Raw genomic sequence first — 137,384 nt, 5'->3', positions numbered from 1 at the left:
GCGACTAATCCCTCCGTGGGACATAAGCCTTAGGCCTTCAATCACAACTGCTATAAGGTTGCTAGAGCTTAATTACCCTGGCAACCAGGCAGGAGTGTAAAAGTCAGAATGGAATATTAATAGGACAGTGCCCGAATTAAAGATCAGCAATTAAAAATATGGATAACAATAAAAGTGAACCCCCGCAATGGGTCTGTTTGGCAATCAGGGTCTGTGACCATAATAGGTAGAAAGCATTTTCAGTTGTAGGCTGGGAATAGGCAGAACAGGAAAACTAAACTAAAAAATACAAACAAGAATACAGGCCAGCTGATAGGTCCATCCATAAAAAAAAAAAATGAAAAGTAAATATTAAATTAAAATCCCATTTAATAACCTTTAGGCCCAAACATTTGGTCAGGCCTTTGTTATAGTTGTATGGATGCCCATGGAAATATTACAGAGGCCTGACCAAATGTTTTAGCTCAAAGGAAAGGCCTTTGCCCTAAACAGCAAAAACACATTATATTGACAAATATACATGATAATAATCGCATTTTACAAAGAAATGCCTGCCTCTCCTGCCAGCCACACCATACATCATCAACCTCACCCATTTGTATCTATAATCCATCTTCCCACCTGTGGTTTTGTGTGTGTTTGTACTGGAAATACAACATAGCAGCATCCTCACCAGGTGCTCCAGCCCCCCAATAACCCGTTCTGAGCCGACCCCGCTATTGCAATCGGACATAAACCCCAAAGGAAACAAGGGTGTCCCACCTGGTATGACCTCCTCTCGCCCCAACCACTCCCCACATTTTGCTGTCAATTCCCAGTGATTCCCCAGTGATGCTGCCTCGCACCCACAACTTAGCCCCTATCTACGTTCACCGCTGCCATACCGAGCAAAAGCAATTTGAGCTCCCGCCGAGAGTCTTTCTTGTCCCTCCTCAGCTGCTTCTCGATCTCCGCGTTGATTCTCTTGGATTCCTTTACCTCCTCGCTCAGGCAGCAGGCCATCATTGAATCCAGAGTCATCCCTTCCCCCCGGCACTGTGGCCCGCACCGGGGGCCTCTCCCACCCGGGGGGAGACACTCACTCACTACCCGGCCTCTGAGCCCCTTCACAGATCGTCGAGCATCCGTACGTGCATAAGGAAGGGGGCGGGTACAGAAATCTCCCCTCCCTGTTTAGCTGTGTCCGGGGATTCCGTTCCTTCAGCCCCCGGAGCCTCCACAGCCTAACCCGGCTGCTAGAAAACAAACCCTGACGGACTGCGCGATTGGCCAATCCGGTGCCGTATGTCACGCGGTAGCCGGCTGGGCGTGGCCACTAATAAAGCAAGGTTGGTTGCCCAGTTCCCGTTGGAGGCCGGGGTGTGACCGCTAGGGATTGTGGGCAGGCGTAGGAAGGGAGCTGTCCTCCTAGTGTTACCATGGAGACCGAGGCCTACCGCATCGACCTACCTGGAGCTTCTGAAGGCCTTGTCATAAAAGCAACCAGTGTATCTTTCTCCTTTAGTAAAATACTTGCTATTTCCTTTATAGGGAATATCTATATGCATAGAAAATAAACGTCACGTCGTCTAGGTTTAAGTTGTTTCAAAAGGTTGGTTTGTTCGTTTGGATTGCATTTATTAAAAAAAAGTTTAGAATGCAGCTTGAGGGCAAATTGAGAACAATTCCGTGTGTGTTAGCATGGATGCCAACGTTAGACAATGCTCTGCATGCACGCACTGTGGCTGCCACACAAGAACTGTGCTTGGGGGAATAATGTGCTTATATGTACTGTGTAGCATAGTGTTTTTTAAAAGACGAATCATCAAATTAATAAGAGCACAGTATGTGTTTAAAAAGTATTTGCTGTTTCTCTCTAGTAAAAATTTCATTTTGACTTCAAAAGCACTTCTACAGTTTTTATAAATAAACTAATTTAAAGGAATACTGTCATGGTTAAAACATGTTTTTTTCAAAACACATCAGTTAATAGAGCTTCTCCAGCAGTATCCTGCATTGAAATCTGTTTAAAAAAAAAACACAGTTATTTTTATATTTAATTTTGAAATTTCACATGGAGTTAGCCATTTTCTTCATTTCCCAGGGTGCCGCAGCCATTTGACCTGTGCTCTGATAAACTTCACAATAAACAGACTGAAAGTCAGCACCAAACCAGGCTCCTCTCTTTTTCTGGGTGCACGTTCCTCTGTGTTCACCTCAAAGAACCAACCATAATCAGCATAACATAAACAGCACTCCAAATTCAGTCTGTTTGAATGTAGACCTGAAACATTACTATCCTGGTCTGTGTCAATTCTCTGATAAACTTCAGTCGCACTTTACTGCTAAGCTGCAAGTTAGAGTAATATCACCCTCCTCCGAGCAGCCGATCAGCAGAAGATTGCAAGGTGGGTAGCAAGATAGCAGCTCCCAGTAGGTATCAGAATAGCACTCAATAGTCTAACTTTGGACTCCTCTAGTTGCATGGGAGTAGGAGAAACAGGTTACCTAAAAGCAGTTCTGATGTGTAGCGCTGACTTTTACTAAAAGCTCAGACTCAGGCACAATGCACTGAGATGGCGCCTACACACCAATATTACAGCTAAAAAAGTACATTTGATGGTGCAAGAATAACATTTTAAATGGTAGAGTGAATTATTTGCTATGTAAACATTGTAATTTAGAAATAAAAAGTAAACCATGAAAATCATGACAGAATCCCTTTAACCATGGGTGCAGCCTTTTAAGTTGAATTAGGCTGTAGGCAGGGTTGCCATATTCTTAAAAAATTAATTCCAGGCTGGGTATAATGGTGGCAGGGGCCACTCATTAAGGAGGCAGGTCAGGCAGGGGGAATTCTATATAATTAATACTTCCCATTGAAAATAGGACACCTGACGCCAAGAAAAAAGTGCTCATTTTGCCACAAGTGCAGTGGGAAACTTGCACTTTTCCCTGCACTCAGTGTCAAAATGCACTTCTTGCCCCATCTCATAGTTGCTCATGACACCACTCAGTCCTTCCTTTCCGAATCAGGCTCTGCTGTGCCTATTGACGCAGGGGAATCATGGACGTACCGCTACCTCCACACCAGGCAGTAGCTCCAGGATTCCCTCAGTACCTTGTGTCAATCGGCCCAGTTCAGTTGTGCTGAAAGAAACGGATGCAATGTCAGACTGTGATGGTAGGGGCCCAACAGAAAATGCTGGACCATGGGCCCACTCTTAAAACTTTAATTCCTCCTTTCCTCCCACAAACTCTTTATTATCCTAGTCTCTTTTCTCTACATACTATACTCTATTCTTCCATCTATCAAGCTTCCTTGTTCCGATACAGAAATAGGGAATGACCATGACATAGGCCAAATAGTTAGAAGCAAGAGGGCCCACTGACACCTGGGCCCACCGGGAGTTTTCTTGGTATCCTGCTGGGCCAGTCCAATACTGAAAGGGTGCACATGACACTTGCATGCCGAACACTGGAGATGATGGCAGATAGGCACAGCTTAATTTTATGGTTATAAAATAAACAAGTTTCAAGTACCTGACAAAACAATAATGGAAATTCTTTTGTGCAGTTGGTTAGGTAGAGTTCCACATAAAAAATGGGACAGAGTTTAAACCAGGGCCTGTGTGAAGTTGAGTATTGATTTACTCCATATTTAATTGTTTGAGGAATATTGTTCTGTCAACCCCCACTGGTGACAGACTGCTGCAGAGCTGTCAACCCCATTGATTTTATTTCCTTATGTTGGTTCCCAGTCTCCTATCAATATTACTATTTCCCCTGGTTTTAAGATTCTCTGCAGATTTTCCCAGTACATATGCACATAAGCATCCATTGCCATCATAATTGGTGTGTGCACATGCGCAAGGGCCATTTGGCAGTTTCAGGAGCGCAAGTTTGCATGAAGAGGCGCTTAAGAGGTGACATGATAACTATGTATAAATATATAAGGGGATCATATAATAATCTCTCTAATGCTTTATTTACCAGTAGGTCCTTCCAACGGACACAAGGGCACCCACTCCGTTTAGAAGAAAGGAGGTTCCGTTTAAAGGACAAGAAAAGGTTAATATAAATTAAAAGTAAGCCTAAAGGCATTCTTTTTAAGTACTTACTGCATATCTAAATTCCCAGATCCCTGCTTGCTTCTCTGAGATATGGTGCTGGCAGCCTACAGCAGTGTGACATCACTGAAATCTCTCTTCCCTTCCTGTAGGCTGCCAACGGCAGCCTTCCTATTCTCTGAGCATGTGTGTAACTTGATCCTGTCTCCTGTTCTGAGCTACACATGCCCACCAGCCAATCAGAAGCAGATCTGCCAGAGGTGGGGGGGGGAGGGAATGAAACACATGTGTATGAAGCAAGGAGGGAAGGGAGAATACCTTTTTAAAGATGGCTGCCTGTTCAGAAAATGTGAAGTAAGTGTGACTGAGTAAATATTTGATTAGGTGAGCCAAAAGTGTGGCGTTTTTACTAAACAATAGGAGGAGTATTGGGCAGTATGCTTTTTAAATTTTGACTTGCATTCTCCTTTAAATATTCGGAAAGGATTTTTTACTGTGAGAGATGTGAAGTTGTGGAATTCCCTCCCTGAACCAGTCGTACTGGCTGATACATTATATAGCTTCAAGAAGGGGTTGGATGGCTTTTAAGCAAGTGAGGGAATACAGGGTTATGGGAGATTGATCCAGGGACAAAGTAATGGTGCCCATGCCAGTGCCTCACTTGCTAGCATTGCATGATGTATCCTACTTTGATGTGCTCTAAAGTGAAGGGGGAGGACTAGAACTCAAACTGGATGAGACAGTGGTCGCAAAGGTCGTGCAGGTCCAATTTTCACCACTGTAGCACAAGAGAGACTGAACAGGTAATTTACAAACACATTGCAGTGTGCATAGTTTTTGAAATCCAACGCATGAGTATCAAACTTTACTCCAAGTATTCATATTTAAAATGTTTTAACTTTGTATCAAAAGAAAAGGGGAAATGCAAGCTTTGGGAAATTTCTTAAAGGAGAAGGAAAGGCTAATAAAGAGTTAATCTCAAGCTGCAGGCATACTTTCAGTTGTCTCAATTGTGCCCTTAAGTCTCCCCATATTTTGCCTGTTCAGATGATCAGAAACCAAACAGAAAGAAAAAACGCTGAGCTGTGTAAAGAAGATTCCCAGAATGTAAAAAAATGTAGCGATCAGCTACAGGGACATGAGGCCTATGCATGTATGGGGGTCGCATTCTTTACCCTTTCCATCTCCTTTAAAGGAGACATATTATGTAAAAATTAGGAATGTACCAGTGAATTATACTCATCCAAAAAAAAAAAGGATTGTGCTTAAAAAAGTTGTGTTTTGGACGGATTTATTGAGAAATTCCCCCCCAACCCTACTAGTCCCGCCCATCTGTTCCACTTCCTACTGGCTAAATTCTCTGGATATGCAGGGGGGGCCAGCGGCACTCAGCACACTGCACTGTAGGATAGGAACCAATCAGCAGCTAGACTGACCTGATAGGGAACTGAAGCCTGTCTTTGTTTGTATGACTGCAGGGCTGTGATTGGCTCTCCCCTTCTGCTGTGCTTCTGGCAGAGACTGTTAGGCACGCCCACCCTTCATTTAAAACACTGACAGAGACCTGAGAGGATCTATAGGCAAATCCAATAAAGGGACCATTTTTACAGACAGTATTCAGTTTTAGCCCAATGTGAAACCAGCACCATATATTATTCATAATATATAACTTACACGTTTCACCCCACCCTCTATCTAACAGCTTTGGGACACACCCAAGGGTACCCTGTGAATGAGAAAAGGAGATTTGTTCCACTTACTGTTAAATCCTTTTCTCGTAGTCCCGTCATGGCAGCACAGGGTACCCTTGGGTTAATACCATCTTCCGTCTAGGAGGCAGGATGGACCCTCCCCTATCAGTTTCCATTAGCATAGCAGTCTGAGAAGTTGTGAGAGGTGTAGCAGTAAGACAGTTAGTAAGGTGTTGGAAACTCCATGTGCTGCCATGACGGGACTACGAGAAAAGGATTTAACGGTAAGTAAAACAAATCTCCTTTTCTCCTTTCACAGGGTACCCTTGGGTGAGTCCCAAAGCTGTTAGATAGAGGGTGGGTGAAACTTGTAAGTATGTGTACATAGTCTAAAAGGGTCTATAGGCACTAACATGGCAAAAAGACCCTAATTTGTCGTAACTGATTGTAGAACTTTTCTTCCAAAAGCTGCATCTGCCGATGCATAATCGTTGAACTGACAGAACTTAGTGAATGTGTGCAAAGATGCCCAAGTGGCTGCTTTGCAGATCTGTTCCATTGAGGCATGATTGTGGAGTGCCCAGGAAGTGTTGAGACCTCTTATGGAATGTGCTGATATTCTGAATGGGGTCTCCAGCTTCCTTGATCTGTGGTGGTAATTAAATCTTTGATCCACCTGGCGATGGATATTTTGGTGGCCTGTTGTCCTTGGTGTAGATTTCCGTATAGGATGAATAAAACATCTGACTTTCTAATGTCTGCGGTTCTGTGTATATAGAATTTTAAGGCTCTTACTACATCCAGGTTGTGGAGGAGCCGTTCCTTCCCGTTGGACGGTTTCAGGCAGAGTGATGACAGGACAATTTCCTGGTTAAGGTGGAATTCTGATGCAACCTTGGGTCTAAACGACGGCACTGTTCGAAGTACCACCTTGTCCTGGTGAAATATGCAGAATGGTGGTTTGTGGCTGAGGGCTCCCATTTCTGATAATCTTCTAGCTGAAGATATAGCGACTAAGAACACTGTTTTCCATGTGAGTAGTTTTAAGGTGATGGAGGCCATAGGCTCGAAGGGTGGCTCTTGTAATGCCCTCAGTATAATGTTTAAGTTCCATGGTGGTATTGGTTCCCGGTTGGGGGGTCTTATATTTCCAGCTGCCTGTATGAAGGTTCTAACATCTGGGTGAGATGCTATTTGTTTTTGAAACAGTACCGAGAGGGACAATATTTGTACTTTGAGTGAGCTAACTCCTAGTCCGTGTTCGAGACCCTTTTGGAGAAACTCGAGTATATGGTGGATCTGGTAGTCCTTGTAGGACAATGACCTTTGGTTACACCACGATATATAGGTGAGCCAGACTCGATGGTAGTCTACTGATGTGGATCTTTTTCTCGCTTGTATTAGTGTGTTCGTAACGCTATCCGAGAATCCTTTGTCTTTCCGGATGGAGGTCTCAAGAGCCATGCTGTCAGGGAGAGCCAGGCTAGGTTGGGATGCTGGCAGAGTCCCTGTAGCCGAAGGTCGAGCCGCAGTGGTAACCACCAGGGCTGCGCTATTGCCATCCTTCGTAGGTCCGAAAACCCTGGTCGGCAGGGCCAGAATGGTGTTATGACTATGACAGATTCAGTTCTGTATGAACTACGCTGTGATTTCCTGCTCGGGGCGGAAGTAGCCGAAAGCTGGCTTAGGCGTGTACGCTTGAAGTCTGGGCGGGAAGGGGAGAATGCGCGTCGCAACGCTCGCGCTGCCCTTAGTGTCTCCCTTTTAGAGAATTTAGGGTTTTTCCATTTATCCAATATGTCTCCTTTTAAAACCCATTTACATAGTTACATAGTTACATAGTTACATAGTTACATAGGGTTGAAAAAAGACCTGTGTCCATCAAGTTCAACCCATCCAAGTAAACCCAGCACACCTAACCCACACCTACCAATCTATACTCACATACATAAACTATAAATACAACCACTAGTACTAACTGTAGATATTAGTATCACAATAGCCTTGGATATTCTGATTGATCAAGAACTCATCCAGGCCCCTCTTAAAGGCATTAACAGAATCTGCCATTACCACATCACTAGGAAGGGCATTCCATAACCTCACTGCCCTCACCGTGAAAAACCACCTACGCTGCTTCAAATGGAAGCTCCGTTCCTCTAATCTAAAGGGGTGACCTCTGGTGCGTTGATTGTTTTTATGGGAAAAAAGAACATCCCCCAACTGCCTATAATCCCCTCTAGGTTAGCAAAGCTTTGTATTTTAGTAGTTTGAAGTGGAAAGATGTTTACCTATTCTAGGTAGTTGAAAATAAAGGTAAATGTAAGAAAAATAAATCATTAAATTAAATCAATATGAATCAAGGGAGCTGATCTCCTAGAGTCCTACCTCCTTAGAGCAGGATGGAAAAAAACTGATAGGGGAGGGGTCAATACCAGGAAGGGGAGTCTCAGCAGACTTCTCCTGATTCTTTGATATCCATCCTGCCTCCTAGACGGAAGATGACATTAACCCAAGAGTACCCTGTGCTGCCTAGGGACATACAGAGAAATTAGGGTTTGTCCATTTAATCAATATGTCTCCTTTTAAAACCCATTTAGTTTAGCAAAGCTTTGTATTTTAGTAGTTTGAAGTGGAAAGGCGTTTAAATATTTTGGATTAATCAGACTGTGTATGGGTTTCCGGGGTTTTCATGTCTCTTACATCACACTAAGGGGCAGATTTATTAAAATGTGAGATTAGAGCTCACCACAGAATAATTAATTCACTTTCTCTTCATTTGTATGTTAGCTCTAATCTCACACTTAGATAAATCATAATGTAGGTTTTACAGCAGGGGAATATTCATATGCACAAGTTTATTATGCAGTCTCTACATGCCACAAATTGTGGTTATGCTATATACAATCTGCTTCAAACAACTTGAAGTCCCTTGGCAATTATGTTTATAATATTTCTGTATTTAAGGACATGCAGGAGATTTGATTCTTAAAAGCAGAAGGTTAGAAAAGGTTTTCAACAAGAGTTTAGGCATTGCATATTTAGGTTGCTTTTTAATAATTGTTTTAAAGGGCATATGGGAGATAAAATGCTGAAAAGTGGAAGGTTTATGTACATTTTCAGAAATTTCATAACAGCTATTAACTTTAGCAAAGCTTGGTGGTTTGGTATTTTGGGGGAAGTAGATAAATTTGCCCATTTTGAATTTGTTAGAAGATGTATGTTTCTAGAATATGGGTTTTTATGGGATACACTTACTGTTAGTGGCATTTGTCACCATTTGGGACCACTTCACTAAGATAACAGAGAACATGCAAAACTTTTTCAAGATTGTTTTCTCTAGATCAGATCATTATGGCCTTCTCAGGGTGTATGAAAGTAATCTAACTGTCCAAACCCACTGGAAGAACATTACTATTAAAAGGGTAATGTAAAGCCTTGTTCAACAATATTGAAATGGATACATCTTGTGCTTTTGTTTTAATCATGAAAAATCTATTGTTTTTAGTATTTTTTGAGCTAAACAGGGGAATTTAAACTGCTCAGTGCCCATATAACCCCCCGGCATAGTAGAATTATCTCCTGTTCAGAAAGAATTTCCCCATGGGCAATAAAGTGCCTATAGTAAAGGGGGATACACACTTGTATTATTCTGTGGTGCACTATAAGCAGCACTGACAACTTCTGGCAATGATAGGTGATTTAAATGCTGTGACTCTCCCTGAGAGGATTGTGTCCATTGTGCAGTATTCCTTCAAAAAGATATGATTTAGGTTTATCAATGTATAATCATTAAATAGATATTTCAACATTATTTTTTGTTTCACAGGGCTCAGCCATACGTTCAACTAAAGGATATTGCAAAATGCAAGTGGCATTTTTATAAGGTTAGTAACATAACAAATATCACTTTCTGCCAAGGATGTCAAATGCAAAAGTGTTTTTCTGCAAAAATCATTAAATGCCCACATAATTGAGCTTTACTTCAAAGTTAAAGGTATTCTGTCATGATTTTTATGGTGTACTTTTTATTTCTAAAATACACTGTTTACATAACAAATAATTCACTCTACAATTACAATTTTATTCTTGAATCAACAAACGTATTTTTTTGAGTTGTAATATTGGTGTGTAGGCAGTCATCTCAGTGCATTGTGCCTGAGTCTGAAATCTCATACAAAGCCTTTCCAATATGCCTCATGGGGAAACATTTCTTCCTGACCCCAAGATGGCGATACAAACAGTCCCTGGATCAACTTTGTACTAAGAGCTAATTTTTGTCACTTAAAGCTATATAAAAGTTATTTGTAAATATAACTGCTATAGAAAGCAGCATTTGTTGAACTCCTGGTTGTTACTTTTTAAACAATGTTGCAAAAGCCAGGCTCCTCCAGCAAGTCAGGGCTGTCTGTCTGCTGGTATTTGTTACATTGTTTCAAGTGCCAGAGCCACCAGGTCAGAGAATAGAAAGGACAGGCAGACACCAAAAACCAAAGTTGCTTAGAATTAAGTTTTCTTTTATTAGGCAAAAACATAGTTGACATGTCCTCTTATACACTTCTCCAGCAGAATCCTGCATTCAAACAGATTTCTTTATATTTACTTTTGAAATTTCACATGAGGCTAGCCATATTCTTCATTTCTCAAGGGGCCACAACCATGTGACCTGTGCTCTGATAAACATCAGATACACTTTACTGCTGAGCTGCAAACTGAAGTGATATCACCCCCTCCCAGCAGCTGATTAGCAGAACAATATGAAGGTAGCAAGATAACAGCTCCCAGTAGGTATCAGAATAGCACTCAATAGTCTAACTTTGGATTCCTCCAGTTACATGGGAGTGAGTAGGAGAAACAGGTTACCTGAAAGCAGTTCTAATGTGTAGCACTGGCTCTTTCTGAAGCTCAGACTCAGGCACAATGCACTGAGATGGCTACTTACACACCATTATTACAACTAAAAAATACATTTGTTGGTTCAAGAATAAAATGTTAAATGATAGAGTGATTTATTTGTTATGTAAACAGTGTAATTTAGAAATAAAAAGTATACAATAAAAATCATGGCAGTATCCCTTTAACTACTTGCACATTTGTCCCCACCCCACTTGCTGCACAATACAATGTCCACTCACACAAACATGCTAGCCAACTTACACTAAGGGGCCCAAGGGGTTGTAGATTTTTCTTTTTCACAAATTGTATTTTTTAGCGCTAAAAATTGAGTATTTTTCTATTTTCAACAAGGTATTGTAGTTTTTCTTTGTTATTAAAAGCTCTGAAAAAAATCCTGTGATCTTAGGGTACTGATTACTGTCCCTACTGTCCGCCACAGGGTAGGCATTAAGAATACGGCAAACTGGGCCGTTATGAGAAATTTAGGTGGAGGAGAAGCCTACATGCCTCCTTCATCTCTCCTCTCAGGAATACAGCACTGCTGGACACTTGCAGTGCTATATCCATGGGAGGAAGTGCAGGTCTTTGAGTGCAAAGACCTACAGTATGGTGCAAAGTACTGGGAGGGGAACATCGTACTATTTAGTAGGCTGGTAGGGGACTGTTTGGGCCTCTGTGTCCTAGAAATGGCCCTTTTTTGAATAACAGCACAGGCCTGGTTGTAAAACCCCCTAACTGTACAAAGACCCCAAGCAGAATCGTAAGGCAGGAGAATAGTCAAGCAGGCAGAAAGTAAGTTCAGGCAGTGTGGTTCGAATATCCAAAATCAGAGAAAAGATCACTTTGCAGTGATTCTGGGCCTTTGGCGTCCTTTTAAGCACAGTGTGCATGCGCAGAGCATCAGACGCACTCACTGGCGGCAAAACGGATGTACATGCATATGCCGGCGGCAAAACAGATGCACGCACATGCGTTGGCATCAAAACAGATCACAGATGCACCTGCACGCGCCATCTTGGATCCTGGCAGGCGGCCATGGAGCAGACGCCCAGGTACCCTACATTGCCCCCCCAAGGCACGGCCTCTGGACATGCACTGGTGCAGGTTTACCTGGAAACTTCTTATGGAAAGACCAAATTAATCGAGGAGCGTGAACATTTGTTATGGATTTCCAGGAATTATCTTCAGGAGGATAACCCTTCCATTGAACCAAATATTGTTAGCACCCTCTTTGGAACCCTGAATCAAGAATAGCCTGCACTTCAAATTCTTCTGAACCATGTACCACCACAGGTTTGGGAGGGACCTCAGTACGACGGAGAAAAAGATTTTCAACTGTGTTTTTTAACAGAGAAACGTGAAATACTGGATGTACCTGGAGATTTGTAGGTAATTTCAATTTATTGGAAAAAGCCCCATATATCTTTGGCCCAACTTCTTAGAGGGGCAAGAAAGCTTAAGGTTACGTGTGGACAGCCAGACCAACCTTAAATTCAGAATTCCTTCTACGTCTCTTATCAGCATGTCTCTTATAAGCATATTGCACTGTTCGTCGAAGTATATTAAAATTGTTGTTCAAAAATGAAAGTCGATCTTTTGCCACAGGAACCAATACTTCAGAGAGTCCAGGCAGAGCAGTAAGATGAAATCCATAATTGGGAAAAAAAAGGAGTCTGTTTGGATGAGGAATGCACAGCATTGTTATAAGTAAACTCTGCCAAAGGTAAGAAAACTGCCCAGTCTTCTTGGGAATAAGAAGAGAATCATATAATATACTGCTCCAACGTTTGATTGGTACACTCAGTTTGTCCATTTGTTTGAGGATGGACAAGGCAAGCTGAATATGAAGTCCCTGGCACAATGATCTCCAAAAACGAGAAGTAAATTGTGAGCCTCGGTCGGACACTATCTCCTTGGGTAAACCATGGAGCTGAAAAATTTCTCTGATAAATACTTCAGCAGTGGTAGCAGCAGAAGGTAAACCGACCATGGGAAAGAAATGAGCCATCTTAGTAAGACCATCAACCACAACCAAAATAGTATTGTAACCAGCTGACCTAGGAAGATCCACAATAAAATCCATGGAGCTCCTTTCCCATGGCTTCTCAGGAACTGGAAGAGGCTGAAGCAGACCCATAGGGAGTGAACGAGAGTCACAGGGCACAGGTCTGACAAGAAATAGCATATTTAAGGCAATCCCTGGTTATGCCGGGCCAAAAAAATGTCTCTTGCGAGTTCCTGCATGTTAAGGACCCCACAATGACCAGACACTGGATGATCGTGGACGAATTTGAGTACCTCAAGGCGTAGCCCCTCAGGGACAAAAATCTTTCCATCAGTCATGAAATAGTCATTTTGGAAAGTAGAACCTTCAGGCCCCTTGCTTATACCTCTGGAGGCACCTTGAATTTTATCCAATAGTTCTGCCTGGAGGAGAAGGAAGGTAGAGGTCTTAAGTATGGTACTAGTAGCTGGACTAACTTCAGGTGCAGGAAACATAAGAGACAAGACATCCGCCTTCCTATTTTTAGAGCCAGGTCTAAAGCCAGGTCTAAAGATAACATGGAAATTAAACCTGGAAAAAACTTGACAAGGGCCTATGGTGTATTCGGAAGCGTCAACCTCTAGAATAAATGTGCGAGCAGATTCAGGGTGCCGCAGAATAGGAGCTGACATGAAACAACTCTTGAGATTTATGAAGGCTTGCTGCGCCTCAGGAGTCAAAACTTCTTTAAAGCACTTGTGAGAGAGGTGATTGGAGCAATAACCTCTGAAAAATCTATGATAAATTTCCGATAGAAGTTGGCAAAGACCAAGAAATTTTATGGAAGATTTCTTAAATTAGCATTTTTCGAGTTTGGCAAAAAGTTGGGTACGTAGCCTGGTGAACACTTTCTTAAGATGAACCTGATGTTCTGAGGTGGAAACAATTAGGATATTGTCGAGCTAAACAATGACAAAATGATCTCTGAAAATGTTGTTAAAGGAACAAAAAAAATGAAAGTGTATAAAAGTAACTAAAATATAATGTGCTGCTGCCCTGCACTGGTAAAAGTTGTGTCTTTACTTCAGAAAGTCTACTATAATTTATATAAATAAGCTGCTGTGTAGCCATGGAGGCAGCCATTCAAAGGAGAAAAGGCACAGGCACTTAGCAGATAACAGATAAAACACTATTGTATTCTACAGAGCTTATCTGTTACCTGCTATATAACCTGTGCCTTTTCTCCTTTTTTCCAGCTTGAATGGCTGCCCCTGTGGCTACACAGCAGCTTATTATATAAATTATAGTAGTGTTACTGTAGCAAACACACCAGTTTTACCAGTGCAGGGCAACAGTGCATTATATATTTATTACTTTAAAGCTCTTTAATTTTTTAGTGTTACTGTTCATTTAACAAAGTGCTGGAACGTAGCCGGGGTGTTGCAGAGACCAAATGGCAATATCAAATGCTCGAAGTGACCATACCAGGTGTGGAAGGCTGTCTTCCATTGTCACCTTGGTGGATACAGACTAAGTTATAGGCCCCCTGAAGATCAAGCTTGGTGAACACTCGGACAGATCATACCCTCTGGAAGAGCTCGGGAATAAGGGGCAAAGGATAGCGGTTTGTATCCGTGATCTTATTTAAATCTCGATAGTCAATACAAGGACGTAAAGAATGGTCCTTCTTCTTCACAGAGAAGATGCCAGCTCCGACGGAAGAAGTGGATGCACAAATAAACCCTTTACTCTGATTCTCCTCAATATAGTCTTTAAGGACAGTGAGTTCCGGTTCGGAAAGGGGATAGATCTGTCCAAAGGGAATAGTGGCCCCAGAAAAAAGGACAATAGGACAATCATAAATTCAGTGAGGAGGAAATTCATCAGCCCCTTTTACATTGAAGACATCCAAGAATTTGTGATAAGGCTCAGGAATAAGCTTGAGATGGGAGTCAGAGAATAAAAACTGCAAATATCCAGAAGACATGATGTGACGGGAGCATGAGTTGGATGAAAATGTGATTTGATTGAAGTCCCAATGGATAAGAGGGTTGTGTGCCTTGAGCCATGGAAACCCCAGGATGAGAGCATACAAAGGGGAAAACACCACATCAAACGACAAGGACTCACTATGCTGCTGAATCTTTATTAACAAAGGAATGGTCTAATAAAGTACGGGACCAGAGGAAATATTGGATCCATCTGCCAACTTAACCATCAGTTGACAGGATCTTGCTTTTAATGGAATATAATTAAGAAGGGCAAAGTCCTGGTTAATGAAGTATCCACATGTTTCAGAATCAATCAGCACCAGCATCTGGAGTGTTCCTTTTGACCACTGCAAAACAGTATCAACAGACATGAGAGACAGTGCCTCAACAGCCTCAGCACTAAGGAGAACAGGAATGGATCTGACCGGAACCCCCACAGTACAGGCACAAATTCAAGCAACGTCTACGCTGTCTCTCTTCAGCCATCAGTCGAGAACGAATCAACCCAATTTGCATGGGTTCAGGGCTCCCAGAGGAAGATGCTGTGGGAGATGACACCGCAGGAGACTTGGGGAACAGAGGAGCCTTGGGAACTAGCCAGCTGGGTTAAAACACACCAGACCTTTCTAACCTTCTCTCCCTCAGGCGCCGATCAGGTATTCTAAATCTTCAGTTACCCCGTACACCCACATCGGTGCGCGCGCCTGCACACGCCATCTTGGATCCTGCTGGGCGGTCACAGAACAGACGCCCAGGTACCCTACAGAGTCACAAGGAGCCGCCCAGGAGGTAATCTAACCTGCGTCCTATCAGGAGATTTCCCCTGCTGAAGGCTGATGCCCTAACCACTAGGCTATCCTCCCTCCTCCCACTTATAGGTCTCTTGTTTGTTACATATGAGCAGTGTGTCCTGTGTTGCACCAAGAACTGTATAACTAGGGGGGACTGTTTCATAAATATAGAGTATGAATCCAGAAAATGTGCTGCACTATGTATAGCACAATAATAGGCAAAACATCTATTTGAAAACCGTTTGACCTGAAAGCAGTCGCTTGTGTGGCTAGCCAAGCTGAAAGTAATAAAGCAATATGTGGGTTATATGAAAGACTGAGTTCCCTTGGTGCTGCAGCCACAAATAGCCATGCCCCCACCCAGGGCTGGCCTTAGATCGATTGGTCCTATTGGGCCCAACAGGGCCCCGCACCCATGGAGGCCCTGCATCAGTGGAATAAGCACATAAAGCTGTCCCGGGTTACATCATCAGTAACATGGAGAAAGTGAGAGGCAGGGTCTATTTTCCCACCAAGCCCTGGAACCCTGTGCCAGCTGGCAACACCTTGTGTAGGGGGCCCTGCCAAAATGGTTCCAATAAGGCCCAGCCTTTTATAAGATGGGCCCTTGATGCCAGGTCTATAAATGGAGCTACAGGAGTGCACACATAAGAGGGGATGCACTTTCCTCTGCCTCTATGAAAAACTCATGCAGAGGAAATTAGACAATGCACTTTGTGTGCTCTTGCCCTTAGCCTTCTATATTGACTGCACTTAACTGTGATTGTTCAGGTATGTTTCAGCAATTCTAATGATATTTTATTTCTCCTCCAGTTAGGGTTGCCACCTGTCCCGTTTGATAAATTAGGAAAACTAGGCAGAACTCAATGAGATTGACGTGGTGTCATAGCCCTGCCCAGCAACGCCACGGCCCCGCCTGGTGATGTCACTGCCCGGCGACAAATGCCAGCAGAGGTGGCAACCCTACCTTCAGTGTTATTATATCCAGCTCTCCCATTTTACCAGCTAGGCTTCTTCCATTTGTACACATACATATAATACTGGTACAAACTTCTGGTAAAGATATCATATATCTATGTCTCCAACCCATTTTTTTTTTTCATTTCAATTTTACTTTTTTATATAGTCTTCCTTCTAGTATTCCTGGTCATGCTAAAATAGGCGCAATCTCGTTGAGATTCATTAAGAAAGAATGAAACTGTCTTCTGTCATCCACTCTGATGGTTTTTTTTTTTTGGTTTTTTTAAATGCTGTGGGTTGTATCTTGTATGATGGCCTTGATGTATTTTTTCCGGTTCACTTTGCATATTAGAATTACTTTTTCTGCTTCACAGTCTTCTCTAGCCACACCTTTGCTACTACAATTAAGATATTCCATTGCTTGGAACACAAAATGAAGTCTATTTTATTTAGGTGAACTTCATCTAATGATTTCCTGCTTTAAAAATTGCTGCTTTGATTGCTTGACAAAATTAATTTGTAATGAATTTGTATTCAAAGAAGCTAAGGAGTGATTCTTTCATTAGCAGTCTCCAGTCACAAGGAGTATATCTTTTATGTTTGTCTTTTCAATATCAGTCTCCGCTTAGTCATAATACTTTTAGATTTCTTTTTCATTAGCATCAGTTGTTGATCATATAACTGTATAACTGTAATACTGACTATAAAGAAAAATCGAAATCAGTCATTTATTCAGCAGCATTATAGCCAAGCATAGTCTTTCCAGCATCCTTACTTACTATGAAAGCCATGCCATTGAAAACTAATGTCAGAAAAAAAATCCAGTAGCACACTGAAGATGCAAGCCGTGAAAAAATTGTATTTTATTTGCCCAAGTACATATAAACAAGCAAAGAGCAACGTTTCGGGACCCTCCGGACCCTTTCTCAAGCTTGAGAAAGGGTCCAGAGGGTCCCGAAACGTTGCTCTTTGCTTGTTTATATGTACTTGGGCAAATAAAATACAATTTTTTCACGGCTTGCATCTTCAGTGTGCTACTGGATTTTTTTGCTGTTGGATATTGACCCCCATGCAAGGTGAGGTTCTTCCAGTATTTGCACCTGATACCCGTTTGGGTAAGTTAAAGTGGACCTGTCACCCAGACATAAAAAGCTGTATAATAAAAGTCCTTTTCAATTTAAACATCAAACTCATTTTTTCATTACCACATTCATACCCATTATAAAAGCATTTAAAAATCCCAGCTGTCAATCATATATTGTCTGCCCCGCCTCTATGCCTTAGGCATAGAGGTGGGGCAGACGGTTACTTTCACTTTCAATTCAGAACTTCTTAGATGTCACTGCCCTCCTCACATTCCCCCTCCCTCCTCACCTCTAATTGTGTAACCAGTGCATGGACATGGGCATCAGGTCCCCCCATACTGGCACAGAAACAAGATTTTGGCAGGATGCAATGTCTGCTTTGATAACAGTGCCCACAAAATGGCCCCTGCCTGCTTACTGCAATTGTGAATTCCAAGGCTGAAGAAAATAAGATTCAAATAATTTATATAGTGTAAGTAAAGTTTATTTTTCTTGACAAACACAATAGAAAACAATTTGGAATTATTTCTTAAGGTGACGGGTCCCCTTTAACAGAGGGTTGAGCTCCCCAATACTGTTATTGAAAACTAATGTAACCCTTTACCTCAGCATACGTTTACTCTCTGGTTAACAGATCTACACATTTCGTCACCACAGGATGCCGCAGCCTGGCTCAGGAGCGTGGGTCAATATATCCTACAAGCAACATTTTACTAGGTGCCCTCTTATGAGATTTACCACACAGACACTCCACTTCTTGCATTATCCAACACTTTCTTGCCTTTTTGAAGTAATGCGTTCAGTATCCTAAAGCCTCCCCTAATAGGGGTTTTATATCAATTGATTTTCCAATACTGAGGTTTAGGCTTCCCTCTGTCACCTATAATGAAATGGGGTTGTGGTTATTCCATCCTGCTCCTTATTGTAGCCAAGAGTATTTATACTTTCTGGGGTCGAATTTTGCCCAAACTGGGAACCAAGCAGAAAGGGCAGGAATACCATGCATACTGACAGTAACTGGCAAAGCTTGGTTGACCACTTTAAGTGCTCAAAACAGCCCCATCTGACTTTACCTGTATAGAAGACAGTAGTAATATAAAGTTGATGCACAACTTAGTGGTTATGAAGCTCTATTCTTATGTAATGGTAGAGAAGATCTGGCCAGGGAGATGCGTACATTTGGGGGCACATTTACTAACCCACGAACGGGCCGAATGCGTCCGATTGCGTTTTTTTCGTAATGATCGGTATTTTGCGATTATTCGGAAAATTGACGTGACTTTTTCGTAGCCATTCCGAAAGTTGTGCAAAATGTGGCGATTTTTTCGTAGCGTTAAAACTTGTGGAAAAGTTGCGACTTTTTCGCAGCTTTCGCGCCGAGTACGAAAGATTCGGATTCATTCAAGCTTCAGTATGGTGACTTTTCTTGGGCCAGATGGAGCTGCAGGGTGCCATTGAGTCCTATGGGAGGCTTCCAAAATCATGCTAAGTCTGAAAATTTTGCCTGCCGCTTACGAGCGCTCAATACGAAAAAGTCGCGACAAGATACGAGCGAATCGTAATGGCTACGAAAAACTTGCGACAATTTCAGAAAAGTCGTAAAGGCGACGAAAAAATCGCAAAAAATACGAAAAAGACGCAAAATGTTCGTTTTCCAATCGGAATTTTTCCAATTCGGATTCGTGGGTTAGTAAATGTGCCCCTTGGTGTGCTCTTATTTATTAAAAGGAGAGTCCAGTCAAGTGGCTGATGTGTCCAAAGGCCAACACTCCACTTACATTGATAGTAGTTAAGTAAACAGTGAGTACCAGGCCCCCCAACAAAAAAATCTTTGGGGGGGCCTGGCACACAGCTCCCACCTGCACCACCTCCAGCCTTCTTGCACAAATGCACATGAATAGTTATAGAAGAGTGGCTGGGGAAAGAGGGTTTTTTGATATAGAATAGTGGTATCCAACTTCTGTGTTACAGAGGCTATAATTTTTCTGGCCCACATGGTGGAGCTCCGACAATGAAAGCCAATTTTTACCACTCCCTTTTTAAAACTATACCTGCTTCAACCCACACCCACGTTATCAGAAGAGCTTTTAAGACCATACCCACATTAATGGTGGCAGCACACAAAAAAAAAAAACTGGTGCTCACTGCAGGGATATCAGCTTTATGGAGTCATATTAAGACACACCCTTTAATCCATATGCCTTCTCCTCCCCTGTTGATGGCACAGCAACCCCCAGCACATAATTAAACACCTTACAGACCCCCTAACAACTATTTCCAAATGCTAATAAACTCCCAGAACAAACCTCCACCAGTTCACCTCCTACAGACAGCATAGGGGAGGCAGAGTATGGCACACAGGCAGTGTAGGGCAGGCAGAGTAGGGCACACACAGACAGCGTAGGGCACCATCTGAGGTGTGAAGAGGTGAACAATGCAGGCACCTACAGTCTGAGTCTAAGGTCTTATAGGTGTGAGCAATACAGGACCTTGCAGGTATGAACAATGCAGTGTCTTGCAAGTGTGAACATTGTAGGTTCTTGTGGGTGTAAACAATGTAGGGGATTACAGTCTGAATCTGCGGTGTGAATAATGCAGGGGCCTGTTAATGGTACTGATACCATTTAAAGCTTACACAAAGGTAAGCAGTTACTGCAGCAATACAGATGAGGGGAGACAAAAGAGGAGGCCAGCCCACAGGCCATCAGTCAGACAACACTGCAATAGAGGAAGCCGACCCCGTGGACCACTATAGTTACCCCACTGCTTGACAGCTCAATGGCAGTACAGATATGTAGCATTGCCTGTTATCATTCTAAAACACAGTCTTTCTGGTCTTTTCTGCTTTATATCTGAGTCAACAAGAACTGAGCATTGGAGTTTCCGGCAAAGAGTGTGCAGGTTCCTGCCTTAAGCCTAGTGCCACACTGGGCTGTTTTTTGGCCATGTGTATAAGCTACTGTGGGCGACTAATTCTCCAAAATGCCTATGGAAAGGCACAGACATTGCTTTGTTTTTCCAAAGTCGCCTTTGTTGCCCTTCCACCTGCAACAAAGTAAATTGCAGGTGGAAAGGCATAGAAGTGGCTTCGTTTTTCCAAAGTCGCCCTAAGTTGCCTGCAGGAGGAAACTTTGTAGAAAGACATTTCATTGATATTAGTTGCCAGTAGTACAATTTATCGCAGATGACTAATCTTTCCTATTAGTCCTATGCTGTTTAGCCTTATAAAATTAACATTACTTCAAAATTGTCAGTAGATGGTGCTCTACAGCTATATACTTTGTGCGTGGAATTAACATTACTAAAGGGAGCTAGAAGGAGATACAATCTGAATTGCTCATTGCTGCATATTTATGATATATCCAGCAAGGTTATAGTGCTATAAATCTACAGGGAAGTCAATGACCACTTTCAAATTTATGGATATTACCCACACAAAGTAGACATTTACATTAAAGCTTCTATGCACATAGTTAAGACAGGTTAGTTTACAGATATGTAAATTATGTCATATTTATTTTAATTTAATTATTTTAGGGAACAGGGTATTAACCCTATCCTTATACTGTCATTCCTACTTTAGCAATATTCTGTTGAATGTATTGCACCATGCTGAATGCCTTTTTAACATGTTTCGGACTTTCATATTTGGCCATGGGTGACAAAGTAAAGGCACACCAGACACACATAAATTCCAAACCCTGCCCCCCCCAGCACACACATTTTGTTATAATTACCTACAGATGGGTCCTAACCCTTGGCCTAATGTGTTTTTAAGCATAGCCCACCTAATATCCCTTACTATGTGAAAGGAAAAGGTCAGAATGGTGTGACATTTTTACATCATGTTCCATAAGATGTCACCAGTAATGAAAGACAGTAGTTTTTTTAACTACCGGTATGTAAAATCACCATGGTTTAGGGAAATTGAAACAAAGAATGGGAGTGTTACATACACTGGAAATTTAATGATAATTAGTCAGGAGCATGCAACAAAGAGGCTACAGCAGTAATATAAATACAGGTATATAGTTTATTTGAAGTAATGTTGCACAGAATGTTGTACCACACAAATAAGAGGAATAACCTCAGCAAAGGTCTATCCTGGGTAGCCCCACAGAAGGGAAAGGCCTTATGAGTTCCTTATGGATCTGGAGCCCTGACTTTTACTATGCTGCCTATCTCAAAGGGCATTAACACTTAATATAACAGAATATTTATTCTTATCTATAACTCTGTATATTTTACAGGCTCCTGTCTGGCTGTCTGAATAAGACTAGAAGCTATTTATATGGAATCATTACTTGATGCCCCTTCAGCATTCCTCTGACATCAGGAAGTAATTCTTACTTAAGCAAAGTATTACTTGAGACCCCTGCAACTAAAGCAAATCTATGACTAGTAGCCATGGCTTGCTGCACTGAACTCTTAAAATGATTTTCAGCAAGCCAACTATTGCATTCCATAAGAAAAAGCACACAGATGGCTTATACCTGGAGGTCATATTGCAAAGAAAATGTTGTATCCAGCAAACAGACACAGAGAGAGAGGAAAATATAAACATAACTGGGTTTTTTTGTTTTTTGTTTTTTTAAATGCACAACATAAAAGATCTTTTTTAATCTAGAAGTGAAAGAAAAAAATTAACTTGGTGCTTCCTAGCTTTTAGTACATTCTTCTTGTATTTGTGTTCTGTCTCCAGATGTGTTGGGCTCCTGGTAGTGTACATTGGAGATCCATCACTTGCAGCTTACAGAAGACATGCCAACTAAGATAGATGTTCCAAGTGTCAGTAACAAGCAAAATCAAGATGTACATTAATAAAAAAAAACCCCAACAGAACTGTTCTCTTTATCAGCTTTAGCATTTGATGTACTAATAAAAGTAACTGATGCAAAGCCAAAATCCTTTAAGGCAAGTAACCCATCCCCTTGTATGGTTTATTACAAGATATGAATCCGATTTGCTCCCACACAAAACAGCTGCATTATTTATAAACTTCAAATTCATGGACAAAACATCAGAAATCACCAGTCTGCTTCCTTTAACAAGGCCTATAACTATCCAAAGAAAATGTGTACCAGCTAAGACTTGTCTTGTCCCAGCATAAGCCAAAATACTTGGTCTGTTTTCAGAAAAATAACCATATTCCATCAATGTCAACATCTTTATCTATAATAGATATTTCAGGTCTGAACCATTTTTACTCTTTAATCAAGGCAGATCCTGACCATTACTTGTTCATTATTTATATACACAGAAGTCTAACATATGGGCCAGAAAATTAGTCCTGCTGAAATGTTTCTTCGGCAGTCAACCAGTAATATTCCATCCATATTTTGCTCTGATTCATGTCATCTTAACTGTTCAGTTATCTAAATATGTGCAGAAGTGATGATCCTAATATCCATTCATCTCTTTATTGGTAAGCTGTAAAATAAATGTCAAATAAATAAAATGTATTTGCTGTATTTCTTATTGTAAGTCCTTATCATGAGTAAACTTGTGGGCTGGCCTCCAAGCACATCAATGTTCCAAAAGGGTTGTAAACAATATTCCCTTTTATTCAACCTTTCTTACCTTGTGTGCAAAAAAAACATTTGAATGTGCTTTTGAAAAAGTGCTAAATGTTATGTTACCCTTTATCAACTCATTAATTAAGTAATTTGTGCATGCATTTATTTATTTGAGTTATTTGGCAACAGCTTACAGATGCACTCCTCGCTTGACTTACTAGCTCCCATTGCTGCTGTCTTACACACCTGATAACGATTTCCTTTTGTTTTTAATTTTGTGCTAGACGCTAGAGGTTGAATCTAAATTTTAGCACCCACTAAATGCAGTGTTGTTTCCTCTTTAATGGCATAACCCCAATTTCTGGGTGAAAGTGTTTAATAGAACATGTGTATACATATGGCAACATTTTATTCAGAATTTATATCACCTACATGCTGCATAGTATTAAGGATATGTGTTCTGCCTGATTTTTAGCCTTGCCTGTTTATAAAATATTACTTATTCAATAATCAAAACAACTTATATAAATTTTATGATTTTCATAAAATTGCATACAATGGGGCCGATTCACTTAAGTGCGATTATGCTTATTGCATGCTTTTTTGCATTAAAAAGCATGCGATAAATAAGTACCGATTCATCAAAGTCATTTCGCCTGTTAAAACGCATATTGCATGTGCAAAAAGACGCACTAGCGCATGGATTATTTACCTCGCATTGCGTTAATTCTCGCATAGAAATAATACTAATTCATGATTCACAAAAACATATGAAGCGTTAAATGCACTAAATATCGCATTAGTCTGTGTGAAAATTAACACCTACTTGGGGCAGGCAGTGGTGGTTTGTGAGCTTTTGGAAACGTAATGGAAACGTAATGGTTACGTGCGGTAAATCGCACGCTAATATAGCACGTGGCAAAATATATTGCGCACAGTGAGAAATAACGCACGCGGCAAAAAATAATGCAAGAAAACGCTCATTGCGAGTTAAATAAAGCAATAAATATTGCATCTAAATTTTGAAGCCTGTAACGCATGCTATAAATAGCGCTCGTTTTAATGCACTTTAGTGAATCGGCCCCAATGTATTTGTTTCAAGTTCTGTAATATTGTATTTTTACCCATGGGTGAACCCCATGTCAATTGGAGGAGTGTCTTTTATGGTCACGTACAAATACATGTGTTTACTTCACATTCCTTCGTATGTTTTTTTGCAGCTTGTTATCGGACCTTGTTCCACAGCTTGTTTCAGAATCAAGTTTAATCGCTGTTATGAGTCAGTATCTACCTCTGCATTATTATTACAGACCAATGATTAATTAGCAGAGTGACTGTGGTGTGAAAAAACAACAAGGCAAAGTCAGCACAATAGCATAAACTGATACTATTATAAACACTGGATATTGTAGGATATAGCTAGCATTTATTAAACCAGATTAAAAAAAAACAGATACAATCTCAACTTTTTGTGTGCAACCATTAAATTGAGTGCTTCAGGAAGCTAGAGTTTGGTTGATTCTCATCTCTCAAAAAACCTGAGCCTTTTCCTCTTGACTAAATGATGGTCCAATATAGAACTATATTGTAATAATGCCTAAATAAGTCTGAGGTGCAGAGAGGAATTTAGTACTGTATTGTTTGCTGTCCTATTACTTTAAACTTTTCTTGATTAAGTTGAGATTTTTACTGTGGCCCAAAATCACATTTACAGTGAGACAGTTGTTTTAGTTAAATAATTTGGTTCATTTAAGGCTGATGGCCCAAAGAGCAAGTTAGTTGTCCGCTGTAGATCTCTGCTACTGCGGGCAACTAATCACTCTGAAATGCCTTTCCAGTGGCAACAATCGGAGTCGATGGAAAGGCCTATGCATTGCTTCGGCTTTCCAAAGTTGCCTGCAGGAGGAAACTTTGTGCGAATTGGGAAAGCCAAAGCGATGCGTAGGCCTTTCCACCAGCGACTCCTATAGTTGCCAGTGGAAAGGCATTTTGGAGCACTTAGTCGTCCGCGGTAGCGAGATCTATCGCGGGCGACTAACTTGCTCCATGGGACATTAGCCTTAGATGTCATTCTGCAAGGCTCCATGTTTTTGTCAGCATTTTGCATTGTTACACCAGTGTGCCATTGGGAAACCGTGTTCATCTAAACATAAACTGATCAGATGCAAATGCTCAGTGCATTGGTGTGAAGGTTGAACAACATGGTGCTGTAGGCCCTTAGTAAACGAGGCCATCAGTGTCTTATCTTTTGCACCCCATAATTACCAAGAACTGAACATCATGTGTGAGTGTCTGGAAGCAAAATCTGTGCAGCCAGGAGTTTGTAGCAGGCCAGAAATGTTGAGGGCCCAGTGGGGCCATAATTACTAAACAATTTCTCCAGAAATTTTGGGTGCCCCTTTAATGAATATGTTGAGGGCTTAGTAACATCTACTTTCACCACTGGTAAAAATTGAATTACTTCAGTTCAGATGATTGTTGTAAAAGCCTTAGATATATACAGAGACAAAAAATATTCTTAAGGGAGATTAAAATAAGGCAGCCTCTAAAAATTAGCGAAATGATGCTCCCACTGAGGTCTGTATAGCAGGGTTCATTGAATGTAACTGATAAGCTTTCATTTTTTCAGGAATTTTAAAATCAGCTAAAAGGACAAGGGATCCTTACATGGGAAATTGAATCATTGAAACTGTGACCTGTAGAGGGAGCCATATATCTGCTTAAGCACAGACGCCATTAAACAAAAGGCTCCTGAGTGGGTAGAGAGCTAGGAGATCGTGTAGTGAAGCAGGGCAGGCCGTAGCCTCAGGGGTGGGGGAGCATTACCGGGTTAGAGATCAAGAAGGGACGAGGCCAAGGGGACAGTAGAGGTCCTGGTTGACAGCACACAGAGCGGCCAGAAGATCATCTGGGGTTTGCGGATCACATATCTGGGCCCAAAGCAGTAGTGCCGGCTGAGAAGCAGAGCGAAGCCTTCCCAAAGTGCACTGAGCCCTTGGATAAAGCGCACAGGAAGCCGGGCCTTGGATACTGAGCCTGTGCGTAGCGCCGTACATACCGGGGCCGGGTGGGATATGATGTTTCCTCAAAGCAGCAGCCGGCACTCGGTGAGAAGGCGAGGGGTAGAACTGAATGTACTACTGTATTATTGTGTGTTATATTTGTATAGAACATGTTCATCTGCTGGAGACGCTAAAAGCAATATGGGGGTAGGATTTTTTTGTTGCAGGAAGTCCTGCCGTTGCAGGAGCCGAAAGGGCTTAGTGTTGTAGTAGAGTTTCAGAATTCTGTTGAATCCATCTTTGCCGTCTAGAGCACTGGTAGCATTGTTATATTTTCGAGGTGATATCCAGTATTACACACTGCTGTGCAATGTGCTGCCTCTTTATAAATACATGTTAAGGACAAGAAATTACTGGAAGGGGCAATGGTAGGCATCCCCTCCCCAATAATTATAATTACTAGCCTCAATCCCCCCCATTGGAGTTGCCTTTGTGCTTAAAATTGCACTGCCCTGGGGCACTATTGTAGGGAGTGCTGCCAGCTTGCTTTCTGTCCATGCAATTCTTACTTCTGCCCTGGGTAATGAGCACATGCTATAGAGCAAAATCAGGACTGAAGCTGCAAGCCAAATATTTTGCTGTATTGCACATGACCCAGAGCAGCAGCAAGGAAGCAAGATGGTGGTGCACCCTAAAATAGTATCCTGGCCACTGTGTTTTTTTTAGTGAAGAGCAGTATTAGCCTGGGGTCCAAGGTAATCACCAGAGGTGCCTGACAAATGTGGCCCTCACCATATTGGCAGTGCATAATTGAGATATTCATGTATCATGTACTGTACCACAGAAAAGTGAGCCTCCAATTGTCAAAATAATGACCAAGCAGTGTTCTAGTTGCTGCCTTCTCCCTTGGAAATGGGATACATATACTTAACAGAAATAGCTAATTATTAGTAATAACTATGCTTGCTGCAGCCATGTATTATGTGCTTAAAGCCTTCCATACACTGAAAGATCCACTCATTTGGTGAAGTCGGCAAACAAGTGAATTATCTTGTGATTTGGCCACCAAGGTTTGTTTGGCTTTATGGCCGCTGATCAGATCATTATAGGGGCCTATACTTGGTTGATTAGGAACTGAGCGTATAAACAACCAAGTGGCCCTTATTTTATGATATTTTCAAACCTGCCCAGCAGATATCTAACTGATATGGCAGCTAATGTTTCCAAAGGTATTTTTAGCTTAACATAATAATACATATTGCATAAGCCATTTAGGTGTAAAGGGGTGAGGTGGCAAACAAAGACAAAAGTTGTTGTAGAACTCTTCTTTTACCCTATTCTACCTCCTGACTCATGGGAACACAATCAAAACAAATTACTAGTCCACTGAGAAGCCCTTTGTATAAATAAACCCCTCCCTGCCCCTTGATGCAACCTGTTAGACTCTGAAATGAGTAGCTCATTATACAGAGGTTTCTCAATGGACTGGTGATCATTAAAGGGGTATACTATGCCTTTAATTTAACCACTAATTAGCCAAGTGTCCTGTGGATTCCATTAAGGCTGCAAATGTTTTCACATGGAATTTCTATTATGATTTTTTTTTCCTTAGGGCTCTTCGCATTTGCCCCAGCAACTCAAATTCACAACCTCAGATTCATGTGATAGAATTAAGGATGAATTTCAACTGCTGCAGGCACAGTATCACAGGTAGGAAATTGCTTCATTTTGACACTGAGGGCCACGCCAATGCACCTTTTGTCTGATGAGGTTTTCAAGCCTGCCGATTGTTATCTAGAATTTACACATGCCAATAAGCTGCCGACTAGGTCGGGAGGAACCAAGTCATCAGCTTTAATCAGCCCCTGTACGGCCACCTTAAGGCTAATGGTGCAGTTAGTCGCCCACTATAGATCTTTGCTACCACAGGCAACTAGCTGTTCCGAAATGCCTTTCCACCTGCAACAATAGGAGTTAGGAGTCGCCAGTGGAAAGTTATACGCATCGCTTTGGCTTGCCAGTGGAAAGGCATTTTGGCACAGTAGTCAGCCATGGTAGCAGAAATCTATTGCAGGTGACTGACTGGCTCCATGCGACATTAGCCAAACACTACATTTTATGTTTTTTATGGCATAGTATTGTTAGGACACATACATGATGACCTGTAGCTAACTTGTTTGACATAAATTTAATATAACCTGGCCCTTAAACATGATATACTGATATTTGGGTCCCTACACTAAAATGCCAGTGTTTAAGAACCCTTATTCTTTTAGTATAAGCAGCTAAGTCTGTACAAGTATGGAACCTGTTACCCAGAATGCTTGGGACTTGAAGCTTTCTGGATAAGGGATCTTTCTGTAACTTGGATCTCCATAGCTTAAGTTCACTAAAGCAAAATTTAAACATTAAATAAACCCAACAGTGTTGTTTTGCCTCCAATAAAGATTAATTATGTCTTTGTTAGGATCAAGTACAAGGTACTGTTTTATTATTACAGAGAAAATGGAAATGGGGCCTATGAGAGATGACCTTACCGTTGTTCGGAGTTTTCTGGATAACAGATTTCCAGATAGCTGAATACCTGTACTGTCCAACTGCACAACCCTTATTTATTGGCAGAAATGAAAGTATCACCTATGGTGTTATTAAAAACTATAGGCTTCTAAAGGCAAAAACTATGTAGTTACTCTTCTATTCTGCTGTGGGGTTCTGTAATGTTCATCATAACATTATGCAGCAGTGTCAGATAAAAATAAAATTTTCCAGTCTGCCTTCTCTGTTGAATTACCATGATCTGTCTCTTTATACCTTGTTTGGGAGTGTTTTTTTTACCCCCTTAATATATCATCCCTGCTCTAGACTTTCTCTGTTAGGATTGTAGGGCACTGTGGCTGTATCCTTTTTTAAATTGGCTAACCCCAGACACATGTCTTTACAGTCATAGGCCAGCCACCTATTTTTGTTTACCAGATAAGATAACGGTACAGTTCTTGGACAGTACCATACACAAAGGTTTGATTCCCTTAGGGCTCTGGCACACGGGGAGATTAGTCGCTCGAGACAAATCTCCCTGTTTGCGGGCGACTAATCTCCCCGAGTTGCCATCACCTGCCATCCCACCAGCGAAAGTGTAAGTCGCCGGTGGGATGGCACACGTGGCGGCGCGATTTCGGCAAATCGCCGAAAAAGCCTCACTAGGCAACTTCGGAGATTTGCCGAAATCGCGCCGCCGCGTGTGCCGGCCCACCGGCGACTTACATTTTCGCCGGTGGGATGGCAGGTGATGGCAAGTCAGGGAGATTAGTCGCCCGTGAACAGGGAGTTTTGTTGCGGGCGACTAATCTCCCCGTGTGCCAGAGCCCTTAGGCAGCTGTGAAAGGCAAATTAATGGCAATTTTAGTTATTTTGATTGCATGTTTTTAGTAATGAGAACATGCCAGACAAAAATGCTCAACAGTATTCAGTTTGCATTGACTCAGTCATGGTTGTGACACTGGAAATGGGAAAAACTGTTTAATTCATTAATAAGTGAAAAATACAATTCTGTTAATATGTCGCATTCTAAACAAAAGCCTTTATTTTTTTATTGTTAGATCTTGCCTTTGGGTGATGGCACACAGGGCATCACCCAAAGGCAAGGGGTGACAACAGGGCTCAGGCAATATCTATATTTATATATCTATAATATCTATTTTATGTATCTTTCAGTCTAAAGCTGGAGTGTGATAAGCTGGCCAGTGAGAAATCTGAGATGCAACGGCACTATGTCATGGTAAGTAAATGTAATTAGCATTTGTGCATGATACAAATTGAGCAAGTTACTTAGGAGTTAATCTAACTGTATCTGTGCTACTTGACTTGGCACTTGTAGACAATTGAAGCCAAAGTATGTTTGGTACCAAAGCTGAAATTTTGAGGGCTGCTGACAACTTCTGATAGCGTACAAGTGCATTAAACTGTTAGTATGCGTGAATGAGGATTTTGTTCAGTATTCTGTCAGATTTAAAAGCAAGTCCAGTGGAATTTGTTCATCTTTAAAGGAAAAGTGACACTAACATTTTTTAAGTAAGAAATCTATTCTACCCTGCACCAATAATTGCCCTATCCTGCAAACCACTTAGTATTTTGAATGCTTTATTAGAAAATACCTGCTAAAACTTGGCTTCCGGTCATTTGAAATAAGGCGATACGGCGAAGGAAGGAGCAGCATCCACTAAGCGACGAACGATTGATCGAGCCTAGCCTGACTCCTTCCTATACAGAAGGAAGGCTAGGCTCGATCATCGCATAGTGGATGCTGCTCCTTCCTTCGCCGTATCGCCTTATTTCAAATGACCGAAGCCAAGTTTTAGCAGGTATTTTCTAACAAAGCATTCAAAATACTAAGTGGTTTGCAGGATAGGGCAGTTATTGGCGCAGGGTAGAATAGATTTTTTACTTTAAAAAATTTAGTGTTACTTTTCGTTTAATTCCAGATCAATTTCTGGTCTTTTGACATGTTTGGTTGTATGACTATTGCAGATTTTGTTTTAGGCTTCTATCAAAGTTTTCAATAAATGACAAAATGACTAAACCCATTGGTGTAACTATAGAGATGGCAGACCCGTGGGGGGACACAGGGGGCCTGGAGCGAAGGGTCTGTTTTTTTCTTGTAGTTGTTGAGATCCCCCCATCCTTCCCAGCAAGTCTCCTTCCTAAAAGCAGGTGGGCGGGTATGATGGGGTGTTGCTGTGCGTGTCAGGCCCCTCAGAAGATTTTTTTAGGGGGGGTAGTTACGCCAGTTACTGCACCACTTTTGATTATGATAGGTGGCCACTGATTGATTTGATTCTGTTTTTTTTAAACTAATCCTTTTGATCTGATGAAAGGGAGCATTGGTCAACTAGTTGGAAACCTTCTTATAAACGTGTAAAACAAATGGTTGTGTCATGTGAGGGTACTGATCTCAGCACATTATGCCATAGGCAGTGGGTTTCCCATACAGAATCCCAAGAAATGCCTATCTATTGTGTATATTTTTTTTTCTGCATTTTTGGATTGGTTAACCGTTAGCTAATCATCTTTATATGACTGATATTTTCTTTCTCCATATCATAAAATAGCATAATATTTTATGGCAGATCTTTACTCGTTCCTGTCATCAAAGGTGAAAGATAACCCCCTGTAGAGATTTGCAGAAAGGATGATGAAAAAAAAATAACGTTTATGAACAATTTATGAATTGTAAGTTTCTGTCTGCTAGTTCTGCAAATCCTGCCATTGCAAAGGTTTCCCAATGGAATTTCATTCAAGTAGCTACAGGTGCTTTGGTATGTTAGACTAGACTATAACCGTATTTAAAGCAGCTTTGTTATGTGTATTAGCATTCTGCCCAATGCAGTAAAAGATTACAGTATAAAATGTTAATCTGTTAAATGCAATATTTCTCCCCACTGACATGCTGAGTCCTGTGTAGTTCAGTTATTGTGCATGTTCTCTCCTATCATGGATGACAAACTGCTCCGAAATGGCTTTCCACCGGCAACCAGTTGAAAGCCCTTAGCATCTCTTCTTTTTCCAAAGTCGCGTGAAGTTGCCTGCAGGAGGAAACTTTGCGCAAATTTGGATTACCGAATTGATGTGAAGGGATTTCCACCAGCGACTCCTATTGTTGCCAGTGGAAAGCCTTTCCGGAGTGGTCTGTCGCTTGCAATAGCAAAGATCTATTGCAGGCAACTCAACCACTCGATGGGTTCTTACCCTACCTTAAAAACATGGAGCTTGATAGTCTCAATTTCCACTGTTACAGACTGCTGAATCACTTGGTACTGTTAATGCTAATTATATATGTGCTTCAATAATTAGATATACTAGTAGGGGTCATTTATCAAAGCTGGGCAAATTTGCACCTGAGCAGTCACCCATGGCAACCAATCAAAATTTGCTTTGCGTTGTATCTACAGCTGACTAAAAACAACGCTAGTCAATGACTGGTTGCTGTGGGTTACTGCCCAGGTGCAAATTTTCCTAGTTTTGATAAATAACTGTGAGACACGGTTATATAAAATATTGGCATGAATGGGGAAAGCTTCTGGGAAGGCGTTTACAGAAATTTAAACTGAATGTCTTTGGCACAAAAAATATAAAATGGAAGATCATGTCTGGAGCAGGTTCCTGTGAATCAGTAGTGTTGCTTTCTAAATGTATCAGAGGGTGAGAGATTTTTGTTTACATAACAACTTCCAGGATATTCTTGTTAGTGAGTGGGAATAAAGAGAGAGAGGCCTTGCAAGAGCTGACTATGCCTAAGGTCAGATCCTCCTGACCCCTTTTAATGCTTTCTGGCACTGATTTTACAAAATGTAATCCTGGGCAATTCTTGCTTCAAGGACTGTCTTCTCTTGTAAGTTTTAAACATTTGGCCCAATTTTTGAAGGCTTTTCTTTATTTAATCCCCTTGGAGCTAAAGTTTTACCCCCCCTCCCATTACTCTCTTGGTTCAGGGCAATTAGCTCTTTAATTATGACTGCAGAGATGTGGCTGCAGATGGTTAGGCAGCCAGCAATACTCCTCCTGCATATTAACCCATGAGGGCAATTATAGGAACCTTCCTGTTTGAATACTGCGTAATGATCCTTCCGTCCTAAAATCCACCTCTAGGGACCAGGGCACTTCAATGTGTAAACAATCAAAACACACTCCCATAGCTCTCATTCCTGCTTTCTTCCATGTCTTTGTTTTCTTTTTAATATTCCAGTGTGGATTCTCTTTGCCAGGGATTTGTTTTCCCTACTCCAGTGTGTTTTCTACCTCTCTGGTAGAGTAGAGGTTAAGTTGAACAAGCGGCAAAACCTTTTTAAGAGCTTTCCAAGACTTGGAAGCCTGGAAAACAGGAGGTTGATTAGAGCAGGACAGAGCTGTCTGCCAAAAAAATAAATCCACCTCCCCACTGCCCCTTACCCCCTCCTCTTCCCCTCTCAGCAGGTCTTCTGGCTTATCCCTCTCTTGTGGGGTTATGCCATTCATTCCCTCTGCCAGACAGCTGCTTGTTACAGGATGGAGAGGGGAGAGGGGGGTGGAGAGGGCCAAGCCAGGGTGTAAATCTGCCTAAAAATCTTTCTGGGACTTGTAAGACAAAGAGGTCAGACTCAGGGGAGGGCAAGGAGGGGGGCAGCTTCCCAGAGACTGAGCAGCACATGGTTAACCGTTTCACTTCCTGACAGCTTCACACAGTGTATTCAGTTAACCAAAATCGTTTTTTTTTTTTTAATAATAAAGGGCACTTCAGACATAAACTGTGACAAACAAGTTGTTTACTCTGTTACTGTTTACTTTTGTTCTTCTTGTAGCATTTGTTCTTTATACTGGCAGATACCTTGCACAGTAAAGCTTGCAATTTATAGTCCAATATAATCTAGCAAATCAGCCCCTCCAAATCAAGTCAGCAGCTTCTCGGACTGTTTGATCAATATTTGGCTAAAGGTCGACCAGATATCTATCTGGCAGGATACAAAGTCCCCTGAGTAGTCTGCAAAGGCCTGAATTATAATCCAGACGTTGGCCCTGGGGCAGATGATCGAATGAGCCAGATTTAACCCTGGGCGTTGCAAACATGGCAAAGATGTGCTCATTTGGTGAGTAGTTAGGCAGAGAGAAGCGGATATGCTCTCATCCGCAGCTCCATATAGCTGAACTGACAGACACAGTGTCAGTGTGCTTGTCAGTGCAGCTACATGGAGTCGAGCTTGACCAGTAAATGCATGCTTTTGCATTATTCGTGCCAAATGCTGAGCTTGTCAGTTCAGCTACACGTAGCTGCAGTTGATAGTGGTTGGTACACTATGTGTGACTGTGTCCTTACATGTATATCCAGCTAAAAAGTAATCTAGTCTTCTGTAAGATTTGATCCTAAGGGATGTGGCAGACGGGGAGACCAGTCGCCCACGACAAATCTCCCTTGTCGCAAGTGACTGATCTCCCCGAAATGCCATCACACCAGCAAGAATGTAAATCGCCGGTGGGGTGGCATACGCAGCGCTGCGATTTCCCCAAAATCACAGAAGATGCCTTGTGGAGCCGCATATGCCATTCCACCGTCGATTTACATACTTGCTGGTGGGATGGTATTTCGGGGAGATTAGTCGCCCGTGACAAGGGAGATTTGTCGCGGGTGGCTAGTCTCCCCATCTGCCAAAGCCCTTAGGATCAAATCTTACAGAAGACTAGATTACTTTTTAGCTGGTGGGATGGTATTTCGGGGGGATTACCTTGTCACGGGCGACGAATCTCCCCGAAATACCATCCCACCAGCGAGTATTTAAATCGCCGGTGGAATGGCATACGCGGCACAGCGATTTCCTAGAAATCACAGAAGTTTCCTCTCAAGACAACTTATGCGATTTCGGGGAAATCACGGCGACGCGTATGCCACCCCACCAGCGATTTACATTCTCGCCGGTGGGATGGCATTTCAGGGAGATCAGTCGCTGGCAACAAGGGAAATTTGATGCGGGCGACTAATTTCCCCGTGTCCCACAGCCCTAATAAAACCAAACCAGTGTGTCTGGCTGTTTCTGTCATTATTGTAACTTTGCTGTCTTCCTTCACAGCAAGATATCATGCTGCTACTGTTTTGTTTGCATCAAAAACGCAGTGTTTGCAATTGGTTCCAATAAGCAATTGGTGCTTGGCAGCATTGGGTAGAAGTCATCAGATCACCTTGAAACAGCCCAAAATATGACCAGCTGTAGTAAACATACTAAGTGCTTAAACTTTGTATCTGTCGCTAGATAGGTCAGAGTTTTGTTATAATACACACTTTCTACATCACTAACTCTCTCTCTTTACAGAGCTGTTATTTCTCTAACTCAACTTTGTTCTTTCTCCAGTATTATGAGATGTCATATGGACTGAATATCGAAATGCACAAACAGGTAAGCGCCAAGGCTACAAAGCAGAAATGGTCTTACTGGGCACAAACTGGCTGCATGTCTGTCTGTATTAAACTGTCTCGATTAGGCATATCGGGCTTGTCACCTTAGCAAGGGTGTAGCACAGCCGGTGGGATCAAAAATGCACAGCAACCATGGCAAAATTACAAATGAATATATCACAAAAGATACATCCTGTGTAGCACACCTTAAGAGATAAGAACATAACTTTTACTGATATCTTCTAAAATCTTCCCTTAAAATTGAAAGAAAAAAAAAAGTGAAAAAATAAACTGTGCAGACCTCACAACTTCTGAGTCAGCACAAAACACACTTTAGAACCATGTTTTATATATACAGTATTTATACATTGTAAATATACTTACCAGCATCATCATGAACAGGAGGAGATTGTCTTAAGCTGGGGAATATTAAATTGAACAAACTCGCATCCTACCTCGAATGAATATAGATGTACACTTCTAAGTAGTGTAAGTAGTGATAAGTAGTGAGAGACTATTACTGGCAACAGTTGCAGTTACAACAAATAAATAGTGAAGGATTCCCACTGGTAAGAGCTCACTATTTTGTAACCATTTTTAAAAGTTTAAAAGATTCTAGCCCAGTACGCTAGAACCAAAGGTCTGAGTTCTGGACAGTTTTTTTTTCCCCTTTTTTTTCTTTTAATTATAAGGGATGTTTTTAGAAGATATATAAAAGTGATTCTGACAATGGTGCAGAACTTGCTCATATAATTCTTACGATTCTTAGCATTTTGTTGGCCAACAAAATAATCACACTGATGACTAAATGCCCCTTATCTATACATTTCACGCTTTATTTTTATCTGTTTATATAGCGCAAACATTTTCTTGCACCATGTTTGCAGAGTCACCTCAGCTCCAGTGGGGCTTACAATCTAAAGGTCCCCATACACCTTAAGATCCGCTCACTTGGTGATGTCGCCAGTAATGCTCTCTTATATGCCTTTCTTAATTAACAAATTCCTTTTGTTTCTGTCATCTTGGTTTATAGGAATTATACATGCAGTGATTTCTTATGTTAATATCCAAACAATCTCCTGGTTGTGTATAAACACAACTAGGATTTTTTTGACTTTATAAGGGTGAAGACACAGGGAGCTACAGTTATCAGACCCCTTATCCGGAAATCCATTATCCAGAAAGTTCAGAATTACAGAAAGTCCATCTCCCATAGACTCCATTTTATTCAAATAATTCCCATTTTTAAAAATGGTTTCCTTTTTCTCTGTAATAATAAAACCGTACCTTGTACTTTATCCCAACTAAGATATAATTAATCCTTATGGGAGCCAAAACGGTCCTTTTGGGTTTAATTACTGTTTAAATATTTTTTTTAGTAGACTTAAGGTGGAAGATCTGAATTACGGAAAGACACCTTATCCGGAATACCCCAAGTCCCCAGAGCATTCTGGATAATGGGTCCCATACCTGTACTAGTAGCAGCTACTTGTCATGGCTAGTAAAATAGACAAAGCTGATCTTTTACTGATAATTGTCTCTGTGTGTGTGTTTTAGCAGGTGCTGTTCTCAGTATTGTCTATGGCAGGGTATTTTCTGGTGTTTAGTAGCCATAACAAGTAGCTGCTAATAAGTAGGTTTGTGTGTCCTTACCCTAAATGCTTCTGTTATCCTATTATTATTATTATTATTATGTTCTCTGCTATTTGAAGATCTGTCCTCTGGAAAGAACGTTGTTAGCGAAAACATTAGATAAAAGTAATATCTGAAATAGTATCACACAGCAATGCTCCCTCTAAGTGTTGCACTTGGGCCCTACGAACATTAATTATAAGCACACAGAAAACTTTGTATGCGCACACACAATTCAGATATGGCTCAGATCCATTCACCACCATTATAACACTTCAGTGCCAGTTAATTTTACCATAAATGTATATGGCAATTGTCAAGCAATTTTTCAGTATTTTTAGCTCTTTCCATGCGATACCATTTCATTTTTGTTAACCAAGGAAAAAACTATTGATTAGTACATATGTATTTGTAAAATATATTTGTGTGTATATTTTTAAGACAACACAAGCTTTCTAAACTTGCCGGAATAAGTGATTCCACATTTGTATTCTGTAACATGACACTTTGCTTTAAATACATTAAAAAAAGTCAATTTTTCTAAACACAAATTAATATAATGTATGAAGATAGGTGTATAGACCAAATACCCACAGGGGTAAATAAGTTGTTTTAGACTTAATTCTACTAAATACTGTATATCATGACCTGGATGAATGAGACTTCATAGTTCTAATAATGAAGTACCCCACAAAACAAGGGGTCAAGGGGTAACATATATACTTGGAAATTAATGTCCTGGAGGATTTTTTTCATGTATGGCATTCTAGGCAAAACTGTCCTCCACCACATATTGTACTCTTGTATGTATATCACCGTTTTGATAATATACTAAACTAACTGCCCAAATTTATGTAGCACATTATACAAGTGTAGTAATATCTAATATGCCTTTATATGATACTCTTAAAATACACCAAATGGCGGAAAGATGCATCGCAATCATTACATTTGGCTTTGCGAATTTAAATATTTTATATTTTGCACATCATTTCTACAGCAAGGAATAATAAACATGGCACACGTTAATATAAAACTGACTGGCAATTTGCTACTGTAAGCAGTTGCTTAGCAACTATATTGATGGTGAAAAAATAAATTCTTGCTAATGATACTGGCCTTACACTACCACAGCTGAGCCAAACATACTCCTTGGGATTTCCGTCCTAGTGATGTAACAGTTTGGTCTGGAGTGGTGGCTTAAAGTAGTAGTAGTTGAAAATTCGAGATTTTTTAATTGCTTATATTGTCAGCATTTCACTGCTAGCTGTAATGTGATTCCACTTGGACTGCACTTAAAATTCATCATTAAGGGGCGCCGTGTTCAAGCACGCTTCAAAGGGGCGATATGCACCAAAAAACCTCTTTGCTAAAAATGAGCACAATACACTTTTGTTGGAATTACATTCTGCCTGTTCTTTAAATAGGCAGATACATAGAATGGAGATCGGGCTGAAAAATATGAAAGCAGTCATTTTCGGGCCCACCTCCACTTCATGTACCTACACTTAAGTATAAGCTGTACTTTTTCAGCTGCAGAAGGGAGCAGAACCGCTTCTCAGCCTGCAAAAAAAACCCAGGTAATTTTCATATGTAAATTAGAATTCGGTTTTGGTATTCTTCTTTCACAAAGGATTTGTCGCCAAGTGAGCGGATCTTCTTGTACAGGTGGGCGATATCGGGAGAATCCAGGGCATTTACATTACATTAACATTTATTTATAAAGCGCCAACATATTCCGCAGCGCTGTACAATAAGTGGGTTACATACATGGACATACAGAGTAACATATAAAGCAATCAATAACCGATACAAGAGGTGAAGAGAGCCCTGCCCAAAAGAGCTTACAGGGCAAACGACGGGCATAGGCAAAGTCGGTCCGGGGACCACATGAACGAGCCGATGCGGCCCCCGATCTGACTAGATTTACTAACCTGCCCGATCGAGGTATGGCCTGAAATCAGCCAGATATCGGTCGGGCAGGCCCGTTGGGAGTGCCCGTACATGGGCCGAATAGCTGCAGAATCGGTCCAAGGGACCAATATCGGCAGCTACTATCGGTCCGTGTATGGCAGGGATCCCCAATCTTTTTTTTACCCGTGAGCAACATTCATATCTAAAAAGACTTGGGGAGCAACACAACCATAAAACATGTTCATGGGGGTGTAGCAAATAATTGTTATTGGCTATTTGGCAGCCCCTATATGGACTGGCAGCCTACATGAGGCTCTGTTTGGCAGTACACCTGGTTTTTATGCAATCAACACTTGCCCAAAAGCCAGGAATTAAAAAATAACTACCTGCTTTGAGGCCACTGGGAGCAACATCCAAGGGGTTGGAGAGCAACATGTTGCTCACGAGCCACTGGTTGGGGATCACTGGTGTATGGGGACCTTAAGTTCGGAATTCACTTTACTGCACATGTGCTGCCCAGACTAGAATGAAAAGATGACGGAAGAAGCAGAGGAAGTGGCAAAGATGGGCTTCTACAGATCTACCCCATGCATGTGTAGTTTTTAGTGAACAGGAGCACTGAATGTGGTTTGCACTGAACATAATATTTCTCTATTGTTTTAATCTATTTTGTTTTTTTTTTTTAGCTAAACAGGGAAACAGAAGCTTACCCTATGTTTGTTTTTTGAGAGCTAGTAAATTATATTGCCAGTGCACAGATTGGTCTGGAAACACCAACTGTTTCCATATTGCTTATGTTTTAACTGTTCCCTAACCATTTAGATTGTAAGTTCTTGCTAGCAGGGCCCTCTAATCCACATTTTACTGTGTAACCCTTGTTTGTTAAATTATTGTAAGATCCCTGTTTGTTATAAATTAATGTGAAGTGCTGCATAACTCGCTATATAAATGATGACCGATAATGATATTATTATGACAGTCACAACAACATTGTGAAGGAGGGTGTTGTTTATACAGAGCTTGGTGCCCTCTAGTTAAACTAATTCAGCTAATTAATGGCAAGGTTGTAAGTGTGAAAGCAAACTTCCATCACTGCTTTGTAATAAAAAATAACTTTTACTCATGTTGAAAAAAAATATTTTATAGGCATGTACTACCTCTTAGTTGTCAGGACTTGGACTGGTGTACCAGGTAATGCTGCCTTGTGCACTCTAAAATATCTCTTTTCCCAATTCTTGTCTTCCTAGACAAAAAAGTGACGGTGTAAGCCTTTACTTCAGGCCTTCGGATTTTACTTAAACTTGTTACTGCATCTCACTCTCATAAAACACTCAATAATCCCACAGGCATTCAAACATAATGGAGAGCACTATATAGAAGTCATAATTCCAAACTTATAGCTGCATTTTCCCAATAATTTTTTTTCTCCTTTTTTTCCAACTTAGGCTGAAATAGTGAAGCGTTTAAATGGAATCTGTGCACAGGTGTTGCCTTATCTCTCACAGGAGGTAAGTTCCCAATATACTGAAAGTTACCTTCTGACTGAGAAAAGTATTTCTTCTGCCTAACCATTAGGATTATACCACTTTAGTATGCATTGCTGTGCCATTGCTTTCTTATGTATTCCACAATACAGAAATGCAAGAGTTAATAAAGCCCATTATTTTCTGTAGAGCTTCTATTTATGGGGTCCCACCAAACTGCCAAATGGAGGTGCCATGCTCCCTGCTTATTTACTGTAATACTTCATCCTAAGCATTCTGAAGCATTGCAGGGTACCAGCGTTTGTCAGTACTGAGCATGTGAGCCAGGCCAACTGGTAATATGCCGTTTCCTCTATTGGGGGAGGTGCCAGTTCAGGGGGATTTCAGAATGTAATGTTTCGGGCCTTTGTCTTCAGTGGCATAGGACTGCTAGCTCTGGGAAGCAGCCTTATGTTAATTAAAGTAATGTTTATGAAGGTTTTAGTTGCCTTTGAACACATTAGAATCTTCTATATTGTTTGTCTTGGCTGTAGTAATTTCTGGAAATCAAATAAAAAAAAAATCTATCTGGTTTCCATAAACAGATTGTTCTATTCTTGTTTATCAGGAGTGCCCCAGAGCTTGTCTCACAACTTGGTGTTTCTCACATATAAATGCCAATCCTTGAGAAATAAAATGATCATTGAACACACTAAGCCACCCTTGATTCTGATGTCTGGGGCAAGTGGGAAATCTTCCTTTAAAAAAAAAAATTAAGAACTGTAGCCCACAGCTTTAGATATTCATTCCCCTTGCTAAGGGGTAGCAGTAATACAATGTCTTCCCCTTTCCTTAATGGTAAATCCAAGCATAGTTACTCTGCCAGGGGCAAAGTCAAGGAATTCACAATCGCCTCATCCCATAATTGTTTTTAATTTCTGAGGATGCAGAAAACTATAGCTCAGCTATTTGCAATCAGCTTTTCAAATAAAACCATTGACATTAGTACAGAGAAACAAATCTAAGTGTTGGCTATTTCTATTTGGGCTATATTTTGATGACAATTGATAATTGAGTTATGAAAATTCCATAAAGAATTGAAAGAAACTCCACAGAAATGTAAGAAGCGCAAGGGTAGCCATAAGGATACTTTGACACACTTGCCAGTGAAATGCTGGCTAATTAGTGTCTTTTTATTCTATAGATATTTGCATTTAGATAGCAGGGAATATGTCTGCTTTGTAATGCCTCCGAATAGCCTTCATTCAGTGTATTTACTTATGGAAATGAAGACTGTTCTAGCCACAGGATAAATGCAGTCAGAGGCAGACTGAACATATGGTTATTAGCATGCCCTGTATCACTTCTTACATGTGATGTGGAATTATATACTGCAGCAGGGTAGAAGGCCCTACATTCTGAGATTTATTTAATATTTAAAGCTGTGTAAAATGATTTTACATTGGAAAAATAGTATATTTATAAAGCTGTATATTTCTTGTTATACAGATATGGGACCTTTTATCCAGAATGCTCAGGACCTGGGGTTTTCCCGATAAGGGGTCTTTCGTGATTTTGGATCACCATACATTGAGTCTACTAAAAAATCATTTAAACATAAACCCAATAGGATTGGTTTTGCCTTCAGAAAGGATTAATTATATCTTTCTTGGGATCAAGTAAAAGATACTGTTTTAATATTATAGAGAAAAGGGAATTTAAAAAAAAAAAAAAAAAAGTCTGAATTATTTAATTAAAATGGAAATTCAAAGCTTTCTGGATAACGGGTGGAAATCAGGCTTATTGGGTCTATTTAATGTCAGTGGTGGAAACAGACCATGCAGTTATCGGTGGGGGCAGGCGGGCCCAAACTAGAGGATCTACTTCATCTGTAGCTATAGAGATTTCCCTGAGAGCAGGCAGGGAGTGAGAGACACATATGGGAGGGAAGCGATGGGGGGGTACAGGTTTGGCAGGTACAGGTTGGGGTGAGCGCCAAGCCCATCCAAAAAACTTATTGCAGGGGGGCTTGGTGCCATGTAGTTATGCCACTGTTTAATATTCTCTTTTTAAGCGAAATAAAGGTATGGTTTACCAAATTACAGAAAACCCCAGCTACCAAGCATTCCTGATAATAGATCCTATACCTGTACATTAAAGGCAGCAACCAAAAAGGGCAGTTTTGTGACATATGCCTGTGCCACATATATTTGACTCCAAAATGTAGATGTCTGATTTTATCAGCACAGAATATTCAGTTTCCTTAGATTTTATTGCGGAGAACAATGGTTTAGGGGGGCTTAAGAAAAAAAGCAATGGTTGGCCAGATCTAGAAAAAGTAGCAGCAATATGGGGAATCTTTGGCTGTACTTGATTTGCTAGGTGACAAATCTCCCTAGAACAGTATTGGCTGAAAGCAGTGACAAAGCAAGCTTTATGTACAGATGCTGTTAAAAACTACTTTGCTGGCAAGAGTTACTTATGACTGCCTCATACTAATTCTGACCCTTTGATCTTTCCTAAGCACCAGCAGCAAGTCCTGGGAGCCATTGAGCGAGCAAAGCAAGTGACTGCTCCAGAGCTGAACTCCATCATCCGTGTACGTGAGAACACTTTTGGCATGCCCTTATTCATAAACAATGGAGAGCAGGTTGCGGAGGTGGGGCAGTGGAAAAGACAGATTCCATTCCATAGTTGACCGTACTCCTGAGTCACTAGTGCCAGAGGCAATGAACATGTGGTTATTTATTCAGGGACCAGCTCATGTAATCCATATAGTGTTGCAAACATTCTTTTGCATTCAGGATGTACGGTTGTTTATTATTGGTATGAATGGAACTTTACCTATCAATTTTTTTTTCTTCCTTAATATGGGAGATATGTCCTATTTATAATTAGAAATTGTTTTTCATTAAGAAGTTACTACAGAATGAAGACATAGTTTATTTTGTGCACAGAACATTCCTTCCCTGGTGCAGAATTTCTAGAACAGTGCAGCCACTCTGGGGAGATTGCCTGTTTGCTAGATATAGGGGGTATATGCGCCAAATATGCATAACATCTCCAAAATCTTTGGAATTTAAAAAAGGGAATACCAGATAGTGAAGTACGCCTTTTTTAGACAATGGAGAATAAAATCACACCTGGCTATAATCACAAGCAAAATATGGCAAATAGTGTTGCATAAATAATCATTTAGAATCCAAGTACAAGTTACAGATTGCCATACGTGTGGTTCCCCTCCCTTCCATATGCAAAGTTTCTGAGCATTCCCATTGGTGAGGGGTACTATGTATGCGTTATATAAGGGCAGTGGCACTTAAAAACATGCTCCTGAGAAAGTGTGTTGGACCACGTGAAATGCATAAGGAAATCTGTAACTTGTACTTGGACTTGAGTAATTATTTATACAATGCTATTTGCCATATAATGTTTATGAGTATACCCAGTTAGGATTGTATTCTTTATTAAAAGGACATACTTCACTATGTGGTATTCCCTTTCTTATATTCCAAAGATTTTGCAAATGTTATGTATATTTGGCTCATATACTGGTGAGTAGGCTGCACTGCACTCCCCAGAGTGAAATAAGGGATTCACTGTTCTGGAATTTCTTCTCCAGGAAAATTGTTTTGCACTTTCCCGCAGTGCAGAGTTTATGCTTAAGTTTGTATGACAGTCCTGCAAGGTGGACTTATTGGGTGAGAGCTGTAAGCATCAAAATTTACTTTTGGATAAAGCACCGATCGGACTCTCTTGTGTTTTATACTACTACTTTTCCTGCACATGTCAAGCCAATGTTATACTCCTCCGTATAATACTACTACTGTAGTTCACATCAGTGGATAATCCAATTTAGGGCGCTGTTGAATATGCTGGCACTTTGTATATGCCAGAGAATCATAAATACATAGATGAGGCTATGTTTAAAAATGATTTCAGATGAGGGGAACAGATCCCATTTTTTTTTTTTCAGCTTGAGAAGGTTCATTTGGTTATATGGAAAGCAGCAATTCCGCAGTTATCTCATTTACACTTCCTAACTGGGATTATATTTAAGGATGTACCATATCCTTCATTTTGTAATGCCAAAATACCAAATCCTCATCAATGTAGTTTGTCTGGTTCCTAATTTGCATATTTAAATTTCATTAAAATGCAAAAAAAAAATGTTTCACTTTGTCAGTGCACACTAAGGATTTGTTCATGGTTGCTAAACATTACTCTGATTCAGCCAAATCACGTACCCTAGTTTATTTTAGGACTAAGACAGACAAGCCTCAGCAAGGTTTAGCGGTGGCCATTCATGAGGTAACGAGTGCCCTGCTCAATAGAGAGTAAAGTTTAAAATAGTATGTAGAATGTATGTTTATTGACAGTATATAAAGTCCTGTCTGACATGTTTCCTCCCTCCCCTTACTTCCTTTCCCCTTCTTTACAGCAGCAGCTTCAGGTGCATCAACTCTCCCAGCTTCAGGCTTTGGCCCTTCCTCTCACTCCTTTGCCTGTGGGATTGCAGGCACCTTCTCTGCCTGTCAGTGCAAGCAGTGGCCTTCTCTCCCTGTCGGCATTAGGCTCTCAGGGCCATCTTCCCAAGGAGGACAAGAATGGCCATGACGGTGACCCACGGGCTGATGATGATGGTGACAAGTCTGATTAAACAAAGAGCTGGAGGAGATGGATGAAGGTGCAGCGTAGCAGTGACCTTAGCACTGAATAAGAGAGGTGCAACAATGTGCATTATCCAGACATGCAGTTGAGGAACCTATGGTTTCAGAATGCAGGGTACCGGCAGCCAGTAGGTTAATGCACATTTGTTTGATCACATATGTAAATGCATACGTATTATATATGGAGTAAACTGAAAACCTTATTGTAAATTAATTGGTTATATGTAACGGAAAAAGCACAAGCCACTCTGATTTTGAATTATTTTCTGCCCTCCAATATTAATGCATTAGTTCAATTTAGTGACCATACACTACATAAAATTGTAGCAGCTTCCTGATTAATTTTGACTATTAAGTATCAGAAGCATTTGTGTAGATCATTAGCTGAACTTACTCAGCAGTGATAAGCCTGTTGGAAAAAGGGGGTGGTTTATCTCCCTGAAGTATTTTTGTTTGCATTTTCCTTCAAGCCTCCCCCCCCTCCCCGACTGGCAGATAAATATATAGTGCCCACAAGGCACCAACTGATTTTATAGGCTGCTGTTCCTACATTACAGACAAAGCTGTCTTTGGCTGAAAGAGTAGGCTGATTAACCCTTTAGTTGCCAGTTATGCCTAGAACAAACCCAAACAACATTTTATTTGTATTGAAAGCTCTTTCTATGAGAGAATCCTCTCAAACATATCGGCACTGCACTAGATTTTTTACATTTATTTGTTATATTTTTTTTACTCTGCAAATCTCTACCCCCATGATATGGATATGGAATTACCATCTGCCAGTCCCTGCACAACTGCATCTTTCATCCTGCCATCTTGGGGAGAGGGGGAGTTGAATCAATTAGCAAACTGAGTTAATCATTACCTGCCAGGGATCTTCTACCAGTGTTAAGGCAGATGGCACGCAAAAGCGCCTATTGCGGCTCCCATTGACTTAGAGAGGGAGTTGACGGAAAACACCAGTACTGGCACTTTTCAGCCCTAAAATGTTCATTAGTTTTCGTCCACTTTCAGCAGACTGAAAAGCACCATGTGTGCCATTAGTCTTAAGAGCTCATGAAAAAATGACAGCCCTCCATATATCTTAAAGGTAGCGTTTGCCAGGCAAGGTGTGTGCTCTGTACATAGTCCTGTAGAGATGCTCCATTTATTTTCCTTTTAATTTTGTTCTTTTTGTGTCTGATCTTTTGACCCTGTTGATACTTTGTGTGGAGGGTGTGACCGTGCCTTTTACAATAAATTGTTACAATGCCTGCTCAGTATTATTGATTGCGTAAATTTATTTCTTGTTTTTGACTGTTTTTTCGTATTAAAGGAGATGTGAAGGCTGCATTGGAGTCTATATGTAACAAGCAAGCACTTTGTGTAGATGAATTCTTTTATTTAGTTTAGTTTTTTTTTACCCCATAACAGAATGGCTCTAAGAAATAAGTAGGTGTTTCAGCGTGCTCATGCAGGTAATTTCCAGGTCGGTAACTTTTTTTTTTTCTATTGGCTCCCACTCCATTTTCTGGTCATTGTAGCACTGAACATTTGTGCCAGCAATAGGATTGTCACTTGTTGTGACAACAAAAGGGCCGTTACAGAGAAAAAAATGATGTAGCGTACAAAGTGCTTGATTGTGAGATATAGAATTAACAGCAGCACACTTGTTTCCCAGAGTGCAAGCACAGTTGCATACATTTTAACAAATGGGAAGCAGTTGCATTAGATGCATTTCCCCCTAGTGACCACAGTTTCACTAGAATCATGTGGGGGGGGTTTGACGCTGCATTGTGGGGGGGGGGAAAAAGGAAACTGCGCTTAGCCCACTATAGCTACTGCCTCACGTGGTGGAGTCTCAGTTTACAGATCAACACAGGCTGAGGATCTGCCCCTAAACTCCTAAAAGCTTCTTGATGTGCCTGCATCTGGAGCAGATTTTAGTGCAGAACTGCATAAGCATGGGCTGATGCAATGGTTCTGGGTGTAGGCGCATTAAGGAGCATAGGGGTGGATGTTCAGCCTGTGTTTATCCGCAGGCTGAGAATCTGCCACATGTGGCAGTAGTTTATAAATTACAGAGGGATGCATGAACCATTTGCTTAATTGTCACATAGAAATCTTCTGCTATAAAGATTTATGTAGCATCAACCATATTATAAAGCATTATGTAGTGGAGAACCCATGTTTTTCATAACCAGAAAAAGATAAGATGTAATTATCCATGTAATGTTTCTTTAATTACTATATGGTCTAAAAGCACAGTACATTTAGTTGCCTATTTTGTGGATTCCATAGTCAAATGTTCGCCTGCAGCAGTCCCCACAATTCCACATTCTCACTCACTCATTGTTCGATCCTGCCCAGCTCAAAGCCCTTTTTTGGCAGAGTATAGCTATTAAACTGCCAGACTGTGCCAAGGAATCCTCTGAGTGTTGGCAGAGTCTGTCCACAGAGCCTGATTAATTCTTGGCAGAAAGAGACAAATACCTTAACCCTCTAGTTTCACTTTGCCAGAGTAATGACAATGGTACACATCCTTCGTTTCCTGATTAGTTAAAATCTTTATTGTATCGGTCACTGTTCTCCTACTGGTTAGTAGCAGTACGATAATGGTGCAGAGTGATAGAAAACATACCGTGAGAAGTAGAACATGTATAATTGCATAACAACATATAGCAATGCTTCACAGTATGGTATTTTTCAGCAGTACAATAACAAAGAATAGTATTTATAATATATAATTTATAAATTCTATAATCACTGATACAACAATGTATTTTTGCCCCATTGTTGTCTCTGATATAATCATTCCCAGTAAGTCTGGTAAGTAACATACACTTAGTACAGGTATGGGACCTGTTATCCAGAATGCTCAGGTTTTGGGATTTTCCAGATAAGGGGTCAAACTATGAAATAATTTAAAAATTAATAAAAATAATTATTGGATTGTTTTGCCTCCAATAAGGATTAATTATATATTGGGATCAAGATCAAAGTTCTGTTTTAGTATTACAGAGAAAAAGGAAATCGTTTTTAAAAATTTGAATGATTTGACAAAAATAAAGTCTATGGAAGACAGCCGGTAATTCAGAGCTTTCTGGATAACTGGTTTCTAGATAAAGTATCCCATACCTGTATCTTCAGGTGCCAAAATATGTGTAAAGGAATAGTAAAAAGTATAGGAACTTTTCAGCGCACCATTTGTTGTGAGATGAAAGGATGCCTTGCACAAAAGAGCTTACTCTCAATCATGATACTTGTTTGTAACAGTAATAGTATTCTCCAGCGTCTTCAATTCATATTAACTATTCCTTTAAAAAGAAGAAAAAAAAAAAAAATTCACATTTACTTCCCATGCAGAATAACTGCCATTGCAGAGCATGCACAATGCTAGCTGATACTCGATACTGGAAAACTGACCTTTATGAAGTCTGTTTAGCACATCTGAAGCATTAACTTGTGGTTTAGGGTCAAATTCTTTCTGCTACTGTCTGATGTCATGCCAGCATTTGGAAGCCTGGTGACAGCCGTTTGCCACTGAGATGAAGTGCACAGTACACATGAGTTTTAAATGTGCGTCCATATGCAAGGCGGCAGGAGCAATATTATAACAAACCAAAATAGCAACACATTGTTTACGTCTTGTAATGCCAAATCTTTCTGCAGCAATATATAAAAAGAGACTGATACAAACTGAGCTATATCTTTCATACAATACAGCTTGTTTCTCCCCCTCCAAGTTTAGTCCTCACAGTCGGAAATAGATGAGAGGGCTCCAAAGCTGGTGTTGTTGGACTGCAGTTCCCAGAAACCCCAGCTTGAATTTTTGTTGCATTATTATTTAGGAAAGCAAACTGGTGTAGATTATCTGATCTTTGGACCATGTGTGGGCTCTGAATTATCATCCCGATAATTTAGAATTACTACATTTTAGTAGGCTAATAATAAAATCTGCGCATGTATTGTGTAACGGACAATATCCTTGGGGGTCATACAATGGAAGTCACTTTCGTACGATTAGTATCTGCCAATTATTTCCTCCCATTTGTATTTTAAGGGTTTTATCCTACAATTTCAGTCTGAATGTTAGTTTCAGATTCCTGCATTTAAATGTATGACCAATATCTGAACGTTCGCTGGAAGAAAACTAAAATCTGAACGTGTATGGCCAGCTTTAGGCTTATGCCACATATGGCAGATTCAGTGCTATTCTGTGTTTGCACTGGAGCCACAGTGTTGGTCTTGGTCCAGTCACATGGAGGGTATTCGGCTCTGATTTTTGCACCAAAATCTGCTCCATATGCCTCTGCACCCTGTGCAACACAGGGGCTCCAGGTGCAGACACAGAAGATTGCTGATTCAAGCATAGGGACAGATTTTCGGCCTCTGTTTATCTGCAGGCCAAGAATCCACCACATGTGGCAATGCAATAATAAGTCTGGTATTTATTAAGTGCAAAATCCCCAAAAACTCAGCTGTAAAAATTTTCCATGTAAAAGCTTGTATAGAAGTCAGTGGCAGTTGTCCTAGGCAAAGCCAAGCTATATTTGCAAACTTTGTACACTTGAAAAATTTGAGGTATTTGAGAAATTTGTCCAAATAAAAAAAACTTTCCTTATTAAATAAGTGGGCATTCGATATGCAAGTTTAATTGATTTAGAAAAACAAACTTGATAATTGAAAGATAAGCCCATAACAGTCATACAAAACCAGTTTTGGGATGAGGGGTAAAAGAATGCTAAAATGGGAGGAGTCACAGCTCCGACTCAAACAACTACAGTATTTGCTCCCCAATTTGATCTCTATTATCAGAATTTTAGGTTGCCCAAAAGATATTTTGTTTTTGAAACAATACTATTTGCCCATTATTGCAAGTGTATCCAAACACTTGGCTGCATAAGTATCAGGTTGGCCAATAATGGGAGCTTTTATTTGTAATTTCAAGCATTGCAGCCACTACAGCCATATATCTCTGTACTGGGTCCCACAAGCATACTTTATGCTCTAAACCAGGGGTGGCCAATACGTTGATCGCGGTCCACCAGACGATCCCCCGTGAATTTCTAGTAGACTGCGTCTAAGCTGGGGAATGTGGAAGTGCTGCACATTTAATGGGAATACATACGTATGCTGTGTCTTGGGGGAGGAGTCAAAAGTAGATTTCAGGGGGACAAAGTGTGGGAACCCCTGCTCAAAACATTGCTCCATACCATACAACAAGTGCAATGTATTATAAGAGAGTGGTGCTCGATCAATAACACCATCTCTAAACAAGAGGGTGTTGCAAAAATGTTTTTAGAAAGATTTCCTTTCTCTGAGAAAAATAGAGGCCAAGTAGGTGGAGCTATGGAGTGAGGTCCCCTATCCTGCCACTCTCCAGCTGTCTTTGAATAGACTTCAGCAATGGCAGGATTTGTAATTCAGTCAGTCAGTAACAGCTGGAGAAGGAAATGCTGGAGATTCCTGCTTTGGAGTGCATCCAGTTCCACACGCTGTAACAAGGTCAATAAGAAGCTTGCCCAGGTTCCACCCTTTCTGGGAGCTAAACAAACACCAAACCCTATCCAAGAGGTGTAAGCCAAGCCAACCTACCCACTATTTCCTGCCACAAAGCCTTTAAAGGGAAAATATGGCTAGCACACAGTGCAAGCTGCTCCACTATTACAAACACACATCTATCTGTGTGTATATATACAGACACATGCGATGTTTCTGAAGAGAGCAGTGTTCTAAATCATTTGAATACCCTTCACTTTCTCTTCCACACAGCTGTATACATGTTAAAAAAAGAATCCTTTGCAGTGGAGCAACAGGTACTTACCTGGAGATTTTGGTATAGAGGAGGTCACAAACAACTGAGGATATATTCAGGGGCTCCCAGTGTCAGTGTGGAGAAACATTCACAGTTACCATATGCATAGGCTCTGGTAACACAATCTTGACATATCCATCAAATAGTACAGACAGAAGACATGCATAGGTATGATGTATTCAGTTGTATATACACACAGCTTACCCAGTAAACTGTCATAAGGCCATGTTGTACAGAAAAGGACACAGTGCATGGACAGCCATCATCTGTCTATTCAGCCTCTTTTGGCTAATTCAATAGCCAGCCATCACATCTATGGGTCAAAACCATTGCCCTCTTGAGCTATTATTATCCTTTACTTATATAGTGCCTACATGGTGTAGTCTGAGTTTTACATGGGATTGTTTATCAATCCCATTAAAGTTTACAAGGTCCCTACCGTATAAATACCAGTTAGCCAGTTAATCTTGGTTTTGAAGAGTGGTTTTTGGTGGAAACTGAGACATAGGGAGAACATAATCAAACTTGGATCTCCTGCACTGCAAAGCAGATGTGCTAACCATTTAGCTACTATAATGCTTGCTGATTGTTCATTTTATAGTGGTATTAGAGTTATGTGTAAAGAATCCAGATGATTAACACTTCTGTAAAGAAGCATGCAAGGCATTGTAGGAATTGGAGCCTGAGCTTGAAGGGCTACATTTCTCCACTGGCAAAACACTGATATGGCCTATTGTCATCCCATATGTGTAGGAAAACCAGGAATGGCATCTGCACGTCCCCGTGGACTTGGGGCAGATTTTGACCAGAAGTACAGGCAAGTGTATTCTAACCAAAATCTGCTCCTTGTGTGCAATGACAGGCAGATGCTTTTTCCGTCAGTCCCTACACACAGGGGTAGTAGTAGGCCAAATATGTGTTTTCTCTGCTGGCACAATGCATACTGAACCCATCAGAATGCTAAGACTGCATTTAGGTGCATTTTTAATACAAGTGCATTTTTGTTGAAGTCAACCGGCATTTCCCTAAATTAAATCACAAATACTGCTTCAAACACAAAAGAAAAAAGGTTCTATGTATAATACTTAATATACCGTGATGCTCATTAATTGCATTTAAGTGCAGCATATTGAGTTCTATGCATCTATGCCAATATGAAGATCTGATTGTTCATGGGTCCAACAAGCTAAATAAAATGGAATCAGTAAGTTTATGCATGTAGGTGTGCTTACACGCATGTTTAAAATGCCAAAATGTATGATTTTTTTTTATAGTGGAAAGACCATATGAAAGGACCCTAAGAACCCTAGTTGGAGTATTTTACCAGCGTGGTCAGTAAAAATTATTCTTAATGCCAATGTTATAAATAGGGCTGGAAGACAGAAATTTAGGAAGGCTGGTAGTTTTTTCCATTATATAACAAGTGGATCCCTCCCTCTAAATTCCTACACTGAGCTGGGCAATATTAGGCTGATTTGATACTTTGGCCAATCAGATCACAACCGTACCTCCCAACATTTTGAAAATTGAATGAGAGACAAAAATAAATGCCACCCACGCCCATTTATGCAACCACACCCCCTAAATACCACTCCCATTTGACTAAATTTGGCAGGTTATTTAAAGTTTGAACACATTTTTGGGGGTTTTGGGGTCCTGTTTTATGTGTAATTACAGTTTTGTTAAAAAAGCTGAAATTGCTCTTTAAGCTGCAAGTCTCAGTTCCCCCAAGAGACCTGTTTAGCTTATTAGTTACAATTGTATCTAAGTGCAGGTGTGGCTTGTTACCTTTCTGGGCTCTCTGACAAAAGATACTTTTCAATATTTGTATCTTTTTTAGCTTCAGTGCAGGAGATCAAAGGGAAATGAGGGACTTTTCGGTAAGAATCCGGGACTGCGGGTTGAGCTGACAAAAGAGGGACTGTCCCGCAAAAAATCGGGCCAGTTGGGAGCTATGCACAACCATGGGAATGCAGGCTGTCAGATAAACCTGCCTTATGGATATCTGCCCAATTTCCAGCCACATATCTGTCAGACAGGGATGACAGCAGGCCCTATACACAGGCCAATTAGCTGTGAACTCATCCCAGAAAGAATGGTCAGCAGCTTTTACTGGCCTGTTTATGGCCATCTTAAGATAGCATTAATCAATATTGGTGGGAAAACCAACCTATAATGTTTATTTAATGTTTACATGACTTTTAGAGGACTCAAGGTATGGTGATTCAAATTACTGAAAGATCTCTTATCCAGGAAACCCCAGGTATCAAGCATTCTGAATTAAGAATCCTATACCTTTATCTTTCTTCCCCTAGAAAAAATCATATTTTTAATAAATGGACTAACATACACACTATTATAATATCATGCACAGATATTAGTAAGCTAAGTTAAATTACACATCCAGTACTAACATGCAAAAATATTGTGCAAAATATAGTTATATAATGACAGTCAGAGAGCTATGACATGCTGCGGTATGTGTTAATTTGCAGCGTGGTACAAATGCACGCAGATAGATAAAAGGGTTTCTATGTGAGGCTGCAATTTTCTGTTGTAATTCCTATTGGTGCCGCTAATAATTGGAAGGTAACAGGCCGATCTGCATTTGCTCTCACGCAGAGAGATGTTTGACTTATCACCCCTCCCCTGGCAGAGCAGAGGCCCAGATTTCTGCCATCTTTATTCCTCCCACGCTTTGCCCTTGCATCCGGCAGTAAACACATTCATTCATAAAAGATGAGGCCACATTAAATATTCAGAGACTCTTCGTCTCTGGTGAAAATCCTTGCCAGACGGCTTCCTGTCTTAACTCCTTCAAACCCCAGAAGGGAACTGGTATTAAAGGGAGAAAGAAGATGCATCCAGAGATTAATACAGCCAGAACTGCATGTTTACCTTCTTATGAACTGGAATTATTTCCATTTCCTATTGCTTTTAAAGATATATATTAAGAGGAAACTGAACTTATTGAAGACCTGGCAAATGGCCAGGACCATTATTAGTGTTCTATTATCTAGTACTGTTCTAAACTGCCTTACACAGCAACAGCCACTAACTTTGTAGGCTCAGGAACTTGCTTGCCATGTACAGCTTATAATCTTACTTTAAGTACCAGAGAAAAGGAAATTTAGGGGGTGAGGCAAATGTTCAGAATCAGACTTGGCAGCAATACACAGGACCACATCTATCCGAGTTCTCAGTGCTTAGACCAAATAGTGTGGGGGAGGCCAGTAATGGGCCCTGCCTATATACTGCAGCTACTAACAGACAGGTTTATCATGAACTTGTACTTGCCATGCACCCAGTTCTTATAAGTGACAGTGGTGGAGCTTTTTAGGGGATATGTATTGCAGGGGACATGTATCCAACAAGTGGCAATCATAAGCAAATGTTAGTACAGACAGGGGCGGGCCAAGCTGACCAGGCGCCCTAGGCAACCCGTTCGGCCACCTCGCCCCTGCACCTTCCTCATTCACCCCCCCCCCTTTGGCGCGCATGCGCAGTTGAACGCGGGGGGGCGGGGTTCGCATTGCGATTCGATGGATCATTGCCCCCACCGTGTAAGGACAAGCGGTGGGGACAATGACTAAAGAGAGCGGACTAGGGGTAGGCAGGAGAGGCTGCCTGACGCCCCCCAATAGTTGCGCCCTAGGCAACTGCCTCTTCTGTCTACCCCTAGTTCCGGCCCTGAGTACAGATATTTAGGTGTGGGCCTCTCTCATTTGGGTGAATTTGTTTAAAGAGGTAGTTCACCTTCAAATTACTTTTTGATATGATGTAGACAGTGCAATTCTGAGACAATTTGTAATTAATCTTCGTTTAATGGTTGTTAAATTATTTAGCTTTTTATTTAGCAACTTTCCAGGTTGGAATTTCAGTGGTTGCTAGGGTCCATCTTATCCTTGAAACCAGGTAATGGTTTGAATGACAGTCTGAATTATGAATTGGAGAGGGTTTGAATAGAGAGACAACTAATAAATGGCAACAGTAACAATAACACTGTAGCCTTTTAGCGCAATAGTTTTAGGTGCCTCGGTCAATGACCCCCATAATAAATCTGGAAACAGGCAGAAGAAGAAGGTAAACTATAACAAAAAAATTCTAAAAATGAAGAACAGTTAAAAGTTGCTAAAAATAGGCCATTCTGTACTCACGAACGCTGATGGAATGCAGTGTGTCCATTTGGCACTTACATGCGCCTTTGTTAGTACAGAACAATTAGGAAGAATATGATGCATTTTTTTTCCTGTAATGGAAGGCAGGCCAACACCACTGCAGGGGAGCTCAGGAAAAAAAAACTTGTCAGTATGAGCCCCTAAAGTTGGACTTTCGCCTTTAATAAATGCTTTTTGTAGCTGCCGATATCAGTCCCTTGGACCGAATCGGCAGCTTATCGGCCTGTGTAGGGGCAGGAATGAGGGGCATACCCTACCGATATCTGACCTGAAATTGGCCAGATATCGATCGGGCAGGTTAAAAGATTTAGTCGGATCGGGGACCGCATCGGCTCGTTGATGTGGTCCCCCGAACCGACTGCCCCATTGCCGCCATTATAATTCGATGGTTTGGCCCCAGGGCCCAACCATCGAATTAGCCTACATGTTGCCCGATATTGCCCACCCGTAGGTGGGGATATTGGGAGAAGATCCACTCGCTTGGCACATGTATGGGCACCTTAAGGGTGAAGACACATGGAGCTACTATTTACAACTAATTGTTACAGCTACAAAAAAAAAAAAAGACTATGACCATTTACTTTAACACTTGTTTTAGTAGAGGCAATTCTTAGTATTGTCTATGGCAGGGTATTTTCTGGTGTTTAGTAGCCATGACAAGTAGTTGCTATTAAGTAGCTCCATGTGTCTTAGCCCTAATCCTGACACTATTAACAATATAAGTCAAATTAGGCTCATTCCAGCTCTTAAGTATTCCACTGGAACATTTACAGTCTAGCTTGGTTCTACGCTTCCAAACCACAGTTCTGAATACCCCAAGTACTGGGTGCACATGCTCAGACTAACTATAGCAGCAGTTGCTGGCCACTAAAAATTTGCTTAATGTTTGTATAAATAGGAAACAAAAAACATAAAAATATACAAATGTTGGTATTTTTTTTCCAGAAAAGTGGCAACCCTATCTATACCATTAGTATTTGTTGCTGATACAAAAGGGCTGCCCCAATATATTCTGACATACTACATGTGAATTAAAGGAGACAACAGTGATTAAAAAAAACACCCAATGAAGCACTAAAGAGAAACCATCACCACTGATAAATATGGGTTCAAATATCTGCCAACAAAACAAAGAGCGCATCTGTTTAGCAGTGATTAGTAGCTTTAGTTTTATCAGGTCTTTTCTACACAATTTCTCCACTGTCCACAATGAGAATTACCTCAACAAATCCACTCATCTGTCTTGTCAAGTTGTCAATGAAACATTGGTTTCAATTGGAACCATCTTCCCCCCAAAGCTGAATTGTTGTTAGAAAGGGAAACACAGACACAGACACAGGCACAGGCACAGGCACAGACACAGTTGGGGGGGGGGGGGGTTTGTCATCAAAACCCTACCTTTATCATTTGTTTTCGCATATAAGTTTATACTATATTCAAAAATCATGTTCCCAAATAGCCTTTGCGTTGTTTATTTAAAACTAAATCTGGTTTGGGCATGATCAGGGGATGCCACTTTCACATCCCGTGTGGCGTTCTTATTCTCTGTCCCTGAATGCGCACTACCTTCCATTTCTCTATTGTAAAATGTGTGCTAGTGCCAGTCTAATACTACTACACATTAGGGCCCGGAATCAAACACCAATATAAAAAAAAACCAGTAATGTGTATTCTGTAAACAGACAGCAAAATTGACCCAGTCACCCACCATAGCCGAAAAGGCGCTACCAACCCTCAAAGAGTTAATCGGCCACAGGGAGGAAGGGGCACGCCGCTGATTGGACAAGTAGCGGTTAATAGGCTGTTGAAGAGGCACACACCATAGCAATGTGTCTCATTTATAGAAGGAAAGTAGCACCCACGTTACTTTGACTGACAGCTTCAGCCAGTCAGACTCCCAGGGCATTGTGGGAACCGTAGTTTCATTAGCGACGCCCTCATTATAGCAGGATGGTTAACCCCTTTATAAGACCGGTAAACACAGCCTCTGCCTCCAGACAATAACGAGTACGATCAGAACACACCAGCAATTTAATCTTGCTTTGCCAAAAATAAGAACGACCGCCATTTTATTAAAACGCCCACGCACGGTTACACCGTAATTACATATAACAAGGCTTCTAGTACTGTATATGGTACGACCTCTGTATGTTTTTGAGGGAAAAGCACCTCAGATAGAATGAATTAATATAAAACAATAAAAAGGACAAAAATGGGCGAACAAAAGAGAAACAATACGCAGATTCGCTCTCAGCGAAGATCAGAAATTACGATTTTCTCTATGGTACCATTGCAAAGCCAGAGTTAACTGAGCATTCCACCTGCTTATTGTTCTGTAACTACATTTCCCACCATTCATTGCCCTTGACCACCACCCCCAGCCCTAAAAGACGACCTTCTTGCCGACAATTGGTCATACCTAGAATGATGTCAAAACCCCACGTGGGGATCTAAGCGCTGATTGGATACATTCGATCGGAATTTGCAGCCAATAGAGAGGTCGAGGTTGGGTGTCACACAGTAGTCAACCGAAGGGCGGGAGGTATTTAAGGTGGTCTGGCGTGGTTGTAACAAATGTGTGTAATTGTTAAGGAGGTTCGGAAGGGTATTTGAATAGCGGGTATGACCGCACACGCACAGTATAAATACACTGCACTTATAATCAGTGCTTATTTATAAACGGTCGGTGCTGCAATTTAGAATTAAACGTGAATGATTACTGGGGCATGAAATGGGCTACTTATCACACACCCACCATTCCTACAAACCATCCAGCAGTGTATGAGGAAAGGCGCTCTCACGGGAACTGGCACAGGAGCAGTGTGCGTGCTGAGTCTAGGCCTGTCCTATTAACCCTCTCAGCCTACCTGCCTGCCAAGCATTAAAGGGAAACTTTATGTATTTGTCTATAAACAGGCTTCCTTTTATTTAGGGTTAGCAGATCATTTGAAATCCAGCAGGAAGTGCTAGCACTAAAAAGCAGTTCAGTGGAAATTGCGAATAAGTATTTTTTTGTGGGGGGAGGGGGTGGGGTTGCTGAAGTCTGTGATCAGAGAGGCCAAAAGCCGTGCATTGGGGTCCCAGTGTTATTTTATGTTACGGATACCCTTTCAACCATAGAAGAGAGTGTGTTTATGTAGCTGTAACATTTTTGTTACAGCTAAAGGGGTGCAAGCAAAAATAAATGCAGAAAGGGAACTTGATCCTAAAAAGGAGAAAAAAAACCTGTTCCCTAAGGGAACATAGGAACCTTGACAGCCGTGGTTCTTCCTGACAGCATCGCAACAGTCAATATCGCTTGTTAGCCTGTGGTACACTTATTGATCTGCCCGCTGCCATGCTCTCAGAACTACAGGGATCAAAATGCCTCTGCCAGCTTGACAAGGCTTCCCCCTTAAAAGAATGAGGAATACACTGCTTATTGCAGACACAGGCAGAAAGTTTCCATTTTCTTTGAAGGGAAACAATGTTAGGCATGGGAAAGGCATTTGGTCTTTTCTGAAAGTATCTCAGTGGCCCAATATTAAAGAAGTTAAGATTCCAAACTGGAGCTACGTTTGAAAAAGACAAATAACTATGAAGAATTAAAAATTAAAAGTACAGGTATGGGACCCATTATCCAGAATGCTCAGGACCTGGGTTTTTTTGGATAAGGGCTCTTTCCGTAATTCGGATCTCCAACCTCGTTTCGTACGATATTCAGTGCGTGTATGGCATGTCGGCGAGTCGACCGATATTGCAGGAAGCTGCTGATATCGGTTGACTCGCCGATCGGACCTGTTAAAAAATTTTGATTGGGCGCCATAGAAGGCGCCTGAGCAAAATCTGCCGTCAGGGCTGAATCAGCAGAAGGAGGTAGAAATCCTATTGTTTCTACCTCCTTATCTGCTGTTTCAGCCCTGAACGGTGTGTGGCGGATCTGACAATGTTTCGTGCGACCATCGTCAGATCACCACGTATGTGGCCACCTTTAGTCTGCGAAAAAAATTATTTAAACAGTAATTAAACCCAGTAGGATTATTTTGCCTCCAATAAGCATTGATTTTATATTAGTTGGGATCAAGTACAAGGTACAGTTTTATTATTACAGAAAAAAAGAAAACCATTTTTAAAAATGTGAATTATTTAATTAAAATGGAGTCTACGGGAGATGGCCTTGGAAATTTCTGGATAAGGGGTTTCTGGATAAGGGGTCCGATACCTGTATTTGCAAAATGTCTTGGAATACATAATTTGCTATAGTTTTTTCAAACTGGTGGCTCTCCAAGGAATTTCAGTAGCACCCAGTCAGCTTAAAGCTCCCTAGACCTTTTTGTATGTCATCACTCTTTTAATATAATGTGACCCTCTAACATGCAATGAGGCAGATAAATGGCCTGCAGCATTAATTGTACTGCTCTGGACTACACTAAAGGAAAATTTTAGAACATCCTTCTTAAAGGGCAGGATGCACCTATTTACATCTTTTTTTAACATGAGCAAAATAAATAGAACTTATGCTGAAAATAAATTCTGCTTTTTCATTTAATCATAAAATGCATATAGATGATACACAGAAGTTCATTATGCAGGGGGAATATCTGCCTAGCAAGAACCAAGTATTGCTTCAATTTCCCTGTATGCCCTGCTTAGCTCAAGAAATAACAAAAAAAACATAGATTTTTCATAATTAAAACAATAGGCGCAAAGTATGTGCAGAATGGCCTTAGTCAGTGAACTCATATTGAACAAGAGGTTATACTGCCAATACCGGCTACAATATTATTAAAAAAACATTTTAAGGGTTTCAGTATTTCCGTTGCAACCTTGCAGGATTATTATTTAATAAGGGACTTGCATTAATCCCTTTGCCCTTTTTTGCTATACCGGCCTACACATACATTTGTGTATATTTTATTTATATAGCAGTACTTGTGCAACTTGTGCATGCAGTGCTAAATATTTTATACAATAAAAATATAATACACAACACAAAAAAGTGAAGGGAACAGTTCAAGTTAGTAAATGAATATAAAATTGATGGATGTTCTTATTTACAAAAGGACATCATTACTTAATAGCTTACAATCAAGGTGGTCAGGTAACAGACATTCTTAAGGTGGCCATACACGCACCGATATTATCGTACGAAACCTCGTTTCGTACGATAATCGGTGCGTGTATGGCATGTCGGCGAGTCGACCGATATCGCAGGAAGCTGCCGATATCGGACGACTCGCCGATCGGACAAGTTTGAAAATTTTGATCGGGCTCCATAGAAGGCGCCTGACCAAAATTCTCCCTTCAGAGCTGAATCGGCAGAAGGAGGTAGAAATCCTATTGTTTCTACCTCCTTACCTGCCGATTCAGCCCTGAATGGTGTGTGGCGGATCTTACGATGTTTCGTGCGACCGATGGTCGTACGAAACATCGTCGGATCGCCACGTGTATGGCCACCTTTAGACAGGAGTGTATAGGAACTGTGTCAGGACACAACTAGTAGGATTTTATTAGTTCTTCTACATGGGAGTTGTTCTTTAGAGATAAAGATTAAGGTGTTAGCCCTAACAAGGGATACGTGATCAGATCAATCCCCAATATCACCCTTCTCAAAGTGGCCATATCGATGAAACTTGTTTAATAAATAAATGCACATTTGAGTTTGATGAGTTTTAGAGTTTTATTCAAATAAAAAACAACAACAAAATCATAGGTAATCTAATGGTCCTTGTAACATTCCACCACCTACAGGCAAGGATTGGCAATCTGAGGATTGTGGCAAAAACCAGAGGGGCTGCTGTAAGATTCCATAGTCACTGTTTAGTGGGTCTGTGGTGGGGTTGTTTGGCCTCTGTGTACTTGAAATGCCAGGGTTTATTTTGAATCCTATTCCAGACCTGACCACCTATCATTTATATGAGTGCAATATGGCTTTTGTTACCAGTCACTGCTTTTCACTAACTGCTGTTGGTTGCCGCTAGAGCTCTGTGGAGGTCAAAACACCTCAAACAGAGTAGGTGATGCATTTTATTGGCAAATTTAATGAATTATAAAATGAGAACTTTTTTAATAGATTATAAAATGAGAGCTTTCGGGGAAAACTTAGGTCTCTGCTTCAGGCATGCTATAATAGTATATCTTGAAATTAATAAACACTAGAACATGAAAACAAATGTTATAATCTGACATGTATGTGTAAAATTCATTCCTGTACAGATATCGATCAGCCCCTCTCAGCTGTGATCCCTCTGCAGAGGTTAATGTAATTAACACATAGTTGTGAGGTGACGGCAGTCCTGAGGCAACTGTCTTCAGAAGTGTAAAAAACTCTTTTGTAATGTGTCCACTAGGTGCAGAACTCAAACCCCCCAGCAGCATCAGGGTAATATTAGCAATCTGGGTATAAAGCTCCTGTCCCTCCTAAGGCTGCATTGCAGGGTATGGAATTTCTGCATAAATTTATATTCTGACTCCTGTTATGATTTACATTTGCCTATTGAGACTCAAAGGTCATAAATACTGTGGTCACTGCTGTGAGCTGCTACAAGGAGATCTGTTTTACCACAATTGATATTGGATCTATGGAAAGACTAGGGGCGCTTCAATCATAGGGCAAAGTGAGAATCTTGACTTAGGCGGCACATTGTCAGGGGCAACATAAAGTCCAATTTCAGGGGTTTTTGTTGGAAATTTGGTTCTTCTAAGGTTTGGTGATTGTCTGTATGCTAGTAGGGTAGTTTCCTGGAATATATTCTGTAGGCTGTCATCAAACTGCATCATGGGTTGCATAGGTGTGGACAACAGGGACATGGTTATTGTTTTTGGTCTGATTGTACTGGAGGAGGCTTGTCCCTGGGTATGGCATTATATCCTTATTTGTTGAAATCTCTCTTTAAGCAACCTTAGATGTTCATCCCCACCATGGTCTGAGCAATTACAATTATATTATATTGCTTAGCTGTAAACAGGTCCAGGCCCTGGAATTTCCCTGGAATTTCAAGTACACAGAGGCCAAAACAGCCCCCATAGGAAACTTATAGCTTCTTGAAAAAAGACCCTTTGGCATATGCCAGAATCCACAAATTGGCAGTCCCAGCCTGGCTGTATACAATTAACTTCCTAATATGTTTGGAGTGGAAACTGGCCTTTCTGAGGTATGTGTCTGTCTGGAGGGTAATTGTAAATAGAGGTCACATGCTTATTGCCCTTTGTTGGCGTCTAGGAAACTTATTTTTGTTTTTGAGTACAGGTATGGGACCTGTTATTCAGAATTCTCTAGACCTGAGGTTTTCTGGATAAAGGGTGGTAATTGAAATCACCATACTTTAAGTCTACTAAACAATCATTTAAACATTAAATAAACCCAATAAGATTATTGTGACTCCAATAAGGATTAATTATATCTTAGTTAGGATCAAGTACAAGGCACTGTTTTATTATTACAGAGAAAAAGGAAATGATTTTTAAAAATGTGAATTATTTGATTGACATGAAGTTTATGGGGCTAGAAAATATGAGCATTCTCTTGCGGTAGAACTAACAGACCACTGAACAATTAATATACAAAAAGAAATCTGGACTTCTTTTATGTCTGTGACATAAAATAATCCATCACTAGAATATAGTGATAAAATGTGATAATAGTATCTCTAAAGTGACCAGATCACTCTATAAAAAGGTGACAGTTATTTGAAAAAAGTGTAGCTGGAGCATATGCTGTAACCTTGTGTTTAGGTGTTAAGATAAAGAGAGTGACACAGAGCTATAAAGAGCTATTGCAGAAATGAAAAAGTAATGTGTCCCACTAAGGCTTGGGCCCACAGGGAGATCTTCTGGTGCCCTGGCAGGCAAGCCTGAACCTGAAGAAGACATGTGTTATTACATGCCTGCAGACTGAGACGGCTGCACCACATGACTGCAGAACCACATATTACACACTGTCAGAGCAGAGACTGGCAGTACGCAAACATCACAATAGGGACACACTAAATACAGTAGACATTGTTCATATTCATGCCATCAGAGAGCACCCCAAAAATCAGTGCAATCCCTGCAGAGGAAAATGTTAGCAGAATAAGAATTAGATCTCCATCAAACATCCTACCTTTTATACTGAATAGAAATGAACAGGATCGGACTGGGCCACCGGCAGCCCAGACCCAATTCTTTTGCCAGCACTGTCCCTCCCCTGACAGGGCGTTGAAAGTAAATTTTGCGCTCAGGGAAGGACATCGGAAGGGTGGCAGGAGCCCCTGTGGGGATTAAGGAGGCGCGGGGAATGTGGCGGTGGCAGTCTGACCCTGTAAATGAATCCTAGACACACTGACACAAACACGCAGAGCAGGCATTTCAATAAAAAAATTCATGTACAAAAACAGAGAGTCAGTGCTTAGCTGCTCTGTACACAGAGATAAAATGCCATGGCCTGCTTTGTTAGAACAAAACTGAAATTAGTATGACAAAAACAGAAAAAAAACTCATTACTTGCATGCATTATTACCTTAGTCACGTAAACTTTGCAAAATTGAAGCAAACCTCTGTGGACTTTGTTCTGCAAAGCAGAGACTAATGCAGTGATCCCCAACCAGTGGCTCGTGAGCAACATGTTGCTCTCCAACCTTTTGGATGTTGCTCCCAGTGGCCTTAAAGCAGGTGCTTATTTTTAAATTCTTGGCTTGGTGGCAAGTTTTGGTTGCATAAAAACCAGATGTACTGCCAAACAGAACATCCTGTAGGCTTCCAGTCCATATAGGGGCTACCAAATAGCCTTATTTGGCACCCACAGGAACATGTATTATGCTTGTGTTGCTCCCCAAGTCTTTTTACATTTGAATGTGGCTCACAGGTAAACAAGATTGGGGATCCCTGGACTAATGGATCTGAATAGGATCATATGGAAGTGGTCAGGAAAATGTTTTTTTAAAGAAGAACACACAATCTGACATGCAGACAGGGTGCTTACCCCATTTTTTGTGCCCATCTGTGCAATAAATAGGCTAATCTCACTGACTCCATCATATATTGTGTGTGTGGCTCAGGTTTATGTTTTACGTAATGATCCTAATTTCCTCTTAAGCAACTATTCTGTAATGTAAACAACTGCAACTTCACCTATATTAATCATATTAAGGTTTCAGTGGCCTATGTATTTTTAAATCCAAAATGCAAAACCTTACATTTATCACCAAGTCATCTGCTACTTGTCCACCCAGTTTGCCAAAAGACCTTATTTTGAAGAGCAAATGTTTGTAGTACTGAATCATGCAACATGGTAAAATCATAGGCCTGTAATTGTCATGTTGAGACTGTAAACCCTTTTAGACACTGGAATTACATCAGCTTCCTGCAATACATTAGTACTATACCAGATAAGAAGAAATCTTAATAATCTTGGAATAATCCCAAAGCTTGTGTTCCACATATACACCTGCTATTTAAGGTCAAAGACATACGGAGATACTTAGGGGCTGATTTACTAACCCACGAATCCGACCCGAATTGGAAAAGTTCCGACTTGAAAACGAACATTTTGCGACTTTTTCGTATGTTTTTTCGGATTCTTTACGAATTTTTCGTTACCAATACGATTTTTGCGTAAAAACGCGAGTTTTTCGTATCCATTACGAAAGTTGCGTAAAAAGTTGCGCATTTTTCGTAGCGTTAAAACTTACGCGAAAAGTTGCGCATTTTTCGTAGCGTTAAAACTTAACGCTACGAAAAATGCGCAACTTTTCGCGTAAGTTTTAACGCTACGAAAAATGCGCAACTTTCGTAATGGATACGAAAAACTCGCGTTTTTACGCAAAAATCGTATTGGTAACGAAAAATTCGTAAAGAATCCGAAAAAATCGCAAAACATACGAAAAAATCGCAAAATACCGATCATTACGAAAAAAACGCAATCGGACTCATTTCGACCCGTTCGTGGGTAAGTAAATCAGCCCCTTAGTAGCAGCTACTTTTCATGGCTACTAAAGGCCAGAAAATACCATGCTATAGACAATACTGGGAATTGCCTCTGCTAAAACACACATAGAGACAATTACCAGTAAGGGCTCTGGCACATGGGGAACTACCATCCCACCGGCGAACATGTAAGTCGCCGGTGGGATGGTACACGATGCGCAGGCGATTTCGGTAAATCGGCGAAGTTGCCTCGCGAGGCATTTTCGACGATTTGACGAAATCGTGCCACCGCGTGTGCCATCCCACCAGCGACTTACATTTTCGCCGGTGGGATGGCAACTGATGGCAACTCGGGGAGATTAGTCGCCCGCGAACAGGGAGATTTGTCGCAGGCGACTAATCTCCCCGTGTGCCAGAGACCTAAATGATCAGCATTATCTATTTTTGTAGCCATGACAAGTAGCTGCTACTAGTAGCTCCATGTGTCTTCATCCTCTCTACATGTGTTTTAGCAGAAGTAATTCTCAGTAATGTCTATAGAAGGGTATTTTCTGGCCTTTAGTAGCCGTGACAAGTAGCTGTTACTAAGTAGCTCCGTGTGTCTTCACCCTCAATTGTTCATTATGTTTCTGGAACCCAAAAGTGACATGAAGGGTCTCAAACAGCATAGTTCTCACTCTCAAATTACAAGCAAATTCGGTATATCAATGCCCTAAACCCTATACACATACACTGCGAATCAGCTACATGTAGAAGTATAAGAGATATATAGAACATTATATAACATATCAGCATCACGTTATATCAGCTTATAGCATTTCAGCTATTAAACATACCAATATTGGTTTTGAACAGATGTTAAAGACCACAAAAAATACTTTATATGAACCAAGAATCCCAGTGCTAAATATTCAAATAGAACACCATGTATTCTTAGACATCAGACATTTTTAATTATGCTGTACACCATGTTATAGGGCTGATTTTTTAACTTAAGAAAAAAATCATAGTTTTGTTTACAACGCTCTGTTTTGTAAAGTGATGAGCAGTTTCTGTGTATTTCTGAATCCTTAAACTCTTAAAAAACCAAAACCACCCCAACACCATTGCAAAGGGATAAAAACCTTGAATGTGCAAATAACTTAAAAAAATAAATTAACCTGAAAGCCACAGTGCAACATCTCAAAGCATAAACAAAGCATGCTCTGCAGGATTGTGCTTTTACTGTACATGGTCATTGATCCCCTCAGTGACTTTTACTTATAAAAAATTATACAGTAGACTGCCATTTTGTTGTCCATGCCCTTTTGTATGTAGGAAGCTATAAAACGTAATCTATAATGTCATCACTGAAGTGAGGCAAATATATTATGTCATATGTCTTCTGTGAAGATACAGAACTCCTACCTCCAACCCACAGGTTGTTGAAAAAATCAGGAAGAAATGTACCCCAATGCATGTCTAGAAGTTAAATGGGAAAAAATAGAAAACTTTTTAAAAATGTGTTGCAGAAGGAAATTGTGTTAATAAGTAGGTGACAAACTTATTGGGAGGGTTTTTCACTGCTTCATCTCTGGTTCAGATGAGCAAAGCAACTGTATTTCGCTCTCCATCACAGGACAAAATAGGCCTTGCCATTCCAAGTACACAGAGGCCCAAATAGCCCACCAGCAGCCTGATAAATAGTGACTGTCCATCTAAAGTGAGATGTATTGAGAAATAGGCTTATTTAGAGATCCCACAGACAGAATCGCAGTGGTTGTCTTACATCTTAGTACATTTTGGAACGGATGAATTTTCTACAATTTTGAAATATATTTTCGGTAATTCATCATTCTTTTCCATAACTAGCACACAGTTCCATGGAAACTGAAGAAGGAAAGATATGTGTAAAATTTCATATGATCACAAAGCTGTCTGTAAATGTCTTCCATGTGGAAAGAAATACAACAGCCTCTTGACAAAGCCATGTTGTGGCGAAAGGATAGTTGAGGAGTAAGATGAATGCCATTGGGAGGTGGGCCCCTCTATTCATCCCTGTGTGGCAGATCTGCATGCTGATTGAATACTATTTCATGCTATTGGCAGAATGGATACCAAATATCGGTTGGGTTCCACATTATACACCACACTACGTGAACGTGTCAACTCCAGCTGGGGAGATAAGCATAAGTGCACTTAAAACACCATACTGGGCGCTTAAGAATACAAGATGTAAACAGAATTTTGAACGCACCACATATTTATTATTAAATCTTTGATGGCTCAAAATGCTTAATTGAGGACTGCATTAAACTAAAGGACATCTGCTGTCATGTATACTGAGCAGGGAAGTTCTGGAATATATACAGAGACTTATATTGAAAGTTGTGCGGCATTGCATTTTAGTGGTCATCATTCTGACTTGATCTTTGAACTTGTGGGAATTTATATGGCGCTTTAATGGAATCTAATTTGCACACTGTTGATGTGGGATCATACTAAGAACTGAAACTGGCACCAAACGACCTCTGCTGCATGAATGTAGTGCAATCTCTGTGTCACCATTATGTATTGATATTAATAATGATGTATGTAATCTATTGTACAGCTTGAACTGGTATTGGCTTTGTCTTTGCTTTTATGGCTCTGGCACACGAGGGAAATCAGTCGCCCACGACAAATCTCCCTTGTTGCCGGCGACTAATCTCCCTGATATGACATCCAACCGGCGAAAATGTAAATCGCCGGTGGGATGGCATACGTGGCGGCGCGATTTGCGGAAATCGCCTCAAGAGGCAACTTCGCCGACTGCGTCATCGCGCATGCCATCCCACCGCCGATTTTCATTTTCGCCGGTGGGATGTCATATTGGGGAGATTAGTCGCCCGCAACAAGGGAGATTTGTCGCGGGCAATTAATCTCCCTCGTGTGCCAGAGCCCTTATGGGTTTTTTAAGGTTTTTAATATTACCGGCAGAATTTTTGTGGGAATAAATAATGCCTTTTAATTTTATATGATATATCTTTTAAAGTGTTTTTGTCTTATACGGGTACAAGTCCTTTAGATATGGCAATGTAGAAATACAGCATCCATTTCAACTTTATGCAGGTGGTCTACTGACCAGTACAAGCAGTCATATAATCAGAAGTTCCAACCTTTGTCTTGTTTTCAACACTCACTTAAAATGATGCCTATAGGCTCTAATGTTTGTTTCTCACAGTAAAGGGTGGGTGGTAGTGAGAAGGGTTTTACTGTCTCAGCGTTGGTGTGGGGATCTTTTATTTGCAATTTAGATTTCATCACTAGTGATGAGCGAATGTGTCCCAAAAGATTCGCTAAACGGCGAAAATGTTGTGCATCAAAAAAAAATTGTTGCATGTGGCTATTCTTTTGTTGCCTGTGGCTATTCTTTTGTCATCCGCGGCTACTCTTTTGTCGTCCGCGGCTACTCTTTTGTCGCTCGTGACTATTCTTTTTTGACGTGCAGCAAAATTTTCCACGGCAAATTTTTTCATTCGTTTCGCGAAAAAACAATCCACCAATGGTGAAACGCGGAAATTCGCCACGAATTTATGCCTGCCAAAACATTTCTCCCATCACTATTCATCACCCCTTCCCCCAGTAGGAACTGTAAAGATCAGTGAATGCAATCTATTCTCAATGAACATCTACGACTAGGTTATAGTGAGTCATTTCTATCCTAACGGGAGTTATGCATTTTTGACAGTGCTGTTTTGAGTATAAAAATGATGCAAACGTTGAGGTATGACAGTTACCAAAGTTTCAACCGTACTGTACATGGCTGTTTTCTCTGTGTTCTATTGTATCAATTCTATAATACATCCTTTTTATATCTTAGTGGGTCCTTTCTTTTAAAAACGCCCTGTAGACCACCCTAACTAAAAGTATGTTTATATGGAAAGCTCTGGGATCTCCAGATTATTGGCTGCAGTTACATAAGAGAACCTACTGCTCTTAGTAGGTGTATCCAGGGGCATATAAAATCCAATATAAGTCTTCCTCAATAAACCATTCTTTAATGAAACACTTGGCAACCAACACTTCTATGTATAGTGTTAGTTGCAATTTTAGACATACAGCAAAGGCTTCATATTGTGTTTCATAGCTGGCTTTAAGGTAAAGGGTTAAAGACCTCTATGGTTATTATTTTCCTTCAGGTCCCCAGCTAAAGCACCAAAGAGAGAGAGTCCCTCCAAGGACAGGAATAAAATATTAAAAAACAAAATAAAAGACATTCCCCCACTATTGTCCCTGTGTTTTGTTTTCTGTTCTCCAAGGAGAAGTAAAGCTGGCCATACAAGTTCAGATTTTAGTTGTTGTTGTTTGATAGATGCTTTGATATTGATCGTTTTAATGCAATGATCTAACAATCGTATGAAAGGTATGTCCTGGAAATAGTAGTGATGTATGGAACTTTCATCCCGGGAATGACATTCTTGCCTAAATGTATGGTTTGATGGTGTGTGTTTATATGAACAAATGTGCTACGATCCATCGTGTGCACAAAGATTCATCAGTTTCTGTCTTGAAAAACAGGTTTTGTTTTGTTTTAAAATGAGTCCAGTATATATTAATGGCAAATACAGATAATATGGGTCGTCTTATTAAAGTGGTCAGGGTTTCTAAGCCTCACTCCAAGCAAGATTGGGTCCTGGGTCAAAAGAAATCACCTGGTGTCATCCCTGCTTATTAGTAATTTAAAGGTGAAGGAAAGGTAAAAACTAAGTAAGCTTTATCAGAAAGGTCTATGTAAATACTGCCATAAGCACTCACAGAAACACTATCAAAAGAAACACAGGATTTCTGTTTTTTTTTATTTTTTGTAAACATGATGTTCCAGTGTCTGATTTCTTCTCTCAGAAACATCCTTAATTCCCATGGCCAGAGTCTGCGCAGCTCTCTCCTGCTTCCCCTTCCACAAGAATGCTAAGAATGCTTTCTGCATAGATGACACTAATGTGGTGAATCTATTGGCAGTAAAATGCCAAAATTACTTTCCTTCTTTTTACCATGTAGTGGTCAAATCCAGAAAAGAGACTTGCGTTACTTGGGAAGCTTAAGGCCTTATTCTTATTGATAAAACATCTGCTGCTTGAAATTACACATCCAAAGTTGATGTAGAAATAGCTAGGCCAAGAAAGCAACTATCCCAGTTGAGAATGGTGCTAGTTTTAGGGATTCTATGGAACATAAGGTTGATACAGCGCTAGAGATGCTTTGAATTGGCTGCTGCAGCTTATAGACCAATCCCTGCAACTGTGTTTGTCATCCTGTCCATTATGCTTTGGCTCACTCAACTTGATCAAGATATAGAAGGTGGGTGTCTCATGAAGATATAAGGTCTTCTTTGGAATTTGAAAAGTTCACAGTGGATTTGACACCTCAGATAAGGGCTCTGGCACACGGAGAGATTAGTCGCCCGCGGCAAAACTCCCTGTTCGCGGGCGACTAATCTCCCTGAGTTGCCTTCCCCCTGCCATCCCACCGGCGCGATTTGCGCGAAATCGCACCTCCGCGTCTGCCATCCCGCCGCCAACTTACGTTTTGCCGCGGGCGACTAATCTCCCCGTGTGCCAGAGCCCTAAGAGTATTGAGGTGGCAGCCAGATCATTAGCTCTGTTGGTTGCTGGTAGACAGGCCCTATGGATCAAGCACTGGGCAGCTGACCTAGCTTCAAAAAAAAAATAGGCTTTGTCCAAAGCCCTTTGAAGAGCCCTTTTGTCTCTGACAAGAAGAAAGACTAAGAAAGTCTTCCACAGGGCAATGTTTTTCTTATAAGAATTCAAAAATAAATATTTTTTTCAAAATGTCCAAGGCAAACCAGCTAGACCCCCAGAACAGGGAAGACAGATCAGAGGACAGAGCAGTTTTGATTCCAACTTGTCCAAGGCGGTGGGAGGAATATATAATTTTCAGGAGTGGACAAAGTTTACCTCCGATCCATTTAAATATTTTCAAAGACGGTTACAGGCTCAAATTGGCCTACTACCCAAGAAATTTGTAGATGGGAAGGGTATGCTGTACCTAATTTTTTTAAACCCCCCCCCCCCCCCCCCAATACTCTTAGCAAATAATGAATACACTTAACACAGTTCCTTTTGTGGAGAATGGCCACAGCTTATTTTATTTAAAACTACTTTAGACAGACCATACATTTACCGTAAGCCTAGCCAGCCTTATTCCTTCATTAGGCCGCCTAACCAAGTCTAGTTACACCTTTTAATTTATTTTTTTTAACTCCCGGCCTGGAAACTAGTCATAAATGATAAAGGAGTTTCCTCCAAGCTGTGACAAGAGGGGTGAGAGGGCATGTCAACAACATTGTCCCGCTATATGTATCTTTCCTGAATATCAGGTAATGCCGCTGCATACTGGTTTTTATACCCTTCTAGTTTTTACCATGTGGATTGGAACAGCCAATAACTTCTTTCTTTCTCATCTGCAATCAACTCGGGGGAACATGACCTATGCCAGCAACAATCGCGGACAGGTAAGTTAACCCTTTCTTTGCAGTAACCCTCCCATGATGTTTTAATAGTTTTTATTGAGAATTTTTGTGTGTGATTTAAACACATATAGAGAAGTATGAATTCCCACCATTGTAACAGAAATATTTGTAAATCAGTATGTTACATTTGAAACATTATTAGTTTTTTTCATTTTATATATTCTTGAATTTCTGTGGGATCATTAACACATATCCATTAATAAAGAAAAGGAGGTAGGAGAAAGGGGGGAAAAAAAGAAAATTCAGAAACCTTTTTGTCTTAAAGCTACTAAGAAAACATTTAAACTAATAGGAATTACTTTCCATTAACATAAATTATAATATTACCATAGTAATAATACTACCATATGGTAATAACAGTAATATCATCAAACACAAGCTTTCTTATTTCTGAAAAAAAAACATATCAATCAAAAATTAGGACTCTAAGGGTAAATGGCATTGTTCTATTTGGAAATATTCTGAATAGCAGGTTTCAGTCAACAGATCTATACCTGCAGTATATTAGGAATGTTCATATTCTGTATTCCATTTTATCAGTCTGCAGTGGTGCTGGTTTTGAACGCAAAATGCTAATGACTAAATTATATTACTTATTACATAATTTGCTTTGCCAGAGTTGTGGGTTAAGCTAATTTCCAGGTGTATTTTAGATCCTCCATGAATGTTTGAAATTGGTTTTGTGGTAAAATGAGAGCATACTCAGCTGGCAAGTAGCACTCTCATTAGGTACCCCTAATGTGTTTTAACTACAGTCCTTCTCCATCAAAAGGAATAATTAGACTTGGCACTTTACCCTGACTTGGGAAAGGAGAGTTAAACTATTCTCTTAAGTCATTCTACACCACCAATAATTATGGTAGTAGAGATTTTTGGTACACTAAATTCCAGTTCCATGGCAGTGGCTCAATTTATTTTACCCTGGCAGCTCTGCATCTTAATCAGCCTTATGTGTATGTGATGTCTGCCAACATCATTGGACCCCACCGGTGTCATAATTAAAAACAGAATTCAGAGACTCAAAGGAGTTATTAGGATCTCTGTGCCATTATCTTTTGTAACAGATCACAGACTCTCCTTTTAAAGGGATACTATGTTCAAAATAAACTAACTGTATTCATGACAGAGAACAATGTACAAAGGTTAGTAAAAGTAGTGTCTCATAATGTCACTTGCTTTCATTTTAAGGCCACCATTTTGCTTGCACATGCACCAGTGAACCTTGGCCTTTTTACTCTCTCAGTTATTATTCTAGCTCATTGTTACCATAAAATAGCAAAATTATGCCCACTGACTCTTGAATTCAAACAGTAGACAAAGTTGGCCTGTATACTACAGGTGGCCATACACAGCAGATCTAAGCTGCGCAAGGGCCTTAAGGTCGGCATATATGGGAAACACCTGGCTCATAAGGCAGCTTTACACATAGCAACTATTTAGAGAAATGCTTTCAGATTTTACCTGTGGTGTAAATATGCAAAAGTGTCTACTGACAGTAGTTTGTCATCCACATACTGTCATACACACACACACACAATATAGTTGTACAAAATTCCACACAATATTTAAAGGAACACACATAATAAAATATCCAGTCTGACTCAAAAGGAATGATCTACTGCTAAAGACTGATCCTGCTCCAGTGTTATTCTGCTCCTCTGATTACTGGGAATCCAAAGCATATCTTTATAGAAAAACAAATATCTTGGGATAGTATGGTAACTGGACTTCTTATCTGCTATTGGCAGGTCAGTAAGCACCCTTGAGAGTAACAAAGTTAGGTTGAAATAAGACATACGTTGATGTAGTAATGTTACAATATTACTTTTTGATATGCAAGTTTGATACAGTCTTACTTTTGGAGCTCCTAAATAACAGCATTGGCCAGACACCATAGATGGTGGAGGGGAAAAGTTTATAGTACCTACATAGAAATAGAGTGGTAAGATTTTATTCTTAGAACATTTTTGTTTTGCAATGCAAGACAAATGCCTGTTAAATGATCTTCTTAAATGGTTCTACAGTGTCTTTAACCATATCAATATTTCTTCAGGTATTTTTAAGAATTTTGGCTCTCAGTAGTGCAGATATTTCTAAATAAATAACGCACTGCTTTCATGTATGGCTCATGATATGGTAATATATATACCTACAGAATAAGGAGTGCAGAGAGAGCCTGTATGCATACCAGCATAATTACTAATTCAGTCTTTGCTGTGTATTATCTGCCACCAAACTACCATGTGAAAAAAGACCATGCAAGCAATAATCAGGCATACAACCTTAAGTTGAATTTAGGGTGATATACACCCAAACCACAATAGTCTAGAAACCTTGGTTGATTTAAAGTTTGGGGCATTTGGCCTTGGTTTTGCCAGATTGTGGTTGGTTTAAAATTATTACAGTGTAAAAATGCACTAGCAAATCGATTCATTACCTTGTGTTATACATTTATCAGGTATAGAATCACACACGGATATAACAAGTCATGATTGAAATTAGTGATTCTCAGTTTTGTAAGAGAATATTGGAAGAAAAAAAAAAAAACTTGAATAACAAATGTAGAAAGATTATATGTCCCCACTGAAAGGGTTTACTGTAGGTTTCACAGAACACAATATATCTTTTTGCAAATTACAGCAGCCAGAGGGCCTATTTCACTGATTCAGTCGGGGTACGCGTGTTCAGCTTCTTAGCTACAGGAAAAAATAGTGATACACAGTGCAGCAACGTTTATTTTGGCTTTAGAGTCACCATCCCTTCATATGCTGAAGTGCATACAGAAAGCCTAGCCACTTCCTGCTAAGCTCCAAGCTAAGCATAAGGGGCCCCGGAGTAATTCAGGGTCCAAACATTAGAAAAAGAATACATATTTACTAAAAAAAAGTCACACACCTTAATAACAAAGTTTATATTTTGACAATCTGAAGATAAAGCTCCTGCCCTTTGTTCTAAGCTTGGTACCCTGGGGTTCATATCCTGACCACAGAGTACAAAAAAAAAAAAAAAAATAGTAAAACATTTAGTAACTGCTTGGTGTCTGAGGTTTGAGGAGAAATTCTCATTAGACTTAGCAACACAACGCAAGGGTAGGTGGGAAAAGGCAAGTTGGGCCTGCAAGTTTTTTTTTTCTTTGCAATTCTGTAAAATATTTCATTTTTGTTCATCTTCTTCAGTAGATTATAGCTGGCATGAGCTGCAGTTGTAATGTTTCAGTCAAATATATTTAACTTACTACAAAATATACTATGCTCATTTATTATAATAGGAATTTTATGGCATTCATCAGTGTAGCTAAGAAAAATATTGCTACTTTTTTTTTTTGCTGGGAAGACTGTCATTTCTTCCATTGTCATCTCCATGCATTTCATACATTCTCAGCCCTTTCGACTTCAGGTGTCAGACACAGGAGGCCAGTACTTTTCTCTGATTTTATTATTAAATACACGCTGCCCAGTACAGATAAAATATACACCTAAAAACAGAACTAACCCAAGGGACCTTTGGGGCATCCCTAGAGGGTCCGTGCAATGGAAGGGAAACCCCAAGAGTAGAAAGGGAGGAGACTTCAGTAGATAACCTCATATACTGTCGCCTTTTTGTCTCCAGAACCTGTGACAATGAATTGGTCATCAGTGGAAACGTCACAGCTCAGAACAGAAGAGGATTCTTTTGACTGGAGGGAGAAAAGTGTGGAGCAAAATTAGAAACCGTGACAAGCATTTCCAAAAGGGCAGATAAGAAAACAAACAAACAAACAAAAAAACGGACAGAATAGACAAAACAGTCAAAGCACAATATATTCCATCTGTTTATTGGGCATAGAGATATACTTGCCCATCAACAGATTCAAAACCAGAAGTGAACTACAATGCACTCTGAACTCCATGTCTTCCCCTTGTTAGTAGTAGTTCTCACCTGGAATATGCTGGCCCCATATGGCGTCCTCCAAGCATTTAGCAAATTGTCCTTCCCAGTACTCACAAACCATTTCCCTGAAAAGAAAGATTTGAGGTGAACTTCAGGGATACTAAACATCAACTTTATCTCAATATCATTTGAAAAATGGCTCAATGTATCCATAGTGCATTGAATTTAGGTGGGAATATTGAAATTTTAAAATATCTAAAAATAGTGTGAAAACTATGCTCCGGCAAATGTATTTAACTTCATCGGATTGTTTATATCCCATGAAAATTACAATGTTATATTTATATACAACTGTAAACCATAATAAAAATAAAAAAACAACCCTGAAACATACTCCCAAAATGGACATACCACAAGAAGCAAATTGCAGGGACAGGACACAGCTCTCGTGAAGATGCAGTTGGTACTTATCAGGTTTGGAAACGTGCAGAACCTCAACATTGCTGCTCTCCATGCCCACAGCCAGCCATTCCCCAGTGGGGCAATACCCCAGAGAAAAGATCTATAAATCACAAAAGGTATAAAGAAAAAGATATAGTAACATGCAATAAATACCTGTGTAAGCCCCCAGATCTTCCCCCATCTCAAGTTCTATTAATGCATAAACTTCGTTATAAAAGACACTGCATGTTTGTCTGACTGGGTTTAGATGTAGAGATGTCAGAACTCATGGGACCTGAACCCTGTGCACTGCCAGTCAGCATGGCTATAGTTCATGGGATTTCTTAATGATCTAGCATAAAACATGCAAATCATGTGATGAGTCACCTTAGTTTTTTTACATACAATACAAGATTGCATCGGCGTACTTATGTTATGATGACATACATTAGTCTCTGCATAGCAGTATATTTTTGTACTGTTATGTCATTTTCAGATATACAACTCTTTTACCCCACAAAACTGCCTCTACCACAGTACCTGTGAATTGAAGTCATGTTGTTGGAGCTGTCTGCCCTCCCTCAGGTCCCAGCATCGCACTGTGTTATCCAATCCCCCAGTCCATAATTTTGTACCATCGTGAGAGATATCTATGCAGCTGGCGCCATCCGTATGGCCCTGAAACTGCCTAAAAAAGGAAAAAATGGCCAGGTAATATTGTAAGTAAGGAGACCACAAATCAGTATATGTCCTATCTTGCAGTCAGATGGTCAATAGCACTGGCTGAATTTGTGATCAGAACATGCAGATAATTCCACTTAATTACACAGGCCCACAGGGCAACAACCTAGAAACTACCCTGATCTGTTTGACAACGTTATGTTGGGGTTATGAGCAAATACAAATATTCATCTATACAATTACAAAATTGTGTTGGGCAATGACCAGCCCTCACCCAAAAGGATTTCCTAACTGCCCATATACCTCACAGAATACATGTTTGTTAGGTGGGCCATTGGAAACTCCCCATACATGGATTAATAAGGTGCAGACTCTGCAGGGACTGGACAGAAGCCTTTAGTTGGCCCATATATCAATACATCAAGCCTGTGTTGTGTCAAAGTTTAAGAATATATTCAAGTACAACACTCTTAAGCTAACACAACTGGCTATTTTTAACTTACCTGACAAGGGTCTGGTTTTGAAGGTCCCACACTACAATGTTTCCATCAGAGCAGCAAGAGAAGCAAACTTTGGCATCAGGGCTAATAGCAAGAGCGTAGCAGGCTGGGGCTGAGGATGTAAGCTCTGCCTTTATTCTAGGGGTAGGAGATGCCAAGTCCCAGATGGACAAGGTGCTGGCTTCCCCGCCAACAATGAGGCTGCGTCCATCAGGCAGAAGTTTACAGGAGCGAATGTAATTGTCACGGTTCTGATGGAAAGGAACACGAACTGCATATTAATAACTGCTTGGTTAAGGGTTCAGTTTTTGACTTATGAGCTGAAATCTATTTAAGGATGCACCGAATCCAGGATTCGGTTCAGAATTTGGCCTTTTTCATCAGGATTCGTATTCATCCGAATCTATGCTCCCAGTAAACCTAATTCCTCAAAATCATGTGACATTTTATCACAGAAACACAGCGCACTTTAACCCTTTCATATCCTAATTATGTATCCTGTGTATGATTAACTATATATATGTAATTATTGTCTTTTCTTATAGCATTATTATTAAGTTTTTGCTAAAGTTAGGTTATTTTCAGCTAGTCACCAAATTAGAAGTACACTGCATTCATTTATTTTTCTTTTTTGGAAAAGGAAACGCTAGAAAACATGGCAGAAGTGCCAATTTTTTGAACCATGATATATTTCTCATTCACATGGGAAGAGGCAGCAGCAGATTCAGATGCTTTTCTGCCGGTTGAAAAAAAAAATGTTGCTGCTGCTACCACCCTATGTGTGCATGACATGATTTGCTTCTGCCTGGAACTCTGCACAAGGGGTATATTTTAGCCAGAAAGTGTGCATTTTCTGCCTGAAATCCACGGTGTGCGCAGTGACAAGAGGATCCCATTCATTTCTGTGATTGCATAGACAGAATGGTAATGTCACTGTAATGTGAACAAGCTGAAAGACAGTACTGGCTGTTCCTGTGCACTAGCGTTTTCAACCCAACGACCACCAGTCCTTATAGTTTCATGCAAGTAGCTTTACAGTGAATGGCAAATGGTAGAAGCAGCATCAGGTATTTTGGTGCTAACTGAATTATATCCACAGAGAAAATGCCCAATATATGTGCCTAAACCCTGTATATATAATCCCTGACCTTAAGCACAATAAGATTTTCCTCTGTTTGACAGAGGAAAAATAGTCACATACTAAAATATGTATTCCTCCATGCAAGCATAAGTGTTATACATTTTTTTCTAGCAGTAAAGAAAAAACATTTTTTTCCCAAAACGATACTTTTTTAGACAATACTGCACATTGTTTTCAATCAAAAATAAAAACATAACATGCTTGCTACCAGATCTTAAGGTTAAGGTTTTTCAGGTACAGGTATGGGATCCGTTATCCGGAAACCCGTTATCCAGAAAGATTCGAATTACGGGAAGGCAATCTCCCACAGACTCCATTATACGCAAATAATTCTAATTTTTAAAAATGATTTCCTTTTTCTCTGTAATAATAAAACAGTACTTGATCCCAACTAAGATATAATTAATCCCTATTGAAAGCAAAAACCTCCTGTTGGGTTTATTTAATGTTTAAACAATCTTTTAGTAGACTTAAGGTATAGAGATCCAAATTACAGAAAGATCCCTTATCCGGAAAACGCCAGGTCCCGAGTATTCCAGCTAATGGGTCCCATATCTGTACTACATTAACCACAAAGTCATTATTAGCCATGAGTTAATTTGTGCATTTATTGATCCCTTACAACTCAGAAGGTAACTTAATATTGTAAACTGACAAAAACACAAGACAATCTCAAAGTCTTAACAACAACCTGGACTAGAAAGAAGATTCACCAGACAGCCCTTCATCTATATCCTGCAATAAAGGAATAGCTAAAGATGAAAGAGGATGCTGGTAATTGTTGTTAAAGGTGGTGGGAGCAGAAATTCCTGCCTCTATGGTATGCGAGTCAGAAGCTTTATGTTTCTATCCAACATAATGCCCTTATGGGATAGTTTCCAAGGGAACATCACCAAAAATATTGCCATACTGCCACTGGTTCAGGTTACCAAATCAACTAATCAGCGGGTCAGTCACTTTACTTCAATCGGAATTATGAAAGCAAACATTCCACTGATTATTACTGGTTACTGGAGCAAACACTGCTCATTCACCCACAGAAGCATTAGTCAAAAACCTCACAAGCTGCAATTGCCTGACTAGAGCCGCCATTCACAAAGAATCAATCAGCCTTTTGCTTGTTCTTACTAAGGTTATGTAGCAACACTGGCACAAAATCTGTAACCCTATAGCAACCAATTAGCTGGTAGCCTTTAAACATCAGGTTGGTTGTTAAGGGTTACCTTTTCTCCTGTAACTAAATATCCATATTGTGTTTAGCACACTGTGGTAGGAAAAGATGCCGTGCAGCAGTAGCTTACTTAATAACCTGCTTTAAACAGATTTTTTTCCCTTTTCAAGGTCTGTGCAGAGTGTTCTCACAAAGGAACATTAACTTTGATGGCGAATAACTGTAGAGGGAACCAACTTAACTGCAGTATATGCTACATAACACAGGATTTACAGGTCTGTAAGAATCAGAGTTGTTGATGATCAAAACTGCATGCATATTCACTAGTTTTGCTAAAGAACGCAAATGTTCTACAGCAGAAATGTACATGACTGGACCATTTTCTTGTGTGATGTTTTGCATAGGGAGTGGTCCTGCCATGTGCTAGGCCATGTCAATATGCAACTTCCTACACTCTGCTTATAAATAATAAAAAAATAATTAAGGGTGCATGCAGGGCTATTTTCAGAAAAAGGGGATTTCTGCTACTCAGAGTCCCAAAAAGGATGCACAGATACTCAAGAGTTAATTTCCCTCTAAGAGGCAGGGCAACAGAAAAAAGAAGCTGCCAGATAAGCACCTCCTCTTCCCAGCAGTAGCCCAGCCTCTTTAGTTAGTCACCAAGCCATGAGAGATCAGTGTGTGCTGCCTCTACGGGAGTTATCAATGAGTTGCATAAATCCTCTTTCCTCAAAGTATCCCCCAGCAGAACAGGTACCACTGGATATGGCCCAAAGCAAGAGGAAGACTAAGCAATATAAACAGGAACATGAACAAAAGGGTTAATCACCCCTACTAGGCTCTTCTTGAATGCTGCATTCTAATATTTTTGCCTCAGGGCCCTTCTTGCCACCACAGCTAATGCTAAGGGCTTGGTGGGTATCCTAGGGGGCATCACATATGAAGAGGATCACACTGAAAATGTTTGCCAGATAGAAGGACATATTAAACCCTTTATCTGCCACAGCAACTCTAGCTTCCTGAGTCCACAGGTTTGTGGTTGTGGATACATGCGTCATTGCAGGTTTCTGGTCTGGTGTTGCACGGCTGTTGCTGTTAATTTTCATTGGAGGTGTTTATCCCAAGGAAGAATGCTTAGAAGTCTTTTAGCCAGTTACGCATTAAAAGACAAGGGTGGTTTAAGTCAGAGGGATTTGGCACTCTGCCTGTTTTACATATGTAGCAGTAGAGCTCTCTGAGGGTCTAGGTCCCTTTTGAGTGGCTTTTTTTTTTTTTTTTGAGTGTTTTCTTTTGGTGGGATTCAAGTACTCTATGGGAGAATCTGTGACATGCCAGCATCTGTATGAGGATGTGGAGACAAAGGGTTTAATACAGTGCGGTATGGTCCCCTTTAAGCAGAGCAAAAATCAGGATAGCAAGAAGTGTTACCTGGTTAGCAACAGGACCAGAGGGAACAGGAGGACTGGGGGAGTATGGATTAATAAGGTCACCAACCAAAAAGCAAAAGCTGAAATCCAGAGGACTTCCTTGTGTTCTTTCCTCAGACGCAGAGCGTGCCATCATAACCAGGCGCTCACTGTGCAAAGACCCCCCTCCTTAGTAAGATGCCCAGTAATTTCAAGAGGCAACACAAAAACTTGGGTTAAGCTGAGAGAGGTCACTAGAGCAATCTCCTTTTTGGGCACATAATTAAGAGCCCTCTGGTAATGCATAAGCATACTATGTTTAATATCTGTGCCCCCTCATTTTCCAGCATAGGAATCTACGGGAAGAATACGAAAGAAAGGGAAGCAGGACAACAAAAAACTGAGGAGTGGCTATTGTCAGAAAGAGAAACTTGCCCCGCAGCTTCTTTTGTACCTACACTGTACCAAAACCCAGACTACTCAGGTCACTTATGCACTTGTTGCCCAAAATTTTTTATAACTAATAATCAGTGCCAGGGCCATCTGAGGGACTTAGCATTGATGTCAAAGGGAAGCAACTTGCAGTGAGGGTTTATACAGCTGCTACAAAACACACTTAGATAAACTATCCCAAGAGAGCACACAAACATTTCAACTAATTATGAAGCTATTTGTCACCATATGCATCTGAAAAAAATACTTGCTTCGCTTTTTACTTCTGCCTGTCTGCAAACTTTTCAAGTCCACTAACAGGTTGGTACTGAACTATATCCCCCTGACCTATGCAACTTAAAGGAGTTGTCTGAGACAATTTGCAATTGGTATTTATTTTTTATTATTTGTAGTTTTTTTTTTTTTTTTAATTCAGTTTTTGTTTGGCAGCTCTTCAGCTTGGTGTTTTAGCAGCTATTTGGTTGCTAGGATTCAAATGACCTTAGCAACCAAGATGTGGTTTGAATGAAAGACTGATATATGAATGAATGAAAGACTAGTTGCTTAAAACTGGCCTTTCTATAACATACTAAAAGTTAACAAAGGTGAACTGCCCCTTTAAGGTAACCATTACACTATAAGATCCCCTTGTTTTGTGAGGTTGCCAAAAGAGTGGATCTTTCCCCACATATGCTCCCCTAAGGTGGGCGATACTGTGTTAATCGGATCTTATGATGGGATTTTTGTAATTGTCGGACAGATATTTGTTGGGTAGGCCAGTTGGAGGGCCACATACAGGGGAAGATAAGATGCAGAATCAGTTTGAAGGACTTGAATCAGCAGCTTAAATCTGCCCCTGTATGGCCACCTTTACAGCCTTACAGTTCCAACCTACTAACCAACAAACCAGTCCCACTTGCAGCTATGCAGTTGTTACTAAGCGACAACTCCATGGCAGGATAAGGGAATAAAACACAAATGTCTCCTTACAGATAGCCAAACAAGCATTATTCCTTAGCTCAGTATGATAACTTTCTAAGCTGCTATATCTTGCTATAGCTCAGGGAAAAAGCAAAGTTGTAATGACTTAACAGTAACAAGGGAATTATCTAAAAAGAAAGATGTTAAGGTTTGAGCTTTAAGTGTGATTGAAGGACTGAAGATTAGCAACAGCAGATGTAACAAACACTGGTTATATATTTAACTGATACTAACACATAACAGTAATTATAATTATCTCCTGCAGTAACAGATTACAGTTGCACTCTCTCCAGACTTTCCCATGCCAGCATTAATAGAAATATTTTGTGCACATCAGTGCTGCCTGAACAAATGGACATGTGTCTTAGTTCCCAGCTCTGAATGGTCAACAAGAAAGTGCCTTTGTTTTTTCCTTTTTAAATATAGAAACAAATAATTTACATGTCAGTGTCCTTAATGATGCATGGAGAAGATATTCTTACCAGGCAATCAAGCTGTGCCACAGGAGTCTTTGTACCCGGTTGGCCAACATCCCACACTTTAACACAGCCTTTGCCTCCAGTATAGACATGGCGTGTTGAGTTGCTTATTGTCACCGCACAGACTACCTCCCCATGGTTCAGTACGTGGAGCTGACGTGCGTGCCGTGGAATTCCTGAGCCGATAAGAGCATCTGGGGGAAAGGGAACTGGCTGCATTTGTCCATCTGCACTGACATGAAAAGAGTATGCCCTGTAAAAGGAAGGGTGAGAGTGACATTATTAAAATAACCACATTTCTCTCCTATTTGGCCCCTTTATAGATCAGAAGCAGGCCCAATCCTAGAAAGAATTTACAACAGTGGTTGAATAACTTTTTTGTTTTTATTTTAGGACCCCATTAGCTCATTACAAAGTTAAACATATAGTAAATGGTGTATCAGCAATAGCCCCAAGAATATCTAGTCCAGAAAAGGTGTTCACCCCAAATATCTGTCTTTGCTTCAAGCTGGGCTTTCAGATGTATCTAGGAGAATATATAAGAATTACCCTAAATCTCACCCTAATTGCCTTAGGCTGAGATGGTTCTGCCATGGTTTTAAATTTACCCAAGGAGTTAAAGTCACACAGTTAAGAAAATCACAAGGATAACAATCACAGGGTCTCTGGGCATAAACATATATGACAAAGCAGCTATTACCACCCAAAAGTACCCATTATATCTATAATCATAGATAAATCGCCCTATGTTTACCATCTACAAGGCATATTTGACCTAAATTAGAGAAGTTCACCTTAATCACCTTCGTCTTAGTTTTTAAAAGCTTTAATATTAACATTTGATCAGCATCTCCCTTAACTAAATCGTTAAATGGTTATTAGAATCAATAACATCAGCAATATATCAAAAATGAAACTGATGCAAATTATATTGCTAATTTAGCGTCCAGAAAAATCACTCAATTTCATGAAAAATAAAAAATATCCAATGTATTCTGCACAGTGATTTTTTACATAGCATATTTGCACAACTCACGGTTTTCCTGATGCAGACCCTGGAATTGCAGCACCCAATCCTCTCATGTGAGCATGGGGGTCATAGCTGACCTAAGGTGAGAAATAATGGCATCAAGAGACACAGCACAGACACCCTTCTTTGCAGAAAGCATATAGCTCAATGTATCGGCAAGATCCTAACATACTTTAGTCATTCATATTGTACATGGCACAAAATGACCTGGCCAAAAGGAAGGAGACGGTGCTTTTTGCTAAATGCACTGATTGCTATAGGAATAGGATGCTTTATGTGTAGCACATTTTTATGTACTATGAGATAAACTTTGACATTTTTTTTTTTATTTTTACCTCTCAGCATTTTACTGCAGGATAATACTTTACTTTGAAGAGCCATACAAGACACTTATAATACTTACTAAAGGAGATCGTCCATAGGTTCCAGCTGCAGTGGCACCATTAATTTGTGGAGACATGAGGTGCAACCCAGCATAGGCACCAGCACCATCTGCATTCACAGACGGGTGAGCAATGCTAAATGCAGCAGGATAACCTCCCTGCCCCCCTAATGGAGTCCGCAGTCCAAGAGCTGTAAAGAAAAAAAAATGTAGAGAGTTTAGGCTTTAGTCTCGTGTAGTTGGCTACTACCTTTTCCCCCCCACTACTTACCTAATGAGTCAATGGCTGGTTTGGAGGAGATAGACCTAAACTGTGAAGCACTGGTTCCACTTGGGCCCGGTGTATTCATATCGCTCTGTGAATTAGGAGTGCTAGACTTTAAGCCAGGGGTCCCTGCCTTCTCCACTTGCTGCTAAAGAAAAAAACAATGCCACTATGTCTAGGGTGCAAATTAAGTTGTGTACTGCTCTTTTTCTTTGTTACTCCCAACACTTACAGAGGGAATGTCTTTGCTTCTGGAGGGAGACACACTACTGGAAGAGGTCATGGAGTTTGGGCTTGCAGGTGGAGGGTCTTTTCTCTGTAGACTAGGTTTGTCCACACCATTTTCCCGAGAGGAGTAAGAATGGACACTATGAGGAGAAGCAGGATCCTGGGAATAGAAATTGCAATTATGGTATTTCAAATGTTGCTATGTGCTGCTATGTGCCAATATCAAACATTCCTGGCCTTAGAGCCCTTATTGTTTAATTCTCCTCCTCCTGATTCCAATGTGACAATAGTGGTCAGGAGTCTACTTTCATTTCTACAGTATTTGGCCTGCCAACTTCTCCATAAATCAACTTACCTCATCAACCACCAAATTATCTTCGCTGCGGTCAGCATCACTACCCTAAAAGAGATCAAATCCAGGTTAAATTAGAGGGTTTCGAAAGGAGAAAGAAAATGAGCCACAAGCCCAAGCTAACAGAGGCTGAATCAACAGACGTTAAAGCAAAAAGAATGGAGTCAAACGTCAAAGTAGAATAGAAGATGGCTTGGAGAGAGGAAATAGTGCTGATGCAGGGATTAATACTCACATAGTCTGTGCCAAAATCCTTTTCTTCTGTTTTCCGCTTCTTGTTGCTGTTTAGGTAATCTGACAGAGTGCGCACCCGCTCTCCATTAGGAAGAGTTACACAGCTCTGCAATAGAAAATGAAAGCAGGTGAAACAGTGCAGGAAGGACCAGATCAAGCATCAAGTAAATAATAGCTGGAAGTAAATTGGGGTGGCCAAAAGGGCTGCAATACATACACACAAAACTGTTTTTTTCAATTCAAATGAGTATCTTTTATATTTTTAAAGGGGATGTATAGTCAAAAATCATAATCCTTGTGTGTGTTATTTAGACCAAATGAAATAAATTTGCAATATAAACCCATAAAAAATTCTCTAGCATTTCTAAATTAGAAACCTTTGTATTTTGCATCTTATGCTATTCCCCTGACATTAACTCTGATCACAGCTCCTGGAAACCTACAGGGCCAGTGGCCATCCTGGTGTGGAAAAAAAAAGCAGATGACTGCTTTGTACCAGACTTGAAAAAAAAAAAAAACAAAAGCAAGGACTGTCCTATACCAGACTTGAAAAAAGCAGAGGATTTTGTTTACAGGATTGTCATTGGTCAGTTGCTGATAAGATCAAGTCAGGCACAGATAAGGAACTGAAACATGAGCAGAGAGTAATAAACAACTCACTTCTCATTCTGCTGCAGACACTGGGGGGATACAGAGCTCCAGTTAGCTGTGTTTTAACTGCTTTGCCATCTGATTTATTTAAAACATCTGTTATAAAACTTTCCTATCTTAGGGCTATATACAAACACTTAATGAAGATGCCCACCCAAACATTTTTTTTTGACACAACACTCAGAGGAATGTGACTGTATTAATAGTAAAAAAGCACCACAAAGCTCTTTGGCAACACAACTGCCATTGAGCCATCTCCCTGCCTGGCAGTACTTTTCCCTTGAAACTATGATAAGTCTCACTTATCTGAGAATAGAAAATTGATTCTGTTACTAAAAGTTCGAGGTCCTGGCATTTTACATTCGCTGAGGCCCAAACAGTGCCTCAAAAGACACAATAAATATGAATTTCAAAGGCATCTTAAAAGAAGAAGGAAAGGCTAAATCACTAGGGGATGCCAAATGTTAGGCACCCCCATTGATTGTAAATGCTTACCTTATACCCCAGACTGGTGCTCCTGTTAAGAAAAAAAATCACCAGCCCGGGGTAGCTGAGAGCCAGTGATCCTATTCCTTCTTCACGCAGCTTGCGCATGTACAGTAGAGTGAAAAGCTTAACTTTAACAAAAAAAAGCCGTCCTTTTCACTCTACTGTGCATGCATCGGCCCCTGGGTTCCAAAAATAGATGAGAGAAGGAAGAGGATCAATCTTACACAGCTACCCAGGGCCGGTGAGGTTTTCTCCTATCATGAGCACCAACCCAGAGTATAAGCGATTACAGAAGAAGAATCTACAGATTAGCAGTCCAGACCTGTTTTACTCAATAATTTAACACCCTGCCCAGTGTGACCTACAGAAGCTCCTCCATTTCATTCCCTTAGTATAAGGCAAAGATAGGCCCTGCTAGTCCGGGGGTGACTTGGGGTCAGATTTAGCAAAATGTGGGACTAGGGCTCACCACAGAAAAATTCACCCACTTTCTATTTATTCCTATGGAATTTTTAGAAGAGTATTTATCAAATGGTGAACTATAACTTTCACCCACTCATAAATACTCTTCTCAAAATTCCATAGGAATAAATAGAAAGTAATTAAGTGTCTTTTTCTGTGGTGAGCCCTAATCTTGCACTTTGAGAAATCTGCCACTTACTGTTTCTTTTGTGTTACAAAAGTATAACTAGCACTTACTAATATTGTGATGATACTCTTATGTAAATATCAATATGTGCAATGTTGCTAAATGTTGCTAGCGCTTTAATAAAAAGTTTAGTTTATCCCTTTCTTTTCATTAGGTTAAGTATTTAAAAAATGCAGCAGAAGACAGCTCTCCAGATCTGTCAATCAGCTGGCTTCTGCTACTCTTTCTCAAGAGCCACAACCAGCAGCACGGAACAGCCAGATAATGATTTAAATAGAAATTACATTTAAAAACAACTTTAAAGAGGAACTAGAGGAGAGACAAAATAACCTAACAGAAGCAGAGAAACAATACATTATCCATACAGGCCCAGACACCCTACGTACTTTTAGGGCGGCACAAACCGCATTAGAAGAGACCAGATATAAACTAACACAGAAAAAGCTGCTTTATGCTACGCAGAGAACGTTTGATCAAGGGGAAAAAAATGGCAAAATCCTTGCATATCTCTCCAAAGCCCAAGCCCCTTCGAACACCATCACTAAGATCACATCCATGAATGGGGACATAATTACTGAGGTATCCCACATAACCAATATCTTTGCACAATACTACAAACAGCTTTACACCACTGAAGCCAACTATACCCCACTGCAGCTATCAAACTACATGGATACCATCCCCATCCCCCGATTATCCCCACTACTACTTAGGGCCCAACTCAACAGTCCCATCACACTAGTGGAGGTACAGGAGGCAATAACCTCGCTTCAACCCAATAAAACACCAGGCCCAGATGGATTCCCTGCTGACTGGTATAAGACATCTGCAGAACTTATCTCCCCCTGGCTCCACAAAACTTTGCTTGACGCAACAGAAAATAATAAACTACCTCGCGCCTTTAACACGGCCCTTATTGTGGTCATCCCCAAAGATGATAAGGACCCATTGGAGTGCGGCTCTTACAGACCTATCTCCCTCCTCAATGTAGATGCAAAAATCTTTGCAAAAATCCTCTCTAACAGACTGAAACTAGTAGTTGAGGAACTAATTGAGCCTGACCAAACAGGCTTTATGCCAAACAGATCCACCAATGTAAACATCCGTAGGCTGTTCACTAATATCCATGCCGACCACACCAACAAAGGTTCCCGTGTAGTAGTCTCACTTGACGCAGCCAAATCCTTCGACTCCGTCGAATGGCCCTATCTCCTGAAACTCCTTGAGAGGTTTGGCCTGGGTGAGCAGTTTGTTAAATGGGCGGGAATGCTATATGAAGCACCAACAGCAAAGGTTATGGTAAATAGACACCTATCCCCAGAGTTCTCTCTAGCTAGAGGTACCCGGCAAGGTTGCCCACTGTCGCCCCTCCTATTTGCCCTAGCAATAGAGCCCCTTGCCATTCTGATCCGACACTCTGCAGCCATAACAGGTCTCAAACTGGGGGCTGTGGAGGAACGCATATCTTTATATGCTGATGATATTTTACTGTATTTGGACTCCCCTGGTGCCTCACTACAGACAGTCCTAGGCATAGTCCAAAACTTTGGGCACTTCTCCGGCCTGTGAATCAATTGGGAAAAATCCAGCATATTCCCCATAGACTCAAATATTGATCCAAATATCTTCCCTCCTACTCCCTTGCAGTGGGTTGACACATTTAAATACCTGGGTATCCAAATAAGAAAAGAGCTGAGCGACTTCATCCCCAACAACTTAGACCCCATTCTTAAAGCCATGAAAGAGAAGCTGCTGGTGTGGGCCAATCTCCCCTTATCCATCTGGGGTAGAATCAATCTGTTAAAAATGATATTCCTTCCTAAATTTCTCTATATTTTCCACAACTCATCTATTTCCATCCCACCCAAATTTTTTGCCTCTCTAGATAAAGCACAGACTGCCTTTCTGTGGGCCAACAAACCTCCCAGATTTTCCAGAGCCAAACTTAGAGCACCAATCACGGAAGGCGGTCTAGGTCTCCCACATTGGCAATTTTACTTCCTAGCAGCACAGGTCTATTACGTCCAATGGTGGTTCTCCCCAGATCTCACTAACCCCAATGTCCCACTCCAGGCAACCCTAGCTAGCTCAATGGAGTCTCTGCAGTATATCCCATTTCGTAAACCATTAGATATCCAAACCAACCACCTAGTCATTGTGACACCCTACAAAGCATGGCAAAAGAAATTACAATTATACAAACTGAAACCTCCAATCCTATCCCCGGGCCTGCCATTGTGGGGAAACTATACTTACCCAACTTCCAACAAATTGCCCCATACCGGGTGTGGCCACACTGGGGCATACGTACACTGGGAGATGTGAACAATGCTGGGGCCCTGCTACCTAGGAGCCAGATCAAACACATAGATACTGGAGACCTATTACCCTGGTTCTCATACTTACAACTCCAACAGGCCTTCCGAAACCAATTCCAAAGAACCATAGTCCCCTTTGTGCTTACTAAGCTTGAAACCACCCTTCGAAACCCCTCCCCCAAAAAGCTGATCACCACAGTTTACTCTCTGGCTCCTCTCTACGCTCCAATCGCCCTTTCTCACAGCCCAAAAAGCTTGGTGCCAAGACATACCGGAGCTGCACAACGAAGACTGGGAGGAAGCGACAGACAGGGCCCTATGACTATTTGATCTCTACAAGAGACAAACTAATCCAATTCAAAATCATTCATAAACTCCATCTGACCCCCTTACGGTTATACCGAATGGGAATTCGTGATTCGTCTCAGTGCCCTAAATGTGGTGCCCCTGAAGCCGACTATTTTCACCTAATGTGGTTATGCCCACAAATACACTACTTTTGGGACCAGGTCCTTGACCACATCCAAAATGCAACATCTTTACCTAAAATACTCGATCCCAAGATTTGTTTATTTGGCATTATAGATGATATTATTCCTAAATCAGCATCGCGCATCCTCTTTAGAACATTATTGTTTTATGCCAGGAAATGTATCCTCTTACAATGGATGGCACACTCTCCCCCGACAGTCCCCACTTGGCTCAATTTACTTAAAGCCCTTCTGCCACTGATACAACTCACTTACACAGCAAGGGGATGCCCCCAAAAATATGACAAAGTATGGGGAGGATGGGTCGAGACTATGGAATAGCATCACATAATCTTGTCCCAAAGAATCCGAATCCCACTGAGAACCCCAGAGTCCACTTCACCCTCTCTGACGGAAGCCTTAACATTACCTTGAGTAGGTTGTTACTGATTATATAAGTCAATGTACTGTATATATCCTGACATGAACAGAATTCGCTTGTAGAACCAATGTCATTATGTTTAATGTTGTTTTATGTTACAAATGCATAAATAAAAACCTTTGAAAAACAACTTTAAAACCACTGGCTTTATACATGAATGCATATTGGAAAGTTGCTTTGTTTTACATATTTTCTTTTTACTATGCCAAAAACAGATTTTGAATAGACATGCCCTTTAATGACTTCTGACAAACGAATGCATATATTTCTTGCTTACACCAATATATAGTTGCCAGCATTTAATATTAAAAGCTCCAAGGGCACTTTGTCACTAAATTGGTTGTGTCATATAAAATTTTCTCTGAAAAATGGTGAAGTATAATCATTCTACAGCTGACATGCCAAATACATAAGGCTATTGTGTGCCTAAGTAGCATAATGAGAGAAGACAATGAATTTCTTTCTGGCCATACCAACGCTGAATTGCTTTAAACCAGCTGCTTAAACGTAAAAAATTTGCATATGTTTAGGGACAAAAATTCTTGACACCAACACCTCCCTTCCATAGTGCCTAATGGAAAATGGTGCATTGCATGACATATCAGACATATGAGTTCAACAAGAAACAACTAATATTTATCTGTGTTTGAAAATGCTGTCATATATGAGCAGCTTGAATAGCTTTCACTGATATGTCCCTCTTTAGCTCTTCAGCTTACTTCTAACCACAGACTGCAACAAGGTTTAAATAAAAACACAATTAAATTATTGCAGTGGTAACATACAGGAGAATAGAACACATTACTTTTATAGGAATCCCAAAAATTGAATAACAGGAGAAATTATTACACTAACCCCCCCAATTGCAGCGTAACATTGTACTCACAGGCCCTGGGTCTCTCTCTGTCTCCATAGAAACGCATGAGCAGGAAGAGAAGAAAGATCTGGTTAATTTTAGTGCAGAATATTAATTATCATCTCCCTCATTTCCATTGAGACCTCTCCCTCAGCTTATCAACATATCTACCTTTATTTCTTTTACTTCCCCCAATGCAGACTCTAAAATGTAAAGCCATCTTGTCCAGACTAACAGAAAATGTGAAGCTCATCAAACTTCCCACACCCCCAGCAACTGATTGTGAAACATCCCAAGACATCACTTTAATAGATTTAATTGCACATTGCGTTCTAAAGCATGCTGAAACTTAGTAACCCCCTCTAGCCAACTTTGGCATTGAGCACATTAAATTAGAAAGTACACATCATTTTGTTAGCAGCTATCATCACGCTAGTCTAAAAACCTGACATGTAGAGCCTGAAATATTACATTTGTACTCAGCAACAGTGCTGGCTTCAGGGAAATACCTCTGTGTTCTGCATCCGCAAGGCCCTCTTTCACAGCCAGTTGTGTCTGAAGGCCAAGAACACCAGACAGTGCCAATAGGCTTGAGGCACTGGTTGCGGCAGCAAGTCCCGGGGGCTGCAGGCTGGATGGATGTGGGGTTAAAGGGATTGGAGGTGCATGGTGAGAGAGGTGCTGGGCCTGCAGCTGGTGCTGTATATGAATGGACAGTAGCGAAAAGGAGGCAGAACATGAAAGAGAAAAAGATATTCAAAAATATCAGATTCACTTATTAACAAAAAATACAAATTCCTTTTTACATTACCTGCTCAGCTTCTAGTATTTAAAGGAAAAGTAACACTAAAAAATTTTAAGTAAAAAAGCTATTCTACCCTGCACCAATAACTACCCTATCCTGAAAACCACTTAGTATTTTAAATGCTTTAATAGAATATACCTGCTAAAACTTGGCTTCCTGTCAATTGAAGTACGGGGATAGGGCGAAGGAAGGAGCTACATCCACTATGCGACAATCGATTGATCGAGCCTAGCCTTCCTTCTGTATAGGAAGGAGTCAGGCTAGGCTCGATCAATCGATCGTTGCATAGTGGATGCAGCTCCTTCCTTTGCTTTATCTCTGTACTTCAATTGTACTTCAATTCAAGTTTTAACAGGTATTTTCTATTAAAGCATTCAAAATACTAAGTGGTTTGCAGGATAGGCCAGTTATTGGTGCAGGGTAGAACAGCTTTTTTACTTTAAAATTTAGTGTAACATTTCCTTTAAGGATTTATTGTTAGGATTGTTCTTAGTTTATTTTACCTCACCAGAGCATATAGTATGGCAGCTCCCACAAAAATAAACACAAACATGCAAACATTTAAACAAATTCAACATAAAAGCATAAGCCACTAATGCCCACACATACATTTTTATTTATAGATTATTATTTTTTTTTTTTTTTAATTGCCAACCATTCCAACCGTACAAAGATCTGATCAGTGTATTTGGCTAGGTTTCACTTCCATAAATCATTCAATGAGACCTTGTTTGATGTAATCCCTCAAGCTCGCTACAATGTGTCAAACCAGCCCAACATGCTGTTGTATGGTTGGTTCAAGTATGGGATTAGTTATCCAAAATGCTCAGGACCTGGGGGTTTTCAGATAAGTGGTATTTCCAAAATTTGGATTTCCATACATTAAAGGAACAGTAACACCACAAAATGTGTGTAAGTAATTGTAAAAAAGTGTATAAGTAATTACAATATTATGTACTGTTGCCCTGCACCGATACAACTGGTGTGTTTGACCTAGAGAGACTACTATAGTTTATATAACTAAGCTGTGTAGCCATGGGGGCAGCCATTTAAAGGAGAAAAGACACAGGTTACTTAGCAGATAACAGATCTACCCCATTATTATCTATAGAATTTGTCTGCAATCTGCTATGTAACTTTTGCCTTTCTCCTTTTTTCCAGCTTGAATGGCTGGCCCCATGGCTGCACAGTAGCTTATTAATATTAACTGTAGTAGGGTTTCTGTAGTAAACACCCAGTGCAGGGCAACAGTATACCACATTTTAATAACTTTAAAACACTCATTTTTTTATGTTACTGTTCCTTTAAGTCTACTAAAAATGATTTAAACCTTAATTAAACCAAATAGGATTGTTTTGCCTCCAATAAGGATTAATTTTATCTTAAGTAGGATAAAGTACTTGGTACTATTTTATTATTACACAGAAAAAGAAAATCATTTTTAAAGTTTTTAAGTATTTGATTAAAAGGGAGTCTGTGGGAGAATGCCTCGCTGTAATTTGGAGCTTACTGGATAACTGTTTTTTTGGATAATGGATCCTGTATCTGTGCTGTAATTGAGTACTCCGGAGTGACTATAATTTATTGCCGGGTAACCATTTACTGCTGCATTCACAAGCAAACATCCCTGGAGTCATTTGCTTCCCATAGGAAACATAACCAATTGCATTTTTCTGAGAAGTGATTAAAGGACCAGCAATACCAAAAAGTAAAACAAGTTTTTGTCATATTAAATATTTGTTTCTATTCACCCAGTTGACAATTTACACTGATTTGAATTGCAACTGCCTTGAATTCCAGACCATGTGTGTTGGGTGGTTGTTGCTCAGATATGCAGCAGTAAAGTCAACAGTGTCTTCTGCCCACAGATTAAATACTATGGATTAAAATAGCCAGAATCGCTATATCCTAGTATAGCTATACACCAACCAATCCAATGTAACAAATATAACTATATTAACAGAAAGGCAGCCACTGCTTAAAACCCCAACATCCTCACTGCTCCTTACACATGAGACTAAACAAACTACTTTAAGGGCTGATTTGGTGCAACTTTTTTAAGTCTATATGACTTATACTGAGATAAGTCTCTGGTATCAATTTGTACAAACTAATACCATAATGACACACTCTATCCTGGCTTTATGTCTTATGATAATAACACAATACGAGGCATATGGAAGGAAACAAAGCTCATAAACACACTTGCCAGAAAAATAATAGCAAGTTAGGCAGGGCTCAAAAACACATTTAAATCATACATTTAAGAAACAATTTAAAACATCTCATGATAGAGCCTCACCATGGCTACCAGAAATTCATGTTTGAAGACTAAAGTTTGAACAAGAAATTAAAGTAAATGTCCCATAACCAAAACTTCCTTACGATGGAAACAAATAATTTTTGACTAATCTAAACATTATTGTTCAACAATTATTTAACACGGGAAGTTAAAATGATTTATTTGAACCAAGGTTTGAAACTGATTGACATTTTTTTTTTTAACATCAACTTTTTTTTTCTTCTAGATTTCTAGTGTTATAGCCAGTTTGAATAAGAAAATAAACCCAGGGCAGAACTGTTAACCTTAATATAGTATATTCCCTTTACTGTACTCAAAAAAAAAAAAAAAAAGACTACAAAAACATATATAGGGAGGTATAGTCCAGTGTTCATCTGATTTTCTTATTAAACCTTAACAGGGAGCACTGATTTATGCACAGTCAATAACACATTAACTGTTTCAGTAGACTGCAGGCCACTTAGAAGGCACCAACACAAATTATAATTAAGCTTAATAAAGAGCATTAGCCCATTAGAGGGCACTAGTCCAGACCATCATTCTACATAAACATTATCAATGCATTTTCAGTGGTGTACTAGTAACATCAGCCTGCCTATAAGAAGGCTTTAACTGGGACTAAAGCTACTAGAAAACACGCAGACAATTCAATTTCAAATGCAATTTCTCCTCTGTGCTCATATATGTCTAGAAAAAATATACTAAAGGTGGTTTATATTGGTAGGGAGTGGGAAGTATACACACCACAGTCAGTTGAGGGGGAATGAAACGTACCCCGATGGCTGCATTCAGCTCTGCCATAGTCACCTGCTTAGCTCGTTCTACAGCCTGGACAACCTGTTGTTGGTGCTAGAGTGGAGGCAAATTACAGAGATGTGAGATGAAGAGAAAGGGAGAAAGACCTACAGATCAGATAAATATAAGGGCAGGGTGAATAGTGAGAATAGTTATAAAGAATAGAATGATAAGAGGTACATTAACTGCATTTGACATAATCCCACTCACCTCCTGAGAAAGGAAAGGTACCAGCTGGGCACAAATTACATTCAGCCGCTTGGCAATTTCTGTCTGAAATTAAAGTATAAAATGAAGATACAAACCAACGAATTAAAAAAAAACAAAAAACAAAACACACACACCCCCTCCTATATTACAGCAAGAAAAAGACACGGTCAATTGAAGGATGGGGGGCAGCAGTTTCATCTCTTTACAGTCCTCTGAAGGCATTTTGATCTCCCCTGCTATTAGTCAACCCCAGTACACATCTGTGACAATTCCCTGGCTTCGTTACATGGTATCATTAAGAGCAGCGAGGGAAGGAGAGAAAGCCCACAGGGGTGCAGTAGCACTAGACAAGCCAGAACATCACACACCTGCCTTTAGGGTAATTAGTAAGAACACAGTGGCAGAGTAAATAAGCAGTATCGGCAGGAGCAGCTCTCAGACACTGACATCAAGAAATAGAAGGGATTCTACAGATTCACAAGAAAGGGAGGATTCTGGAAGGTCATACATGAGCTACATACACGTTTTATATTGAGCAAGTTGTATAACTACGGGTGTGCAAATAGGAAGCAGTGCCAACACAAGCATCACTTGCTTCTCACAGATCAGCCTACTCTATGTCAAAACACCAGGGGTTTTATGGTGGTTATACTGGGCAATAACAAGAACATAAAAGGTATTAATGCTCAAAATCAATTAGCATCACTAATTCCCACTGCCGGGGCTGTTTTGTCTGCTCCTTTAATTCCCTCCCTATCCTTCTGTGTCTGCTCTCCAACAGTGTTCTCCCTTCTGCTGCCACCATGCTAATTGCAGCTCTTACAACTGATCATTTAGTCTTACGGTAAGCAACTGAAGAGGTGGTGGAAACGGGAGGCAGGAAATATAGAAGGCAAACAGAATAGAGGAAGAAGAGGGGGTCAGAAGAAAGAGGGACAGTCAATGCCTTCTTAGCACTGCTTGGGGAGGGTAACTGTTCTCATTTCCATTCCTTGTAATAGCGCCATACACCATTCTTGCTAGCTGCCAGGTTTGAATGGTTCTGGCACAGAGTGAGCTGCCTCAAGGGGCCATAATGGATTTTCCCTCTAAATAGGGCGGGCTCGTTAATGTGCAATTTACTGCTACTTTAACTCTCACAGTATGAAGAATGAGCAAGCTGTTACCGGAGGGACAGAGACATTTTGAAAGAAAACACAAGGCCAAACACAGGTGGGGTCTGCAAGCAGAGAAATGTGGATGTATGAAAAAACAGAAGGGCAGTGCAACAAAATCACTGTTTATATGTTCAGCGGGACTGGGGGGTAAAAACACAGAGAGAGACAGTTAGTAATAGATAAAGGACATTTTTGGAAGGGGAAAAAGAAATGGATAACAAGAACAAAATGGGACAAAGACCACAAGAAAAATAGAAAAAATGAAAAAAATCTTAGGAGATGGGTAAAAAGCATGATGTGTTTTTATAAATTGCTTTTGTAGCAGAAGACAGGAAAGGGAAAATTAATGAAAGCAGATACACGTTAAAATTGGAGAGAGTAAGCATAGGTGATAAAGATGAGCCATTATTCCATTTTGTTTTATATCACTGCATGGTCCAGGGTTCAACTTCTTTTGATGAAGTCTGTGTCTAGTAAATCACAAATACCCAGTTTCTCAAGCACCAAAACCTGTCAGATAGGTGGAGCAGGGACCAATTGTGCCTAAACCAGTGATCCCCAACATGTTGCTCACAAACCCCTCTGATGTTGCTTCCAGTGGCCTAAAAGCAGGTTCTTATTTTTGAATTTGGAGGCAAGTTTTGGTTGCATAAAAACCAGATGTACTGCCAAACAGAACCTCCTGCCATTCCATATAAGGACAACCAAATAGCTAATGACAGCCCTTATTTTGCAACCGAGGAACATTGTGTATGCTTGTGTTGCTCCCCAATTCTTATTACATTTGAATGTGGCTCACAGGATGAAAAGGTTGGGGACCCCTGGCCTAAACTATCAATCACTGCAAGAGCACAGACTTTTAAAGCTGACCCTTTATAGGTTTTGTAGCATATAATATTTTTAGTGCCTGCTGAATCATTTGCCTACCCTGAGCCGCATTTACAAAAGGACTTTCAGCATAGTTCTATGAAGTCACGGCTGCACAGTACATTCCAGCCTGGCTGGCAAAACAGATTTACAGCCTCTATGCATGATAAATTGTACAAAAAAAAAAAGTGCACGCCACCCCTAAGTGCATAGCATAGTGTATAATTAAAATTGCTATAGAAGAGCAAAGGTAATAAGGGTGAAAAAGAGTAGAATGACAAGTCATAAAGAGAAGATGAAAGGAAAGAGAAATTGATGAGTTTAGTGAGCGGGCAATACTTACTTGTTTGTGCATTTCTATATTCAGCCCATAAGACATTTCATAGTACTGTTATTAAAAACAAGAACACCATTAGTAATTATAAATTCAATAGTTAAAATGTCACACAATTCTGATACCAAAATAAGTTTGTTAGTGGTGTTATTTGTGTGGATTCACAGGTAACCTTCAGGATTCAACAGCTTTAGGACTAAAATAAGCAGACTATTTGGTAAATTCTGCATCAGTTTCAACCACCCATTCATTTCTTCTTGCTACTTTCCCCTTGTCCAAAATATGTCAGAGATGCAAAGAATAAACGGACATTTAATTGCATAGTTTGTGTAATATATATCTAAACTTTTAGATCTAAATTCTTGGCTTGTTGTTATACCTCAGTGGATAGATTTTCAACATTACAGCTGGAATAGCAGCCACAAAACTCATATGCATATGTACAGAAAAAAACAAAATGTAAATCACCATAAAATTACCTTCCCAATTAGCCAAACATAACCTTGTCATTATCACAAATAAACCAAGCTTGTCCCATTTACTCTAGCCTAAACACTCAAGTTTACTTTTAAATTATCTAACAAATCCCTTCCAAACCATTTTACTTCTAAGTCCCCTCACACCTAATTTTTCATCATACACTAGGCTTCATTCTGCTTCTCAAATGACAAGTTCCCTGATCATGACTTTTTATAGAGCAGCTTACTTAGACACTATTGGCAGGTTAATCTCCCAAAAACACAGTGGGGCTACAACAGTGGCAGCCACTGCATCAACAATAGTACTACCAAAATGATCCCTCTTGTTCCTTTGAAATTACCGCCAGTGTTTACCATAATACTCCAAATACTCCCTAAATTATTTAATTTTTTTCTGTTTTCATTCCCAGTTTAGATCCTTATAATCCTGAAGCATACCTAATATGCTCATTGGTGCCAGATATTCTCTGCATGCCATTATGGTGAAAGATAAGGCTTCTTAGTCACTAAGGGGCACATCCATGAAAATGAGAGTTCGAATGCCGAATAGGATAAAGTCGAATTGGATACGATAATTTCTTAAGATCGCAAATATCACGAAAATGCTAACGAACAAATCATATTAGTCAGAATAATATCATATTGGCGATTCGAAAGTCACAAAATTTTCGTACCGAACGATTGTAGACAACGGGAAAACCTTTCCGATTTTTTCGTGCGGGCGGCGAAAAATTCGCGCAAGCGACAGAAAATTCTGCGAAAATACGCTCTGAGCGTTCGAATGAACACTCCGAGCATTTGTGTCTTATTAAATCTGCCCTTAAGTCTATATCACCAATAATTCAAAATAGAATACCTCGAACTTATTAATATTACAATAACCAAAATGAGCTTCCTGTCTAGTACACTAACGAAGGATGGGTATGTTAAAAAAATTAGCTAAAGGCCTTAGATAAGTTTAATACATTTAAAAGGAGAAGGAAAGTCATTTTGGCATTTTACTGCCAACAGATTCACATTAGTGCCACCTAAAACAATATATTTATTCTGCAGAAAACATTGCCATACCTGAGTAAAGAGCTCTAGAAGCTTTCTCTGTTTGCTTAAGACAGCAGCTGCCATTTTAAATAGCTTACTGTTTGCAGTCTAGCCCTTATAGCTCAGATCACACATTCCTAAGGAAGGGTGAATAGGAGAAGGGGAGAGAGGAGAGAGCTGCCCAGACTCTGGCCAGGGGAATTAAGGATTTTTCTGAGAGAGGATGTCAGACAACCAAACATGTTCCCAAAAAGGAGACAAGAAATCTTGTGTTTCTTTTGATTGAGGACTCAGCGCAGTGTTTCTGTGAGTGGTTATGGCTGTATTTACATAGACCTTTCTGATAAAACTTACTTAGTTTTTACCTTTCCTTCTCCTTTAAATAAGTGTAATACAGCCTACCCATGTTGACAGGACATTTAATACATTTGTCATTAAATATGTTTTGGCTGCCAGTGTGGTCAAGCAATGGCGGTCTTAAAGGGGTTGTTCACCTTTAATGTCCAAATCATTTTAAACCACCAACAATGCTCTCAGCGTGTTAGAAAATGAATTTACCATAAAAAGGTAAAAGGCCACTGTAAAAGCTACTTTTTATGTCTGTTAGATCAGTCCTTCTTCAGTCTCTCTGATCAGTTTTCTGAAGGGATGGGGGTGTTTATAACCTGGCACATTGAGAACTTCCTATATGTTTACATCACGTCCAGGCTTTGCCATTACTTTTTTCCCATAGGACCAATTAATTGGTTGCTTGAGCTCTCTAACCAGTTGCATAAATTGAAAGACCACTGGTTAATTTCCCCCTTGCAATGGCGTAGGCAAACAGACTTAGCATATCACAAATCTAACATACTGTTATGTTAGATTTGCAGAACTCTGTCGCAGGCACATGTCAGACTGACAGGAGACACAGCCAATAGGAGTTAAGTCTAGAAATGCATCAAGACTCTGCTACCAGTATAAATCACATAGAGAACAAAAGGTTCCAATGGGGAAGCATTTTGGTCTTCAACTTACCATGACATAATGACGCTGGATCTCTGTTTTTTCTGTTGCCAGCTTTTCACACTCCAGCTTTAAACTTAAGACAAGAAGAAGAATGAATGGTATATTTTTGTTTCATTACCAGAGCATAGATTTTGCAAATAGTCGATGTACAATAATGTATTGGAAAAATAACTTCATTTTAACAGGCAAAGGATTCTCTACACTTGCCTGCTAAAACCTGACCTGCCTCAGGGTTTTCCCTAAAAAACGAATGAAGTAGTGCCTGCCTATATAACGTTACGGGTTATCCTGCAAACACTTTGGGAACCGATCTGTTGATTTGCAGGCATCTCATTTTTGCTAGTCTACGTTAGACCCAGTGAAGTGAGACACTCAGACAGTGAGTGGGTCTTCAACACAAATACACATATAACCACTTGGCTCCAGCCTTAAAGTAAGCCATAAATACAAACAACATATAATATTTCATTTATGGTTGTTGCAGGCAGGATTCCTGCAGTTATTTACTGTGGTGCTTGAAATGGTGTGAACCTTTTTTAATTTAATTTTTTTGCATAAATATTACTGAATACATGATATGATTTTTCATACAAATCCTAGAAATAGATTTCAAGAACCCAATTTAACAATTTAGTCAAAGACTTAACACAGGACTACAAATGTGTGTGCTGCAAAATGTGTCCCTACAGAACAGCTTCAACTGTGATTTGGTGGGCTTCCTCGGATGAAATGCCCTCTTCAGGTCTTTTCAGCACATTTCTATAGGATTATGGTCAAGACTTTGCATAACATTAACTTTTTTCTGATTTAAGCATTGTTTGGTTGATCAACTTGTGCGTTTAGGGTTGCTGTCTTGCTGCATGACCCACTTTCATGAGCTTCAGTTCACGAACAGACACCCTGACATTTTTGTTCATGTCCACAGGCAGCAAAGCAGATGAAGATACTGCCACAAATATAAAAACAAGAAGTCCTCTGTACTCACCCATAATCACCAAAAATGCCCGTCCATTAGTACACAATCTGCCTGAAAGTTGACTGGTACAGTCCAAACGCTTTATATACTGTTTTGTAACCTTTTCCAGTCTGGTGAGCATCAGTAACTTGTTTTTAGAGGCTCTCAGATCCTTTGTTCAAAACATAACACACTTCCACAAACTAGTATTTGTGGATTATCATTCTATTGATTAAACACAGGACTCTCAATTCCCCCTTTAAATAAACAGATAATCCTAAAGGTTCACATAATGTACTTCTACAACACACAAATATATAACTTGGAATCATTTCCTTTAATAAATTAGTGAACAAGTGTTATGTTTGTTGTTTATCTGTGTTCTCATTATTTAGCTTTAGCACTAGTGTAAAAAAAAATCACATGTACCTTAATATTCATAGAGAAATACTGAAAATACAAAAAGGTTTCACAACCTTTCAAGCACAACTCTAAGTTTAATTATCTCATATAACGGAAAGATATCATCAATTTTTGTACGCTGACAATACACGGTTTGGCAGAAGTATTATGTTAACACCAATGGACCAGCACCTCTATTGTTCCAAATGCTGAAGATACTACTGACGTATACTCGCTTTGTCAGCAGCAACGTCTTTAAAGAAATGCTTATATGTAGAGAAGACATGTTCATGGGCCCTATAATGGAAGGTAAGCCCAGAGGAAAAATATGGAATATTGCTAACTTTCCCTACATTTTTAGTGATGTTCATCATGTACCAAATTAATCTCATTAATCTTTCTATACACTGTAGAACAAAACTGGATTTTCATTTTTATTTTTGGCATATTTTCTTGAAAGACACTTTAAGAATAATTTAGCCATAATACTATTTTTGTATTATACTATACTATGTAGTTACCTTTTTCAGATATGCAGGTAGGATTATCCAAGTCTTTATAAAATTGCATATGTTGGTGGTACTACATATACTCTTTCTAGCACACTTAATGGAGGAGCATTAAATTGCTCTCATCATCTCCTGCTGTGTGTTGCCACAATAGTGTATTTATAGGATAATGGACCAGGAAATAAAGAATGCAAAGAAAACTTTCTCCACAGTGGCTGAAATAGAATTACAGGGTCTAATTCTACCAAGATAAAGCAACACATACAAACAAGAATTCTTTTCATAAAAATACAGCTTATACCTTAGCAGTACCACAGTGCAAAACAACTATTATTCTAATAAACTTCATTATAAACTAGCAAACAGGTTCTTATTTCAACCTCTTATTTTACCATTTGTTTACAGTCCTGTTTTTAACACTTTTAGCTGCCACCATTTATCATTTATGAAAATTGGAGACAGTAGGGGACATTTACCACTGCAACATCAGTTCTGGTTGAGCAAAAATGGACAGACAGCTGCTGCACAAACTGGTGCCATTAACAAATGTACAACTATAGCCTCTCCTCACTTCTGCATATCGGTGTTTGGCACCCCCAGCACTTGACCTGCCTCCTTCTGAAAACAGTGCATATGCGTCTACTGATGCTGGGAAACCCTGGCGCGCACTACCTCAAAGGACTTGATGAAAATTGCAGGTGATTTGTGTCAAAACATTGACATATAAAAAACAATTGCATCACACACATCTCCCATTTGCGGCCACAGTTACACAAAAGCTTGTTGGGTATTTGCTCACAGCTATTTTTTCCAGCAAATCAAACCCCCCAATAAGCCATTATATAAAACATATACTCCATTCCTTTGGAGACATTCCAGAAAAAGTGAGTTTTGTGAATTGTACCACTGCAACAATGCACCATAAAACACTAAGATAGAGGAGAAATAAGGGAGATAATCCTCTTCCCCAACAGTGCTTGAAAACTAACTTTTTGCCCAAGGTCTTCTCTTGAGGAAAAAAAAAAACACACTGGTCCACAGTACTTGACCAGGAAGTGTGAAGAATAGGTGTGGATTCTTATGCAATACTATAGGCTGGATAACTTTTTAGCAGTACACTGGATCAAAATTGGTGGCTAGCTGAGAACAAGTGTCATCCAGCAGAAGGTCCTTGGCAAACTGTATTTGCTACACTGCATGTGAAAACCCATAATGTCAGATGCAACAAAACAAAATGCCATTCTTTGATCATCCCCTCACCTGTGGTACTGACTCTGCAGAAACTGAAATTCCTCCTTGATACGGTCCAAAGTCTCAGGGTAGGTAAGTTTGAGGCTCTGAGGGGGGCCAGATGCTGCTCCTGCTGCCACTGAGGCTTGTAGGTGAGTCTAAGATAGGAGAAAGGAAATTGTGAGTGCCCACCAAAGGTTTAGCAGTCAATATGTATCCAAATGCAGAATGATATCAGCGATTTTATATATATATATATACACAGGGGCTTGATACAAAAGAAAAAGTGTTTTTATTGAAAAAATTCCAACGTTTCGAGCACAACCAGTACTCTTCCTCAGGGACCAACCAACAGACCATATCCCAACACCCACAGTAAATACCCCCACCGCATAAAATGGCGCAAAAAAAAAAAAAAAATGGCCATAGTTACCATGGCAACCAGTGTAAACAAGCCCCACACCCATCAGAGCAAGGTAAATTCAAATGTCAACATATACAGGCAAATAGAGAGTGCAGTGCTGGAAAACAAGGTTAAGTTTAAAATCATGTAGCTAGTAGGCAAATGGATACATGTTGTAAAAGATATATGTTGCAAAAAAATTGTTGCAAAAAAAATTGTTGCAAAAAATGTTGCAAAAAACTACACAGAGAATGTTCCCAGTCAGAGACGTCAAGCTTTTCACTGTGCTAAGTGATGAATGCCTTAGTTGCTAGGAGCAAAAGATTATAGAGGATAATTATTTATTAGAGATAACAGGCATCAGGTATTAAACCCAGGACCCATGTCCGGGCGCACCAGAGAAGCTAGAAGTATAAAGGAACGCACTAAGAGTAGAGCCACCACCTGTCAACTGTACCCAGCGATCGCTGAACCTCAGTGTGTAAATGTGATCATCATGTGGAGCAGATCATATCGCCCACGGAGGCAATGCCCAGTCAAATATTGCGGACGCTGGTCGGGCGTATTCAATTAGCGTGCCGAATTGTAGGGAACGTGGGGCGCACTGTTGCCTAGTTATCATGTATACAAGGCACCCCATCTGGCACCAGGGGCGCAAGTAAGACGTGCCCAATAGGCAACCAACAAAAATATCTAGGTTCGGCTGGCAGACAGTGAGGAGTGCAAGGGTCCAGCTTCAGTCCCTGGCGATCTGCAGGAGATGAAGTGCAGCAAGTGACGCCAAAGAGCTACACGGAGTGGTGGAGAGCGCGTCCGGGCGCAACTACAACTCTCACATGTCCAATTCTAGTTAATGCAACCCGCCTTTAAAAAGGACCTGGACTTATAGGGCTAATTGGAAAGGCCTGTACTAGCTACATGATTTTAAACTTAACCTTGTTTTCCAGCACTGCACTCCCATTCTATTTGCCTGTATATGTTGACATTTGAATTTACCTTGCTCTGGTGGGTGTGGGGCTTGTTTACACTGGTTGCCATGGTAACTATGGCCGGTTTGTGGCGCCATTTTATGGGGTGGGGGCATTATATATATATATATATATATATATATATATATATATATATATATATATATATATATATATATATATAAAGACTCAAAGATCAGGCACTCACGTATCAAAAGGCAACAAATGCCTGGGTGGAGAATGTCAAAAAGCATAGATATTGTAAACAAATATCCCGCACTCACAGGGCTTATGAAAGCAAAAAATATTTATTGGCAAGTGACTAACATTTCAGCTGACACAGCAGCCTTTTCTTTCTTATATATACATACATATAATTACATACTACTAGATGTGTTGCCCCATTCAACTTCTCATTCAGGTGCAAACAAATGCCCTCCACATTAAATGCTGAACTAGAACCTTGTTTACAATACAGTACAGTATCCATTACAACTATTCCCTCATCATCACCATCCTTGCTCATGTTTTGGCAATACCAATTCTTTTTTTCCCATTCTATTCCCTAGCTATTTGTCCTTACTGTTTGTTGGGGTTGAACTAATGGTTTGTGCATGCTTTTAAACAAAAGTCACATAAAATCATCAAGTGTGGAACATGTCAAAACCTGGAAGTCTAGCGTATGCAATAGTACTGGCCAAATTAAATCATGCATTCTGGTCTCAAATAGAACTACAACAACCTAATGTTTGCAAGTGCAATTGTTCCAATCTGAGTACTCTCAATTTAACACAGATATCCGGTTTGGCATCAGGCTGACCAACTCCCATAGAGTAAATGAGCCCAATAACACAAGGGTCTTTAAAACAGTCCCCCCCTTAAAGTACACTGTTTTGTTGCAGTCTGACTCTTGTGCATTTGTAGGATTATGGAGGAGCAAGACAAACTTGATGGGTGTCTTCCTTCAAATTATATGGATGTATAAACAAGTTGTATGTGCTTTTCATCTGAAATTCAGAAAGAATGCTCACAGGACACACTTAGGTAGTGTAGGAGAGCTAAATAAATCATGCCAGAAGACCTTGATTTGAACCCAAGTTCAGAACTACCTCTTTATTTACCAAAACTAAAAAACTGCTCCCTAGCAGTCTCAAGTTGTCATACGTAGTTTCACAGATAAACTGATCTCTGTGACCTCTTGCAACTGAAAACAGAGCTTTTGGTTATATTCATGTGTGGTAAATATGGAAAGAAATTGTTACTGATTATAATTAGATAAAATAAGCATACCTTTTATAATATGAGTGGGCGCTCATGCCTCTCTTGCAGCAAAGCGAGAAAAACATAGCAATACAGCACTGCATGGTTCTGGCAGGAATTACACGTTTATTGAGTAAAGCAAATATGTACATATAAAGGATCAGTTAGCCTGAGGGCCTAACACGTGACTCCATACACTATATACACAAAACGTATTAGCCCTCAGGCTAGCCGAACATTAATCGCACATATTTACATTAGACTGTAAGGCAGTAACTGTAAACCATAGTTACTGAGTGAATCCTACGAACAGTGGATGAAACACTACAGCACTGGCCTCTTGCTGACTGTATGCACGTCTCAACCCCTATCATTGTTAGTGTAGATTTACGTTAAAGGGAAACGTTATTGCTAGGAAACAAGTGGTTTCCACAAAATCTAGTTCCTCCTCCTTTCCAGTCAAACACGCTTCTCATATACTACATAAAGGACTTCCTCATACTGCCAGGACACCAACTGTTAGTGCAAGTAGGATGTGGCCAGGATCCCAGACAATCAGGAAATGCAACATTAAGAACAACAGACCTGATCAATAGCAAGGGGATAATGTGCCCACTATAACACTTCTCTGTCACACTGATTGATATGCATAGTGTTGTACCTTCCACACAAACGTAATCTGGTTTCAAAACTGATGTTTAAGGAAAAAAAAAACAAAACACAAATGTCACTTGAACGTTAGCTTTATTTCCCCCTATAAATTTGTGTTCTGCTTGCATTTGAAAGATGTTCTGTTTACCATATAGCCAAGAGCACATACTGCACATTGTGGCATTCAGTAAAAGTAGTCAGTAAAGGTCAACTTCAAATCTTTCATTATAGGTCTTGTCATTCCCCACTTCTTTCCAACCACTGCCATGTTATACTTTATCTTAAGAGCATTGTTTCATTTTTTCAGATTCAGATAAGATCCCTTTATTGTTTCATTTGCTATCTAATGGCACTATGTCCATTTTGCAGAAAATATTTTTTTTTTTAAGTTTCACCTAGGGTAAGAGAATCTACTATACTCAGAAAAACCTCACAACCACTCAAAAAAAGCAGGGAATTTTTTATTGCATCCTCTGATGGTACATATGTCAGTACTACACCAGCTGCTCAGTGCCATTCCTGGGATGCCACAGTGGCAATGCAGTCATCCTTCACTCCCCAAGCACTGTGGGGAACCATAACCTTGCATGCCGAGAATGCCCTATGTGGCTAGAAGAGAGAGTGGAACACAACCACACAAAATGTTTTTGGTCACCCAGCCCAACCACATGCACCATACAAAGTTGAATTATGATGAGGAGTTAAATTCTAAGTTACTGCCTTAGAAATGATTTATTTTAAAAACTACCAGTAAAGGGAGATTATAATGACCAGTTAGGGATTAGAAAAAACTATTTTATATAGCTATAAATGCTGAATGAAAGAATAGGGCATTCATATCTGAGGTATAGGCTGTTCAGAAGTTATTGCTTATAGAAAGTGAGGCAAAATTATTTCCGATTTCCAAAAAAATATATGTGTACACAGTCACTTGACAGCACTGATTCAATTCACATTGGTGTGCCTACATTTTTTTTCAGTGATTTCAGTACGACAGCTTCCACTCATAAGCACAAATGCACAGATTTGATTATGTACAGTATATTTTATATATATATTTACAACAAGGACTCTAAATGGCAATAGTCACCGTATCCAACATTTCCATGATAGCTATATGAAGATAAAAGTTATAGATGGCCTGATGCCCTATGTAAAAAACACCCAACAGCACAGAGACGAATGGCATATGTCTGCCTTCTGAACTCTGTTATTTAAGCTTACTAAATACTGTGAAACTGGCATTTCCCTTAAAATAAAACCTTATGGGTTATATTACAAAGGAAGTGTGGCCTCAAGCATTTTATATGGTCAATAAACTGCATACCTTCTAATACCATTCAAGGGCATTTAGCAATTAAATAATTAGACATACCCAGAGCCCATAATGCTTTAATTTGGCACACAAACGGCTGAGGTCTGATCATCAGCTACTATATCTAATCCTACTGCTCCAGGCACAAGCTCTCAAACAGTCCATAAATGTTCAAATGTTCACCCTAGTAGCTATTTCCTTGGGCTTTAAACAGTGAACCATAGTTCACCTGTGGGATTATAGTCCAGCTGCATTCCATACATTTTAAAAAACAAAAGTAGCCAGTCCCTCCATAAAATATGGGTCACAGTTGGTCCAAGAGTGCATCCATTAGGTCAACACTTACTCAGGACTCTGAGGTCAGAGTTTAACCCCACAGCAGCTGCACTATGGTGCTCATTAAAATGCCAAACCTGCCCTCACTGGGTTATCTGTTTACAGAAAAGCACACTTCTTTTAACAGCATTCTCTTATAAACAAACCATGGAGAAAATATATTTTTCATACAAAGGATGTATATAAAACTCCCAGAGTGTGTGTGTGTGTGTGTGTGTGTGTAGACACACATGCATATACAGAGATAACTGGACATACTGCTATACACTAACAGCATGATATAATTTCTCAGACAGAACCTCTGGAAACAATTACTTCCCATTCAAATTGTGAGTCCAAAATATTTCATAGTTATAACATGCAGTATATTAACTTATCATCACGTCACACAACACACTTACCGGAGGTCTGTTTTGAGGGAACATCTTTGAAGGAGGTAGTGGGACTGTCTCGGTTTGTGCAATCGGTCCTACAAAAGAGAGGAGATTTATGTTTGTACTAACAGTCATTTATTTATTTAACCCACAACTTCACAAATATCCCTGATACAAAAATAGAGGTAGAAAATACAAGCAAAAAATAGAATAAAGGTGTCTAACAACATACAAATAAAGGATGGGGGTGGCTCAACAGCTTTTAAGTATAGTGTGTCTTTTTTTGCCGCTATACAAAGCAAAACATAACATTCTTTTGGGTTACTAGTATTACAGACCCTGGTAACCAGAAGGGTTCTTGTTATTTTCAAATACCCACCTTTTTATTTAAAACATCTTTCCTTTTTTCTGACTAAGCAAACATGTCTGGTTGGTAAAATAAAATATCTCAGCAGCCACACAACAGTTAAGGCTAATGTCCCACGGGCAGATTATTTGCCCGCGATAAATCTCTGTTAACACAGGCGACTAATCTCTCTGAAATGCCTTTTCACTGACAATAACATGAACCGCCATTGGGAAAGCATATGCACCCCTAAGTCAGTTTTCTTCTCAAGGGAACTCTGGGTGACTTAGCGATGCGTATGCCCCTCCAGAGGCTAACATTAATGCCAGCGGGAAGGCATTTTGGGGAGATTAGCCACCCACGCTAGCATAGATTTATCCCGGGCGAATGATCTCCCCATGGGACTTTAGCCCAAAGCCGGCCATACATGTACCGATAATATCGTACAAAACCTTGTTTCATACGACATTTGGTGCGTGTATGGCTGCTCGAAGAGGCATCCGATATCGGTCGACTCATCGATCGCCCAGGTTATAAGATCAAAATCTTTTGTTTCTTCCTCCATATCTGATGATTCAGCCCTGAATGCCAGTAGAGGGTGAGAAAAATCTTTTGAAACTGATTGAAATTGCTATGTGTATGGCCACCTTTAGCGTAAGGCCCCATAAGGCTAACTATCAGCCCGTTTGCTTGAAAAATCTTCTAATTTTGCCTGCACCTAAAAGAACTGAATCCACCCTGGTGCAGCCACAAGCAACCATTACCTAATAACTTATGTGAGACTTGGCGTAAATTGGTGGATATCAGCAGTGCATGCCTGCACTCGGACGAAGTCAGTGCTTCTGGATGAAGGCAAAATTAGAAGATTTTTCATGTATATGGGCGGATTGTCAGCCTGCACTAAGGGCAGTGGCAGGTGATGAATCTCCTCGCAATGCCAGTTTCCTCACAAGGCAACTTTGGGAAATCGAAGCGACGCATATGCCATCCCACTGGCGATTTACATTCTTGCCGGTGGGATGGCATTGCGGGGAGATTAGTCGCCCGCGGCAACTAATTTCCCCGTCTGCCACTGCCCTAAGGCTGGTGGCAATTGGGGAGATTAGCCGCTTGCGATAAATCTTCACTACCACGGGCGACTAATCTCCCTGAAATGCCTTTCCACTGGCAAGAATGTGAATTCCCAGTGAGATGGCACATGTATCACTCATCACTTTGGTTTTCCAAAGTCACCTAAAGTTTACTTGTGAGGGAATTTTGGGGAGCTTAGTTGCCCATGGTAGAAAAGATTTATCACAGGCAACTAATCTCCCCATGTGTCACCAGACTACAGGTGGCCATACACATCAAGATCTGCCTGCTTGGCGAGGTCGACAAGCGTGCGTATCTTCTCCTGATCTCCCCACCTATGGGTGGGCGATATCAGGGGAATTTAGGCTAATTCTCCAGGGCCAAACGATCAAATTAAAATGACGGTAATGGGAGCAGTCGGATCGGGGACCGCATCAACAAGCCAATTCGGTCCCCGATCCGACTAAATTTTTTAACCTGCCCCATCAATATCTGGCCAATTTCAGGCCAGATATCGGTTGGGCAGGCCGTCGTTGGTGCCCCTACACGGGCCAATAAGCAGCCGAATCGGTCTAAGGGACCGATATCGGCAGCTACTATCGGCCTGTGTATGGCCACCTTTAGCCTGGTATGTACATAGCTAAACAGAATGTCAAGTAGGGTATGGGTGAGGGCTCTGGCACACAGGGAGATTAGTTGCCCGCGACAAAACTCCCTGTTCGCGGGCGATTTACATTTTCGCCGGTGGGATGGCATTTCGGGGAGATTAGTCGCCCGCGAACAGGGAGATTTGTCGCGGGCGACTAATCTCCCCATGTGCCAGAGCCCTGAAGGTAGTGCATGTGCAAGCTAGAGGGCAGAATTAATTGTTAAAGAACAAAAAAAGTGCAGATAAGAGGAAGCAGAAGATTGCATATAAACACAAAGAGGTGTGTGCCTTTGAAGGGGGAGCTTATTATGCCTGGAAGGTAGGGAGGACACTGTAAGTGATTTGGAATGTGTTGAGATGCCAAGATAGGGATTTAAGGAGGAGATGAAAATAGAACAATCTGGTAAGAGGGGGAAATGACATTATTGCATTCAAAGGGGTCTGTTACTGTACTTATGACAGGAAAGAATCAAAGTCAAGCTAAGTACGTCTCCATTTGTTTTCCTTTATCTGATGGCACGGTCTAGCTCAATTTCTAGTTTAAAAACATCCCACGGAAATATTTTGAGTGTCTGCCTTTTTAATATTTCAATAACAAACACACACAATGCCATTGCTTGTTTTTGTCCCCACATTCTACCAGATACTCAAAGAAGGAAAAAAATATATATTAACGGGGGAGGGGTGATATACCAATGTAGTATACATATCCTGAAATAATTTATTGTGGATGGCCTGGCAAAGAATGCAATATATAGAGTTGTTGGCAATTATCTGTTCTGGGGTTCCTTTAGTGCCCTGAGGACCTAAAGAGAACCATAGTTATCCAACAAAAGCACTGGCCCCTCAAATAAAGCACTATTTCAAAATACACACACAACTGAAGTACCAATCTAAAAAATGTTTATTGATAAAGTGTACATTACCCTCATCCCTGCTCTTTAGAAATGCACATGTGGATTTGTTTTGCTGCCCCTGTGATTACCAGCAAAAATGCTCTCAACTGCTTCTCCATACACTAGACCCACTGGTCAGGTAATTACTGATCAGAAATGCTCATTGCCGAGATAGCAGGTAAGATTTAAGCAATAAGGCCAGTTTGCACTCCCAGAATACCCTGAGTTGATGAGTATATTGAGCCACTTTTGTTTTGCTATTACAAAAAAAAGTGAATATTTTATAGTAGGTATCAGCACTGTATATTTGTTGTCAGTCACATATCTGATAACTTAAGTGAAAACATAAATGTGCTTTTTCATTAAACCAAGAACTTTACCCTGTTACATAGTTACACAGGGTTGAAAAAAGACCAGAGTCCATCATGTTCAACCCTTCCAAGTAAACCCAGCACACACAAACCTATACTGACCTATCTATACACTCACATACATAAACCATATATACCAACATCGAAACTAACTTGTAGATATTAGTATCACAATAGCCTTGTATGTATGTATGTATGTATGTATGTATAACTTTATTTATAAAGCGCCACAAGGGTACGCAGCGCTGTACAGTCTTACAGAATACAAAATTACACACAGGGAGGACAAGTGATATAATAAATAAACACAATAAATATATATATGTATATATATAAGTGCCATGTGGTATGAGACACAATAGGAAGGAGGTCCCTGCCCCATAGAGCTTACAATCTAAGCCTTGGATACTATGCTTGTTCAAGAACTCATCCAAGCCCCTTTTTAAGACATTAACAGAATCTGCTATTACAACATCACTAGGAAGGGCATTCCACAACCTCACTGCAAAAAACCACTTACACTGCTTTTAGCACCAATAAAGTAGCAGCTCGCTACCCACAGATTTCTAGCCACTGAACAGCCTTTGCCTGTCAGGGAGAAGCTAGGAATTGTAGTTCAACAACTCCTGGAGGAGGCTGGACAAGCATGCTACAAAGGTCAGCCAGTTTACTGTTTTCAGCATAAGATCACTTTGTGCTGTAAGACACTTAGTCAACACCTGTAAACAAGCATATACCATGACCTGACCAATATACATAGCACTGGCACTCCATACTCCCTCAGTACATTTCATAAATACTCACTATACTTCTGGCATTCAAGATCCTACCTATCAAAGTAAACCCACAATTGTACCTTCTTTCCAGTAACAGTAATCATGTACATATCAAATCTCAACCCTCCTTCGGACACTCGCCAAAACTGACCACAGTCAGATTCCCAACACAAGATCCTCAGTATTCCCTTCTAAGAAAACTATATCAAATTCAAGGCCTTCCAGTAGTTATTAAAATAAATAAATAGGTACCAGTGCTTCCCAGCAACATCAAATTATAGTGAAATGCTGGGGACTGTGGTTCCTAAAATATGCCAAAAGAACCATGAGTTCCACGTGCCTATCCTATCTTGTTGTGGGTCTACACATTTGATCTCCACAACACTTTTTATCATGCGCACACATATAGCAATTTACATTTCCACATCAAACAATGATACATGCAGAGAGTATTATAATTATTTACATGCTCACAGCCACCCACCATGCTACATACAGCATGCAAACTTTGATCACAGAACCTGTAAGACACAGGGAACACAGAACACCCCATCTAAAGACACCCCTAAATCATCACCCCCCAAACAACCTGTGCTGCCTACAACAAAGCATGACCAATTCTAATTACATCCACAACCTGAACACCCAACCAAGAACACACCATAAACACCCCCACCATTTCATCTAACCACACACCCCCAACCATATGTCCCAGAAACCCAGCCATCCCACCCATTACAACCCATATAACCGAGTACACCTTGAGCCACATCACTCCATCTAAACAACTAGACCCCCAAAACGCAAGAAAGCGACACAATGTCTCAGCCTTCCCTCCCAAATCACTTTACCCATAAGGCACACAACAAAACCTGCCCCCACAATTTATGCTCCCACATTTAACATACAGCATGAAACACCCACGCCAGATCCACTTTCGCTCAGTCTGAGTATCCTTATAAACTAGCACATTACCTCCCCCATTCCCCCGCCATGTAATGCCCCATTCTCCCAGTCTCTTCCTGTCCCACCACCTGCACTTAGTGTTGGCTCTTTCATTCTCAGTTTCCCTTCCAGCAATCCCCCATGTAAACAACTCACCCACCCAGGGCCTTTACACCAGCCTCAATGTTCCTAATGGCTTATGGGCCCCCTTTCTACAGCTCACCTTTCCCCTGTTCTCTCATGTGCCTGCTCTCCCTATCCCACCCAGCAGGCCTCCCCAGTGTAATGCCCCTGCCCCATGTCCTGCTCCCCTCCTTCACCTCATCTCTCCGAGGCCTCCCCGACACCCTCCTTATAGCATCCGCTGCACAGCGCTCCCCAACTCTCTTACCGGACCCCGAGGGTAGGAGGAGCCGATCTCCAGTCGGGCCCAGTCTCCCGGTGCTCGGTGCAGCCCCTCCCTCCGGCTCAATCAGCGGCCGCCACCTCCACGTGGGTTCGGACTCCTGCAAGCAGCTCCAGCTCCGCCCGGCCAATCGCAAACTGCATTCCCCCACGTGGGGATCGACTGCTGTTCCACTATTGGCTACACGCAGAAGGGTTGTCAATCAAATGAAACCTCAGACCTTCTCAGTAATTTAACCCCTGCAGCTCCGGTGCCTGCTGGGTGGCTGCCTCTATTAACTCCTCAGCCTCCTCATCTGATCCGGGGCGAATGTTACTAGTAGTGGAAAAGGGGATGATGGACCCCGGAGGGGCAGTAAGAACTAGGATAAAGGCCAAAATAGCAGAGACACAATGCAGTTAATATAATTAGCCTGGATGTGCCTCATTGCTATTATACATAAAACATTCCACAACCTGCTGGTATAGATCTGCATTTTATATACCATGGATACAGGCTCGTGTTTATTATATCTAAATGCACAGCAACTGTAGCTGGAAGTCTTCCCCATTTTTTTCAGTGAATGAATCCTGTCATTAACCCTATTGCACAGGGGCAAAATAATTGAATTTTAACGCTTGTAAGTGACCATGTAGATTTCTGTTTAATAGTGTTTTAAGTTCAGTGGTGTAACTAGATGGTACTGGCCCCCAGCAAATTCATTTTGTAAATATGAAGATATATAGAAAAAGCTCATTAATTAGGTTATTACTGCCCCCCTAACCACAGGGTCTGTTTCCTCTATCTATCTATCTATCTATCATCTATCTATCTATCTATCTATCATCTATCTATCTATCTATCTATCATCTATCTATCTATCTATCTATCTATCATCTATCTATCTATCTATCTATCTATCTATCTATCTATCTATCTTTCTTTCTTTCTTTCTTTAAGTCCATGGATGCCTGTGTAATTTTTATCAGTCTGTCTGTCAATCATCAGCAATCAATCTCTTTTCTAGTTAAGGAGATTCCTTGGCTGGTGGCTGGGGGATGGACGCTTTCCATCATTTGTCCAAGGGTATTTTGTAAGGGAGAGATGAGCCAATCAGAGTTAAGGAAGGCGAGGGAGATGGGAGGGGTGCTCTTCGATGTGGTACCCAAACACTGTGATGATTATGCCACATCTCCAGCATCCAGACCTGATATCTCCCCCTTATCCCTCAAGGGACAGCTAACAGGGGAGGGAGGGGAGGGGCTGCTCTTTTTATTGCTTAACCCCTAATCCTTCACACTCCCACCATCCAGTTGCTAAGCCCCCCCTTCTCAAGCTCATTTCTTGTTTGCCTGGAATACTCATGGGTGGGGGATCAACCCTGCAGAAGGAAAACAAGATTAATACAATGGAGTGCCTCCCTCCTCTGCTAGCCACCTTCTCCCTCATCCCCTCCCACACTTCTACCCCCCTTCCTTCCTTTCTCTCTTCTCTTTTGTTTCCTTTTTCTTGGCCTCTGCCCTCCTCCTCCTCCTCATAATAACAAGGTCCTTCTAATTACATCCTAAGGACCTAAGGATGTTTGGACGTTTAACCCTTCCTGTGCTTCCAGTTACATATTTTATCCCCATTGCATGCTGTTGACAGTGCTCCATTGTGCATTTCTATACGGGAATGGGGTTATACTGTTTTCCGTATAATTAAATCATTCTGCACATCTTTAAATCACTCTCTAAGCCTTTATATCCCTATGAGTGTCATTTTAGTTTTGTATATTAGTATATCACTCTACATGCTATTATATCTGCAGGTATGTCATTTTATTACTAAATATGTTTAAAAAAATCAATTTGTATGTGATTATGTTACTCTGTATAATTGTATGGCTATATTACAGGTGTTTATGTGTGTGTGTATATATATATATATATATATATATATGTATATATATATTATAGTGTATTATATATCTTTAATTTAATATTACCAACATCCTTTATATCAATCTTAAGCCCCAGTGGAGCTTACAATCTATCCTATGTTCCAATCACACTGATAGACACACACTAGGGTCAAAGTTACATAAAGCCAGGAAGCCTGCCTGTATGTTATTGGAGTGTGGGAAGAAATCAGAGTGCCCATAGAAAAACCACACTGACACAGTAGCACATATAAACACATAGTACCAAGGCCAGAATCAAACAGAACAACATACCAGCAATGCTAACCACCGGGGATGAGATATATCTCTCTCTCTACATATATATAGGCACAGACATAGGTGAGTTATGTAAATTCATGTAAACTATATTTTTCTTTAAAAAGAGTACAAATAAAAATAAGTGCATAAAAATAAGTACATGACTGGGGTTAGTATAGTACAGTGTTATATTTGCTGCTATATCTGTGTAGACTTACATTTCTGAGTATATATATATATATATGTATATATATATATATATATATATATATATATATATATATATATATATATATATAGATATATATATATATTACTAAAAGGTTATTTTGCTCATATAATGCAGTTTGGTGCTCATTTGCCAAGAAGCTTTAGTTTAAAATTCTGGTTTTCAAGGCAACTCTGTAATTTTGCATATTTCCAGAATGAAACCATTTTTTATGTTTATGCACAAAAAATGTGTGTAATGATAAATACAGGAGGCCCAGCAGCTACTAGTGGTAGGGCCCAGGAATTGTGTGTAAAGGAGCACCCTCATGAGTGGAATACTCTGGACTATTGTCCAAAGTACAATATAAGGGCATAACGGGTTGAGGAGAGTTGCTAGAGACCTGTACTTGCCAGGATATAAACACACAGCCCAGTGTGTAACTCTCATGCTGTTTATGAAAAAATGTGTGTGCATTTAGTGACATCACTGTGGCTGGTTAGTAAATGTGTACTCTGCTGCTCTACATCAACCTCTGTCCAGTAACAGACACAAAAACGGCACATAGGTTTTTCTTTGTAGGCTATCCCACAACCCCCTTTGGCAGATGGAATATAGGTGCAGCTCAAGAAGGGGGGTTACCACTAAACCTGTAAATACACCCCTCTGAGGTTTAGATATGATATTGCATTATTCATTCTTTAGGCATTTCATGTAGCAATACCAAATATTAAATCTTATGTTGGATTCCTGTACCTTATCCACGTAACCTAGAACTAAATCACTCCATATTCTGGTGTCCCACTATACATACTGTTCTGTTCCCACAGGAGCCCATCCCAATCTGCTAAAAGTACTTTAATTGTATGTGTGTTTATCATTATTATGCCAGTTTAAGTCAAATTAAAACTTAATAATCTCTTAGGGGACCTGTGCAATTTCTTAGAAATAAACATGCCTTAAATGCATTTTTACTCTGAAAACTGACTTTTAAAAATGTAGCAACATTTCTAGAAAGCATATTACTCATTTTTAATACCTGTAATTTTTTATTAGGGCTTTGTGGCAGGTCATGAATCTGTATTATCTAAGGACTGTGACCAGGGCAGGAACCAGGGGTATGCAGGTTTGGTATGTGCCTAGGACGCAGTTAAGGGGGGGGGGCACAGTAATGAGTTGGGGCATGGTACACTAAATCACTGTGGGCGTGCTGTGAAATCAAGAAGTCTGTGACAAACAGCAGGGGAGAAAGTTGAAGTTAGTAGCAGAAATGATGACTGCCCTGCAGTTTGGCCAAGCATAGGGCAGGTTGGTGTGGCGCCTGGCTAGATTGTATTGCCTCTGGCAGCAATACTGCTTGGCCCAGCTCTGCCTGTGGCACACCTAGCATACTGGCTGCCATAATCTACTCTGGCAGAAGTGCAGTCAAAATGTCTATCCCCACCTGCAGCTGCTTTCTATTCCATTTAATATTATTATTACAGGTATTGGGCCTATTATCCAGAATGCTTGGGACCTGGGGTTTCCAGATAAGGGGTCTTTTTATAATCTGGATCACCATCCTTTAAGTCTACTAATAGTCATTTAAAAATTAAATAAACTCAATAGGTTTGTTTTGCAACCAATTAGGATGAATTGTATCTTAGTTGGGATAAAGTACAAGGTACTGTTTTATTATTACAGAGAAAAAGGAAATTTTTAAAAATGTGAACTAATTAATTAAAATGGGAGATAACCTTCCCATAATTTTGTAACATTCTGGATAATGGGATTCTGGTCAACGAATCCTATATCTATCATTTTTATGCTAAGATACATAGATTGGCCTGTATTTACAACAGCCCCTGCCCTAACAGAGTTTACAATCTAAAGTACATTTTACATTCACATACACTATGGTCAAATTTATCAGGGACTCATTAACCTGATTTTATGTTTTTGGAATGTGGGAGGAAAAAGTACCACCTAGAGGTAGCAATACTAACTGCTGTGCTTTCAACAAGAACGTCCACTTTGGCAATCCCCATTTTAACAATGCATCTGCTACAGGCAATGTGTTTCCCATGCAGAGAAATGGTAAAAGGCTGCATGCGGGAAAAGCATTTTGACTGTCCTAATTTCTAAAAGGATCATAGTAATAAAAACACTGTATATTCCATTGGCCTAAAGCTGGTCATTCACAGCCTATAAAAGCTGGCAAATTGGTATCTTCAAATGAAGTCAGTAGCTTATTAACATAAGTATGGGGACAAATTGATGTCTTGCCTAACCGATATCTGTCTGAAAATTGTTTAGATATCAATTGGGCAGACCTCATAGGTTTGCTGATACAGTTCTCTGCCAATGGGTCTGGATAGGCCTTGTAACGAACTGACAACTGGCCCAGGGTACTAAGAGTTAGACAAGCCCAATTTGGTATCCAACTTTCTGTATGGATTAGAGATAACATTCAGCTCAAATGAATAATTTTCAGAGGTTGAGTCTACTGGTCCTTTTATATCACGTTAATTGCATTTAGTGAAACAGTGACCACTTGTGGCTAGAATATCAGGGGAAAATGGTAGGACAAGATACTTAGCTTTGTCAGGCTCTCACAGCACATTAGACAGGCATGGGTAACAGGTTTAGTCGGTAATAAAAACTCATCCAACTCAAGCCAATTTCATTATTATTTTAAAGTTCTTTATTTAACCTACTGGCCTATTTCGATAACATATGTAAATGTACCTAAATCTGTTCCCTTTTGAGTACTTAGCTGGAGATGATGGATCCATACAGGTTTTACTACAATATCTATATACAGGTATTTTTATCTATAACATATTGCAGGGCAGAAAAACAGAGTTATGTAATCCATAAACTAAATGACAAAAAATACACTTTTAATACGATAGCCATTTGTTATTCGCTTCAGTATACAGTGCTGGTAAATTCCTGCTAGGATTAATTAACATAAGCAATTTGGCTGAATGGCATCTGATGAAAAAAATGGGAATTTGTAGGAACTACTTATAGGATCATCATCAGGGGTGGTCTTCCCACAAAGAAAAGGAAATCGTTTGGCTCAGATGGAAATATTTGGAGATGGAGGGTGGTAAGCTGCTTACAGTGGACAGTATGCTATATAATCAGACAAACTTGGTTTTCACTGGAAGTTCAGATGTAAATCTAGCAAATGCATGTGTTCCACATCCATCATTCATGAAAAAAGGAAAACCTTTTGGTGGAAGAAAGTGATTTTTGTATCTCAAGTAACACAATTTGGTGTGCTACCCTTAGTTACAGCTTTACAGTTTGGTTACACTGTCTATGTTTTACTTTGACACAACACAGGAGTTTTATTTCACAGAGTTCCTTTATGTGGCAATCATACAGCAGTACTATACAATGGCACCAACACACAAGTGTTGTGTGTGGTTACAATTCAATTTTCTGTCCAGGTGTTGCTTGTCCAAGGTCTTAGCGGAATTTCCATGGGGTAAAATTGCTTTTAGTAAAGTGCAATCTTATTAGGTAATCAATAAAGTCCCATGAGAAATTCTTTGGGAGCATACTGCAACAGTACAGTGCAGCCCAAGGCACATGTGTTTTAACCCACCCTCCCACTATATAAAAGCAGTCCCCCACATTAACCCCCCTGTAACCCATACTAACCCCTGGTGGCCCATGCCAACCTCTAGCTGCTTGCAACACCCCTGCCAGTCCATAGACCCTCACCAATCCACCACTATCTCCGACTTAATTTTCTTAACTGGGGTGGGTGAGAGTTTCCAATAGCTGTCAACATTTCCCGCCAAGTCGCCATTAAACCTGTGGTCAGCAGATGCCATTTCACTCCCAGTTCTTTGCCATTCTAGGCCCTGACCTTGGTGCAGGGTGGGAACGAGGGGGTGCAGGGCCCACCAGGGCTGCTGCCCCAGGGGCCCCATAACCCCCCAAGGGGCCCCTGCTGTGGCCCCCACACACCCCACCTGACCCCCTCCCCTAGAGTGCTCGTAAATTAAACTTACTTGCCATGCATCGGGGAGGGAGATCTACAGCCCAGGGAGCTCCGGAGGAGATTGGGTCTGAGCCGCCAAGGCCCATCGGGATTTTTCCCAGTGCCCCGCCGGCCCAGTCCAACCCTGCCTTTCTGGCCTGCCCACAAATCCAGGCCAGGTACAGTTCATAAACCAGCGGTTTCTTTGTATAAAAATGACAGGCTAATATTAATGGGTAACAACTAACTGTTATGCTGGACTAATTATCCCTGCACATGATATTGCATCTGCAAAGTGAACGTGTTCCTTGTGGATTAAAGTTAAATATGAGTGATTCTTATAAAATGCAGTTGGAAAAGGTATTAGCTTTCTTTTAGGATACAACTTCCCTTAAAGGGAAAGTATACCTTTCATTTTGACATGAGCTCATTCAGTTCACTCACTTTTATGAAAATGTTCATACTAAACATTCAGAAAAAAGTATAAACATATTTTTTGCTCTTACATAAACATACTTGATTCCACATATTGAAGAGAAACAGGATTTATTACAGACTAATAACCATAATACCTGACAGCATTGCAGAAGCCACACCCCCATTTTCCTATACCTATATAATGCCTTTTGTAACACCACCCACTACTATTTCTTTACTGCTTTGGCAATGAGAAAATATATTTTGTTCTGGCAATAAGAGGTAATTTATTTGATTTAATTTGATTGAAAGGAAGCCATGCTACATACAATATGCCAGGACCCCCTAGGCTGACAATGTAGTCAAACCCCTCCCTCACCTTGTTTCATTGTGAAATGATGGATTCTGGGATTCAACCAATTCTGCTTTTCAGTGAATCTGTGCACCACCCACTATTGAAAGCAGAGGGACTTCAAGTCCCAGAATCCATCACTTCACAACGGAATAAGTTCAGGGTGGGGAATTGGTCCCTGCAACACCATTATGGTTCTTTGGAATCAGGTATATGAATGTATAAATATATATATATATAGCTAGAATTTTAGGTTGTGTTTATGCATTTTTTTCTACACAAGCCACGCTTACTGTAAAAAAAATAGTTTCCCTTTGAAAAAATATTACCTGCGCTGCCAATTTAAAAGCAACTAGGAAAACAAACAATGGAGCTGAACTCTAGTTCAGTCAGTACTAAAAGAAAGACGTCAGCATAAACAGTCAGGACATGTATTACTATTACACAACGCTGGGGCATGCGAAAGCGAGCAATGGAAAAACATGGTGCGGGCGTGACCTGCGTGTGCCAGACAGCGCCAAGACCAGCTTCATCACCACCAGCCTTCTGCATGTGCAAAGGAAGGCGGGGCTAATACAACCAAAACAAGAATCTCTTTCTTGCGTCACCGGAAGTGAGGTAGTCCTAGCAAATCTCGGCACAACGCATTACTTTGCTGACCCCCAGCGGCGAATACAGGCATTCACTAAGTCTGTTTTCAATAATAATTGCAATAATTTCCGTTATAAAAGTAAGGCTTGTATAATACAAAAGGCTACAAATTTGCAAAAGTAAAAAATATTTGGTGGTAGTCCAAAAGCACTGTAACTTATCTGTATTGTTTTACATGTGTTTATTACTTTACTCTGGTGTATTCTGCACAAGTACTTTGCTTGCAGCTGCTTACAGTGTCTAATCTGTATACCTCATTTTTATTAGCCTTTGAAAGGTGAATTACCATATGTAGCCAGACTGTGTTACCTGTAAGAACTATTTAATGCATAAGTAATAACCAGGCCACTTTACCATCTTAGGTATTACCAGCAGGGCCCTTGACAAAGTTCCTAGATGAACCCAGCCACCTCTATGAGTCTCTCCAAGTTCTGGAACAATTGTAATACAAAGATATGCACTGATGTGTGTGTGTCATATATATATATATATATATATATAATATATATATATATATATATATATATATATATATATATATATATATACATTTCATATAGCAGCACCACTGAAATAATCAGTTGTTTAGTAGAGAGATAGTTCATGGACAAAAAAAATCCACACCTTTGAAGTTTATAAATGGAATGAGGCACCCCTGTCGTCTCTTGCGTTACTTTTTAATGTTGCATAGATGTGCAATTCTCAGACCCCAGTGGCCCAGACCGGATCCCTGCAGGACGCTCCACCGATCTGCCAGTCTCCCTCCCCTGACGCGCTTCAGGTAAATTTGATTTAGGCGCACTCAGGGGAGGGGGTCGGACAGGTGTTTCCTTTCACAACATAGGTCAAATATAACATGCAAAGATTCTTCTCTCCCTGTACCAAGGCATTATGCTGATTGTGGACATCATATAATGATGTATGATTTTTGTGCCTGGAACAGGTGATGAAATTACCAGGGGGGGAAGATCATGTTAATAATCAACTTAAGTGTAGGTAGTTCTATTGAATTAATAAGATTAAAACTTTACAACCTGTTGGACCTAATAAGGATTATGATTTCTATGTATGTTTTTGATTTGAGTTTATTTATTGTTTTGGTAATTTGTATTTTTACATTTTGTTTAGATGTTTATATTATATGTTAATGTTTATTTTGTAAACTTTAAGAAGGTATTCACCAATGTGTCTTGATTCATGCAGTGCAATGTTATATAACTTTACTAGTTCACTAGTTATGTGATGGTATCATGTCTATTAAACTTAGGTTGGCTGATCAGACACTTAAAGGGGGGGTTCACCGTTAAGCTAACTTTTAGTATGTTATAGAATGACTTATTCTATGATGGACTTAATTATTTATTTGTTATCGTTTTTGAATTATTTGCCTTCTTCTTCCAACTCTTCACAGTTTTTAAATAGGTGTCACTGACCCTAGAAGTCAGAGAACTATTGCTCTGTGAAGCTACAGTTTTATTGTTATTGTCATTTTTTGTAACTTTTTTTCTATTCAGGCCTATTCATATAATTCTATTCAGCCTATTCATATAATGGTCTCTCTTCCAAACCACGTCCTGGTTGTTAAGGTAACATTGACCCTAGCAACCAAAAATGTTTGTCCCTCTTTCCATTTTCAAAATGTTGGGAGGTATGTGTTAACTGTGTTAACTACTGTAAATAAATTGCTGTGTAGCCATGAGGGCAGCCATCCATGTTAAATAGGGCAAAAAGCTTTGTGTTTACAAAGCTGATCATAGATGCTTTAAGAATATTCCTAAAGGACAATTTTTTAGAGCCAGGAGGAATTGCACAAAAGACACTGATTTTTAGAGATTGTGAGGTTCTAGAAAATAGATTTAAAGCAAAGGATTATACTGTCCAATGAATAGAAGAAGCCAATATGCTAAGTTTGAGTAAGAAGGATCTTCTTGTGGTTAAACCAACTAGGGAAAGAAATATAGGCCTTGTTTCTCACACAAAATATGAGGCCTCCAAAAAGGTCAGAAGTCATCACAGTCTGTAGATCCTTCTTATCAGTCTTCCTTTCTGCAGTGCCTTCAGTTTGTAATATCTCCCTAGCCATGCCCACATATGTGTCTTGATTGGCCAATTTTACTGTTTGTCAAGAGAGCTCTGATTGGAGAAGAAGAAAGATCCAATCAGAGCACAACTGATTACAACAGAACTGGAGCTTGCAAGGAGAGTCAGCTTCCTGCTGATTGGCTCAGATCCACATTCCTAAGGGGGGGAGTGAGTTCTTAGCATTCTTGAGGAAGAGGGGAGCAGAAGAGGCGAGTGAGGAGAGAGCTCCGTGTCTCTGGCACATGAATTGGAGACACAACAAATATTTTGACAGAAGACTCAGCGCAGTGTTTCTGTGAGTGCTTATGGATGTATTTACATAGACCTTTCTGATATAGCTTACTTAGTTTTTACCTTTCTTTCTTCTTTAAAGATAGCCTGATTAATATTCCTGCTTCGTCCTCACTAGACTCTCTAATGCTATTCAAATTTAAAGGAGTCATAGGGAGAGACATCAGGAAAGAATTCCTGCAGTTACCTCTCATAGCTTTTCTGCAGAGTTGGCACTCAAATGCCAAATTTTAGCCCCTAGGCCTTCTGAGGAACCCATGCAGTTGGGTTCTACCCATTTATCTTCTGAAGAAAAAGGCAGTAGGCAAGATAATGCATTATGTCTGTACTGTGGGAATAGAGGCCATTTCCATGACACCTGTCCCAAAAGACTGGGAAACAACAGAAACGAGGCAGGTCTGGGGAGTCCGGGAGTCCTGTTCAGGCCATGTTTCTACTCCCTAACAATTTTCATCCAAAGTTATGGTTCTGGTCCTCTTACTGTGGGATAAGGCTTGTGTTGAAAGTTTGGCCTTCTTAAACTCTGGGGCAGCAGAGATCTTTCTGGATATTCTAGATATTTTGCTCATAAGCACAGTATACATACACTTACTCTGATTCCATCGGTCAAATTATTGGCTATTAATGAAAGTTCTTTAGGTTGTGGGTTTGTGTCTTCCAAGTCCATAAATCTTTTCATATCTATGAAGCCTTTTCATTCTGAACAAATTTTCTTCTTCATTATTAACTATCTGCTTACTCCTGTGATTTTAGGCCTCCGCTGGTTACAAAAACACAATCCCCAAATAGATGGGGTTGCTAACAAGGTACTATAATAGGGAATTGATTGTCAGGTTTCATGTATAAAATCTTCTCAAATTGTTGCTGCTACGTATGTAGAGGGGTGACCTTCCTGCTATTCCCCATTTACTAAAAATGATGCTGAGACCCTTTCTCTGCACAGGCCATATGACTGTGCCATTGAGTTAATTCCTGGTTCCTTTCCTCCTAGATGTAGGACATACCCTCTATCTCCCCCTGATAGTGATGGACAAAATGTTTTGGCTGGCATAAATTTGTCGTGTGACAAAAAATTGTTGCCCGCATCAAAAAATCATTGTGCATGTAAAAAAAATGATAATCGTCAAAAAAAATTGTCATGCATGTCCAAAAAATTAATCATTTGTTGACTCACATCTTTTTCGCTGTTTCGCAAATTCCACCGAAGTGAAACGGCACAGATTCGCTCATCAATACCCCCTGAGACTCAGCCCATGGAGGAGTATATTAAGGAAAATTTGGAAAGAAGGCTTATAAAACCCTCCTCTTCTCCTGCAGGTGCTGACTTTTTTTTTGTAGAGAGGAAAGATGGAGGTCTAAGGCCATGCATTGATTACAGAGGTCTGAATAAAATCACGGTCAAAAACCGTTACCCCCTTCCCCTGATTTCTGAACTCTTCGATAGAATTAAGAGCACCAACATCTTCTCTAAGCTCAATCTGAGAGGTGCATATGATTTAATAAGTAAAGAAGATGAATGGGATACGGCCTTTAAAACTCATAATGGGCATTATGATCAGGGAAGAAGACGAATGTGATATGGCCTTTAATACTCGTGATGGGCATTATAAGTATTTAGTAATGCCTTTTGGTCTATAATGCCCCAACCATCTTCCAGGAGTTTGTGAATTATATTTTCCATGACCTTCTAGCTGATTATGTAGTGGTGTACTTAGATGATATCTTGATTTATTCATCTATTTTGTCAGACCGTTGTGTCCATGTCTGGGAGGTTTTATTTAGTGTAAGGCAGAATCAGCAGTAAGCTAAAATTGAAAAATGCATTTTGGAAGTGTCCTCCATTCCTTTCCTGGGGTATATTATTTCCCAAATAGGCATAGAGGTGAATCCAACTTGGTTCAGGCTATTCTAGATTGGGTGCAACCTCTGTCTTTGCAAGCCATTCAAAGGTTTTTGGGGTTTTCCAATTACTACAAGCAATTTATTAAAAAAAGTTTCTTTTCTGGTGACTCCAATCACCGCCCTTACAAAAAAGGGAGGTAGACCCGAGCTTTTGAACTTCTGAAAAAGGCATTTATTTCTGCTCCTGTACATCCAGATTTTGTTTCAGTGTCACCCTGTTACCAGTAAAATTCATCCCTGTGCTTACTTCTCTAGGAAATTTTCTCCTACAAAGATGAATTGTGACTTTGATAACAATGAATAAGTAGCGATGAAATGGGCATTTGAGGAAGGTGCTAAACATGTGGTTACAGTGTTTAACTATATATTGAGTCGCCTAAGCGCTTAAATCCTAGACAGGCAGGTGGGCATTATTCTATACCCACTTCCATTTTACAATAACCTACAGGCCTGGCGAAAAAAAATGCCAAAGCAGATGCCCTGTCCAGAGGCTTTGTTTCCAATCAGGAGAAGTTTAAATCTGATTCTATTATCTCTAAGCAAGTAAGCAGCTTTGAGTCCAGATCTGTATTCCCTCTTGTCTGAAGCCCAGGTTAATTTGCCTTCTAATGTATCACCGGGTAAATTATTTGCTCCAGAAAACCTTTGTGAGGCAGTTTTGTTAGAAACTCATGATTCTGGGGTAGCTGGGCATCCAGGTCGCCATAAAACCTGTTCTCTCCTGTCCTGCATTCTTTGGTGGCCAAAATGAAAAAAAGATGTTGGTAATTTTATTGATTCTTGTCCAGTTTATGTCTGAGGCTCTAAGTCTTTCGGGTCTTTACCTCAGGGGCTGCTACAGTCACTTCCTATTCCCGAAAGGGGTTTTGGTTCTCAGTGGTTTTGGTGGCCTTTTTTTGTTCACTGACAGGTACAGATTTGTCTTCTCTGCGTATCATCCACAGACTAATGGCCATAAAAAAAAGGACTAATCAGTTTCTGGCACAATACCTCAGATGTTCTGTTTCCAGTATTCAATCTCTATGGGTAGATTTCCTTCCATGGGCTGAGTTTGCATTCAATAATTCTACTCACTCGTCCACTGGGGAATCCCCGTTTTTTTACTGTTTTTGGCTATCATCCTAGAGCATTTTTATTTTCTGGTTGTCCCTCAGATATTCCTGCTGTTAATTCTTTGGTTGGCCATTTTTCTAATATTTGGCAAAAGGTTCAAAATACATTATCTTCTGCAGTAGCTGCTCAAAAAAAGCCTTTGATAAACACTGTAATGTGTTACCTGACTGTCAGGTTGGTGATAGAGTCTGGCTTTCTTCTAAAAATGTTCCCTTGAAAGTTTCTTCTGTCAAGCTAGGACCCACATTTATTGGTCATTTTTCTGTATCTAAAATTATTAATCCTAGCATTAAAAATCCCTAGAGTAGTGAAAAAAAGTGGAGGAGGCATTAATAGAGACATGTCATTCTAAATATACAAAATAAATTATCTATGATTCCTGTCAGAGGCCTCAGGCAAAAAGCCTCTCCTGGTAACTTTAAGAGCGGAATTTCTATTATAGAGAGTGCAATTGTGCAAAGAGCACAATTGCACTCTCTATAATAGTAATGCAGCCCTCCTGGACCTCCTCCAGCGCTGTAAAGGTAAGGCCGAGGCCAGGGGCCAAAACCGCCCCTGAGTCCTATAGTTATATTCAGCGTGCTGTGAAAGTAAATGTGGCCAGCCCTATCCTTACTGCCACGGCTGCCATCACAAGTCACGTGACACCATACAACAAGTATTTCCTGGGCCCCCTTCCTGGTGTAGACCTATAGTTAAAAAAATAACAAAAACACATTCATGTCCAGGATCTTTAATGGTAAAAAAAAAAGGACAGATGGGAACGTCACAATACACTTATACAGGCCTATGAAAGACACATCCTAGGGCCCAATCAGTGACATTATTGATGGTTGCGATGTAACACTCATGCTGTCAATGCCACTCTTATCACGGGTCATTTATGAGCATAAGCTCAGTGAAAAAAGAATTTCAGAGGCAATTGCCATGTTTCTTCCCTTAATGCAGCGTTTTGTCCCCCAGAATTATGGCGGTTGTTATTTAGTTAATCATAATTTTAGTCCAGAGTAAGGACTGAAATATATTATTTATCATTGCCTACAACATTAGGGTGATTTTCACTTATGATATATGTCTCTTATAGACATTTCAGTAATAGCCAAACATTGAAGAGAGACAGATGCTGAGGGAGAGCGAAGAGTAACTTGATTATTTCAGAAACAGTTATGCCTTTTCGCAATAGATACCCTTTAATTATTTTTTCATAAATAGGTCTTGTTGTTTTTTTTTTCTTATGGCTTTTGAGATATACATAGTTTATTAATGTGCCTCTTCAACCGTATATTATCTTTCTACAACAAACAGTTTCTTAGTAAAAATTTCTGACTCTAGAATCAGGCTATTAGGGTAGTTGAACAGCATGAGTGTGTGGCTTGGAGGTGCTAACAAATGTTACATTGAGGAAGTAACAAATATATCTGAACATATATAAATAACTGTAAAAAAAATAGACTGTTTGAGAAACAGATGTATTAACCACTAGTAGATTTAACTTGTTTAGCAAAATTATCTGTGCGTCACTTATATCTGTGCATCTAAAGCTGATGGAAGATCTGTGTGAAATCCTTTAGATCAGGGGTCCCCAACCTGCTGTTCTGGCTACTTTGAGACTTAAATAAAATGTAACCATAGTCAGGGGCGATTCTAGACATATCCTGGATGCCGCCCCCCCGCTCCCCAGCGCTTACCTTCTGAGCGCAGGAGCGGGTCCGGGGGCGGTGAGATCGCTAGTGCAGAGAGCGCAATTGCGCTCTCTGCACTAGAAAAGCCGAATTTCCGGTTTAAAAACCGGAAATTCGGCTCTTAAAGTTACCAGGAGTGGCTTTTTGCCGCCCCTGGTAACTGGGGCGCTTCTGCCGCCTGAGGCGAGTTTCTCAACTCGCCTAATGGCAGAAGCGCCCCTGACCATAGTTGACCATAGTTGACTGTCCTCAGCCTGTGTCCTCCAAAGCCCACCATTCCCTGCACTTGTGATGCCAAAAAGGAAAGGAACATCACAGTGCAATGCATTGTGGGTTATGTAGTTCCTGCATGCTGTCTGTAAGCTGTGGAAATTTTTTTACAATTTGTAACATGTTTTAGTCCCCCCTCCCCTGCCATTATTTCATATGATGCAGAAAGAGAATTGTTTTGCAGATGGATTTTAGCATATTATAAATGAAAATTTTGTATTGAAAAACCTAAAATTGTTTGCACCCCAGAAGTATTTCTCACAGAAAAATATTGCAGTAACACATGTTTTGCTATACACTTGTTTATTTCCTTTGTGTGTATTGGAATAGAACAACAAAAGGGAGGAAAAAAAGCAAATTGGACATAATGTCACACAAAACTCCAAAAATGGGCTGGACAAAATTATTGGCACCCTTTCAAAATTGTGGATAAATAAGATTGTTTTAAACATGTGATGCTCCTTTAAACTCACCTGGGGCAAGTAACAGGTGTGGGCAATATAAAAATCACACCTGAAAGCAGATAAAAAGGAGAGAAGTTCACTAAGGGGGTGATTTACTAATCCATGAATTTGAATCCGAATGGGAAAAATTCGGATTGGAAACGAACATTATGCGACTTTTTCGTATTTTTTGCAATTTTTTCGTCGCCGTTACGATTTTTTCGTAAATTGTCGTGACTTTTTCGTAGCCGTTGCGACTTGCGCGAAAAGTCGCAACTTTTTCGTAGCCGTTACAATTTGCTCGTATATTGTCGCGACTTTTTCGTATTGAGCGCTCGTAAACTGCAGGCAAAACTTTCAGGACTCAATGGCACTCTGCAGCTCCAACCTTGCCCAAGAAAAGTCACGATACTGAAGCTTGAATGAATCCGAAACTTTCGTACTCGGCGCGAAGGCTACGAAAAAGTCGCGACAATTCGCGCAAGTCGTAACGCTACGAAAAAGTCGCAACAATTTGCGAAACAGTCGTAACGGCTACGGAAAAGTCGCGACAATTTACGAAAAAATCGCAAAATACAGATCATTACAAAAAACCGCATTCGGACGCCTTCGGACCGTTCGTGGAATAGTAAATCAGCCCCTTAGTCTTTGCATTGTGTGTCTGTGTGTGCCTCACTAAGCACGGACAACAGAAAGAGGAGAAGAGAACTGTCTGAGGACTTGAGAACCAAAATTGTGGAAAAATATCAACAATCTCAAGGTTACAAGTCCATCTCCAAAGATCTAGATTTGACTTTGTCCACAGTGCGCAACATTATCAAGAAGTTTGCAACCCATGGCACTGTAGCTAATCTTCCTGGGCGTGGACGGAAGAGAAAAATTGATGAAAGGTTGCAAAGCAGGATAGTCTGGATGGTGGATAAGCAGCCCCAAACAAGTTCGAAAGAAATTCAAGCTGTCCTGCAGGCTCAGGGAGCATCAGTGTCAGCGCCAACTATCCGTCGACATTTAAATGAAATGAACCGCTATGGCAGGAGACCCAGGAGAACCCCACTGCTGACACAGAGACATAAAAAAGCAAGACTACAGTTTGCCAAAATGTACTTGAGTAAGCCACAATCCTTCTGGGAAAATGTCTTGTGGACAAATGAGACCAAGATAGAGCTTTTTGGTAAAGCACATCATTCTACTGTTTACCGAAAACAGAATGAGGCCTACAAAGAAAAGAACACAGTACCTACAGTGAAATATGGTGGAGGTTCAATGATGTTTTGGGGTTGTTTTGCTGCCTCTGGCACCGGGTGCCTTGAATGTGTGCAAGCCCAGTGTCAGAAAGCTGGGTTTGCGTCCGAGATCTTGGATCTTCCAGCAGGACAATGACCCCAATCATGCGTCAAAAAGCACCCAGAAATGGATGGTAACAAAGCACTGGAGAGTTCTGAAGTGGGCAGCAATGAGTCCAGATCTAAATCCCATTGAACATCTGTGGAGAGATCTTAAAATTGCTGTTGCTGTTCCAATAAAAGAGACCTGGAGCAGTTTGCAAAGGAAGAGTGGTCCAAAATTCCCAGTGAGAGGTGTAAGAAGCTTATTGATGGTTATAGGAAGCAACTGATTTCAGTTATTTTTTCCAAAGGGTGTGCAACCAAATTTTAAGTTAAGGGTGCCAATAATTTTGTCCAGACCATTTTTGGAGTTTTGTGTGACATTATGTCCAATTTGCTTTTTTTCCTCCCTTTTTTGTTCTGTTCCAATACACACAAAGGGAATAAAGATGTGTATAGCAAAAAATGTGTTACTGCAATACTTTTCTGTGAGAAATACTTGAATTTCTGGGGTGCCAACAATTTTGCCCATTACTGTATATATATATATTTAACAAATTTGTGATATGTTAAATATGTTATTTATCTTATTTCTGCTTGCACAAAAAGGCATTTTTAATTGAACAGACAATGGGGGTACATGAAGGAACAACTTAAAAAATATTGATATATTTGTGTTCTGAGGGCATTTTAGAACTTTTGAGTAGACGGTGTGTAGAGAAAATATTTGGTCCATAGAGGAGATGAACAAAAAAAACACCAAAAAGAGAGACATTTTGGATTTTTTCACTAAATACCAAGTCCCTATTTGGTATAAACTTTTATGTATTTTGCTGTTGTTACATAATTCAGAATTTGATGTTAGTTTGTTACTGTTTCTTTAAGTACATGTGTTTTTCCTTGGTGTACTTTTTTTGTGAATGGTACTTTGCCCTTTAAATATCCACCTTATTTGTCATGTAACTACGCCTATGAAGTGCTGGTTGTGCTGAACACTTTGGGTTGTTTAAAGATGTTTTGGCCATAAATATTGTAATAGGTAGGCAAATGAGGACAATGAAAAAGTCACTTCCAGCCTGCAGATGGCAGCCTTAGGCAATCTGGAAACAGCAAGGCTGATACCATGTGACTATGCAAGGAGATTTGGGGAGTAGAAAGCCAAGGCAAGAGGGCAAAGAGAAAGCATAGATCTGGCAGCGAGAGAGAGATACCCTGGGATGCAAGATTGGAAAAGTGCACCAATTACAGGTTCCCCGTAGTGTGCCCCTAGGAGTGTCAGTCAGGGAAAGATTTTACTCTTCTTGCACTTTAGGGCCCTTAGGTTCCTGTTCCAATAGGCTTTCACTGTAACTACTGCAGATTTAGGGCCCAGTTAGGGCCTTTAGGAATAGTTTTATAAGAACTAATGAGCAGCCACTAAAGGAGAACCAGGCTAAATATTGGATACTGCAATCCCTAGGAACCCTGGTTGTATATGTCCTTTAACAGATTACAGATCTAATGTACTGGGTCTCATGGATGTTACACCTTGGATTACAGATAAATGCACACCAACTTAAAGTTTAGACAACAGGCAGGCTTGAACTCTCAGTTATATGTGGTCCAGGACATATAAGAAGTATAAGCCGAGTTTTTCAGCACTAAAAACCGTGCGCGCAACATCCGGAGCTGCACCACTGCGGGACCCTTTTTGCACTTGTTGCGCACACATCAGGGAGGGTGTGAAACACACACACGACCTTGCCCTACACTCTAGCAGCCTCTGCCCGTGACACTTCCTGATACCGGGACGAGGTGTACCAACATGGCAGCCATGGTGGAGCGCACACTGGCAGCTGCCTCACAGGCAGCCCTGTTTCTTATAGCAGTAGTGTTGTGGGTGCCCAGCGTGTGCAGAGGTGCCCAGGCTGAGAGCGGGGTGAAAGGTGTCACTTCCACTAACTGGTCGGCACTGCTGGAGGGGGCATGGATGATTAAATTGTGAGTATGGGTACGGGTCCCTAACTACTGACTTTTCCCAGCAAGCACTGGCTCTTCAGGGTCGATGGGAGATGTAGTGCAGTGTGCAGGCATAGCTGAACTATTTACAGTAGGACAGCCAATATCATTTGCTTACATGCCTGTGTATAGCGCACAGTGACAGCCCCAAGGAGCCTGTGTATAGCGCACAGTGACAGCCCCAAGGCAGCCTGTGTATAGCGCACAGTGACAGTCCCAAGGAGCCTGTGTATAGCGCACAGTGACAGCCCCAAGGCAGCCTGTGTATAGCGCACAGTGACAGCCCCAAGGCAGCCTGTGTATAGCGTACAGTGACAGTCCCAAGGAGCCTGTGTATAGCGCACAGTGACAGTCCCAAGGCAGCCTGTGTATAGTGCACAGTGACAGTCCCAAGGCAGCCTGTGTATAGCGCACAGAGACAGCCCCAAGGCAGCCTGTGTATAGCGCACAGTGACAGCCCCAAGGCAGCCTGTGTATAGCGCACAGTGACAGCCCCAAGGCAGCCTGTGTATAGCGCACAGTGACAGTCCCAAGGCAGCCTGTGTATACCGCACAGTGACAGCCCCAAGGCAGCCTGTGTATAGCGCACCGTGACAGGCCCAAGAGGCTGCCTGTGTATAGCGCACAGTGACAGCCCCAAGGCAGCCTGTGTATAGCGCACAGTGACAGCGCCAAGGCAGCCTGTGTATAGCGCACAGTGACAGCCCCAAGGCAGCCTGTGTATAGGTCGAGAAGGTTGAGATGAAGTCGCTGCAATAGTTGGGAAAATGGGAACAACTCTAGATATGATATGTAACAAAGGTAAAGTGGTTGCTTTCTTTCTAATCTGTTATATTCTATTCATGCAAAGCACACAGCAGGATGGCAAGTACTTGATAATTAGTATGGAAGCTGCCTTAGACTTCCCAAACTTGCTTTTGTCTGCTGCTGTAGCATTTTTCTTTCCCTAAAGTTATTTATTATTTATTTATCTGTTATTTGATTATTGAAACTTAGCAGTAGCGGCTGCATTTCCCACCCTAGGCTTATACTCAAGTCAATAAGTTTTTCCAAATTAGGTACCTCGGCTTATATTCGGATTGGGTTATACTCGAGTATATACGGTACTCTACTGACATTCTTTGTACTTGTTCAGTTCTGCTTATGAACTAGAGTGCAGCATTCACTCTCATTATATATACAGCAAGAGTGTTATCTTTACTTTGTACCAGGCTGTTAAAGGAACTATTACCTTGCCAGACTACCAAGAAGGCAACTGATAATTTGGTACAATATTTAGAATTTTATTTTTACTATTGGCCTTATTAGTTCCTTGTAAGTGCCTTTTCTATTTTTGTGTTCAAATGCAAAGCTCCACAAGTCCGGCCATTTCTGACATGCACAAATGTAACACAGAAATATAGAAAATAGCTTCATGTATTTGTTTAACATAATATGGACGAATACTCTTTCCCTTGGCTAAAGATACGTAGTAAAATTTTCCCACCTGTGTTGCTACTGGTGGTTTGTTTATGTGGGTTTCTGTAAATGTATGTGTAATTCACTAGTGCGTGTGAAAGAGTATTCTCCAGACATAACAAGTTAGTGCCTGTAGAGGATATTCTTGATTGCTCTTAATGGATGTGAATTTTTCCAAGCATGTCTTTGTTCCTGAGGACAATGGCACTTACACTTAGGAAGGGATTTTTTTTCATTAGGCTTTCATAGAATTTCACATTGTGAACACCTGGTCTTAGTGACCTTTTTTTCTGTTCTTGACCTTTTACCAATCACTTTGGTCAACCAGCCACCACACTGGCCAATTATAAATGAAACACTTTCATATTTATTTCCAGTGTTGGTAATTTACAGAAGGCAGTTTTTTTTTTTTCTTTTCTGTATTTGAACCAATAAGATGACAAAATCTCTATAAAGACCTATTTAAAAGGAAAAAGATGCTGGTAGTTACGGTTGTATATGTATATTGTGGATCATGCATCACTTAACGGAGAATACTATAGAAAACTGGATTTCTACGGTTCATCTTTGTTTTCTATTTTAAATACTTCATGCTAATACTAAAATATCCTTTTGAAATGCAGAGTGTGGTGCACAGAATATGGCTTTGACTTGCATAGCAAACAATAGCTGTTTACAGTCTCAGCTTGAAGAATGGTCTGTTGTAGTACTGCTAAAGCTAATATTTAAAATACTTTGGTTCCCATCGTTTTCCTGCTGTGCCAACGACTTAATCAGGGGTATAACAATAGGGAAAGCAGACCCTGGAACTGAGGGGGGATTGAAGGCCCAGCAGGTTCCTGACTGAAGAGCAATATCAATATATGTTGGTGAAACATCTTCCTGAGGTACTGGGGACCTTTAAAAAGGGCTTAGCAACAGCTAATTACAACAATGTCATTAAGGCCATGCAACTTCTGTGTGGCCTGTCTGTTCAATATACCACACGCTTGGAACCCAAATTGTAATAAAACAAAGAAGCCTTTAATAAAGCTGAATGTGATTAAAAATGTGCCTTAAAAATTCACCCTGCATGCTACTTAAAGAGTTTCATTAAACATGTTAGCACATTTTAATTCATTTTAAGGATCTTTCCCTGTATCTACTATAGGGCAGGGATTAATCTCCCCAACTTGTTCATTTACATCATGCTTACACACCACCCCCCACCCTCTCCTTATAAATACAAGACTGCTGAACGCAGGCAGCACTGTATTCATCTGGAGTGCAGGTCACCTGAGACAAGTCCCCCCCCCCCCCCTTCCTTTACGGGCCTCCTGTTTCCTCAGGCTTAGAGCAGGCTGAATGGCAGTACTGGAACTCCCCACAAGTTACCATAAGAAATATGGGGGCACATGTACCTTTGTAATTAATGCTCAGTCAAATTTGCATACATGCTAGTGTTTTGTATTTGCGGTAGCATTTGGAAATGAGCCCTTCTGTGCCTGTGTGCCATACATATATAACAAAGAATGTGATGTCAAAAACATCCAAAAGACTTTGGGTTTAGCACTTTGCATTTGTATTATCAAACACAACCTAAGAATAAAATTAGATACTAGTGGTTTAGCGGACTGACTGGAAAAATGGTCAGAATACAAAAATACATGTTATTTAGAAACCTTAATTATCCTTAAAGAAGAAGAAAAAGTTCAATCACCGGGGGCGCCAAATGTTAGGCACCCCCAGTGATTGTAATCACTTACCTGATACCCTGGGCCGGTGCAGTTTTCTGGTTACAGGGATTACTGGCCCAGGGTATCAGGTAAGTGATTACAATCACTGGGGGTGCCTAACATTTGGCACCCCCGGTGATTGAACTTTTTCTTTTGTACATGCAAAAGAGCAATCCTCTACTGAAACATGCTCAGTAGGAGTGAAAAAAGCTGTCTTTTTATTAAAGCAGGGGGAGGCAGGTAAGTGATAACAAGCACTGGGGTGCCTAACATTTAGCATCCCTAGTGATTGAACTTTACCTTCTCTTTTAAACATTAGGAGACCAAAATGTAACCCGTGTTTTGCCTCTAATCTGTGTTAACTTAGCATCTTTCATATCTATTATATATACACTGTACATAAAGAATGAAATGTTGATAGAAACAGTTAAAACAAATTCTCCTTCCACTGTCTCTTAATGTGTCTAGGTAATACCCAGGGAGAAAAGGAATTTGATTTATTATCTCTGGTAGGAATTTTGCAGTGTCATAGTAACTGTAACATTTAAAGCACAATCAGCATTTAAACAGCCAAGTAATAATTTAATGCCCGCATATTGATTTGTATCAGCATATGGTTAAATGTTCCTGGAGTAAACAGACTTTTATTAGCATTGCAAAATTAAAAAATGTAATCTTCTCTACCTAATCAATAAAGTCATTGTTGCATATATGTGTCCTTAAATTGCTTTGTCCCCACAGCCAATATTTGGTAATAGGGGGGTTTTGTATTATTAGCCCTTGTACAGTAACCCACAGCAACCATGACATTTTGTTTTACTAAGTGTAACTGAACTAGGCAATAAAAAGCCAATGTGATTGCTTGGCATGAGTTATGATAAGGCAAACATTTTTTAGTCATTCCAAAAAGTGTAATATAAAAAGTCACAATGTTTGCATAAGAACTAATAAACAAAAGCAACTAATCAGCTATAGCCTTATATAGTTGCAATGTTTGCAGTATGTCTTATAACCTACAGCAACCAGTAGTGTTTGCTTTCAAAGAGGTGACCAGAAAATGCTAAAGCCAGATTAGGTTACTCAAACTAGTGCAGAATTTTTTACTTTAATTGTTTAATTATATCACCCCAGTGTCTTTTGTTCTCAGAGTGTCTCAATATCTGGATGGTATAGTTTTAACAGAAACATTGACGGCTTCAGGATTTATTTATACTTTTATTCATATTTCTATTGTTTACCATGTATTATTTATGTCAAGAAACCATTATGTAAATGTTTTTGTAGTCTTTACATATTGAGCTTTTATATTTTAAATTGCTGTATACTGAAAAATGATTTCAGCTGATTTCAGTCTGGTAAAATGAGTCCCGCTAACAACAGCAGAGGGCAGTGCTGAGTCATATATATTTATATTTTCAGAAATAAGTATACGGCTTTTAAAATTAAGCCAGGTTTCCAAGTACTGCTAGTACTGTAGGTGCCACTCACTCCTGCTGCTGATAATATTTCCAGATTCCCTAACTTTTACTTTGTCAGCTTTAGCTGCCAAAACACCTGTAATATTAATAGACACTACCTGCAATGATTTTGTATATTCTTCCATGTCTGCATGGGTTTCCTCCAGGTACTCCAGTTTCCTCTCATACTCCAAAACCATACAGGTTAATTGGCTCTTTATAAAACTGACCCAACTGTGTGTATATGTGATAGACCAGGCTGCCATCAGAAATTACAGGGCCCTGTGTAACATAATTATCAGGGTTTCCTTGCCCGTGCGAGCAGTCTAGCAGCTGCACAGGGAGGGTGCTCCTGGTGCAGACGGCGGATGTTGTATAGTGCGCATGAGTATAATTGGAAAGTTTCCTGATTTGCCATAGTATTGGTGGATGTGCCTCCCAAGCTTACACCACGCGCATGCACATAATGATCAAGTTGTGTCACTTGCTCATTATATGCATGCTTGTACCCCAACATGTCCATACCGGGAGCTCTTACCTGGCACAGGTGGCTTAGCAGTGGTGAGGGGCATATTTAGTGAAAAAAATGATTGTTTCCTACTACCAG

The 137,384-nt window shown here is 40.3% G+C and overlaps 3 protein-coding genes across 11 annotated transcripts in view; 1 reads left to right on the top strand and 2 right to left on the bottom strand.

Annotated features, from left to right (window-relative positions):
• gna11 (guanine nucleotide binding protein (G protein), alpha 11 (Gq class)) overlaps window positions 1-1,060 on the bottom strand; it is a 15,568-nt gene extending 14,508 nt beyond the window's left edge. Inside the window, exon 1 of the mRNA NM_203819.1 lies at window positions 885-1,060. Within this exon, the coding sequence (NP_989150.1) occupies window positions 885-1,020 (136 nt within the window). The 5' untranslated portion in view covers window positions 1,021-1,060. The remainder of the gene's footprint in view (window positions 1-884) is intronic.
• A 24,614-nt stretch (window positions 1,061-25,674) lies between these two features.
• On the top strand, window positions 25,675-45,888 carry tle5 (TLE family member 5, transcriptional modulator). 2 transcript variants are annotated; one of them, XM_012964320.3, is made up of 7 exons: window positions 25,675-26,070; window positions 27,578-27,675; window positions 29,677-29,740; window positions 34,836-34,880; window positions 39,871-39,933; window positions 42,413-42,487; window positions 44,333-45,817. In XM_012964320.3, the coding sequence occupies exons 1-7, from the start codon at window positions 26,038-26,040 to the stop codon at window positions 44,546-44,548; spliced, it is 594 nt and encodes a 197-aa protein (XP_012819774.1). In that variant the 5' UTR covers window positions 25,675-26,037; the 3' UTR covers window positions 44,549-45,817.
• A 27,681-nt stretch (window positions 45,889-73,569) lies between these two features.
• On the bottom strand, window positions 73,570-113,423 carry tle2 (transducin like enhancer of split 2). Of its 8 annotated transcripts, none has more exons than XM_012961752.3 (21): window positions 113,241-113,423; window positions 107,823-107,890; window positions 102,519-102,646; window positions 99,402-99,465; window positions 96,877-96,921; window positions 94,510-94,572; window positions 94,279-94,353; window positions 90,907-91,096; window positions 90,428-90,444; window positions 84,524-84,628; window positions 84,292-84,336; window positions 83,941-84,096; window positions 83,715-83,856; window positions 83,465-83,634; window positions 83,068-83,138; window positions 82,035-82,284; window positions 76,425-76,672; window positions 75,781-75,928; window positions 75,211-75,361; window positions 74,848-74,924; window positions 73,570-74,605 (listed from the first exon to the last, which is right to left on the bottom strand). In XM_012961752.3, exons 2-21 carry the CDS (start codon window positions 107,844-107,846, stop codon window positions 74,498-74,500), a joined length of 2,277 nt encoding a protein of 758 aa, XP_012817206.1. In that variant the 5' UTR covers window positions 107,847-107,890; window positions 113,241-113,423; the 3' UTR covers window positions 73,570-74,497. The 8 variants fall into 8 exon arrangements, with proteins under 8 accessions (XP_012817206.1, XP_012817190.1, XP_012817195.1 ...); XM_012961736.3 differs by having other exon boundaries at window positions 94,249-94,353; window positions 113,241-113,422; XM_012961741.3 differs by having other exon boundaries at window positions 94,249-94,353; window positions 113,170-113,242.
• Between the last annotated feature and the right edge of the window lie 23,961 nt (window positions 113,424-137,384).

The sequence above is a fragment of the Xenopus tropicalis genome, chromosome 1 (assembly GCF_000004195.4).
Source record: "Xenopus tropicalis strain Nigerian chromosome 1, UCB_Xtro_10.0, whole genome shotgun sequence".
Classification (NCBI taxonomy): Eukaryota; Metazoa; Chordata; class Amphibia; order Anura; family Pipidae; genus Xenopus; species Xenopus tropicalis.
The sequence above is the reverse complement of the archived record's forward strand: the minus strand, read 5'-3'. Positions and strand labels throughout refer to the sequence as shown.

Coding starts and splice junctions, on each gene's coding strand:
- tle5 (XM_012964320.3), top strand. CDS start 26,038: ATGATGTTTCCTCAAAGCAGCAGCCGGCACTCG. Junction 26,071..27,577: donor AAAGCAGCAGCCGGCACTCG/GTGAGAAGGCGA, acceptor TTTTTTCCTTAG/GGCTCTTCGCATTTGCCCCA. Junction 29,741..34,835: donor TGCAACGGCACTATGTCATG/GTAAGTAAATGT, acceptor TTCTTTCTCCAG/TATTATGAGATGTCATATGG.
- tle2 (XM_012961716.3), bottom strand. Junction 99,466..102,518: donor CTGCAGAGTCAGTACCACAG/GTGAGGGGATGA, acceptor TCTTGTCTTAAG/TTTAAAGCTGGAGTGTGAAA. Junction 94,573..96,876: donor ATATAGAAATGCACAAACAA/GTAAGTATTGCC, acceptor CTTTAATTTCAG/ACAGAAATTGCCAAGCGGCT.